This window comes from Zeus faber, assembly GCF_960531495.2.
Source record: "Zeus faber genome assembly, chromosome: 8".
Taxonomy (NCBI): domain Eukaryota; kingdom Metazoa; phylum Chordata; class Actinopteri; order Zeiformes; family Zeidae; genus Zeus; species Zeus faber.
Genome location: NC_137195.1, coordinates 27839583 through 27983761, shown reverse-complemented (window position 1 = coordinate 27983761; position 144179 = coordinate 27839583). Strand labels below are relative to the sequence as shown.

At 42.0% G+C, this 144179-nt stretch overlaps 4 protein-coding genes across 4 annotated transcripts in view; 2 read left to right on the top strand and 2 right to left on the bottom strand.

Annotated features, from left to right (window-relative positions):
- LOC307234379 (CUB and sushi domain-containing protein 3-like) overlaps positions 1-20812 on the top strand; it is a gene marked incomplete at both ends in the record, with an annotated part of 277445 nt that extends 256633 nt beyond the window's left edge. The window contains 10 exons of the mRNA XM_080006075.1: positions 1562-1735; positions 3315-3388; positions 6756-6867; positions 13063-13242; positions 14091-14156; positions 15290-15448; positions 16906-17018; positions 18729-18816; positions 20070-20211; positions 20653-20812. Coding sequence (XP_079862201.1) covers positions 1562-1735; positions 3315-3388; positions 6756-6867; positions 13063-13242; positions 14091-14156; positions 15290-15448; positions 16906-17018; positions 18729-18816; positions 20070-20211; positions 20653-20812 — 1268 coding nt within the window. The remainder of the gene's footprint in view (positions 1-1561; positions 1736-3314; positions 3389-6755; positions 6868-13062; positions 13243-14090; positions 14157-15289; positions 15449-16905; positions 17019-18728; positions 18817-20069; positions 20212-20652) is intronic.
- A 21533-nt stretch (positions 20813-42345) lies between these two features.
- LOC307233548 (protein lifeguard 1) lies at positions 42346-51858 on the top strand (the record flags this gene model as incomplete). The annotated part of the gene is made up of 10 exons (XM_080004886.1): positions 42346-42444; positions 43020-43107; positions 43646-43724; positions 45159-45212; positions 45531-45621; positions 45835-45872; positions 49516-49603; positions 50430-50519; positions 51211-51258; positions 51706-51858. The coding sequence occupies 10 exons, from the start codon at positions 42346-42348 to the stop codon at positions 51856-51858; spliced, it is 828 nt and encodes a 275-aa protein (XP_079861012.1).
- A 1666-nt stretch (positions 51859-53524) lies between these two features.
- Positions 53525-108464, bottom strand: LOC307233687 (ankyrin repeat and IBR domain-containing protein 1-like). The gene is made up of 19 exons (XM_080005069.1): positions 108242-108464; positions 102578-102878; positions 99863-100045; positions 94358-94475; positions 90001-90209; positions 81400-81488; positions 81108-81252; positions 80060-80226; positions 75519-75607; positions 73896-74026; positions 68356-68490; positions 67881-67967; positions 67068-67134; positions 64792-64937; positions 64182-64360; positions 63086-63137; positions 59051-59162; positions 57808-57848; positions 53525-57059 (listed from the first exon to the last, which is right to left on the bottom strand). Exons 1-19 carry the CDS (start codon positions 108427-108429, stop codon positions 56271-56273), a joined length of 3228 nt encoding a protein of 1075 aa, XP_079861195.1. The 5' UTR covers positions 108430-108464; the 3' UTR covers positions 53525-56270.
- Positions 108465-121001: 12537 nt separating this feature from the next.
- eomesb (eomesodermin homolog b) lies at positions 121002-130866 on the bottom strand (the record flags this gene model as incomplete). The annotated part of the gene is made up of 7 exons (XM_080004884.1): positions 121002-121725; positions 122436-122497; positions 122659-122817; positions 123320-123441; positions 123642-123796; positions 123970-124389; positions 130793-130866. The coding sequence occupies 7 exons, from the start codon at positions 130864-130866 to the stop codon at positions 121002-121004; spliced, it is 1716 nt and encodes a 571-aa protein (XP_079861010.1).
- Between the last annotated feature and the right edge of the window lie 13313 nt (positions 130867-144179).

Genomic DNA, 144179 nt, shown 5'->3' with positions numbered 1-144179 from the left:
CTTAATAATGAGGTAAAAGGATCAACGTATGGATAAAGGCAGATAGGAATGGCTCCCTTGATAAGGTGCGTATATCTAGGCCAAGGGAACCGGCTTCATCAAGCCTCATCTGCTCACGTCGAGGTCGTGAGCCATTACAGTTGGCAAAATTATACAGGGGGCCTTGGAGAGAAATTGCTACAGCAGATGGCTCTGGTTGCGTTTGCCCCATGGCCCTGTCAGGGAAATTAATATTTCACAGAGTAATTATTTTGATCTAAATTTGAGGGCCATGACCCTCCCCCCTCCCACCCGCCCACCCTACTCACCGCTGCCAAGATGACTATTCGTAGAGTCCACCTTCGCCACCAAGCACCCAGGTTAACAGTTGGAAATAAGGAATACCTTGATTGGAATGAATAATTCAAACCAAAATTAGGTCTTCAATGTATTTTATTACAGTCGGGTCCAAGGCGGGGGTGGACCCTGCATTGATCTGGTTGTGCTTCGCCTCTCTCTCCCAGTGCCAGAACCCAAACTCAGTACATACACCAAACAATTGGCCTAAGGTTCTCGGGACGGGTGGGGTGCAATCTATGTAGGTAGGGAAGTGGCAAGCAGCCGCGATCTTGACCGTCACACTTCTGCCCTGACACATATGAGCAGACTCATCACAGGCACATACACACCACCAGCACCAAAACACATCCCGAACACCCTCCTGATTACATCCCTCTCCTTTTCTCCCTCATCAAAGGAAGATGCCACCTGCCAAATTGCTGTTCCAATTTTCCTGGACTTAATTAAATCGGTTTTGTCGATACATGTTGTCGTCCGGTTTTTCTGTGTTTACATTTTTCCATGTACATGTTGTTTGGTTCTGTTTATTTGTCTCACTCATGGTGATTCCCCCCTTTTTAAGTAGTCTTGATGATTAGTTGTTTATAGACCGAAACATGGTCAGATCGTTCTCCAAAGAGGGGGATTGGTGGCGATTGAGTGGGATTCTGTGTCACAAAAATCTGTGCTCTTGTCATCCTACAGGTCCTCCAGAGTTATTGCAGCAGTTCTTGATGAGTAATGAATATTTAAAGAGTTGCATTGCAGGTTGAAAAGTTGAATTCCACTTGCAGACTTACTCTATCCTAGATGCAATGGTACACAAATACTCTGTGTTGTATGCCAAACATGCTGACAGAACAGGTAAAAAATAAAAATAACTAAATAAATATATTAATAAATAAAATAAAACTAAACTTTGAAATGGTGGTTAGCTCAGCGCAGTGTCCGCTACCCTGAAGACCCCTCCTATCGACTCTGTGTGCACATCTTTAACTACCTTCCATTATTCTTTTTATATCGTGAATGCCAAGTCAAAACACTCTCAATTTCATTTCTCAAATTTTTATTGGTTGAAAGAGAACAGAATTTGGGTTGTTTCTTAATGGGCCAGGACAATAGTGCAGTAGTATCTCAGTCAAGTCAAGTGGTATTCCATTAAGGACAGTGCTGGGCGGTGGAATGCTCATACCTTGTTCGTGGGTTGAAGTTGGCCTTTTATAAAATTTTTCTTTATTTCTAGCCAAGTTCTGCGGCGATCCAGGGACGCTGGCCAGAGGACGTAGAGAAGGGCGCAGTTTCATTTTCAAGTCGGAGGTGACATTTAGCTGCAGCCCACCGCACGTCCTGGTGGGCTCGACCACGCGCATCTGCCAAGAGGACAGCACCTGGAGCGGATCTCAGCCCCGATGCATAGGTATCCGTTCCAGCCTGTCTGGGCCCAGTGTCTTTTGAGGTCACAAGCGTTGGTTAAGCATGGATGACTGGCTCAGTTGTCCCCCAAATAATTTACGAAAGAGCAGCGTTTTGGAACAATCAATGTGGGGGCAGAAAACCTTTCATCTCTGAATAATCCAATGCAGTGATTCTCAGCATTCCCTCAATTTGATAAGCATTCGGCCATGGACCACTTTTGATAGCATTTTGTAACTGGCACCCCAAACTGAGAAGGCTTTTATTGTTAGATACGATTTTGTCCAACCTTCCATGCAGTCTATTTAACATTCTCTAATGGTACTGACATATTGTAAATGAAATTATGGGGAAGTTTAATGACTAATCATTCGAAAATCCCCCATGTTGAAAACCACTGATCAAATGTATTTCCAAGTGAAAAACTTAATTTTGTAACTTTCATCATTAATTATATGAAAATCACAATGATATAAAACATATCAAATGACTACTTTTCATGTTTCAAAAATACTTTCTTTTGGAGATTAATTTGAGAATTTGATGTGGTGTGGGGATGATGTGGTTTGAGCAGCCACACCTGACCTGGATCTAGGTAATTGGTGAATCCAGGATCAGAGTGGCTGCATCCCTGTTGCTCGTTGGTTGGTCTAATGAGCAGCAGGTAAAACCCCCATCCCCACACTCACTCAGGAGAGGAGCCCTGATCATGACACATCTAAAATAAACTGGTGTCTATAACCCTGTCTTCTGTGTCCCTGTGCCGGACTTCCCTGAACACGCCACTTGGATCACACATGGAAAGCAAAACTGCCAACCTGGCACCTGAACAGAGACTCTGCACGGGGAAGGGACATCCAGCACAGAGACGCAAAAGATGGGGTTGTAGACACCTGTTTATTGTAGAGAGAGGGCTAGTTGGAATTTGCGCAGGAGCAGATAGAGATGTGTCATGACAAGGGCTCCTTTCCTGAGAGTGTGTGGGGATAGAGGTTTTACCTGTTGCTCATTAGACCAACCAACGAGCAACAGGTATGCACCCACTATGATCCTGGATTCACCAATTACCTAGATCCAGGTCAGGTGTGGCTGCTCAAACCACATCATCCCCACACCAAAATGATCAAGGCTCAGTTGCTGAGGGGCGTTGTCATTGTAGAAGGATACAGTTAACGTTCATTTATTATGTGGTAATGCAGATTTTGACCAAAATGACTACAAATAAGTGTTTTGTCTTTTGTAAATGACACACACTGAAATGATGGCAATGAAACACACATTGTTAGACGTACGCATCATGTGGTATAATGGCATTGAGAATGTAAAAAAATGGCATTCATCAAACCTGAGCATCAAATTTGTTTCCAATATTTTTAAGCTGTTCGAGCTTTCAGTAAACTGTGTTTGTGGAGCAAAGATTGACACGCCGCGAGGTTACTTAAGTAATCATCCTCCGGCATGCGATACACGGGAGAGGTATTACTTAGTCAGTGCCAATGTTTGCCTCCTCTTGTCATACTGTCATCGTAATCTTTCTCCTGTGTCCCCTTCAACAACCTAACGGTATATGTGATATTTTCCAGAGCCCACGCAGACCACTTGTGAAAATCCAGGAAGGCCTCAGCACGGCTTCATGAATTACACCACTGGGTTTAAGGTAAAACAAAACACGTTATGCTATACTTCACTGAAATGCTGCCGAGTGGCCGTGATCAGACATCCAAAGTGGCCCCCTAAGACACACATTTCAGATTGAAGTGAATGAAATAGATTCTAACTGTAGGCAATGTATCTCCTATTGAATCCATTGTGTATATATATATATATATATATATATATATATATATATATATATATATTTTACACACCGATCAGCCACAACATTAAAATCACCTGCCTAATATTGTGTAGCTCCCCCTCATGCCACCAAAATATCTCTGACCAGTCAAGGCATGGACTCAGCAAGACCTCTGAAGATGTCTTGTGGTGTCTGGCACCAAGACAGTAGCAGCAGATCCTATAAGTTGTGAGGTCGGGTCTCCATGGATGAAGCATGTTGTTCCAGCACATACTACAAATGGTCACTTGGATTAAGATCTTGGGAATTTGGAGGCCAAGTCAACACCTTCAATTGTATGTCATGTTCCTCAAACCATTCGCCAACAATTTTTGCAGTGTGGCAGGGAGCAATATCCTACTGAAAGAGGCCACTGCCATCAGGGAATACTGTTGCCATGAAGGGGTGTACTTGGTCTGTAACAACGTTTAGTTAGGTGGTACATATCAATGTAACATCCACAAGAATGCCAGGACCCAAGGTTTCCCAGCAGATCATTGCCCAGAGAATCACACTGCCTTTGCCGGCTTGTCTTCTTCCCATAGTGCATCCTGGTGCCATCTCTTCCCAAGGTAAAACAATGCACATGCACTCGGCCATCCACATGATGTAAAAGAAAATGTTTTTCATCAGACCAGGCCACCTTCTTCCATTGCTCCTCCAGTTCTGATGCTCACATGTCCATTGTAGGCGCTTTCGGCGTTGGACAGGGGTCAGCATGGGCGCTGTGACCCCTCTGAGGCTACGCAGCCCCCTACACAGCAAGCTGCAATGCATTGTGTGTTCTGACACCTTTCTATTATAGCCAGCGTTAACTTTTTCAGCAATTTGTGCTATGCAAATTGGGCGCCCATGACCCTGTCGCCAGTTCGCCAGTTGTCCTTCCTTGGACCACCTTTGGGTACTAACCCCTGCATACCGGGTACACCCCACAAGACCTGCCGTTTGAAGATGTTCTGACCCAGTCGTCTAGCCATCACAATTTGGCCTTTTTCAAAGTCGCTCAGATCCTTACACTTGGCTATTTTTCCTGCTTCCAACACATCAACTTCAAGAACTGACTTTTTTACTTGCTGCCTAATATCCCACCCCTTGACAGGTGCCATATATATATATTGGGTTGGGGTTCTTATCTGTTTTGTCAATTCTTGTTTAGCAGCCTGATGCATGTCAACATCAGGCATGTCAATGCTTTTCATCTGAAGCATTGATTCAAAAGGGTGATGAAACTCAAATGCAACTTCTATGTCAACCTAGATACTATGATTTTATTACACGGCTGTGTGGAATGCTTGATTCTGAGTGGTCAATGGTGATCAATTATTTATGACTAATCACCTGTTAATAATGATTGTTGTCAAGGGCAACCACTTCTCGGTTCTTGCTTTTATGTGTTATGATTCATGGCACCATTTCACCATCAGTAAAAAGCTTAGTCATACTGTGTTGCGCATTTGTTTTGTAGGATGAATTCTTTGCTACATTGTTGCGGTCTTCAAATTGGCATACTTAGAAGTTGAAATAATTTCAGACAATATTCCATCTCAATGCATTCCTTTATTTATTACTGTAAGTAGCCCGGAAATAAGTGGGATAATGTGCAGTCTGCTGGTCATTATCGTAAAATAACCAACTTCAGAGTGATACTGTGTACTATTATCTCCCAAAACGCTGTTCCAAAACGCAAACTCCCAATATTCCAGATTTGGATTCAGGTTCCCAAGTCGTATCTCACAGTGTCATCATCGCAAAGAGAAGCTAAGCACCGATCGAAAGGCCAGCTGGAGTGTCTAGCCAGCCCACATAGCAGAGCATCCTAGCTCCCTGTGGAATCAATGTTCAGTCCTTTGGGATGATGAGAGGTTAGGGTGAGAGTTAAGTAACCTAACCCTAAACTGAAAGGGAATAAATAAATAAATATCGAAATAAATAAATAAAAAGATTATCACCTACGTTTCACCCCAGGGTGCGCGGAGAGAAAACGCCTGCTTCCTTTGTTCCTCCTCTACTTTCATCTCGTAAGATGTTATTTTCCTCATCCTGTGTGATCCTCATAAGTGTTACCTGTGAATTGATGCGCTCTACCATAAAACATAGAATTTGTATCTTTTTTTTTTTTTTTGAAACAAACGATTGGTGACATTTGCAGGGAGTGTGAGATGAGGATTGGTTGGATCAGACATGGGCCCCCTATCCCACTGCCTCCCCATTGCAGCCTACTTCAGCGCTGTCGAGTAGCTAGTCGATTTTATAAGTGTCACTTGCCAGAGGAGTGACAAATACATCTTAAGCTCCGGCATTGATTCCGCCATGGCAACTGACAAAAAAACAAGACTTTTGTGTACCTCGATATGGCGGTCTTTTGAGAACCACCTGAAAGCGGTGACATAAGCTGACGTTTTCGAGAAGGCACCCGATTACACGGTGCAGAGTTTGGGAGGGATAGTATTCACCTCTTCAACTCAACAAAGCTCTAGATTTTGTGGGGCTTTTTTCATGTTGAATTCCTGATCACACTCTCCAAGGTTTTTCACACATAACACTATTGCAAAGAATAATTCTATAGGTTAGTTAGATAGATAGATAGATAGATAGATAGATAGATAGATAGATAGATAGATAGATGGAAATATATAAATGATAGATAATTAGATGGATGGGTAGATAAATAGATAGTCAACAGACGGATGGATGAATAGATATGTACACAGACAATAATAGATGGATGGATGATAGTGATGATAGATTGACAGACAGACTGACAGACAGAGAGATTTCTCATTTGCCACCAGATGCCAAACAACCAGCACATCAGAACAATAAAAACAATCATCCCACACAAAAAAGAACTCCATTGGGAGGAAACGCAGCTACCCGCTTAATAACTTTGGGGAGTCCATCGTGTACAAACATAAAAAAATAAAAATGAAAATGAAACCACCTATCAATGGAAGGCTTACCACCAGATAAGCTGTTCATTAAAAATGACTCGTCGTTTGTTTCCACCCGACATCAGCAAATATTTATTGAAACTCTTCCGGACACCTTTCTTCACTGCGCTGACGCTGTGTGTGTGTGTGTGTGTGTGTGTGTGTGTGTGTGTGTGTGTGTGTGTGTGTGTGTGTGTGTGTGTGTGTGTGTGTGTGTGTGTGTGTGTGTGTGTGTGTGTGTGTGTGTGTCTGAGCAGGTGGGCAGCAGAGTGGAGTTCCAGTGCCAACAGGGCCACCTGCTACAAGGCTCCACCACCAGACTCTGTTTGCCAGAACTCACCTGGTCCGGGACCCAGCCCACCTGTGTTCGTAAGTACACCCCCCCCCCCACACACACGCACACACACACATAAAGACACGCACACACACATCCCAACTAAATGTTGAAAGTTGGAAATGTTCTTGACACTTGGCATCGCCTCCCCAAGGTTAGCGATGTGGTTGAAATTTGAATAAAAACTTGAATAAAAGTCCTGGAGAATGCTGGATTTTTCTTTTTTTTTCTTTTTTTCTTTCTTTCTAAAATGTGTTAGTGTTTGTGTTGTTAGTTTCAAAACATTTTATATGTTGTAAAGAACTGAAAATGGTCATTTGTTGAATTTGCAGCATTAGGAGGTCATATTTACTGAAATCAAAAGCTATTTCAATCAAAAACATCTTAACAGGCCAAGTTACATGTCAACATAGGACCCTCCTTTGATATCACCTTCACAATTCTTGCATCCATTGAACTTGTGAGTTTTTGGAGAGTTTCTGCTTGAATTTCTTTGCAGGATGTCAGAACAGCCTCCCAGAGCTGCTGTTTTGATGCAAACTGCCTCCCACCCTCATAGATCTTTTGCTTGAGGATGCTCCAAAGGTTCTCAATAGGATTGAGGTCAGGGGAGGATGGGGGCCACACCATGAGTTTCTCTCCTTTTATGCCCATAGCAGCCAATGACACAGAGGTATTCTTTGCAGCATGAGATGGTGCATTGTCATGCGTGGAGATGATTTTGCTACGGGAGGCACGGTTCTTCTTTTTGTACCATGGAAGAAAGTGATCAGTCAGAAACTCTATCTACTTTGCCGAGGTCATTTTCACACCTTCAGGGACCCTAAAGGGGCCTCCCAGCTCTCTCCCCATGATTCCGGCCCAAAACATGACTCTGCCACCTCCTTGCTGACGTCGCAGCCTTGTTGGGACATGGTGGCCATCCACCAACCATCCATTACTCCATCCATCTGGACCATCCAGGGTTGCACAGCACTCATCAGTAAACAAGACTGTTTGAAAATGAGTCTTTGTATGTATTTCTGGGCCCACTGCAACCGTTTCTGCTGGTGAGCATTGGTTAGGGGTGGCTGAATAGTAGGTTTATGCACAACTGCAACCTGTTTGCTGCTTTGTAATGGCATTTTAGCAGTTGCTCTCTTAATCCCATGAATTTGTCTGGCAGAAACCTTCCTCATGATGCCTTTATCTGCACGAACCCGTCTGTGCTCTGAATTAGCCACAAATGTCTTCACAGTACGATGATCACGATTAAGTTTTCATTAAATATTTAATGTTTTCATACCTTGTCTAAGCCATTGGACTATTTGACGCTTTTCGGCAGCAGAGAGATCCTTTTTCTTTCCTATACTGCTTGAAACCTGTGGCCTGCTTAATAATGTGGAACGTCCTTCTTAAGTAGTAACTGGGCTCACCTGGCAAACTAATTATCACAGGTGTCTGAGATTGATTTCAGTGAAAGAGCCCTGAGACAAAATACCATCCATGAGTTTAATTGAAAAACAAAAAATTTAATGTTTATGACACTTAAATCCAATTTGCATAATAATTTGGAACGCGGTGTAGAGTTACAGCCATTGCGAGAGAAATATCCGCTGCTCCTGTTTTATTATTTTGTCCATGAAATGCAGTCATTGCGCAGATGTTGCAAACTCTCGGGCGTTGCAGCGTTCACCGGAGGACTTCAGTTAAGGTTTCTTATTCAATAATTGTTGCCTGAGGATTGCTCTGTGTCACACACAGTTGAAAGCTAGACTTGTCTGAGTGTTTTTTTGTGACTCCCCACTTCCAGCCGCATGCGGTAATAGAATATCTCTCAGGGCAAACACAGTGAAGGGATCTTTTATGATCCGGAATTGAAAATCGCAAAAATCAACGCGATCACTGCTTAAAGCCAGCCGGAAACGGTGCTGGGCGGCAGGCCTTGTTCTGTCTTCTCGTTCTTTACCACACACTCACCATATATAAAACCAGCTGCGGTTGATGAAGGGAGCGCAAATAAAATTTCATACTCTTGATTTTATATCCCGGCACAAGGCCTAATACCCGGCGGAATATTTTGGAGAGAGGAGATTTTTGCTGAGCGAGCATGAGCGCTAATACCTAGCCTTCACACTCCACCTGATCTCTGCACCACTGCAGCATGTGTGTGTGTGTGTGTGTGTGTGTGTGTGTGTTTGTGTGTGTGTGTGTGTGTGTGTGTGTGTGTGTGTGTGTTTGTGTGTAGGGGGGGCAGATTGAGATGGGGGCATGGGTGAGTGGATTTTGGCGATATGTAGAAGCGGGGTCTTAGGAGTAGAGGGATTGCAAGATAGCGGTCTGAGTCTTTACATTCGTGTCTACCAGCCCTGGTGTATATAGTCGATGTGTGGGTGTGTGTGGGTGCGTGCACATGCGTGCAACTTGCCTGCGTGTCGTGCCCGGGTCGGAATATCGGGTCCTAAATCCTCTCTGATTCCTTTCAGAATGATTGAAAGGTATTCGATGCCTGTTAAACGGATTCACCAGTGTAAAGCCTGTTGAGCGCTAACGAATTCCACAAGAACTCAAAGGGGATTAAAGATACGATCAATTTGATAGATAAAATTGGCAAGAGATACAAAGACAGAGGTACCAGGCGCCAGAAAATAAAGCCGTTAACAATCCTATCAGCTTAACCAGCCACCTTCAAAAACTGCAAAGGTGACAAATTTATATATATATATATATATATATATATATATATATATATATATATATATATATATATATATATATTTAAAACCCAGATGTTGTCGAGCATCTTCATATCTTCAAATCTTTTTTTATAAAAATCTTTATTTTTGGTTTGTTTTTGTCAGCTTGTTTAACTCCAAAATGTCAAAATAACTGAGGTGACCCAGATTTAGCAGCCCGGTTAACATGTCAAATCGGTCTTTCATTCAAAGAAGGCATCACACTAATGGGACCCTGTGGTTTCTAATATCCCCCCCCAAAAAAGAAGCTCTTCAGCTGACCGACATCTGGGGTGGGGGTAAGGGTGAGGTTCTCTCATCTACGTATGTGTCTTTCTCCGTCTGATCTGTGTCCATTTCTGTCGCAGACGTCAGACTAAACTCAAACAAACGAGGCGCATCACCGCGTGAGGTGCGGAAGCCTCCAGGAACATCGGCGGTGAAGGCGAATAGAGTATAAATCAACTATAAATGGAGGCTCATTGTGTGGTGTTACAGTTTGCAACTACACTGGACGCACACTGGCGGTTTGTCTGTTTACTACTACTCAGACATGTAGGAGGAGTGGGTGTGTTTCCCCCTAGACATGTATACATTATCTTATTATTCATCTCCTGCGTCACGCAATGTAAACAGCAGCGAGCACAGCAGCGCATGAGCAGCGCTTCATGACTAATTCATCAGCTCGTTTCGAATAGCTGGAGGCGTGTGCACACCGTACCGTCAGCAAACACACTGGTGCATTTGTTTCTTGGACAAACCTCGGCATGCACACTGAGTCAACAAGGCATCGTCTTTCGGAGATCAGCTTTCCCATCAAAGGCGATTTAATGTAATTTCATGCTGTGCTCTGAGTTTATATGAGAGTGTTCAGGAAAGAGCAAGAAAAAAACACTTAAATTGCATGAAGGGTAGTTGTGTGAATATTACTTGGAAGATGCACGTACAAGATTAAACATATTCATGCGTACACACAAACACACATCAACACAAGGAATCTGTGCAGGGAACACCATGTAGGTGTGCAGCAGGACACAATTCAATAACCAACCTCATGGAAAATAAGTCTGATAGGTTAATGTCGCTGATCAGCTGAACAATAGGCCAGCTTGACTCCCTTGCCCTGCTTTAAGTAACATTATGTTCAGTAATCTTGTGCTTATTGTTTTCCATCAAATTCAATGGCAATTTCAAACATCTATCCATTAATTGTGAGCTTTTTGATATCTTATAAGTTTGATCCTGAACCAGTCGGGACATCTGAGTTGGTGGTTGTAGTAATGACATCCAATCGATCTAAAGATCCAATAGATAGGATCTTTCTCGTCCTTAGGGAAACCTTCACGTGGTTTTTGTAGCTCTTCTTCTGCCCTCTTGCCTTCCTAGAGTTTGTGGCATCCAGTACAAGCCAGTATAACTGGTGTTGGGCAATCATGGATTTAATGGTTGATAGTCTTTCTACAAATATTTTTTCAAGGCAGGCACCTATGTGGACTATATGGAAGCTCTCTAGGTCCTTCAGATTATGAACCACAAGAGTTAAGTCCTCTGCATACCACAACTCACAGACCTGCTTTTTAAGTGGTTTGGTGGCTGCTTGTGACCTTGTGATGTCAAAGAGGTTCCAATTGAAAGTGGCAGAGGATGGTGACAAATCTACCTAAGCAGCCAAATGTCAGAATCACATGCCACATGATCTCCCTGTTCAGAGTATCCAAGGTCTTGAAGATATCCTGAAGATATTCTCAGGTCCAAGAGGAGACCTGTACTGTACAGTGCCCAAGACAACCAGCATGTAGCTGATCACACATGCTATTACTGTGTGTGTGTGTGTGTGTGTGTGTGTGTGTGTGTGTGTGTGTGTGTGTGTGTGTGTGTGTGTGTGTGTGTGTGTGTGTGTGTGTGAGGGGGGGGGGTTATTTGGGTGGGCTTACCTAGCCTTTTGTGTTCCCAGACTCACCCTCATGGCAGCAGGGAAAGTGGCTGGCTCGAAACGGGTGTTTCCGCTCTGCAGGCCATGATCATCTTCTCGGGAACCACTGTGCCTCCAAGATCCCTTGACATGTTAGCATAGAGCCGTGAGGCATCCAGTGACTGTCCACAGCCACAGTGAGGCCTGGCAGGAGTCTGTGATGGAGAGGCTCAGTACTGGCAATGGAATGGTTTACATACAAGGATGCTCCCTAGTTCGCCACAATGGCTGGCCAGCGGCAGCAAGCTGTAAGCAGTAGGGTTGAGAGTGGGACGTAGGCAAGAACCTTCCACATTGTAATTACTGCACTCCGGCAAAAGTTGCACAGGGTCACAATAACACACACAACACCCTGCGGGCTAAGCCTGACATACACTCACACACACACACAGACACACATAAACTACAAACTCACATTGACTCATCACATACACATCATCACTTACACACTTCACACACATACATTTCTCAGTTTAACAACCCTGCCAATCTAACCTAAACCAACCTCCTACCCCCTGCCTCGCTGATGGACGCCTCCCCCCTTTTTCTGTCCCGCAGTCTCTCCCCCCTGCTTTGATGAAACCCAGAAATAAGTCTTTCATCCTGACTGTTTCCCTCCACAACCCATCACCGCTAATGTCATTAAGATGCCATGAAGGGCCAATTTAGTGCCATGACTCACTAGCAGCTGTCTCCCATTTGACAGCTCCCAACTTATCTATTCACTCACAAGCTGCATATTTATCAAGTTTATTCTCTTATTGTAGTTGATCCCTGAGAGGGCACGAATTCTGATTCTTGCCACCCCGGGGTTTGCTGCTTTTGCAAGGGTCGTAGGAGGACCTCCGAACTGACCGATTGGGCAATTTTGTTATTTTATTTATTTTTGCTTTGCTTTGCAGATTATTTGTTTGTGTTGGAGATTACATTGCGCATACTCATCTTGGTAGCATAAGAAAATGCTTAATGTTGTCAATAAGAGGCTGGTGTTTTCCGAAACATGACAGTAAAAGGCTTTTGTCTCTGAGTTCTTTTTCCACTAATGTTGATATAATCTGAAAGCTATCCAATAAAGCAAACTTAAGCCACCCATATCGGCAAGGTTAGCATATATTAGTCAGTGTGCTTCTAGAAAATGCCAATACATTAATTCAATTCAAGGTGGTTAACACTAACCTTGCTCGCTCACACACTGTCACAGTTAAGTAATTAAGAAGATAACTGCTGAAGTAACTCCTAACACTACAAACACTCCACTCTGATTATGATGCATCCAAATCGAAGCCACAAATCTGTAATATGATTTCTGGTCATCATACCATTTGCAGAGTTTTTCTGAAGAAGAGTAAGAGTCTTGTGCTTCTGGCTAGGGGCATGTACCCCCACCAGCAGGGAAGAAAGAATGTCCTGGACTGACACATTCCTTGGGGAATGGATGTGTTTTTTTGCGTGCGTGCGTGCGTGTGTGATTGTGTGGTAAACAAGTACACAAAATGATGTCTCCGGGTCTTTTACTCACTTGTCCGTCCTGTTTGTGCCCCCAGCCCACTCCTGCAAGCAGCCGCGCAGTCCGGCCAACGCCGACGTGGTGGGTCTGGACCTGCCGTCCTACGGCTACACCCTGGTGTACACCTGTCAGTCTGGGTACTTCCTGTCCGGGGGGTCTGAGCACCGCGTGTGCCGCTCTGATGGCAGTTGGACCGGCAAGGTGCCCGTCTGCAGAGGTAAGAGCTGGGCCAGAGGGGTTTATGGGGCAAAGCAGAGGATGGGGGGTGGAGGTTTAATGACTGGAACAGCCTGTGTGTGTGTGTGTGTGTGTGTGTGTGTGTGTGTGTGTGTGTGTGTGTGTGTGTGTGTGTGTGTGTGTGTGTGTGTGTGTGTGTGTGTGTGTGTGTGTGTGTGTGTGTGTGTGTGTGTGTGTGAGAATTGAAAGATGAGGAAGGGTGGTTTTAGTTGGAAGAACAGATCTTTAGCGGTAGTAAACAGGTGTGGGGGCCCTCTTAATCCTGTTTTGCTTCAATATTTGGCACGATATGTCATAGATATATATTTCCATAGATATTGCCAATTATTTTCTTATTGCCATTTTTTGGGGGGTTTATTTTATTGTTTATTGTTTATTGTTAGCTTTATTGTATATTGCCCTTATTCTATTTCTATTCTTATTACTTTATGAGCCTTGCCAAGTTTTTAATGTGAGCTGCTGTGATACCGCATTTCCCTCAGGGGATGAATAAAGTATTTATCCATCTATCAATCTAGATTGGATTCGATTAGATTCCATTTTATCGTCCGTCTGTGCAAAATTTAAACATCTGCCTTATATAGGGTGTCTATATCTAGTAAAAATCACTTTACTCTCCAGGGCTTGTGGCGTGCTTGTCAGAATGAGTTTGGTTTTTGACTCCTTGCCATTCTGAAAATGTTTTCATGGTTCGAATTCAGCCGGGCCACGTGGGTCTGTTATGTATCAAACTGAGGAGATGTGTATAAAAATGAGTATATTTTCATGACGTCCACGGGGGTGTAGGTGTTTGTTGTTGTGACGCACATACTGATATTCGCCCCGCAGTTGGCTCCAAATCGCACGAGAAAACAGTCAAGCCGATGCCAGGGACGCCGAGCCCCAAAATCAACGGTAAGCATCGGCAGTTTATACGTTGGTTACTGTGTCCTTTGCAGGTCCGCCTTCCTGTACCTCGCCTGTGAAAGCACTGATGCGTACAGGTTTTAAAAGATATTACCACTGAATTGGCACATTTTTCCTTTGCTATTTGACTAAATTTGATTGCTGTGGATTTCATGGCTCTCAGCTCAGAGGTGGAATGTGAATGTTTCAGTGATGCAAGAAGTTCAGTCTCAGGCTGCCTTCCATGGAAGTCAAAATATACTTGTAGGTATACTGTAAATGATGACAGATAGTACAACCGGCACCTCGAAATTGCCGTGAAATTCTCTCATTGGTTTGTCTGGGGTCGTTTTCTCCTCTGCCGTTAACAAAGAGAAGCTCTTTTGAAAATGGCCAAATTGAGTTTAAACGATTCCAATAATTAGCACTAATATATGCCGCTCACGTCAACGAGCGAGATGACTGCGATGCATGAAAAATCACGTCTGGAATCTGTAGCTTATAAAATTAAATAAGCGCATCATTCAATTTCTGTACAAATAACAGATCCAATCTGAGGTTCTGAGGGAAAATTGACAAAATTATCAATTATTATCAATTACGATCACATTGTCATCCTCTATAAACAACGTCATATTATGCAAAATCATTAAAAATATTTAATATTCAATATCAGCAGTCATTTAGGGGGGTGGGGGTGTGGGTGTGGTGGGGCGGGGGGGCACAGAGCTAATTACCAGATAGCTGTATGGGACCAACCATTTAACCTGTAATAAATTACAGCATGTTTAAAGTGGGAGGGGTGGGGGACATCAAGGTTATACATAGAGCTAGTTAATAGGAATGATAATTAAAAGGTATAGTTCTGATGTGTCTTGTTATGATTTATTTTTAGCGGTGCTTGTTTCAGCTCTGTTGCACAGCTAAGATTAAGCAGAAATGGCATGTTCTATCTAAGCTTACCCTATTGCAAGGTAATTAAGAAGTAATTTATATTTAGTCCTGAAACCAATTGGCTGCCATAGTTTTCCACCTTACTTTCAAACTTGTCCCTAATTAACGTGAGTCGCCACCGTCTGGCTTCTGAGACAAGATAAGATTTTTCTGAAGGTCCACCCCCCCCCCCCCCGTTCCCCACACAGTCCCCGACGACGTCTTCACCCCGAACTTCCTGTGGAAGGGCTCCTACGACTACAAGGGCCAGAAGCAGCCCCTGACTCTGACAATCACCAGCTTCAACGTCACATCGGGGAAAGTCAACGTGACTCTGACCGACAGCAACCTGGAGTTTCTCCTCTCCGGTGAGTCACCCAGAAATCCTCCTTCTTCCTCCTCCTCACTCCTCCTCAACCACACGTGTCACTTTCATTTCTTTTTTTTGCCGAGCACACCTCACGTCAATCAGTCAATCAGGCAGTTGAGCGGACTTAACCGGCCTCTCCCTCTTTTCCTTTCCTCGCCTTCCACTCTGCCTCTTTCTCGCCATCTGTTCACCATATTGCTCCCTCCCACTGTCTTTACACAGAGAGGAGGAGAGGGAGAGAGAAACAGAGAGAGAGAGAGAACCGGCACAACATGTGGTGTAGTGCAGGGTAGTGTGGTGTAGTGTATACCTACTTCTTTTTCAGTCAGCATTGCGTATACCCACTTCTAAATCCCCTCTGATGCGCATCATTCAGTAGTGTCCTGCAATAAACCAAATCATGCGAGACTGTCTGAGCACATGCTTTGTTCCCCTAAAACACCCACTAAGTAGAGTATTTTCACATAAACAGTGGCTAATTATGTAGTTGTCTTACCCTATAGTTTGTAGGCCAGTATTGAGATTGATTGCTCTTCTGTGGCTATTGGTAATTCCATAATGATCCTTACTCCCTGAAGTCAAGGAGCAGAAGTTAAATGACAGTTTTCAAATATGACTGGCCCATTTTTGGGTGAACAAACTATTCAAGAGTATTCTTACATTTCGCTGTTTATAACACGGACGTTTATCCTTTGCTGGACGGGCCTCTTCAAAAACAAAATTTGGGGCAAGAATGTAAAACATACCCACTTTTCCAGGCACCACTGCACCACTGGGCACAACACAATGGCAACGATTCTGAAAAGGTCTGTCGGCTCTCGTTAAATGAGTGAGTCAAAACAAGCCCTTCTGTTCCATTTGTTCCATTCGAGAGAGAGCGATCAGCAACTTTCCGCCTCTTCGAACTTCGAGTACAGATAGAACAGAGAACTTAGAGTAGGTATCAATATTTCATTGTAGTAGCGGGGCGCGGTTTGGTGGTCTGCTGCAGGGGCGTGGAGGGAGCAGTGGCGCCCAACGTGACAAGACTGTCTGTTGCGTGGTCCAGGTTGGATGAATGGACAAGAGGGTTCAGGTACAGTCAGGCTTTCTTGTCCTTCAAAAAAGTCTCCACAAGAAACCAACTGAAATTCACTGTCTTCAACACCTCTTTTCAGTGTGTGCTGTGGTCAGGACCCAGCCCCAGTAAAAAAGATAAGAGACAGAGATGAGACACATGGCGGTTTTTAAAGCCTCTGTCAGTAGTTTAACTACACACAGCTGAATTTGCTGCTGGTTGAGCCACTGCTCCCTCCACCACCACAGCAGACACCATACCACGATCATCTTTTGGGAAATCGATGTAAGATATATGAAAGTACAATTTCCTCGCCAGCTATTTGATCCTTCCCTTCTCCTCTGGTTAATTTTATTAAGTTCACTGTTGATTCTGCCTCTGCGCCCACCCCCACATAGGAGTGTACAAGAGCCAGGAGACTCGGCTGACGCTCCAGCTGTACCAGGTGAGAGCCAGCGCTCACAGCTCCTTCAGCAGGATCACAGAGGAGACGTGGGCAATGGATGGATTTGTGAGTACACACACACACACACACACACACACACACACACACAAACAAAGAAGACATTTTTGGGAGAATCCGGCCAAAAAAATGACCCTCATTGACTTTTGCAGATGGTTTCTCTTTTTTTTCCTCCTCCTAGTCTGACAGACAAGTAGATTATCGGGGACAAAAACAGGTTGGAGCTATTTTGTTGCCAGCAAACCGTCTCTGACAAAGCCGGGGCCATTTCCCTCCCCGGCAGTTTACTTGTCGTGTTTGGTGTGTCAAAAAGAAAATAACAGAAAAAAGCCCTGTAATTATACCCTAAGTGAGGAATGAATAGGTGGCGGTCAAGTAGATGCAGGTTTCGGGGTTTGTTTTGTCGTTGTTTCCTACCTGTTTTCTTTAGTATGCTCAGCGGTTACAGATTCACTAATTTTGCAGTTTGCGGGTTATGGGTGTACACATGTGACTTCTGAGGGATCTGTAGAACAACCATTTAATGTTTTCTTTTTCTTTTTTCCCGCAACCAATGGCCCATCAAAACAATGTTTTACTGAACAAGAGTATCACAGACAGTGGCTGTGGTAGTTCTGCCTACCACATGCCACTCAAGGGGCATTGTCAGGGCCCTGTGGCACAGAGACACAGAAGACGATGGGTTGTAGATGTCAGTTTATTGTAGAGAGGAGGCTAGGTGGAATTAGCCAGGAGCAGATAGAACATGTCATGACAGAGCTCCTATCCTGCGTGTGTGTGAGGATGGGGGTTTTAACCTGCTGCTCATTAGCCCAACCAGCGAGCAACAGATATGCAGCCACCCTGACCCAATCACCTAGATCCAGGTTAGGTGTGGCTGCTCAACCAGACCATCCCCACACCACAGTGGCGTAACATGATAGTGATTGGCCCCGGTACAAATACTGGGGCCCAGTGGCCGCTCCTAGCAGCCCCTGGGCCCTGGTGCAGCTGCACTGTTTGCACAGACCACTGTACTGTACATCACAGAGCTTATTCACGTTGATCGTAGCACAATTGTGAAAGAATTTCACTTCAACTTTTCAGCAAGGTTCAGTGTCTTCGTTTCATTGAGGATCCCTCAGATTGCAGCTTAATCGTGGCATGTATCAGATATCACGCAGAGCTACATTTAGGAATACCTGCAGCCCAATTCAACTATTACTTAACCTTTTTGCTCATACTGGAGAGAAGTGTGTTGGCCTGACTAGCCAGAACAATAGGCACATTTCTAACTTTTCTGAAAGGACATTCATCACAGACTAAGTTATTGGACAACTTATTGTTTAAAATTGAAGGTTCACGTCTCACTCCACTAATTGCGCTGCTCTGTGGGAAAATAGAATTCGCAACTCCAGTTCATGAAAATATATTTTTAATGCCGTATTGGTGGCAAAAACACACCCAAACATATCCTTTCATTGGAGTTAGAAGTGCATCCTGTATAGGAATCTCCAACTACTAACAAGGTGTGACGGGTGACTGCATTCCCAATGAGCTACTGTCAGCGTGGTGGTGGTGCTTCAAAGGGGTAAAGGTGTCATGTCTGAACCGAACTATCAAATAGTCTGTTGACTAACTCATTAATTATACAGAATGTGGTGTTTTTTGATGTGGCAAAACCAGCGAGACACTGTTTATCCACTTGGTAGAAACACAATGTTTATTTTGGTGTTCTTTTGTTTTGATCAATCTTGTTTTCTGGGGTTCTTTTGGTAGGTCTCTGCCGAGCCTGAAGGGGGCAGCTACGTTTTCCAAGGCTTTATCCGGGGCAAAGACTATGGGCAGTTTGGACTGCAGAGACTCGGTACGTGTCCTTCTTTTTCTCTCTAAACAAGGCCTCCACTTCCAATAGTATTCAGTCCTACAAAGGATTTACCAAAGAATAAGAAAACTGACTTTTAACCCTTGGAGGCTAATCCATTTCTGCTGGAAACGTCAACTTTAATCTCTGATTTTAGACAGCCCTGAAATTATGTCTGTCACTTAGAGTCAAATCAGATTCTCTTAAAAAGCCGGCCAGAGTGACACTTGAAACATGTTATCCCCCTCCATTCTTTGCTTCAAGGAACAGGCACGGTCCTCTTAAGAAGAACACAGTGGCCTCCTTCCCATGAGTCATCACTGGGCCAGGAATGGGTTTCGTTCAAGTCGCATTTTATGTAAATGTACACCAAACAGATAATAAATCAGAGAAAAGAAGCAATAAGTTTGAAGTATTTATGGAAAACAGGTGATGTGTGTATAAGTTGTTGTTTTCTTATCAATGGTGTTCAGTATCGACAGCACAGTTCAGCAGCGGCTCATTAAAACAGTCAGGAAGCGTAGAGTACACTCATTCCCTCCCACGATTCATCTTGCCGATTTTCGCCATCATCGTCATCATCCAGGTCATGGCTGCACTCATCTTCCAGCTGCTGCATCCTCCACCCGCCTCTTCATTTCCATCACCATAATTTTCATCTCCATCGTCTGCATCACTGCCAAATCACCAATGACTCCCCCGGTCCACCGCCGGACCTCTAGGTGCTGCTGCTGCCAGTCGGGAGAGAGTTTGTACTCGGGCTGTCCGTTGATTGATGGCTCCAGGGCGTCTGCGGACAGCCCTTCTGTGTCCCTTCCCCGTGCAGGAGTCCCTGTTCGGGTCCCACTGTGACAGTTTTGCCTGCCACACGCCACCCAAGTGGCATTTCAGGGCCCTCCTGCACAGAGACACAGACGGCGATAGGTTGTAGACGTCAGTTTATTGTAGAGAGGAGGCTAGGTGGAATCAGCCATGAGCAGATAGAACATGTCATGACAGAGCTCCTATCCTGCGTGTGTGTGAGGATGGGGGTTTTAACCTGCTGCTCGTTAGCCCAACCAATGAACAACAGGTATGCAGCCACACTGACCCAATCACCTAGATCCAGGTCAGGTGTGGCTGCTCAACCACACCATCCACACACCACACCACACGTGCGTCTCAGCCACTACAGCACGCTGCCTCTCCACCGCGTTTGTGCCATTTTATGTTCCTCATTGTCAATAAACCAGGCTTTCGGTTTTGGCTGTTTCCAGGTGCGAGCGTGAGAGAGAATGTGACGCTCTCTGACTCCGACACCACTGGCTCCACCAACAGCAGCTCTGTGGCCGTTGCTATCCTTGTGCCTTTCTTTGCCCTCATCTTCGCAGGCCTTGGCCTGTACCTTTACAAACAGAGGTAAGTCAGATTTATTTGCAAGCTGACCCCTCCCCATGCCCAACATTCCGTTGGAAACCGATATCACTTTACCAATCTACAGAATAAGTTTTGACAGATTTCTTTGCGCTTAATTGGCCGCGACTATAGCTTGAATTACATTAATGTAAATGTATATATTCTTCCCCTCAACCTATTTGAATGCTTTAGTGCGACCTCTTTGCATTCCAAATGCTTATTCTGCTCATTTTCTGGTGAACTTGCACAGACTCCCGATTGCCCATTTCATCAGTAGTTACATTTTAGCCTCATTTGTCCGCTTTGGCTGTATACCCCCAGATAAAGCCACAGATGTTTATTGGTTTGGAAAGAGGAGCCGGATAATTAGAATAGTGTCTTCCCACTAATTCACTACCTTAATTTATTTATTTTGTTTCCATGTTCTCCAACCCCACCCTCCAGGAAAACGGACAAAGCGCAGTACACGGGCTGCTCCGTACATGAGAATAACAACGGCCAGGCCACTTTCGAGAATCCCATGTACAACACCACCACAAAGTCTACGGAGGGGAAAGTTGTCCGCTTTGACCCCAATCTCAACACTGTCTGTACCATGGTTTGATGTCTACCAAGCAGGAGAGAGAGCCAGAGAGAGCGAGAGGGAGGGAGAAAGATAATGAGAGAGACAGAGGCAGAGATAGTGAAAACCCACATGCATTCATACATACATGCAGGATAAATATGTGTTTCTGACGGCACACACGGACACTGGTCAGAAGCTTAAAGCACACTATCTGCTTCAGCTGCGGCAGTGGAGGAGGTATAGGGGAGAAATGCGTGTTCCCCTTAGGTTTCTTTTTTAGATCTTCCCGCAGTTCAGTGAAGAGATTCGCTCCTTTCTTTACACTCTGTGAGTGTTGGCTTTATTTAAAAAAATAGGAAAATACCAAGCCTCCCGGCGTATATTATCCGCCGGATAAAGAGAGTAATTTATGCTCTAGTCGTTCCAGGCCGGTGGGACGTGTGACTTCACAATGCCAAAATAAAACATTTAAATGTTATATTTTTTTCTTTTTCTCTTTGCCACCCTGTTTGTTCTGCTTACTTTTGAAATTCTTCATTTTCCCCATTTGTAACGAATTGAGGAGGGGAGGTTGGTGTAAGCAGGTCGATGTGATGTGTGGAGTCCACACTAGGGGTGTTTGGAGGAATTCTGGGACCCGGAGAAGAGATTATGCAGGCACATTGTATGTTTAATGTTCTTTGGTCAATTATACCTCTTTATGGATATTATCTCCCACAGGCGAAACCCATAGCCGGGATTTAATTACTAAGTGCAGTATAAAGGTTATTGTGTATATATATATCTATTTTTTTTTTCCTTTTATTTATTATTATTACCGTTCTGTAATTTCCTAGGTCAGGGGTTTATCATCACAGTAGGTCAGAGGTTTATCGTCACAGTGTGCACAATGAATTTCAGTGCAAATTTGAGCTGTAACACAGTTCAACAGTCATTTTAATTTAATTTTTTTTAGCTTGAGGTGGCATCCCGTCTTCACCATAATTTATGAAATTAGAAAGATTTGGGTTTCAAGGATTTCCGCTCCATGCAGAGCTGCGGCAGAACGCCACAGCAACACAATAATATTGAAGGATTGGAGCAGGGGGCTGATCACAGCATACATTTTTAATTGGAGAATGGTTCAAATTTGGAGCAAAGGCTAATTCAGCCAGGCCACACTGAAGGACCTGGTTAAGGTTTGTACTGGGTTTTTTGTTTGAGTTTTTGTCACTAGGAATGAACATGCATTGTCTTTATGTCATAGGCACAGCGAGAGAGACCCCCCCACCCTTGGAGTGCAACAAATTTATTTTTATTTTTTGTACAAAATGTTCTTTGAAACAGCGCAGAAGCCAATGGGCGCAGTTTTCTTGCTTTTCTCGCTGCACATTTCAGCTTCTATTGGCACACATGTACAGGAGACAACACACAAGATTTGCACACTTAACGCCCGGAGCCACCGGCGGCGTCATCATCGCTGAAATGATGACGTCCCAGATTCCATTCATCGCATTTCTATTATTGCAGTGCCTTGAAAACTGTATGGGCATACCATTTTAAGGAAGACATGACATTTATTTTATTAGCAATTAATGTGCGTCAGTGTATCCACAGCGACGATGAGGACTGAACCCAGAGGATGTCCGCCCGTGCCGCTTAAGCGACGGAGGGGAAGCGCCTCGAAAAAGCAGCTCGTAATTCTGCATGTCGGCCAAAAGTGTTCCAGTATAGCAACTGCTGCTCGAGTTCCTCGCACCACTATGTTTATTCCCGTCACAGCTGTTACATTTTGTACATTTATACAGTTTTGATACCCAATGGCGTTTTCTTTTCTCTCCGATTTCTCGTGGTAATCAATATGTAATATATTTTGCAAGTTCACATTTCGTATTGAGAAGAATTAAGTCCAAGATGCTACAAAGAGGATCTTGCGCCTCGACCTGGCAAGAGATTAAAGGTACAATATGTAATTTCTGCCCGCGAGGGGTCTCTCAATCAAAACAACGACAAACGACGGAGTTTGATGAAGCCGTGAAGTAGCGTGGGATCATGAGAGTTGTTGTACACATACCCGTACATTTGTGCTTTATGGAGACAGAATGCGCAGCAAACGGCAATAAATATTTGTGCTACATTCAACAATACTTAATAGAGTTATAGTAGAGCAACACAAACAATAGTACAATACAATTGCTGGCTAACTTTAGCTCAAAGAGGCCACATTGACTGCTTCGGCCTGTTACTGCAATAAGTCAACGCTGCCATATTGGAACAGGCAAGATTGGACGGTAAACAAATACAAGTTCACGGGGGAGCTGCGGTTTTAATGGATAAAAAAAAAAGAAAAAATTATATTTCAGGTTGAGTAATGCAAACATTACAGTGATTTTTATCCTGGAAAACCGCAGCTCCCCCGTTTGCTTAACTTGCCGACGTTGACGTACGATTCAAAGGCCAATGCGCCGTAAAGGGGATATGACGCAATTGACAGGCTACCTAACAGATCGTTACCTATGTTAAAATTACAAATTTCTGTGGGTTTGACAACTATCGGAAACCTTTGGGATAATGTAAGTACATAACTCCACAAAATATACAACGTAGGTCATTTTAATGCGGAAAAGTTACATATTGTACCTTTAACCTGTACCTTCTTAAATGCACCACTCAGTGGCTATCCCGTTCAAAAATAAATTAAAACAGTATATATGTATATGTACATATGAAAACACTTTTGTAAAGAGATCTATCTATTTTTATGCAAATAAAGCATTTGTAAGTTATTGAATATGTTGTGTACATTTTCACATGTAAATGTCACGTAAGATCAAATAAAAATGTTTTGTATTTTTTCTTTATCTGAAATGTATAAATCCTTAATTTATATATAAAATATTAACTCTAGTGACCCTCCATGTTGGCCACTGTCTGTTATTGATAAAAGAACATTGATAGTGAGTGGGTGCTGTATCTGAGTACACAGTACATAGTGTTTTAAATTGAGGTTTCATAAAGCCAGCAGACTGTTCACACACTCAAGAGCTTGAAGCATTTAAAATCGAATTTATAAAGTATTGGATGACCGACACCCTGGCACTTAGCCCCTCAATATAAAACAGTGCAGTATGTGTTGATGTGTTTATGCAATATAAATAATGGGAGATTCTGTGTTGCAGTAGCAACGCATATTGTAGGACCTACTGCAGATCAGCAGCAAGTCACTGAATGATATTCTATCAGTGTTTGAGGCTCTGTGAAACTCCAACACAATTGATCCCGACAAAGATTTTAAATCAGTCAGACCAATGAGGATCCCACAGACGAACTTCAAACATCTGTGTACGACAGGGAGATGCAGTGACATGAAATATTTATGGAGCATTGGAAATGAGAGAAAGTCCTGATTCGGTGGAGGTGGGGGTGGGGGGGAGGCACCGCGAGTCTCCAACTCTCCCTGTATGATCGACTCTTTGTTGAAATGGATGGATATTTGCCATAGACTTGGCAACTTGGCATCATAAGGATGTGACAGATTGCAATCATACAACAGAATGGAAGAAACCAAATGGCAGGAATGAAAGGAGAAGAAATTATGAGCCGGCGAATGCAGGAGAAATGAGAAAATATGGTAAGGAGAAGGCATGTGCACGCACCGTGGAAATCAAATAGCAGGCAGCGAAATGACTGGAACGGGTTTGATGTACCACTCAGGTTAAGTATATACTTTAAAGCTTAAGCCAAGGATTTATTTATGGATTAAAAATATTTGCCGGGGGGATTTTCCATTGAAGTTACTCTGAAGACTTACAGAGCGTAGTTTTCCAAGACAGTGGTGATGTAGAAAGCATTTCCTCATAGGCCTAACAGAGACTTACAGCGCCTTTGCTATAGATAGATGTAACGAAACAAAAAAAGACACCAGTAGCGCCTTTCAAATGTTGTCTTGGCTCCTTCTGCGCCCAAGGACGGCATCATCACAGATGGAGCCCGTGTCTTGTTCACTCAAGGGCTTCACATAATCATGTTGAATTGGCCGTTTTGCAGTTGACCCAACAAATTGCTCATCTCCCATCATAGCAAACGGCCAATTTGGTAGCTGGGCTGGTCACTTGCTGACCACTAAGCAAAATCAATTAATTAATTAATTCATTCATTCATTCATTCATGTGTCTGCTTTTATGAGTCAGCAATGTTGTGGGATGTCATTTGACAAATGGTAGCCCCCCCGATTGCTTTGCACAATTTATCCAAAGCCACTTGAGGCCACTCCCTCACCGTTGGGATGGGTACTTCAAGTTGATGCAGCAGAACCTGAAAGTTACTTTTTAGTAGCTTTTGAAACTCCGAAACACGGATCCATTTAGTTTTCTTTCTTGCATTCATCCTTTAATTGACGAGTTATAATTGTGGTGTAAACTCGGCGATACCGCAGGGGCTGTAACCTCAGGTGACCTGGTGTTTTTTTAATGTCCATTCGCAAGTGTATGTAACTTGACTGTGTTCACGCTTTACCCATAATGAAATGCTTTTGATGGTAGCCCAGCGATTGGCGTTCAACAAGGGCCGGGCCTTGGAGAGTCATATAGTTTAATATTCTCCTTTTACTCTTTGAATATATTAATAGCATAATTTCTGCTCTGATCAAAGTAGTGAAAACGTTTTAAACAAGCAGTTAAAACACTTTGCCATCGGGAAATGAGTCTAGGAAGTCCCCGGTTAATATAATTAAATATAGAGGTAGATTAACATAAATTGACTGATATTAAATAAGGTTTATTAGGAATTATCAATAATAGCCCAGCTTTGACTGAACTTCACCATAGGTTGGAGCAGTTATTTTATTATAAACGATTACACAATTGCACATAATGTAACCTCACATTGGGGATAAAAAATTCCCTAAACCCCCTGACTCTTTCTTTTCTTCAGCTACTGCTCTCCACCAGTCAATCAAAACACAGTGAGTTAATACGTCTCGAATCTAGCTGGATTGCTTAGGAGTTCTGTGGAGTATGTCTCGACTTTCTGCGGAACAATCAGGGCTCGGAAAATTGTTTTTCCCTTCCTTGGCTTTCATCAGAAACTTCCCTCAGCCTGTTTGAACCACTTCTACCCTAGTCAAGATCCATTTCTGCCTACAGATGATTTGGAATTAATCTTTCTCTAAAACTCAAAACACATCCGTCGCCTAAAAATAGACAATGTGTCGGGTGCACATCGCACCGAGCCCACACACCACCAGGATGAATAAGGAATCTGAAACGAAATGAAACATCGCATGCGTCACACGCCGCCACTCTGCATAATCTCTCTTGGCCGTTAAACTACCAAGTGCAGTGAATCTACATTTGTAAGACATTTGTGCCACCCCCCCCTCACGCCCACCCCCTTTACAGCTGAGATGTATAGCACATGGTAACGGTTGCAGTCGATTCACAGTCGGCCACAGTAGGTGTTTTGCAATTTGACTGTCAAGACAGACTTGAGAATCCGAGGCCCGTTTGGCCGTGTCCCATTGAGATGTAATCCGTCCATACTCGATCGTTTGTTATTGATTAGCTAAACCTTGTCTTTTGCAGGGATCATTACTGGTCCCAGGCAGGTTGCTCTATAGTCCAAGCTTTATCCACGTTTTGCAGATTTCAATATTATTACAGTATTTCATGACTCTTAAGCGTACAAGAGCACCGGGAACTTAAGACAGTGTCACCGCAAACAGCCTTGATCGGTCTAAAGGAAGATTGATAAGAAAACCTTTCTAACAACACAATCCATGTTTCCTTGCTTGTATCCATAGCTTTCACCCAGGTAAGATATGAAAAGATATTGAAAACATAGAAATATAGAGACGTAGACATAACCTATATGGACTACAGTTACATGGGAGAGGGACAGTTCCATACAGTAACTATATCAATCAAAGCTCTATGATTGTAAATTGCTTTTAACATAAGGCGTTTTCGGACTGAACGGTTATGGTGACTCCCTGTGAGGAACTAGGAACTGGGGAGGTCCCCTGAGAACTAAATAACTTCAAGGGCTTTTTTTCTGGTTGCATTCGCACCGACAGTGGGAACGCTGATGTGACATCAGCCAATGGGGTTTGAGCTTTACTTCCGGGTTCAGTTGAATTAACTCCCTAAACTTTCACTGATTTCACCTTATCAGTGCAGCAAAAACCTTTATCTGAACAAATTTGAGGCGAGAAATAAACAATCCAGTTGTTGAATCTTCACTCATATTAGATCTACAAGGCCTAATTTAGAACTTTGCTCTTTCGTAAGGCACGGACTCGCAGGGGGAATTTCGATTTGATTCAGTTAACGTCATAAAATAATATAAATTAAATAAATACATCTACAACGAGAGCTGCGTGGGCCCTTGCTCTGCAGACGTCGGGGGTGCTGGCGGGATACTGGTTGACACAGCTGTGCACTTTTGTGATCCAACATTGCGCGAAGGAGCAACATGTTTTTAGGAGGAGTACTTAAAAGTATAAAACATCTAATTTTCAATTGCCAGTAGGCGGCACTAGGCTTGGGCCGATTTACGATGAAATCATCTGTTGGCGATCGACTCTGTCAATCGGTAACCGACTCCATCGATTGCAATTGACATTGATGACAGTCTTTTTTCTTTTTTTTTTATATATCTGCCAGGAAAAATCAGAGATTTGAAACGGTGTAAGTGCAGTTTACCGTGTTTTGAAACTGAAATGGAGACAGTGAGAGGGAGAGGGAGGATGAGGGAGAGAGGAGAGGGAAGGGGCGGAGGCTCATCCCAGGTGCGCCGAGGTTCGAGGTTCATGAGAAGTTTCTCATAAATATATCTTGCCCAGGCAATCCGCTATCTCGACACCCATTAATAAAAAATGAAAAAAAGCGTGCCTGATGAAAAGAGCACTGTGGGGTCCATGGGGCAGGTGCTCCACCCCCCCCCCCCCCAGCCCCCCTGCAAGTACCTGCAGCTCAATATGCAAATCTTGTGATTCTAATTTCTAATACAGGTACTCCTCACTTAACGACTGTAGAGGTGTGTTCTGGCCCTGGGCCAGGGAATAAGAGAGGGGAGGAAGGCGGAGGCAAAATTTATTAAGGAGAGTGTATTTATTAAATGTTCAAACAAAATGCGGCACGTGGGCCAAAAGTACTACTCGAAGGCTCGCAAGCAAATAATGAAAACGTTCGTCAGATCCGCTCTTAGGTGCGCTCCCCCCGCGACGTATCCAGTGCCTTGGGTTATGTGCTCGTCTCACCTGGTCTGCATCACATCCCGCAAGCAAGCTGAATTTCACTGCGGGGACAATAAACTCTATATTACTTCCTGGTTTAGGATCCGACGAATCAGCGTACTCCCTCCATTGATTTGCCGGATCCGTAGCAGCTGAGCGGCCCAGAGATGGGAGCCCGCACCGCCTGTCTGCAGCTGTCTTGTTGTTACAATAGGGGCGTTTCTACAAGAAGCGATTTCTACAGCACGAGGAAGTAAGCTCGGAGAGGGAGGTCTACAACTCCATGGTCAAAGACTCCAAGAATAACTGTGAGCACCTCAACCTCTCTTTGGGTGGTCGTGTTCAACCTGTGAGCAACCACATCAAGATGCATTACAAATTTGACTTAGCTCAACAGGTTAGTACATGGTCTAAAGAAGTGATGTAAACTTTGCCTATTCATCGTGGAGAGAGTTACATGAAAACGTTTGACAAAAGGCTATAGCAGAAATGAAATATGGGTTGGTCAACTATTAACATTCCTAGGCGATTTTGGCTATTTGGCATACGCACATTTATTTATTAAATGACACACTGAGGTTGATATACAGAGACAAATATTATTGACAGACCGCACATTTTGTTGTGTTGTCTGCACTTTTAAACTTCTAAATAATTCCACTTTTATAAAGCATGTATGCTCTTACTGTTAAATAAAAGCTTTTTTAAAAATGAAGATGTTGTTTGGCAATGAAGCTGTTCAACATTCCCTATAAACACAAGAACAATGCAGGCATTGCCCCATTCAGCTGGGTGTCAAGTGGCCATGTGGCAAGTAGGTATGTGGCTTTGTTGGTCCTCCAATCCATTTGCACTCTGGGAGCTGTCTGAATGAAGCCACATGTTGGGAAAACTTTGAGGGTGATTATCTCAGAAACATAGTTTGCTGCACCGTCATCATTAACAAGCCATAGCTTTAAAAAATGTTGCTTGATTCGCACAAGTGATACCATGTTTTGAAACTCTTCACTTTCACTTTCACTTTCACTTTCATGATGTGAAAACAAAGGTAGAAGAAGTAAAAATAAGTCAAAAGGTACTAAATGTACCTAGAATCCACGGTGGGTCACATAGAATCTCAGAGAAAGATTTCAATTTGTTTAATTTTCTTTCTCACTTGTATGGAAAATGAAAAATGTAATCCGAACTCAGAATTGGGGCAGAGTTTTTTTTGTTTCCTGTCAGTGTCAGCAGTGCATGCTGGCTCCCATCTTTTTGCTTTAGATCTTTTTATTTTTGTTTGTTTCCTAAAATCTTAAACACAACTGAGTTAAGTAACTGTCCAAGTCCTTAGACCGTACTGTTACAAAAAACCTGTGCGTCCTCACAGTCGGGATGCACGTCTCCCCGTTGCGTTCCGTTGCTATAGTACTTAATTTAGTAAAAACTGGATGTTTTTTGTGTAAATACTTTATTTGTCAATAATAAATCCTGCACCTCCTGAACGGGATTTGTCACATTTCATTACATTCTATGCCTGCGCGAACCCCACTGCACACACGTGCGTGCCCCCGATAAAATCGTCTATCACCGATCGCTGCCCCCCAGCAATCGACGATTGGAATTTTGCACGATCGCCCAAGCCGACCATAACTCAATATTGGCACCTTTTTTATTACCGCTGGATGTACGTGGGCTGATCCACACCCAGAGCGATCCTCCTCGACCGAGTGGACTGTGGGGGAAATGAGGGACCGTGGACTTACTTCTGGACCACCGTGCACTTATGTCACTTAAGGTTCCTCTTGTTCTGGTTAGTCCCTGCTCTGGAGTAGGAGCTAAAAAAGTTCCTCAAAACGGCATACACAGAACTACAATCATTCCTAGTTCCTGCAGCGCGGACACAACTAAAAGGAGTGGCTCCTCTATGAAAAAGTTCCCGCGGTGTGAAAACACCAATATAGTATAATTCCAATGTGATCTTCTTCATCTTTCTGCTGCTCCCGTTAGGGGTCGCCACAGTAAACTGCATCTCTGGTAAATTCTATGGACATAATATAACTGCATGAAGGAAGATGACAGTACTTGCACTCAATCTGTGTTAAAAGAATAGCCAACAAATTTCTCTGAGAATAGATTGGATTTGATGTGTATATAGACTACTCGCTACAGAGTAGTCTATATACACATCAAATCCATCTGTATATATATATATATATAAAAACCTCACGCATCTCTTTGCCAATACACCACGTCTTTCACTTTTGGGAATTTTCCTCTGAAGTAAATCATGATTTGGCAAGCCAGATCCATTAGACATCAAACGGACCAATTAAATGTATGCTTCTCTCGGCATAGAGAATGCCGCGATGTTAAGACAACATAATGTATTAATGTGATTTAATTTGGTCTCGCAGCCTCGTTCGCAGCAATCGCAAACTCCTGCGCTTCCCAAAATTTCCCCGCAGGAAAATTCCGGGGCGAGGAAAATCCCAGCGCCGGGCGTAGAAGCCCACTTTTGATTGCTGTAGCTTTTTGAGTGAGTAATTGGACTCTGGACTCTAATTGAAACAGCACATGTAATATTTTATTCAAGGTCCCAGAAACACTAAAGAGCATTTGTGTTCTTCCCTCACAGAATAATTCTCCTGATTTCTACATTATTTTCCCCTTTCCGGTCCTTTTTTCTTATGCTTCTATTCAACAGTCTAGCAACTCGACAGAAAACAGGTTTAATTGGCTTCACACCCAACAAACACAATGATGGTGTGGATGACGTTCAACATGATGGACCAGGAAAGTACTACTACCTGCAAGAATAGCACTTTTTAATTTTGCACAATGGTGGGAGTATTGCCGTTGCAATTTTTTGACTCAAAATAAGATGATGAATACACAAATAGAGGGAACAAAACGTGTATTAATACGTTGGGTGTTTTGAAGTGTTTTTCATCCCATTTTACAGAGAATAAATATGTAATAGCGCACAGGCATTTGCAAATGAAAAGCAGTTTAATGTATTTTCCTTCCAACACTCACTTTGAGCAATGCCAGCCTTGGTTAACCTGATATATATGGAAAACGGGTTTGTTCTCTTTAATGTTTTGTGTTGCCATCTATCTAACAAAGGACAACAAATAGCTTGCCATTTTTTAAATATATGATAATATAATGGCCATTTAGATTCCACCTGCGTAATGTACCTGGCGCAGGAGAGGACGTAAAAAAATGGCGCCTGGAAGCCCTGTGATTCGTATACTTATATTGCAACATTATGAGAGGGATGGAAAAAGGGCTCCGACTATGAGCCATGAATTCCTACCTGACATTTATTCTTGTCAGGAAAATGTTTGCAAACAATACGCAAGCCCACACTTTAGGACAATGTAATCCATCACAGGAGCCAGACATTTTTGTTGTTTTTTCTTCTTTGTCTTCTTTTTTCCATCCTGCTTCTCGGTTGTCACATACATTGAAGGACATGGCGCTGACTCCCACATAAACAAATGCAGAACAAAAAGAAGTGTCTGGCGTGATGCTATCATCTGATTGAGTACTGTTGTCCTTCGAGGAATACCAAAGTTTTTGTTTTTTTTGTTTGTTTGCCGTTTTTTTTTTTGGTTAATCGTCAGATGCATCGGGGTCCGGACCCACGGTGGTTTGTGAAATAGAAGCAGTTCGCCCCCCTGCATGATATGGATCAGTCACTGCATCCCACCGTGTCCCCTCCGCTTTTGTCCCAACGAGACCAAAAACGGCAACGATTATTTATTATCGTTTGAGTTTTGACGTCAAACAATGTCATATATATATTAAAAAAAAAAAGATAATCCCGTGGACTCTTATCAGCAGCAGTTTCTGCTGCAATCTGACCCGCTCTTGGCTGAAACTTTTGGATATGAAATAGTACTGGGACGTCGTGTCGGACAGAACTGCGCAAAATGGATCTACTGATCAGACACATGGAGGTGGGGTGGTGGTACCAGAGCACCTGCCCCCTTGCCCCATGGTGGCCTTTTTAACAGGAGCCTTTTTTTTAAGCCTGAATGGGCATCGGGGCAGGGGATTGTCTGGGCAAGAGATACATATTCAGTACTCGGCGCTCCCACGATCTGCGCGGACCACAGATCACGGACCACTGCACCATCGCGGCCACCCCTGATCTGTGTGAACGCTGTGCCGCTCCGTTTCCTTATGGAACGAAACAAAACACAGAGGGAACAGTTCCTCACTCACTCTCTTACATGCCCCCTAGAGCGGCAAAATGGCTAAAACCAGAGCTGGGGGTCCGTGTGCCTTTTCTTTTCTTTTTCTTTTTTTGAGCGCCTGCCCCTACTTAACGTCTCTGCAGGGGCCTGCTGCTGAGAGCGAAGGGGTGCCGCAATGACATTTACCTCAAATTGAAAATCAAGTCAAAAAAGGTCATAATAAACTTCACTCTTTACTCTGTAAAGTAAAGTCAGATTGTCACAATTAAATCTGTATTTAACAGGGAAATGTGTTTGTATGCAAATGATGTGTTTGAAAAGTAATTTGAAAGATAATGATATTTAATCTCCAGGAAATATTACTCAGTCTTGTTTCCATGGGATTGACATCTTTCATTTTGGTGACATCATTAACATCACACTTGGATTCCGTATTCACACTCTGCCTCGGTTGGATCTCCATTACCCATGTTAAACACATCACACCATCAGTCTCGCTTTTTTGTACTCTGCAGTGAGCTAATCATGTTAATTATTTTTGTCTGTGTGTCTCATGAATTATTATGCGTGCCCCTACTGCTTCAGCTAATTCCGAGGTAACAAGGGGAGGTAATATTTTTAAGGGCATGATTAGTAGGGTTGGATTTTTCGCAACACCAGTGGACCAAAGTGGACCAAAACGTCTTTATTACAGCATTCCCCATGACGTCAAAGGAGTGGCCTCCACCCTCTGGTGGGAGAGACATATTGGTAGTTCTGAACAGCAGCTAAAGCAACACCAGAGTGGTGTCCAAAAGAATGGCAAAATATGAATATCTAGGCGCTTATAGTATCAGTGTCAGTATTTTCATGTTAGTGCATTTTTTTTCTCTCTCTTCACATGTTATGTCTACAACTTAACAGCTAGTCAACATCAAGCACTCATGTGTCCTTAGCGTGTTGTCAACACAACAACTTAAAGCTAGTCAACAGAAACAAGAATATTAAGTCATATGGCCCAATTAGGATCAGGTATTCAGGTGTTCCTGAAAGAGCAGGGTCTTCAGGTCTTTTTTAAAGGTTGTGAGTGTCTCTGCAGAGCGTAATGAGCTGGGTAGCTTGTTCCACCATGGGGGCCAACACGCATGACAAGAGTCTGGATTGAGAACTCATTCCACGCAGTGGAGCCATCACCAGCCGCCGCTCATTTGTGGACCTCAGACGTATGGCCTGTCACGATCAGGTGACTTCCCTGTAGGTCAGCATCAATGAGTTGAACTTGATGCAGGCAGCTACAGGGAGTCAGCGGAGAGAGATGAAGAGAGGCGTGAATCATCTGCAGTGTGTGCTGGTAGAGTGGCCAGTAGAGCGTTGCAGTAGTCTAGTCGTGACATGACAAGCGCTGTGCCGAGTGCTCTGACAGATACCGTCTGATCTTACTCATGTTGTACAGAGTGAATGTGCTGGATCAGGAGACAGGAAATTTGATCAGAGGAAGTTAGCTGGTCATCAATCACTACCCCTTTCTAGCAGACTTGGATGGTATTAAGAATGATGAGCGGAGCTGAACATTTATGTGGTGTTGAGTGGTTGGACTTGCTGGGATGATGAGGAGTTCTTTCATGGAGAGATTCAGTTTATTCGTGGTACATTACATTACATTGCATTTAGCAGACGCTTTTATCCAAACAGCAACGGACGCAGCCATCAGGAGAAATTAGGGGTTAAGTGTCTTGCTCAAGGACACTACAGCATGCTAGCAGGAGGAGCCTGGGATCGAACCAGCAACCTTTAGATTACTAGACAACCAGCTCTACCTCCTGAGCTACCATCCCCGGGGTACTGTATACCCTGGAGGAAAGGGGCAGAAGAGCTGGGTGTCAGTGGTAGGAGAAACAATGCCGCTGGATGACCGATCACAGTGAGCAGGTGTACAGTGAGAAGAGAAGAGAGGCGAGGACAGACCCCTGTGGGAGTGGGAGTCAGTGGCTGCAGATAAACGATGCAAAATCAGAACAGATACATTATTGGCAGCTCTTACTGCCTGCAGAGTGTCCACAACCGTCAGCAGAGCAATGTCATTGGAGTGACTGCATTTGAAGCTAGGCTGGTTAGGATCCAACAGGTTATTCAGTGTGAGAAAAAAGATTAGTTTGTTTAAATAGGGCACATTTGAGTTTTTGGGATCGAAATGGTAGAAGTCATCAGCAGTCAGGGTAGAGGGTGGTAGAGGGTTGAGGAGAGTTTTGAAAGAAGAGAACAGTCTGTGTGAGTCAGTAGTGGGAGAAGGAGTAGGGCCACCCTACAGAAAAGATGCAATAATTCTTGGAATGCTGTCACACAAGAAAAGCCTCCAGTTGTTTGAGGGAGGTGGAAGTCTCCTTTCAGCTCTTTGCTCCAGAACTTCCCATGAAGGTTCAATGAATGTTCATACTAGGTAATTTAAGAGGCCATGGTAGGAGGTGACTCCATTCTGGTGTTCATGAAACCTCTCTGGATTTTGTTAAACTGTGTTTTTGGAGTCCTTTATCATCCTGAAATCTGGGAAAATGATAAGGGAACCGTGTTGCACCATAGGGGGCATCTGTTAAACTGGCCTTGGCCATTATATGACCATGCAGGGCAAGTACTGGACCCAATGACTTCCAGTAGAGGGCTGCCCATACCATTACTGATACACCACCATGTTCAGCAGCAGGCATCTCTTGCTTTTCGCAATTCTGTTAAGTTTCTGTCAATCACCTGTATTATGAACATCTCCTGTACTTGCGACCACTAAGGGTCTTTGCTTATGCAATTTTACTGTTCCCTTTGATGCACTCTGATAATTCTGCAGTTTTTGTTAGCGATGCATGTCATGTGAGGTTATTAATGTTGCTTTGAAAACTCTCATATCAAAGTCCTAAATCTCAGACCCCCTCCCGTAGATGTATCAAAAAAGCATGGACACTGATACATACATGGATACATACTGGGAAAACGCCTCAATTTCAAGCCTTATATATTGTATAATATTTTGATATAATTTTTTTAATAAACTGTGTATTAAATGGATTTTAGGACACCCTTTGGCCATATAATGTTTTTACTATTTTAAGTCAACATAAACAAAGTTAAAGTTGTTTTTTTTACCACTCTATGCCATGCCATGCCCTCGTCAGTCAAGGGAGAGATCTAACTCCGGCTCATCAGATTAACAGCTGAGAAAGCTGCGCCTCAAATCCAAAGCAACAACAGGCTGACTTTTGACCACCGGATGGTGACAGAAGTTGCTTTCTCTTGTCACTAGATGGGACAGGACTGAAATGCCAGTGTCAGTTATTGCACCACACTTGTCGAGGCTTATGCGATATCCATTTTCTCTGTGTGAATACTTTCTGTCGGCGGGGAGATGAGATCCACACCCGAATCGTCTCTCTCCCCGTTTGATTTTTGACAGGGAGCATCTGACAGAAAATAGTTTCTTGCTTCCCTCTCCGATGTCTCTTACACTTCAGTCAATCGGATGTTCAACCCTTCTTTCATTTACCAGCTTTAGACCCCAGGCTCGGGTAGTTCCACAATTCGTCTGCTAAATTGAAATCTCGGTCCACTTAATTCTTAATTAATTTGGTCTTGGATATATTGAGTTGCTTGATAAACTAAGTACAGAACCCTTTTATATTGTATAAGCCTTGTTTTCAAAAAAGCAAAAAAAATCATCATACTTATTACAAAGTGTGGCTTAAATCCACTCTGGATTTCAGTGTAGTCACAGTGAAATTGATTTGTCTGTTCCAACGTACATTCAATCAACATCTGTCTCTGATACAATGATACTGATCAGCGACATCACTGCACATTCCTATATTTAAATATATTATGAAAGGCTTTTGTGTTAACAGAACGCAGACAACGCAAATTTGGTGTTATCTCCATATCTTTCCATATCTATGTGACCAGGTGATACTCAAGACAAGACACAAGAGCCACAATAAACTGCAGCCAGAGAATTTGCCAAAAATAATGTATATTTTATTCACAATGCATGAAATAAATGACTTGTCTCCATTCAAATAGGTGGCAGCAGATTCAATAGGAGGCCTAAACGCAGGCCATAAAAGAGGAGGGATGGAGTAACTTATACAGTTAATTCATGAATCAAATCAACAATAAATGAACAAGCAACCAAAATAACCAATGTGGGGCTAGACTGCAATATTCAGGGAGGTAAGTGCAGAGTTATATGTAAAAAGAAGAAATTGTCACAATATTTGTAGGCAAATTATGAATGTGCCACCACCACCATGAACCAATTTGAACCAAATCAAAACTGTTCAACAACACTCAAATTTAACCTACTCACAGTTAGCCAAGGCAACTCAAACCACACAATAAAGCACACAGGCAAGAGGGCTAGTTTACCACTCAGGGCCCCTCTTGACACAGAAGAAAGCCCCACAGGAAAGATAAAACCGAAAATGGCCCATTCAATTGATTAGTTAAAGCACACTAAAATCTGAGCAGTCTGGGAAAAACAGTGGTTGGCTCCTCCAGCTGGAGCACATTCCCCTCCCCGAGTCGGAGACATGCAGGTGACTGGAATCCACTTGAACCATGTTAATATTTTATTAAAGGAACTAAAAACCTTGTTTAAAACATCTCCATTCTGCTTAAGTATACCTTGTTTCTTGACTGCTGTTCCTAAGCAATCAATCCTAAATTCTAATCTCTCACAAAACATGAAGAATCTTCCACATAACAAATTTTCGACAATTATTTACAAAAAAAATGTATATTTCATAGTTCTACAGCTCACTGCCACTGTGGGGTTTTAGTGAGAAAAAACAAGACAATAACTCCTTTCCTGACATTGTTTTTTATATTCACAGCAGGAGAATAACGGAGTAACCCCAGTGTTTTAATGAGTCACTTATTCCAGAATAAACCTTTATTTAGCCGGTAGAAAAAAGGAGAATAGTAAGTCCAGATGACTAGCAGATTTATTTTCTTGGCAAGATATGAATATTCATGATGTACGCGTTCTGAACTGGTCCTCATTGGTCCAGTCCAAACTAGTCTTTACTATTAGAATTGGTGTCAGCTGAACGGCGCTGAATGCCGTTTGTGCAGTTGGAAAAGAGCCGGGATCAGATAACAAGCTTCAAATAATCTGTTTCAATACTGTCGTCTCTGACACTTATATCTTGGCCAATATTTGTTTAGTTTTTGCTATTTTTCTATAGGGTACATTAAACTTAAACTGGGGGAGCAGCCCCCTTGTAGGGCTGGGCTCGCTCTGCCCCTTGCCTGGGTCCTAGTGCTAGACAGACTGTTACCTTTCCTTCCACATCTATACAAATGTTTTACATCTAGTAAAAAAAAAAACAATCGGTACCCCGAGTAACGCCATGCCATGGTTTTCTTGTATTCTTTTCTCTTAACTCTCAGCCCTGCTAAGGTTAGTCGCCCCCAGGACCACGAGCCCTGGCGAACAAGCTTCTGTGCTGACACTTAGCAGTGGAGCCCAGGGGACTCAATGGCTTCCCAGCCCTTTATCTGAGTTGGCAGCGTGCGGTCGGGCTGTCAGATGCTGCCGCAGCTTCAGAGGAGCATTCTCCTCTCTCCTTTTAGTGGCATTGAGGCACTCCCTTTGCTGTGAGTCAACCCCTCAGACATCCCATCCCGAGCCCAGAATCCTCATAGAGAAAAGCAGTCCAAGCGGGTTCAAATCCAGTCTGGGACGCTTCATCGGGGAGAGGGGCTGCAGTGCCATTTCACTTTTATGATGAAAGTTAACTTCTGTTTATTTATTTATAGACAGAAGCTGTCCCCATTTTCAGTCATTTCCAATCATTCCAAAGAAATAATTACTTTAGGCAATAGATGAGAGCAAGACAATCAAATGAGGTAGACTAAAAGCTTCCTCGAAATTATTTACAATTCAATTGATGTGGACTGCTTCAGATTGGGCTAATGCAAACGGTGACCTTTTAAAAGGATGAATTCTTATACAGTTTTACAATCTTGTGTCTAATATATTAAATCAACCGCAGACGTTCACTCACTATGTTACGGCCGGAGTTACTTCGCTTTCTGCATTTTTTGGTTGTATCGGCTCTTTCTAAACAAGATAAATCAAATCATTCGAAGAGACAATAGACTTCTCATTAGGCACAAAAAGTCCAGACTACAGTGAGGCACAGTGTCCGAAATATTAATAAACATTGAAGTCGAATTGAACATTCTAAAGTGAAACTTATATAAAACATACTTTTACTTTAACCCGAAGTGGAAAAAAGTAACAATTCTCCGATAGCAAAAAGCAACAAATCCACAACATTCTCTCGAGAATGTGCGTCACTGAACTTCTTCATTAGCAAACCCACAATTGGTACAGATTTAGGGAGGGAGACGGAGTCTTTCTGGCAGTAGGGCGCCGACATGGCGTGAGTCTTTTACACATACCCAAATAACAAACCCCCCCGCCCGACTTAGGCCTTGGAGCCATCCGGCCAGGGGCGGTCTTATTTATTTGGAGGCCCCAGGCAAAACATATTTGAGACCCCTTCTCCCCTCATGTAGCACAATCATGCAATGGCACAGGTTTCGTTTGAACATTGGGGGATACAGATAAAGTGGGAGTCTGAGTGTCCACCCCAAGAAAATTTGGTGCATCAAACATTTCATTTCCTGAATTCAGGTGAATTTATATGCACCAATTTGTGCCTTTTTTGCATCAACTTATGGTGAAAATGTCTTTATTTGTGTAAAGGAAAACACAAAATTCAGGCACCAGGTGACAGTTCAAAATATAATGGAATATACATGTATGTAATGCAGTAAGGCTCTCGGCATTCTTCATTGCTTTCAATTCTTTATTCTCCTGTAGATCAACTTTTCTCATTTAATATTATCTCTGCTGAGTCAACACGCATATACACTGTAGGCATAATTTACTCTTCTTTCCTCTTTTGTTTGGGGAAGTAACCTCTTTAAATGTGCATTTGGCACCTATTCCCGTCAATGATAAACTCCTGGACTTCAATATCTCACATGTGTTTCAGCAGGATTTCTGCTCATGTTCAAAACTTTCTGCACATTCAAAACATCATATCACACATATGTGTGTTTTGGAATGATTTTTCAGAATCATGTACATCTCAACTATGTTATTGAAGCTGACTGAAAACAAGAATACATGTTGGTCATAACTGATTAAAACATTGATCAAATCTATGCGAGATCTATCAATAGAAATCTATCCTCTTGAAGGCATTTTTGCGCCTATGAGTAACTTTACAATGGCCGTAAATGGCCGGTGCCATGGGGATTGGGATTGGAGAGTTGGGGAGTGATGCTGTGTGATGGCTACACGTGTCCCTCTTTGGTTACACGACAACACTCCCTCCCAGGCAAAGTGAAAACATATATCTATCTCTCCATCTGGCTGTCTATCTTTTCTCTCGCTCCCTTTCTCTATAGACACATCTGAATATCCAACACCGGTCTAATTTGGCTCGGAATCAATGCGTGTTGCTGTTTGGGCAGCGCCGGAGTGATAAGATCTGTGTTAATACAGCTTTTTGCTGCGCGCTCCAAGCCGATCGGCGCATGTCAACACCATGGGAGGGATTTAAACAGCCGGCTCAACTCTGCCACAGTGGTTTCTTTTTTTGTCACCTATTCAAAATCCGTTTCAAATCCCCTAAACAGGCAAGGAAAGGCGGTTGAAATCTGGCCCGTGTTGACCAACTATGGATCTATCTATCTATCTATCTATCTATCTATCTATCTATCTATCTATCTATCTATCTGTCTATCTATCTATCTATCTATCTATCTATCTATCTATCTATCTATCTATCTATCTATCTATCTATCTATCTATCTATCTATCTATCTATCTATCTATCTATCTATCTATCTATCTATCTATCTATCTATCTATCTATCTATCTATCTATCTATCTATCTATCTATCTATCTATCTATCTAGCTCTCTCGCTCTCGCTCGATCCATCCCCATCATGAATGGGGGAAAAAGTACACGTCGCTCAGGTGGGAACAAAAACAAGCAAAAAGGCTTGATTTAACCCAGCGGCTCAAATGAAGCTGCTCTCTGTCCAGGGTATATTCTCTAGAGGACTGTGGGAGGGAGAGGTTTGATGTGGCGTGGTGCATGTTTTCAAACTGAGTAATTAGGAGGAGTAAGGCAGGAGCCTAGTGCCCCCCAGTGTTTGCTCGCTACATGGAGCCTGACACCGATGAGGAATGACTGGGTGAGGAACCAGCGCCGGCTGTGATTGCATCATTTGCAATGAACACACACCCATGCAACGGGTTTGGCATTCATCTACCGTAACACCTCATGGTTATGTGTTAGTACAATGATTTATGAATCATTTTGACACACTCACTATTTAGGGGTCCATACCTGCGGAAAATGAGACATTAGAGCTCTCCTTTAGTCTTGATTTTCAGTTGTTAATTGTAGCGTGAGGAGAAATGTGTGCCTTTCATCGTGGGTTAATCAAAAAATCCCTCGAGACCATCTAAATACAGAATGGGTCGTTGATTATCCACTTGATGCCCAGCCACTCTCTTCACGCTAATGATAGGGAAAGACGAACAATATAATCATCAATACCTGAAAAATGATGCACTACCCCAGGGTACGTCTTCCTGTTAATGTGTGCCACTCACACATGAACTCGGATGCGTCGATCCTTTCAATGGCAGCTTCCCATTGAGATAGACAAGCGCGGCTGTATTAGAAGACATTATAGCGGCCATTTCCAGAAAGCGATGACTGTTGCACTATTGATATCGACATGCTATGAATCCTCATAGATAATCTGAGGTCTGCGGGTTGTATAGATCTGGGTATCAGTCCATCCAGCCGATCCGTGGTGATTTACGCGTGGTGGGTTTGGAGTAATGATTAACAGAGCTGATTTCAGTGGAGTCGTGTGACTTGTGGTGGGATTTAGATTTTGCTTTACCGTTTCAGCACCCAAGGTTATTACATACAAGTCAAAAACATATGGAAAGGAGCAACACAAAAAAAACAAAACCTTGAGCCTATTTAATTGTCTTGATTAACACTTTCTAAGGCTCGTGGTTCTTCATATTGAGAGATGAAAAGATTGGGGATGAGATTTGCCCCAGCGAAAATAGCACACCGGTCGATTTAGCATCACCCGAACACACCACTGGGCCTGATGAGGAGCACCATCTCTCCTGAGCTGAAGCCCTGTCTCTGTGGGAACACGCTGATAACAGGTGGACTTTGGCCCCGAAAAGGAGGAAGCGACGCCACAGGAAGAGCCGCCGGCTCAGTCGAAGCTGTTACACCGCAGGTAGGTGACACTGGATTAACGCTGTAATTAGCAGAGCATACACACAAAAACACATTCAAAGAGTTGATTAACCCTCTGAGGTCCAAGCTGAATTCAGAGAAGTGTTCTGATTTTTGTGTGGTCTGATATTTATCTAAATATAATCAACTTAACACACTCTAACTCCAAAGTGGTTGATATATATTTTTGAAGGAAAATCACAGCTACATTGATATACCATCAATGGTTTGGTCACTATCATTATGCAGCTTTTAGATAGATCTAAAACACACAAGATATTAAGAGTATGTTTTTGTATTTTTTGTTTGTACTTTTATACTCAATGCACAATGGTCTAAAGTATGCTCGGGTGTATTTCGACGAGTTCATCGGTCAATATTGATCCTTCCATTGTTGGGGTTCGAAGCTGCACCTCCTTCCATATTTGAACACTTTACAGGCCGGTGTGTGTCGGAACCTGCTTGTGTTCAGTAACAGATGATCCCTTTTGAAACGGTGATGTCATTTCTACTGTATGTGCTATGCAGCTTCAATTATTTTTCTCTGTGAAACTCTAGATACACATACAAGCAATTCTCCATCCTTTCATGACAACGAAATTTCCCCGGAGTTCAATACAATATGAACATAACCATAAAATGTTACACAGCTCTGTTGAATCGAATCTTAAGGTGGCGCTTCAGGCGTCAATCATTATAATTTCCTTTGTGATGCGTTTATTTATTGGCTATTCTCATTCTCGTTTCCACTTAAAGCGAAATGGATGGTTTTGATTGCCTCAAACGGCCTCTCACACGTGTTCTTTTCATTGTTTCCTGTATCATCGGTCATTTCAGTCAGAACTGTATTGGGATGGATCAGACAAACAACAGAAGCAATTATGGACCTCGCCCGCCGCCATATAACGGCCAGGACAACGGTCCAAGCCCGTACCCGGGAATGAGCTACGAGGTTAGTAATTCAGGCCGGAGGAAGGGGGTGGGGGCTAGTTTTTTTTCACTCCCTATGAGTAATCAAAACAAAATACTCTGCATTCAGTCCCAGTTTTCAGTGCAATGTGATATATATATATATATATATATATATATATATTTTTTTTTTTTTTTTTTTTTTTTTTTGCCATTAAAAAGACTTTTCATAGGCGGTTCATTGAGTTGAAGCAGTAGCAGGGTAAAAGCAGGAGTTATCGCCCAATTATGTGTGGGTTCTTGAATTAAAATACAGCATTAACCTTTGGCTGTACCACATCCCCACACTCATCTACCACATTAGGTATGCACTGTATGTACAAATCCTGCAAATGATATCGTGTCGACCGGATTGATTTCAATTTTCCTTTTAATCTCTCATAAAGCTATGAGAAACTCCCACAGAGTATCTACCCCCAATATATATATATATATATATATATATATATATATATATATGTGTGTGTGGTTATTTTTAACACACAGGATGGCAAGTCCAATATTTCCATGGTGTCTCCTCCTGCTGGCTATGATAAGAGGGTCCCTCTCCCAGGCCAGGCAAGCCTGCAGTTTGCCGAGGCCCCACCAGACTACAGCCAGGGCTTTCAGGATGACAACTGCTTCGCTGATGCTGCCATAAGGAGAGGTGAGGGAGCTGTGGGGACGTAGGAAAAAGAAAAAATGAAGTAAAACGGAGGGGACAAGAAGACTGCGGCTGGGCTCACGTGTGTGCACACGTGCGCCGGGGCCCCGGAATGAGCAATATTCCCCCGCTCTCATTTGCGTTGCAATGTTTTCTCGAAAATTGATTTGGAATTGAAAATGGTTTCCCCCCGCACTCCGCTGTACCCTTCCCGGCTCTTCACCTCCCACGCAGCCCCAGAACCGTTTGAAAACGAGGGCATGAAATATGGATTCAATGAATACGGAAGCATTTTTTTTTGCTGCAATGTCATGTGGTATAAACATTGCTGTCTGTTTTTCTGGCAGCCCCCAATTATGTATTTCACCACACATAGTTGTTGTGTTTCTTTTTGTCTGACTGATTAACTTTATCCACGTATCCACCTCCTCCTGTGTAAGTCTCTTTTTGTCTGCCCGCCTCTCTCATCTCCATCTCCTTCATCTCTCTGCGCTCTTTCTCCGTCCGGATTTCCTCTGTGTCTCGGGGTCCGTCCGAGCAGGTTTCATAAGGAAGGTATACCTGACCTTGATGATTCAGCTGCTGGTGACTGTCGGTATCATCTGTGCTTTCCTTTACTGGTGAGTCACCGATCAAGGAGAAATCCTTTTTTATATATACAGTACCCACAACCTCCTACGTCACCCTTAACTGGAACCAGGACCGTTGTAAGTATACTCAGTACTTCTGAATTACCAGTATCATTTGTAAAACTGGCTGCAATCTCAATAGCATTTTCTTTTGTTCCCCATCGTGACAATATAACTTCTTAGTTTTAATTTGACATTTACAGCGGCTGCCATTCCCCCAATATGGACAGCAGCTCAGGCGTATGGAGGTGGTGACGCCAGTGACCGCAATAGTTAGTCTCTCATATGTAGGCGCTCCCGGTCTGTTCAGGATTCTGGAATCACCAATTTGTGCCTTTCTGGAGGTTAACAAGGTTCTCCGGCCACAGCGGTCGGGGCTCACTCCTGGTAGTAGTACAATACCTGCTGGAAGTTTAGTTTTGGATGAGATTGTTCACAACATTGTGCTGCACTCTTTTTCTGATCTTCCTTAGGATTTTTTATTTCTGTTGTTTTCCATAGGTTTTCATGATTGTTACTCTATTAGACCTTTGACTAATGTTGCTAATGGTATCAAATCAAAGCTCACGAAAGAACAGTAAAGGTGTCCCACAAGGATCTATACTGGGTATAGATCCAGTATAGATCCTTAGTCTGGCTATACATGACTGTTCTTTATATACAGTATATGTATGGGTATTTCCCTTTTGACAAACTCAGTACTTATAATAGCTATTTCTGCATGCTGACGACACAATCTTGTACACAATTGTCTCCAGTCAGAATCTGACCTAATTTACAGTCACTAGTGCCCTTAAAACTCCCCTTATCAATCTTAAAATATTTTAATCTAAATAATAAATCATCCAGTCTCTTGATGGCCATCATATTAAAACGTTGCGCTATAGTACTATCAAGACGATATCCAGTGTGTCCATGTTGCTACTGCCAACCTGAAGCCACTAGACTTGAGTTCTATTTGATTTAATTCATCACAACAATTGTCACACTCACCCGTATTAGAATTAATCTATTATCATCTAGAGAGAAACTGCATATATACAGTAAGGTCTTGCTATTGAAATTATCTGTACATCCAACAGGTTGAATTGAGTTCAAAATGAATAAACATGATACCAAATCACAGGAATGGTTGTTTCTGGATAGTTGCTGGATAGTTGATAACTGCTGAACACCTATCATTTGTGAATTGTACTGTATGTGATTTTCTAAATGTAATCAACACAACCCAACATTTATCTCAATTCGACTTCCTGATTAAATGAGGCGTGTCTTTATTAAGTGTTCTTAGGTCTTATGTGCACATTGGAGTGTTCATTGAATTTTTAATGCAGTCACTGTAGCAGTTTCATCCAAAAAAAAAAACAAGGACAAATAGCTCCTAATAACACTCTAAATTGTTCTCTCTTTTCATTGGATTTTAAGGAATATCCTCCGGAAATGGACATTGTCGCACTATTGGTTCTCCTACAGCATGATGTAAGCACTCGGGTCAAATCCAAAACATTTTACTTCACGTTTTCTTTCTTCAAGTTACGCCGGGCTGACAACCAATCAGATCCTCCCGTTGGGAATTATCCAAATGTTTGTCTGTGTCTGTCTGCTGAGATAAATCTCAACCCTGGTCAACTTCCCGTCCACATCTCACTTCAAGCATGCATAAATAATCCCCCCGTGCAGAATTCACATTTCCAAACAGGGTGGTGCCTTTTCATGTTTTTTGTTGTTCACAGTTTACGTGTGTGTGTCTGTGTGTTTGAAAATTGTCAACGCACTCTGTATTTCCCTGTGAACTAGGGGGGTGGTGATCATGCTCATCGTGTTCTTGTCCTGCTGCGACAACCTCCGTCGCAAAGTCCCTCTCAATTTCATCGCCCTGGGCTTGTTTGTGAGTTGCACCCCGTACGCCGAACTCTGCATCAAAATAAACGCAGGGTACACCTGCTCTGTTCCACTGCGCCGAAAAAGTTAGATTTTTCTGCCTTTCTCCTCCTGAGGTGTCCTGTATCTTTGAATATTTGGTTACTGACTTTTTCCTTTTTTTTTTTTTTTTTTCCCAATTCCCCGCCCAACCCCCAACTTCTCGTTCTTGTTTCCACAGACCATTGCGGAGGGCCTGTTGCTCGGATCTGTGACGGTGTAAGTGTTATAACATGTGCACTGGGGACTGACTCATTTTACTGACTCATTGACAGAATGAGGAAACGCAAACAAAAGACAAGGTGTCATCTAATTCAATAAGTCTGAGTTGTGCTTGAGCTAAGACAACAGCTGTAAGGACCAGCAATATAGAATTATTCCTAAAATTATGCCTAGAAAAACAAATAAATCATAACTTTAACTATTTACATACTGTACAATCTTTCATCGTCACTATGGCGGTCATGGGCAAGGCAAGGCAAGTTTATTTGAATAGCACATCTCAACAACAAGGCAATTCAAAGTGCTTTACTTAAAACATAAAAAGCATTGAGACAAGTGCAAAGAAACACATCATAAAAGGACGTGGACAAAGGAATGCGTAAAGTAAAAAAATAGAACACATAGAATGCATAAGACTTAAAGTGCAGTGCACAAAATGAATCAAATAAACCTTGTTTTAGTCTTTGTTATCAATTATTTTGGCTATTCCCCAAATAGCGCCTATTCACCGAATAGCTTTTTACCTTGTCAAGGCGATATCCTTGCCCCGGGGAACCGTTCTGGAGATCTTTTCTTTGTTAACAACTATTTTGCCTATTCCCAGAAAAGCATTTGACCTTGTCAAGGCCCCTGGCCCCCTTGTCCCAGAGAGTTAAAGTGACAGTGCAGTGCACAAAATGATTATTTGGTTTAGTTAAAGGCAGCGGCAAACAGAAAAGTCTGCAGCCTTGATTTCAAAGAGGTGAGAGTTGCAGCAGACCTGAAGTTTTCTGAGAGTTTTGTTCCAGATATGTAGTGCATAAAAACTGATCACTACTTCTCCATGTTTAGTTTTGACTCTGGGGACCGAAAGCAGACGACCCAGACGACCTGAGAGCTCTGGATGGTTCATAATGTAGCAGAAGATCAGAAATGCATTTTGGCCCTAAACCATTCTGTGCTTTATAAACCAACAAGGCTGTAGTATTTTAAAATCAATTATTTGACAGACAAGAAGCCCGTGGGCCATGTATTGGCCCATAGTTCCCTGGTCATATGCTTGTGTAAATTTGTGTGTCATCTGCGTAATTTTGGCAGCAATATTTTGTTGTTTTCCTTAATCTGAGCCCATGAGAGCATGTACTGTAGATGTTAAACAGAAGAGGCCCCAGAATGGAGGCTTGGGGAACCCCACATGCCATTTTTGTCGGTCCGGATGTGTAATTACCTACAGACACAAAGTAGTCCCCGTCCTTTAAGTAGGATTTCAACCAGTTTAGTACTGTGCCAGAAAGACCAACCCAGTTTTCCAGTCCCAGATAATATGTTGTGGAAAACCGTGTCAAATGATCCAGATCCAGTTATACTAATACTGAAATTCTACCACCGTCTGTGTTTAGATGGACGTCATTGAAGACCTTAACAAGAGAAGTCTGTGGTGTGATCGAAATGCTGACTGGAAGACATTTGTGTAGTTGTGTAGTGCCAATAAATTGCTCAGCTGTTAAAAAACATATTTTTCAATGATTTTACTTCAAAACAGGAAGTTTGATTATAGGCCTGTAATTGCTCATTAGTGAGGTGTTTAGATTGTTCTTTTTAAGAGCGGCGCGTGACGGCTGTTTTCAGGGCCTGTGGGAAGAAACCTGAGAGAAGAGAAGTGTTGACAATTTGTAGAAGCCATGCAATTTGAAACACTTTTGAGAAAGCCTGTTGGCAGATTATCAAGGCAGCAGGAGGAGGATTTCAGATGTTGTATAATGTCCTCCAAGTTTTTATGGTTGATCGGATCAAAACGTGTCATGGTATTTGAATTGATTTTTAGTGGACACAGGTACAGCACATATCGCTGGACCTGATATGGCGGTACTGACTGCATGTCTAATTTTCAAAATTTTGTAGATGAAGAAAGAAATATTCATTGCAGACCATGGTGGATAGAAGTTCATAGACACTGACACAGGAGGGTTTTTGTCAGCCTGTCGACAGAAATGAACAAGGCACATGCATCATCAGTGTTTTTGGCAATGATGTCACAGAAGTAGGAGCGCCTTGCATTTTTCAATTCCAAATTATAAATGCGAAGTCTCTCTTTATAGATGTCATGATGAACGTGGAGATTTGTTTTTTCGCTGCCTGGGTTCAGCTTTTCATCGTTCTCTTTTTTTTCTGTTGTGACCAGTGTGGCCTTTCTCCATGGAGATCTTTTCTTACCAGAGACCACATTCACCTTAGTGGGTGCAATGGCATCAATAACATTTGTAATTTTAGAATTGAGTCAGTCCATAGTCATCAAGAACACAACACAGTTCTTTGGTCCCTTTGTCCTGGGGATTGTCAACATAGATGTTAAAATAACCAACAATAACTACACAATCAACGTCAAAACAGATGATGGACAGCAGTTCAGCAAGGTCATCAAAAAGGTTGCATAATATTTACGCGGCCTATAAGTATTTCGGAAAAAAGCTTGAGAGGAGGAATTCAACTGAAGAGCCACATGTTCAAAAGAAGCAAAATCTAAGATATCTGCTTTCCTTTGACGGAATCATGAAACAAAATGGCAACTCCACCTCCTTTCTTAGGCACTCAAACGCTCATAAAACTGAAGTTTATCAGGGTCGACTGGATAAGAACAGCCGCACTGATATCTTGGTCTAAGCAAGTTTCAGTTAAAAATATAAAATCAAGGTTGTGCTTGATATTAAAACCATTCATTAAAAATGTTTTTCCTGCCAAAGACCTTTCGTTTAATAAAGCTAGATTTAGTGTTATAAGAATTAACTGCCCAGTTTTTTGGGACAGGCGGTCGCTCACAAGGAATGGATGCGAATGGTTTTTAATTTGATGAATGGCTTGGGTGCTTCCTGTATCGCAGCAGATTCACCGTTCTTTTTCTATTACTCATCAAGACGGGAATAGAGGAGGCTGCCTTCACACAGGGCCCCGGCTCGTTCTGGGAAGAGTCATTAGCCTTGCAGCCTGGACACATATCGGTCGGAGCGTCCATTATTTTGCAAACAAATAACTGGACAGGCTGTGCTTTTATCGGGCTGCGGAGACAGAGGATGATTGTGATGGCGTCTTGGAGGGGGTGGGGGTGAGGGGTTGAGCATTGTAACTGTGACAGTTGAGGTGGACGCCGAGGGGGGGGCTTAGAGGGAAGGAAGTAGGAGTAGGGCGGGGGTTAGCGCCGGGGGCTTCGTTTGGTCCCGGGGACGACCTGCTCTTCCGGCTGGTCAGCGAACTCCAAGTGGCGGTGGCTCTCTTTCAAAGTTTGAGAGCCGTGTGTCCAGTGCCAACAATCTGCTGAGTCTCTCAACTCGTCTTCTGAGCAAGCCAGAGGGGCCGCTGATACCTCAACACCTCAGCATTCAAGGACCTGACTGTGTTCAACGGATCAAAAAGTCTTGTTTCAGTACTTCAGACCGTTGTGTAACACTGTGTGCACGGTAATGGTTTTCACAGTTGGATGTGCAGCCACGATGTGCCAGAGATACAGAACAGAGTGTAATTAGTACAACTAATATTATATTCTCTTAAGAAATTGATGTTTCGTTTTGAAACACTATCCTGCTGCAACCGCCCCCGCACTGCGTGTCGACTAGCCTTGGCGTTCGTTAGCATTGTTTGTTTATCTGCACGTCATCTCCGTCCACAGGCACTTTGAGGCCGAGGCGGTGCTGTGGGCCGTAGGGGCCACGGCGCTGGTGTCCTTCGCTCTGAGCCTGTTCGCCGCGCAATCAAAAGTAAGACGTACCCCTTCACAAAATCGCACAAGCCAAGAGCTGTTTTTTGCTACACATTCAATGGTGCTTTTCTTTCCTTTTTGCAACTCAAGACAAAACATTGTATCTTGTTCAGGGTCTGAATCACAATCTGAATCGTCAATTTATTCCCCCAGGTTCCTTTACGTATACAGGGAATTTGTTGCTGTGAGGATTGGTGAATCGCTTTAAAGACGTTACAGCGATTCCAAAGACATTCCAAAGACATTAAAAATAAAAATTGCCAAAAATAAAGAACACAAATAGCCAAATATATGAAATTATACCGAACAAAAAATACAAAGTGCGATTCTATGCATGGGATAAATGATGCATGGATTGCAGAGCTAGTTCTGTCAGACAACTTTCACCACAAGCTTCCACGCCCTTATAGGTCGGCCTATTTAAGCAGCTAATTCCTCTTGCCCAACTTGCTTTGCTCCTTTGCTGCGCTCCCTCCACCCCCCTGCATCCACCTGTTGGGCTCTTCTATCCAATGGGGGGATACAAGCTCATCACTTCTATATTTCTATCTTACTAAGTATGCCTACAGTATCCTTGCTGTACACCTCATCAGGAGTGATGAGCAGTAGACATGTTTACCACATAGGCATGTGTGGTATACAATACTACTCGGTATCTCAGTAATTACAACATTATTACAGTGTCCACAGTGGTTTATTTGGCTAAGACTGACAATGAAAAGTAGATTTGGGGGCCAGATAGTGCCGTTGCTGCTAAAACGTGACGTTCACATGTGACATCACATGTGTTAGTCACTCTCTCTCCGTCTCTCTCTGCACTCAAGTTTGACTTCACGGCTGCCAATGGGTGTATGTGGGCGTTCGGCTGGACCCTCATATCCTTCGCACTGCTCTGTGGAATCATGCGAACTCAGGTAAGTCCATGGAGATTTGTGGAGATCAGGAAGCCATTTTTGTTTTTTGGGGATCCATCTGACCACTAAGTCTTGCTACTCCCCAAATAAATACTTCATTGTGTGTGACTGACTATATGTTAGGTCATGTGTGATGGGATAATAACACACATAGTGCTTTTCGCGCACATATTGTTTTATGTACACTTTATTAATCCTTCTGGGGGAAATTAGGTACCCTCTGCATTTGACGCATCCTACATACCTTAGGAGCAGTGGGCAGCCGCAGTACAGCGCCCAGGGACCAACTCCAGCTCTTTTGCCAGTGCCACCGACAGGAGTATTAATCTCTAACAGACATGTATTTTAATGCGGGAGGAAACCGGAGCATCCGGCAGCAACGCACGCCAACATGGGCAGTACATGTGAACTCCACACAGATATAACCGGATTCAAATGACTGGGATTCAAACCCAAGACCTTTTTGCTGTGAGGCAACAGTGATAACCACCGTGCTGCCACATCAATGAGGACACCCCTTACGAAATAGTCATCTTGTAGATATTTTAATCTCATTTGTGGATGGGCGGACAAGCTATTACCATAAGGAACGTAAGGACGCGCTACAAGACTGAATTCTGCCATGAGACGTGAAAGGAAAGACAGGAAAGACAGGACTCAAGTGACTGTTTCGTTGTTTTTCTTCCGACAGTATCTGTACATTTTGTACGCCTGCCTGGGAACCTTGTTGTTTTCCTTCGTAAGTACACACACACACAAAATACACAGCTCGGCTTCCCACTACTGCCAGAGCGAGAGAGAGAGAAGTCGGGACGTCCCCGTGCCCTTTCATTTCAATTATGCACCCGCTTAACAGCGGCGGGCTTCATATTCGCAGCTGCCTCACGCCGTGCCTTTGGCATTAACAGCGAAATGTTGTGACCTGTCTCTTCACTTTGGTGGAACAAACTGCCAGAGCCCCCTCACAAATTGTTTGCTGCAGGCCAATTTTAATCTCGCCATTTATTTTTCTTTTTTTGAAGCATGTCTTTAAAGAGCCACAATCATAAACCGCTAGTTCTCCACAACATACCCAGATAACACAGAGTTAAACACATATTACCCCTCGAACATGATGGAGTTAGTGTTGAAATATGTCACTGTATTAAATATGAAGGAACCTCCCTCTGTCTCTCGCTCTCTTTAGTACTTGGTGATAGATACCCAGCTCATTCTGGGTGGGAAGCACAAGAAGTACACAATCTCTGCCGAGGAGTACGTGTTTGCCGCTCTCAACTTGTATCTGGACATTATCAGCCTCTTCCTGCTGCTGCTGCAGCTCATCAACATCTGCCGCTAACATCTCACTTCCCCATGGACACACACCAAAAGCGAAAATGTCACATTTCAAGAAAAGTATTTGCAGAGAAATTCCATGTATCAAAAATGGCACGTTACCCTAACCTAAGGACCCCCTTAGCTCTGGCTTTATCTGCCTATAAATTGCCGTGCTGTTTAATACTTAAATTGACAAAAATAATAAATCTCACAACAAAAAAAAAAGTTGTCTTTTTTAAACAAAATTGTATGTATAAGATTATAAATGTACTGCTGACCATCTGCAATTTCTTCGATGACACATAGGGCACATGTTACCGAACTGGGGTTTACAGCCCCCTAACACATTGGTTGTTTTTACTTATGGCGTTTGGTAAGCCTTAGTTTAATGTCACATAATTCCAAAATATCAAGTCTAATTAAATTTTCTGTGGAACTGAAATAGATCATTCATTAAATTATCAAAGTAAATAATAATTCAGACAATTTATTCAGTCGACAGATTTAGTCCTCGGCTTTTGAATGTTTAGACCATTTAATTTAAATTGATTCTGCTCCGTTGCGCTTTGGTTGTAACGTGCTGTTCTTTAAATGTGGTTCTGAAGCTTAAGTATGCATTTTTTTTAAATGGAAAGTGCACTTTCTTTCCAAATTTAGTTTATGAACGGGAAAATACATCCATCCACAACTCGATAAATTCAGGGATTTTGCAGCTTTTGAAGGAGACGTTTGGCGTTTTGGCTTAAAACCCCCCTGACATTACGTCCCTTGTTCAGTTCCTCTGCCCTCGATTTACCGCTATGGATGCAATGTTGGCAAAAAGATAAAATATATAGATGTATAAAAGGGACAGTCTCGCCTTTTTATAACGTAACATTTTCCAAGGAGACCGCCCAAGAGGATTCTGCATTGTTTACTAAACCCACAATGGTTTTTTTCCACCCATCCTTGAATGATAAGAGTTTGAAAGCGAAACCACAGCACCATAAGCACTGCTATGGTTTCAAAAATAGTTAATTTTTTAAATTAAATCAGAATGAGACAGGAACCCTCGACTGCAGACCAATCGTACCCAAAGCACCATATCTGGAATAAAATGTACTACGATTTGGTGTTGAGAGTCAAGTTTTACCAGTTACGTACTTTCATTTTATGAGGCCGTTATCAGGCTGGCATGCAGTTTTATGGGACGATAGATGGTTATAAAATTGTATGTGGACATAATTACTCAACAGGACTGTGGGGATGGCTTGGTTTGAGCCGCCACACCTGACCTGGGGATCTACTGTAGGTAATTGGGTGGCCAGGATCAGTGTGGCTGTATACCTGTTGCTCGTTGGTTGGCCTAACGAACAAACGGTAAAACCCCCATCCCCACACACACTCAGGAGAGAGGAGCCCGTCATGTGTCCATCTGCTCTGGGGCTTGTTCTATCAAGCCCCCCCTCCACAATAAACATGGGTGTTTTCTACAACAGTGTCTTGTGTGTCTCTGTGCCGGAGGTCCCTGAACACGCCACTTGGATGGCTGGTGGGAGGCAAAACTGCCACAAGGACATTTTACTTGAGTTCTAACAGTCGATGTGAAAAAGGAACGTGTATTATTTCAATTACAAAATACTACTGTTGTGTTCACTTAATCACCAAATGTCAAAATGAAACTCCACCAAAAGTGACACTCTGTTTATTGGCATCATCAAACAACCATGTTTTTTTTTCTCTTTCGTATAAAGAGGGAATGTATCAAGTATAAACTATGAAAGTGCAAAGAGCAGATCAAGGATTAGTTACTTTACAATAGAAAAATCTCAATGTGTTACAAAAAAAAGTTTGACATTTCAAAGAAAAATCACGTCGTAGCACAATGAAAGGAAAAATACAAATTGCCTACGGATTAGGACCTCCTGCACTGTTCCGAGAAAAAGGGCCAAAATATTCTATCCCCCCTTTTCTTTTTTTATGAACCCCATCGACATCACTAACCGAATGACACTGGAGTTTCACAACTTTAAAGACATTTTCAAAAGCCATCAATACATTTAGATTTTCCGTTGCTGAGCTAAATATCAGAGAAGAAGAAGAAAAAAAAAAGGATGAATTGAAACTTAGTTATCATCTACCAATTGTACTTACACTCCACGTAATTCTCTTTGTTGACGACAAATCAACACATTTACTCAAGTTATCGCGAACCTCCCCCAACACAACACACTCCATCTTTCAAAAAAAAAAAAAAAAAGCTACTTTGAATTGTTAGTTTCTTCCATAGTAGTGCCTTCATCTTGGATACGTAATAGTACTTGTACAGCAAGTCAACTTCTGTTAAAGTCACAGGTAAGTATTTACCTTCCGAAAACAAACCACAGGACAACCATTAGTGTAGTATCAGATGGGGAACAAATACAAATCCATATACTGTATCAATCAAACTTCGTTATCAATATCTGGATATGAGAGGGGATCCATCACGCCACAGATACCTGACAATACATACGCGTAAAATAACTTCATATGTCATTAACTCATTACAAAATTATTTTCATAGACAGTAAAGGGGAAGTTGAAAAATACCCTGATTATTTAAAAAAACAAAACAAAGGAAAATACCAATTTTTAAATAATTTATCATAATAATTAATAAGCTGTGACATTTGGGCACTCACATTATTAAAGTGTGTGTGTGAATAAATACTGCTCCAGAAGCACTTAATATTAAAATATTGAAATATTAAATAGTGGTGATTGATATGAAAAGGCACTGAAGGGCTTTCGTTAACGTTGTGGGTAAAGATCTGTGAATGCTTAATGGACAGATTTGACATTTTTCAACCAAGGACTTATGAATTATGGATTGATTCCAATCATTAACACCTCTTGAAAATTGACTCTTGATTTAGAAATAGTAAAGCACTGAATGCTTTATTACAACTCTGCTGCAAACTGCATTTTTTTTTATAATTTTTTCTCTTTTGCACACCGGCAAATCAGCTCTTTTGGCTACATCTGTACTAACGTAAGAGACTAGAAACAGGATGTTGCGCGCTTCCTACTCCCAAACTACTGTAGCCAATGTTACAGTGTCAATTGCAAAAAGTAGTTCTAAATAAAATGTGACATTACTATTAATTACCACATGTAAAAAAAAAATACTGAGACACGTTGGACTATAAATGCAAGTTTCCCGCTTTCAAAAATGAGTTGTTTAAATGTATTCTTTAGGCTTAAAAGATTGCCTGGTAGGTCTCTTGGCTAGTAAAGCATTCAGCGAGGTTGTTGCTATGTTTGGATGATGAAATGTTGGGAATTAACCTTTTAATAAGGCCATATTGTTAAATAGCCAACCTATCCTTTGAATTAAAATATCAAAAGGACTTGGTGACACATGAGTGACTTAGGCCTGATTCATCTCTTCGCAGAGCTCCATGTGACTGGCCTTTCTTGTTCTACAGAACAAGCGCTAACTAAATAAAATAAAAACATTAAGGCTGCATTCCTAAAACACACATACATTCATCCAACGCAGGCTACAGTGCAATTCAGTGTATGTTGTTTCAAAAAGGTATGGCTTGAATATATCTTCTCAGACCCTTGGACTTCTATCACTTCTTCCTGCAGCTCACATGTTTTTAAATGCAAGGCCAGTGCAGAATCCTAAGAACCGAGGCCTTGGGGGGAAAGAAAATAACTGCTGTGGTGGTGTTTTTTCTCCTTATGGAGAAAAAAGAGTTTAAATTGGTTTGGGGATATGTTACATGTTGCACGACCTCTCTTGTCCTGAAATATACATTAGGAAATCAGTCATTCTCTGAAATGGCATATGTCCCTTAAACTGAGACCTTCACATTATATGTTTTATTTGGGGGTGTGGGGGGGGGACTTGATTGCAATGAGGCACAATTTTCTTTTTAAGAATCCACTTGGTGATTACAAACTGTGCTTTAGCTAGTCAGTGTTTGGCACCTATACTGTAGGCAGATATGAACAGCAGTGAGGAGTATTCTACGGATACATTTTGGGATTTAAAATATCAGTGTGCTCACCACGTAGAGTTGAAAACCCTCCCCGAGTCTGATCCGAGCACGTACAGTAGACTTTTACTCCAGTGGAAAAAATATATAGATCTTCAAAATAAAACATAAAAAAGACAAACCTGCAATATGTACCAGGCTAGTTTTCATCTCCACTACTTAAAATGATTCCAGAGAAAGCAACTCGCTCATGCTAAAATCAGCACACTATCCGTTTTAAGGTAATACATCAACTGGAATTAATATTCGAGTTAGTGCTCACTTCTAGGAAGGAAAACGCATCGGTCACACAGCCTCGTCGTCCATTTGTGTGACAAGGTGTGTGCGCACACACTCCTCACATCTACTTTTGTGTATTTGGCCTTCGCATCATTTTCTTTTCCAGTCCGAAAAGCAACCGATGGGATCACACCAAGTGCACTTGATCCTCCCACTCCGAAGAGCTGGTGCTGAGCAGCTGGTCGGACTCGGAGTTGCAGCGCGGCGTGTCGACGTGGCGAGACTTGGCGCCGACCATGTGGGGTGGCGGCGCGGCATCAGAGCCTTTCAGATCCAACTGCGTAGGCCTCTCCGCCACGGGGGCCTTATCACACTCGCACGGATCCGCCTTCTTTTTCTTCTTCTTCTCCTCCTCCTCCTCCGCCTCCTCTTCTTCCTGGAGTATCCCGCTGTCGGAGAGGACGCCCCCGGCCTCAGGAAGGGCGTCCACATCGGTGTCTGAGGAAGCGGGCGGGACCAGCGTGATCCCCTGGGGGTTCATGTCGTGGAACCAGGCCATGATGTTGCCCAGCAGGTTGGCATTGGCGGCGGCGCTGCCGCTCTCGACCGAGTCCAAGGTGTCGTCAGAGAGGGAGAAGATGCCGGCGGACGGGCGCGAGATGCGTGCGGAGCCGGCATTGGGCCGGAGGTGATTGTCGGAGAGCTGCAGGGGGGCGAGGCCGATGTCACCCGGCCTCGTCAGTTTAACGCCCAGCTCCAGCAGCTCCGAGCTGCTCTGGGAGGCTCGGGGGAGAACCTCCACGCTAGAAACACTCTGCTCTAGCCTGGAGGGCAGCGAGGTGCCAATGGCGCCGAGGGACGCCTCGTTGGCAAGAAACTCCTGGTGGGTCATACAGCCCCCCATCCCAGAGTCCTGGAGGGACAGCTGGATAGCAAGGAGGATGTTGGGGTCCTCGTCATCCAAAGAGGCACGGCTCTACAACGGAAGAGCAAAAACGTTCATGGACACACACACACACACACACACACACACACACACACACACACACACACACACACACACACACACACACACACACACACACACACACACACACACACACACACACACACACACACACAGTATTTTGTATAATTTATTTTGCCAAGTTTGTAGATATGATGGTTGATAGGAAAGGTGGGAATCCTTTCAAATGTGCTTTGAAATGTTTAATTTTTTTGTTTTTATTTCCAGTGCAAAAGGCACTGATGGGAGCATTTAGCCGAGCGTTTGTCTGTTTTGTATGTAAGAGGCTGGGCGGCAATGTTCAACGTGTAATCATTTTTTAATTGTGGTTTGCAATAATTTGTTTTTGCTTTTGCATTTCAGTTACAAAGCAAAGCAGGTGAAGTAGGCACATAGCCTTGCCAAAGCACTAATTTATTACAAAAGATTATTTCTTTTCTTTTAATCTTGGTCTAAATGCGCTTTAATTTGTTTGTTAATATTATCTGTTAAATTAATAATTTGTTACATTGTTATCAAATTTGGTTACAAATGGAGTACACTCGAGCACCTTAGGCCTTTCCATTCAGGGCACAAAGGTCTGAATGGAACAGCAACAGGTCACGCTACATTTCCCCTCGTTCGGTCTGGCCTCAGCTGGAAACGGAATGGGAATTGATTCATGAGCTGCTTTTTATACTTTGCTGGAAGGGCTTGGCCAAAGGGCAGAAGCACTCACCGTCAACTCACGCCTGTGTACACCTCCAGTTTCCTGTGCGTCTGCAGGAGAGGCAAAAATAAATAAAGTTCAGAATGCATCAGCAGTGTTGGATCGGGTGATTACAGCCATCATATCGAAACAAAACTTTTCAGTTGCTCCGTTCGTCACCACAAGCAAGTGGGAGGGCCAGTCCATTAAACATTTGGGATTTCTTTTCATTCTTGATTTCTTTTGAGTGTGTCCGATTATTATTAATTATTTTTAGGGCTGTGCCCGACGCGAAAATTTTGCCGAGTCTAATCGGATTCTAATTCGGTTTCAGTCTAACCGTATTTGGCTGTTCAATGCTCACAGAGAGCGCGGTTCAATGCGCAGTGCGCACGGAAGAACGGCTCCGTGCCCTGTTCCTCCAAATAAAACAACTAAAAACACACTGGTGTTATTTGATTTATTTGAAGGAACAGGGCACGGCTCTCTATGACTGGTCCGCTCACGATTCAGACATAAAAACATATTTATGATTCCCGTTATTTATAATTTCTCATTGAAATGCTATCCCTGTGCATGTTTGTAAGCTTCTATCTTGTGTTTTATCCTGTTATTTTAATGCATAGTGACAACAACAAAGAAATCCAGTGTTTCCCAACCTTTTTTAGTTCTACGGAACACCACTATCCTGTTGACCACTAAAAACGTCAGAACTGTGCTTATTATCATGGCCTTCTATTAGTTAGATACTGTACGAGACCGTCAAAATTCTTTTGAGAATTCCATCCACAACTCAAAGTCAAACTAACTGTTCTGACTCCCATTTCATCATTCACCGGAAGTCTTCCCACGCTCAGCATGCATTAAACCAACTGAATCAAAGGAAACAAAGAGTGGGAACATAGAACAACTCTTTTTACAGAGTGACTCGTCAAGAACTGAACCTCAAAAAAGAGTAAAACCTTTCATCAATATGAATAGTCCTCACCCTCGGAGTGAAACTTGTTCTGCTGGAGCTGCTATATAGCTGGTACTGATCAATCAGAACAGCCTTGCAATTTTCATTAGAGATAGGACGATACTGGACTGATCCAATATTGGTATGGGGTGCCGATACTGACGTCATTCACTTATCGGATATAGGACTGAAGTCGCAGATCCACATGCCGATCCAATTTCCATAAGAATATATTTATGATTCCCCATATTTATAATTCCTCATTGAAATGCGTAGAAAAAAGAGCTCTGGTACAGTGTGTTGCAGCTGCAGTACCTAAAGCAATCTCGCTGGGGTCCTCGGGGTCGGGGGTGTTGCTACGGAGACTGGACATGTCTCCTCGTCTCCTCTGACGATGTCGCCGTCTGTACTGGAACTCTGCATACTCCTTTAGAGGGAGTGATCGCAAACAAGGGAACAACTTGTAAATAAATAAAGAACAGGGCTGATATTGTTTTGACGGATCATGGCATCACGCTGTCATCCGATTAAAATGCCTCCGCAAGTGAAATTATTTGCCCATGCCACGCTGACACAGTCAGGAATGAAGTCGGGTTGTCAATCGATGCCAATCCAGAACTACAGTGCGACTGTTCCTGTTTTTTTTTTTGTTTTTTTTTGTATGGTTGAGATCAGAGTTACGGCACAAATGGATGAAAAATGTGTCCTTTTGCCCGAGATGGATTCACATTAGAATGGGGTGTGAGTCATGCATTGCAGCAGAAGACCGGCACCCAGAGACAACTTTAGCTCCTTTTATCTCCTGAACCACATCCAGATCATTAGGCCCCTCGGTCAAACGAGTGCAGACATAAAACAGGAAGGGAACAGCCAACGTAACGTTCGGAGGAAACCGCCCACACCACCAAAAAGAAGGCATCCGATAAATTGATCTCAATATATAATAATTATACATCAAAGGTGAGCGTGCTGTAATTAAACAGGGACAGCAAATAACAGAAAAAAGTGGAAAACGTATTAAATATTCAGACTCGTTTAAAATGCACAATTTGCTCAGGTTGTGGGAATAACGGCTGCAAAATTATGCAAATAGAAAATTGTTGATTAGCCTAAAAGCCACCATGATTTTTTGCATAAGTAGCAAGTCAACATAGCCGCCACTTTCATTATTATGACGAACAACCGGCACTTAATTCCATTTCCTGTGCACTTTCACCCTGGGGAATTTAAATGATGTAGAATCAATTAAAACGTTTTTTTTTTCTTCATTGCATAACGGCGACACAGACTGTGTTTAAATAAGTTTAACAATAAAAAAATGTTCCTTCAAGAATGTTGATTAGGGACTCAATAAAAGAGTGTGTGTGTCGGTGTATATACACATTGGGTTGTTGTGTAGGTGTGGTTCATATTCCACATGGCATTCAAACTGGTCTACACGGAGGCGGAGGAGGAGGACGAGGAGGAGTTGAGATGCAAGCTGTCACGGCATGAGGCTTGGAATGACACGATGTAGCATGCATGTTAAACAGAGACAAAAAAAGAATCCCAAAATGTCGGATGAGGAAATACATACACAGTCAGACTGAAATCAATGCAGGTGAAAAAAAAAAAAGATTATTACTATGGCAGTCCCCAAATCGTCGACCAAAAGTTAGTCAATGAGAAGAGCCTTAGTCAATCAAGTTTTTCATTGGTCGGTTGGTCTCGGAAAACCAAACAAAACAAAAAAACCTCCATTCAAGAGCTGCACCTTGTCAAAATAAACCTTATAACCTACAGTATGTGACTGGACCTGTAAATGAAACGCTAAAGGGCTTTTCATTTGGTACAGATTTTAACAAAAGTAAATGTTCAGTCTCCTTGCTAGTTGTTCTGACACAAGAATAATAACATTTTGCTGAGATTTTTCTGGTAATTAACAGGCTTCATGTGTGCGTATCGCGCAGCGCTTGTCAATTTTATACGTATTTTAAAGGTTGGTTATAAGTTATTGTGCTGATGTTACTGATGAATTAACAGAATATTCCCCTTGTTGGTTATTCCGACACGTTCCAAATAGGGATGGTCCTAACGACCGAATTTCCCGGATGTTTAAATGGAAGTTTAAACTTAGAGTCTAAAAGTCCAAAAAATATTGTGTATATTATAAAAAATATTGCATAAAGCCATTTGAAACCGTTAATCACATTCTTCAATAAGCAAATTTTATTTTAAATGTCCCGACAGACCGGGTGGAAGCCGGCGGTGCGCCCAAGCCCCGTGGGGGAGAGGAACAGAGAAGGCGCTGCGAGTAACCGAGTCCGCGGCCCCGGGAAATGCACCCGACGAGGGGCCCTAAGGAGGGGACGTAGACACCGGGAAAACGATCTTCCGTACGCCAGATTTCAGCGCAGATTATTTCAATATGTAGTTTAAATGTGCACATTAATAAGAAAAAATAAAGGGCTTAATAAGTTTAACCAATGTAATGTTTAACCGGTGTAAACAACAGACGGTTGCTTTGCGCTTGTAAATTACATTCATATTTAAAGGCTGGTTATTAGGTTTGTATTCATCTGTGATGTAGCACAGTGTTAACAATGTTACTTATGACACTCTTTCTCAGACCTGGAACTCAAACCGTTTTCTGATGCCCCAAAAACACATATTGAAATAATTAAATTAATACCATAAACTTGCGATGATTAGTCGACTAATGGCTTGAACTGAGGACTAATAGTCGACGAGGTAAAGCTTAGTCGGGGGCAACCCTATTTATCACAAATGACATTACTTTGGATGTTCACTAAACAGTAAGGTTTGGAACCACGACTCAAAGTTCGGCATCTTTCTTGAGTACCGCATGAGTTGTTTGTGTTTGTGTGTGTGTGTGTGTGTGTGTGTGTGTGTGTCTCTCTGGCCAATTCAATAGATGATTAAACCGAATATGTATTGTTGATAGAAGCTTCTGGTTGTATCCGTTCTAGGTTGAATAATTGCTATAGTTTAACGATTAGTTGGGCAGCATTTCAGACGCTTAAAGACCACAGGCTCAAAATGAGTTAGAAAGTGTTGACTGCTGATCCAACACAGTGTTTCTCAGCCTTTTTTTCTGCCACGGCTCATGATTTTCAATTAAATAATCCCACGGCACACTGCTAACCACTTAGAACATCACAAAAGATCAAAAGCACATAGAACCATACTTATTACTATTGCCTTATTACTAAGACTCGAAAATGATTGGTGTCGAACAAATCTTTTAAATTACTCGGGAGTCACTCGGGCAAGAGTAGGCGAGTGAGTGAACGTTCGACTCACAAATTGGAAAAAAATCACTTAGGGTTATATAAAAATCCAAGGAAAAAAAAAGGTCTTGGCCCTTGGCATAACTCATATTGAATGTAACATTTAATTTGGTGGTTTGTGAAAGTTAATCGTTAACAGGAAGTCCTCCCTCGTTCACCCTGGGTTACCAACTTACCAACTGTGCGTTACGAACTAAATCAAACTTATCTTTTTACTGAGTGACTCGACAAGAACTGAACCTCAAAAATGAGACAAACCTTTCATCACTCCTTATAGTTCCCGGTTTAAGTGTGAAACTTGTGGAATTATGGCTGGAATTTATGAATAACATGAATTAGTGCAGCCTTGCAATTTTGATCTTGCAACACAGTGCAAGTGAAAATGTTCACAGCACACCAAAAAAAATGCTGATCTACCATACTGACTGACTGACGTGGGCTTCAAGATCGATAGTTTTCAGGGCAAACGGTGGACACCGTTCCTCCCTTTTAGTCCACCGTTCCTCCCTTTTAAACCACGACTTTCATGCTTTCTGAGGGCTTGGCGGTGGCCCTCTAAAAATAGGAGGCCACAGAGTGAGCTGCAGGTATTGTGGAAACCATGGAGGGAGAGCCATCTGTAGCCGCGCCTCTGAGCCAGCGTCGTCAGGGCTTTGATTACTAGTCTGCTGTTCTCATTAACTGCAGCCGTGAGAGACGCTTTATTACACGGGAAAATATAAGAAGCAACTTTCTGACGGCAACACTCGCAGCGCAGATACGAGAGATGAGCCGAGCTGTTTACAGGGAAAGAATATCGACGGGCCTGTTTGTTGTTTCCCACTGCGGGGAGGTTTGGTGAACAGGAGCCTTCCACCTGAATTTACAAGATACTTGGCTCTTTTGAAGCCGAGCCAAATCTTTGTAGTGTTTGCCTCTCTTCATTAAATCTGTCTCTCTGAAATGCAACGACATACTTCTGTTTTCTTTCTCTCTCTGCGACCTATCCAAGGAGTGTTTAATTAACCGTGACACTATAGCGCAGAACAAGTTGTTTAGATACATTTCGGCGGTTTATTACCTCAGGTGACGCAAAGCCCAAATATTCCCAGTCCCATGTTCCGCCAGCGAAACTGAAGGGAGGAGAAAGAGAGGACAGGCAGAGAGAGAGCGAGCGAGAGAGTTCCACATAAAACTAAATCCTTTATGCTTCCTTGCATTCACCCAGCAGGGGTTCCCGATTTATGTCTGAAAATTTTCGTGACCCCAGCTACTTAAAATATTGACATTTCTTTGCTATTGGAAAGTTTTCTAGTGACGGATGGGGATTTAAATTAAGAGTTACAATTTATAACAACAGAGTCAGAGTCCATTAAAGCACAATATGTTGGCACTGATGTTCATTTTAATTCACCCTGTCTAATGAGATGGTTGCTATTAATCGCATATTGGTGCGATAAATCAAATATTTTTATTTACTCAAATTTCACCCTAAAGATTAATTTAAAATCTAATTTAAAAAGCAGTGCATTGAGCTGCCATAGCCATTATATGCTTTGATTATTGAGAACAGAAATACAAAATAATTGTTATCAAAATGTATTTAATGGCATTTTCACCATACGCAAGCCGCTATCATTCTGCTTTTCCTTTGCACTAAGCCTATTGCGAAGAAAAACAAGCCAGTTTACATGAAATGCTATCTTAAAATGTAGAAACAAAATAAAACAAAATAATTTTGGTGCAGACTGCCTGATATTCCTAGGGGGCCGGATTGGGTGCCGCCCACCCCAGGTTGTGAACTCCTTGGCTATAAAACGAAGTCTGTGTAACATGAAGCCTCAGTAAATCCATAGTAAAAGGCTTGTAATTTAATTGTAGGTTAAAAAGTATTATAGCAGCAGCCGCTCTGCTAGTGAGTTATGGACGTAATGGAGAAAACGGGAGCACGACAGATGCTTTAATAAACGGGTCTCAGCAGGTTGCAACTGCTTTCGCCGTCTTTCAAACATAGAAAGTAAAAGTATATGGAAGACCTGATTTATTCAAATTTAAGACCATTTCATGAGTTAAGGCTTAGAAATTAAAATTACTTTTAATTTGTAAAATTTAATTGAAGGTCTTTTTTTAAAGGACGTGCAGACTCTCTGCTGCTTGTAAATCCATGTGTGTGTTACCTGCGCCTGGGGACATCAGGGGAGTCGTTGGGCGCCACCCCCCTGGCCACGGACGCCAGGAACTCCTGTCTCTTCTGCTGCACCAGACACGCGGCACGGATGATCTTGTGGCGCGGCGTCCGAAGGTACGGCCGGTTCACCTTCTGGGCCAGGTCCTCCGTCACCATCTCCAAGTCCGTCTCAAGGGTTAAAATGATATGAAATATGAAAAATGATTTGCTCCTGAATGCCCCAATCCATTTGGAATAAGAAGAAAAATCTACGCACAAATGTACAAGTTCCAGAGGAAATGTTCCAGTCAAATAAATTGTCAAGGACGATTGCGAAACTTCCCTTTGCAACACGACCCCATGTGCAAGATCTAAACTACGTTGAAACTAAGAAAACATTTTGAGGGAAAACCTCAAGGGTGCCGTTGTGCTTTGCATATTCAAATAATGTATATAGATATCAGGAATAATAAGAGCTTAAAAGAGTCCACATTACTGCTTCCCACAGGACAGCGGCGGTGTACATGCTGTGTCTAGATGAGCTAGATAGACAGACAGACAGACAGACAGACAGACAGACAGACAGACAGACACCATGTAAATAACTTCTTAGATGGTACCTGCATGAGCTCGTAGATCTCCTTCTTGGTGCTCTTGGGCTCCAGGAAGAAGCCGTAGGGATACGAGCACTTGAGGATGCGCCGTGTCTTCAGCAGCTCCAAGACGGCATCTTCGATGAAGGTGGTGTCGGGTGGGCCGCCTTCCCCTGTAAGGGAGTCAGGGAGGGAGGGAGAGAGGTTCAGGCTTTTGGACACATCAACCTCCCCACGATGTTATAATGGCACATTTTATAATAACTTGCCAAACTGAGATACATTTGACATTTATTATGTAACAACACCAGCATTTTGTCACAAAAACATCTTGAACGCAATACATAATAAGTGTGCTAATTATATACATAGTAATTTTTTTACCTAATGCAGAGGTTATTATGTATTGCGAGGGTTAGAACTATTTAATATATATATAATATATATAATTTTTTTTGCATTTCAAGGTGTAAATGTAGTTTTATACTGTATTGCTCTGCCTTTCATGGGTTATGCTTTATGTTGAGTATTCTAAATACAACATAACATAAATACTAATTATACAGGGTTCACTCTGGCATTATAAAATCAAATTCAAGGACTTTCAAGTACTTTTTATATTAGCGGTACTGTTTTCATTTTAAGGACTTCATGCAAAACAAATATAATCAATTATCAATGTGATCTTTATTAATTAAAATATAATAGTATTTTAATATATCTATTATATAGCCATCTGTTATTAATCTCAATGTTATCTACTATAATAGTGTCTATTTCCAACCATGCTGGATTAAATGTTAAACATGTTAAACATTTTCCTGGCATATTCTATGTTGTGCAGCAATTCTGGATTTTCTTTTGACGAGCCAAGGGGTATATCACAGCTTTTCAATGGTCGCGTTTTCTTTTGGACTTTTGATTTTAGTACTTAAACTTCTGAGGATGAGCTTCAAGCACCTCAAGGACCTGGAAAGAACCCTGATTATTACACAAGCACATATGTGCTTGTTTTGTCTGTCATCATTACAGCTTTATTTTCATATCAAAAGACATGTATGTTTTGCATGTATCCTGTGGGTGCCCCTGACCAAGGAACTGGCAAAAGAGCTGGAGTTGGTCCCCAAGCGCTGCACTGCGGCTGCCAACTGCTCCTAGGGTGTGTAGGATTGGTCAAATGCAGAGGATTCATTTCCCCCGGATAGATTTATACAGAATAATAAACCAATCAATCACTACATACATATGCTGTGTAGCCTTTACTTTAGATGACACATCTTTCTAGCTTTGTTGATATAAATTATCACCAAGTACAGTGGTAGAAGTGAAAGTTTGATGGAATATAATTTCAGTGGAAGTGGAAGTTCTGCATTCCTAATTCCACTGAAGTATCTACTGAAGTATCTAGTGCAACTGTAAGTAAACAGTATTTCCACGAGGTGTGGAAAAATATAAATGTCAGCAAGGTAGTGAAAAGCAATGATACATTTAAAGATTAAATAGTGAAGTGAACTTAGCGAACAGTGAATAGTGAACTTCCTCACAAATTCTAGCCAGGAATTTGAGCACTTTTCGGTGCTCGGCAACCTTTACCTCAAAAGAATTAATCTTTCGCTAGCCGCTTGCTACAAGTGCTGCGGCTCCGGAAAAAAAACAGGATTACCCGGGAAAGGAGGTTGAAGTCCGACCCTGCCACGATGCAACAGCATTTGGACCAATAGCGGCCGGGGGTCAGAGTGAGAAGATGACAAAAGACATAGCTTCCCTCGGGGGCTTACACAGTGTGTGTTCTTATCTTGTTCTGAAGATGTCCTTTTGGTCATGAACTACTACTTATTTTTAAGTATGCCTCTGCCTCTAGCGCTACCTTGGAGCTAGACTTTGCATTGCAACAACGATTGTACCATCATCAACCATTGGCGGAACTGGACCCACAGCCACATGGATGCGTTGAGAAGAACACCAGCTGCCAGGGTAGCATTTTAGTAAAAAATAATTACCAAGGTGTTTTAGGAGGCTTCGTATCCAACCTATCAGAGCCAGATGGATTTTCACAACAGGTCGTGTGGACAGAGTTAGAAGTCAATCTCCCGCAAAGGACGACAGCATCGACTAAGTGCGGCCTAATTGTAATTGACTGGAGAATCTTAACTTCACTTTGTGTCTGTGTGTGTGAGCAGAATGTCGTTATTGGCCGGCCCGTGCGCATCAGCACCCTCTGTCCATCTGTCTCACCCCAAGCGACTCAATATCACCAGAGCTCGCATTGAGGCCGGTGCCGACATGTAACGAGCGCCACTCACTTCCGCCCAGGGCCCGGCTGAGCTGCTCCATCTTGTCTTTGGCCGTCTTCAGCAGCCGCTGCTCCAGCTATTGTGAGGGAGACAAGACGTGGCTTTACCCTTCATTGTTAGCTAAAATAGATTTGGGGGGGGGGGGGGGGGGGGGTGACAATGAAAACGAGGAAACAGGTGTTACTCAAGTCGTATTCCCAGCCAGAACTGCCAGGTGCAGACTTTTTTTTGTTATTGTTTTGTTTCCTTTGCCTCCATCTGCTTAAATAGGTGTCGAGAAACGAGCATATAAAGTTGAGTGCAGAGGGTTGAGGTAGAGATGTAAACCTCCACTGTGCAAAATGACAAGATAAAAATTTTATTTGTACTGAAGGATATTGCTGTGCCAACAGCTGCTCAAGGAAAATAGGCCCTTGGAAAAAGGTGGGTAAAATGGAAAAAGGGGCATAAAAAAATCCACCAGAAACTGATCAATAAAATTGCTAAAATAGTCAGAAATCAGTGAGAGTGGTCTGAGAAATTATTTATGAAAGGACTGACTTGGGACATTCTAAAGGCTACGTCTACCCAAAAACAGTGAATCTTTTGAGCACTGAGAAACAAAACAAATATAGCCATATCCCTATACTGCAGTAATTTTGTTCAGACAAAGTGTACTGAGCAGTACACACAGATGCAGACTTTGCATCTATCAGTCCAATTACCGCCAATTTCCACTGGAAACGCTGGTTCCCGGCATCCACGCGTCCCACTGCTGTGCTTGAAGCCGTGCGAGGCAGCCATTTATATTTAGGCGGGGGATGTTGGGGGGGGCAAGCTCACCTGATAGCTATGCTCGTGGTTCTTGAAGCGTGTGTAGTAGTGCATAAATCGGTCCAGTTCCTGAAAGCTCTTGTGCTTTCTCCCTGCCTGCGAAAAAAAAAAAAAGAAGAAACGCAAGTCAGTCGATAAACTCCCCAGCGTGTTCCTCTCCTTCGCCAAGTGAAAAGAGAGAAGAGCGGTAGTTTTGGTGGAGAGCGGCGGTGGTGAACGAGAGAGCGCAGCTTCATTTGAAATCAACGCTGATGACTCATTGGCATTCAAGCCAGCGCCCATCGTGCCTGACTCGCACTCACCTCGGGACGCTGGTGGGTGGAAACCTAATGTGGATGACTCCGCAGAGTCTAGACGTTTGGACCCAAACTCTGCTGCTGCTGGAGCTGTGTGTGTGTGTGTGTGTGTGTGTGTGTGTGTGTGTGTGTGTGTGTGTGTGTGTGTGTGTGTGTGTGTCTGTGTGTGCGCGCACGCGCGATCCTACCTCCACGGTCATCTCCTTGGACTGCTCTTCCACCTGCTGGATGACCTCGTAGCGTGTGCAGCGATAGTAGCCTCCAGTGGACGAGCTGTGTTTCTTCCACTCCTCCAGGCAGATCCAGCAGAAGTCATATTTGCACTGTGTGGAGCAAGCTCAGTGTGATTTGTCAAGCAGTGTCTAGAAAGAGGGGGTGAAACTCAATTTGACACCAGAAGGGCTGGGTAGGATCTAATGATTTGATTTTGATACAATGGGTCACGATTCGACATTGATGAGCCGCAACAACTTCCAAACCAATCGTCGAAAATTCAAATTTTCAAGCAGATTCAGAAATGAAAATAAAATAACTTAATCAAATCAGAATATCAATATTATTTATGGTCCTTTAACAACGGTATTGGTATGTACACGGTATGCGAGATGTAAATACAAGATTAGTTTGCCCTATTATATTTTTAAACTGTTTTATGTTTTTAAAATGTAAGCAACATAATGAACTGATATTATTATTCATATGAATTTAAAGTCACTGACATAGGAAAGTAATGGATAGATATAGAATGGTGACACTGTAAATGATGGAAGAAAATTATGGGATGTTAAACGTTAAGTTAATGAACATCACTTTAATAACAATTATGACAATTATTAATAAACATGCTGCTGTCATTATTATAACATATTTCCATATGCCACTTTTTACATTTATCAAGCTCATATTTGCACACTTTTCTTTTTGCATTTCATTGAAAATAACTACAATGTACAATTCTTATTATTGAGCTGTTAATTACTTATCATATTTATGTTTTTGAGTGAATTCAGTGTATACTCAGTGTGAACTTCATGTTCCCCACTGAGCTGCTCAAATGCCTGAATATGTCCAACGGGGGATCAATAACACTGTCTTATCTTATCTTATCGAAAAGGGTGTCTTAAAAACATTTAAAAAGGGAGTTTGCGCCACCCGATCCTCTGCCACCTAGCAGTTTGTTTTGGGAGTACAACATCATGGGAGGGTTAAAAGAGGATAAAGGGTGACTGAGTCTGCTGCCACTAGAAGTCACCACGAAATCCCAGCGGGCGTTGTGGAACAAGAAAAACACTCCACGAGCACTCACATCTGCTGCCTATTCGGGCGCCAGTAATCTTTTTTTGTTTTGGGTTGTTTTTTTTAACCTTCCACGATGCCACAAATACTTGGTTTCAGGAGGTTTTCACTCACTCACTCACTCACACACAAACACACCCCTACCTAAAGGCTGAGACCCTCATCTGGCTCGGAAACTCTGTGCTTACACGATACTTGAGGGAAAAAAACCCGGCAAACCCCAAAATCAATACCCAATGAGGAAAAAAAGAATAAGTGTGAAGTCACACCAGAGGGAGGGAGGGAAATGGCAGTGCAAAGATAAAAAAAAAAAAAGAAAGAAAGAAAGAAAGAAAGAAAATAATGTTCCTTGGCAACAGCCGACTCCTGTGTTTCCAAGCAACAGGGGTAAAGCAATTTCTTACCAGGTAATAACTGGTCAGGGGAGGCTGAGCCACACACCCCTCCACCACCCCCTCTCTGGGGAAAAAAAGGCATGCAAGTCATCCACCATTCTTTACAGAGAAACAAATCTCGCTCTCGCTCTCGCTCCACGGCCTCTTTTTACCCAGGTTTTTGGATCGGGTGGGGGAGGCTGAGGCGTGGACGACTACAGTGTGTCAGTCTGGTAGTCTAGCCTGCCCTCCAGCGTCAGCCGGTGGTGAAAACAAGAACATCTCCACCCCTCTTTCTCTCTCTCCTTCTGCGTCTCTTTATCGCTACCCTGTTATTAAACCCCTTTGAACCCTTTTATTCTTCCTCCCTGTACGCTATATCCAATCTATGCATTTCTATCCCCTCTCTGTGACTCATTCAACGACTGACCGCCCTCTTGATATAGTCAGTCATTGTGTGTGTTAGGTTGTTGAAAATTGGAAAATCTTTTCTTTTGTGTCTAAAATTTGGGTAAGAGTTCAGTAACAAAGAGAGGAGTACTGTATCTCCGGAGAGACCTTGAGTGGAAACTGTAGGCCAAGATGACAACTCTCCTGAGTCACATGAACCTAATCTTTGCCATTCTAATGAGTTAAAATTTTTAATGTTTACCTCTCGGCCTCTTTTTCACTCTTTTACACGCACACCATCTCGTCTTAGTTTTGGCCTTCCACTCGGGTATGTTTGGCACACTGGCATTGCACACACACTTCAGACATCGGAAAGCAATTGATCGTGGTAAACGGAGAGCATCTCAGCCGACGCTTCCAGCTGAATCTCAGTGTGAACTCTTAGCTTCTACTCATACAGCTATCACTACCACAAATGCTACAGAAAAATGTATTGCCGATGACTTGAATCCTTTTTCAACACAGAGCAGACAGAGCTGTCTGTTGCTACAAGGACAAAAGGGGAGCGATGCAAAAGTACCTCACTGTGACAGCACATTTCATTAATGAAGGCTGGGAAATGTTTGCAGGTAATATGAGTTGAATTCAATACTTTTCAAGAACTTCATAATACAATTATGATGGTGAAATTTGAGATTTTTAAGTATTGCAGGAAAGTATAAAGGCAAGTGCCATATATTTGGTAGAGGGGTGAGGTAAGTATTATACCCACTTTCCTACTGCGCCAAAAGCCCGGTAAAATTTGCTAACATCCGGCATTTGTCATCAGTGGGAAAGGAAAAACCCCGGTTTCAGACCTGGGTCAAATGACCCTGCAGTAGACACAGGCTTTTATCGGCTCCCCCTCAGATCGACTCTGATGTAAACACGACACCCGGATCGCACCCGCTAATTTTGGCCATTTGGCCATAATTTCACTGGCATGATGCGCGTTGAAGTTCCGGATGTTGGCGTGTAAATAGACAGGAATATCTGTGTATCATTCCATCATTTCATATCCAATTTAGTATCCAAAATCAGAAGTTAATGATTTTATTTTTTCCATTGTCACTCCACCCCCCCCCCCCCAAACCATTTCATGTGGGACCATGAAATGTTTTAAGTGTGGGGATCGCTCCGTGGGGACCACAGTAGAGAATCCCCATTCTCTTGGCCAGGCTCCGAGCCACTCCAGCATCGTCCCAAGAGTCTCCGCTCCCCGTCGCTGAAGCACCGACATGCACGGATACGGAAACATGCGTGGATACTCCACGTTGCTTCTACTGTAGTGTTGTGTCGTTCACAAATTATCTGATTCTTTTATCATCTTTTATCAATTATCTGAATACTTTTTCATTTTCTCTTCCTCCTACAAACACAAATTTCACTAGAATCTCTTTCTCCACAAACCGGGGTTCTGAGCAGATTACAGCAGCTTGTAGTGTGCTCCCCATGGCTGCTGGGCACTTCTACAGTTCATATACTCTTTATCACTGTGTGGTTTTCACAGTCACATTTGCATGAAAGCCAGTGAGCTTGTGATCGGTGTCACTTCGCTGCCCATTTGATATTATGGTGGATATTCAGTAACGCTATTGGATGGTCTGTCAGTCTCAATAGGTGTCTTTAAAGCACACAGCAGATGCTGTCCATCACAATGGAGAAATGCAACACACACCTTGAGGGCAACATTTGATAGGATGGGTAGGTGTTTGAATGTGTTTTTTCTGTGTAGGTGCGGCCGTACGCACAATGTTTACTGGCGTACAACTGGAGGCACTGCATAACCACTTTGCTTGTTTTGAATTAGTATACCATTTCATCCAACTGTGATGTCAAGGAAGATGTTACTTACGTATCAAGTGGATGCCCAAAAGCAGGTACTGCACTGCTTTAAGTCCTACCATAGTAACAATATTTACAATATGAATATTTAATACCTGTATTTGACTGAATTTGTTCTGGGAAATATTTTTACAATGTATGTCAGGTGGTATACCGAGAAGTTGGTAGCACTTCTCATAATGTATAAAATGTCAATATAGAGAATCGTATTGTGATCTATCTCATCAATATCTGATAGAAACGATAATGAATCATATTGTGACCCTTTATATCTAAAGCCACGTTCACACTGCAAGCCTAAGTGCTCAATTCAGATTTATTGCTCGGATCCGATTTTTTTGTTTGGCTAATGACATTGTTATATAAATGTGGCCAATATCAGATTCCAGTGTGAATGGGTCACAGTTCTGAACTGACTCGTACGAGCAGAAGTAACAAAGACGTCACACGCTGTCATACGGAAGTAAACACGGCAGGCAAATGGGCCGGGTGGTTGTCAGGTGGCGTGGGACCGTGTACCTTGGCCCAAGCTCACGGATGAAATCTGTACATCCGGACAGGGGCACGGTCCTATTTTTGTTTCGTTCAATAAGGAAATTTTGTAAAATAAAATGTGCGCAAATTTCGCCCCGATCGCTCCCTCAGAGGACGCGCGCACACACACACACACACACACACACACACACACACACACACACACACACACACACACACACACACACACACACACACACACACACACACACACACACACACACACACACTTTTGGGTACTGTGCCATTCATAAAACGTGGCGAATGCGAGTACTTCCTTCCTGGATCTATTTATTTATGTATTATTTATTTTCCCTCCCCACGCTGTATACAATGCTTAATGGTGGCGTGGGGGCCACGGTGGGGAAGAGCGCGGTGCGGGTGCCGTGGCGTGGGTGCCACGGTGGGGACGGGTGCAGTGAGCCTCACTCTGCTCGCCGAGTTTATTCTAGAAACACAAGGGTACGTATTTTTTGCGTTCGTAAACATTTTGTGCGCTGCGGTATCTAGAGTAACGTAAAAGTCGCATGAATTCTGATTTGACTGTTCAGAATGAGGCCGCATTGCAAAAAATCTGACCTGTATACGATTTGCTTGTAATGGGCTACAGTCCTTAAAGTCAACTCGAAACAAAATATCACGTCAAAATACCTCAAAAGCTCCTGCTTGACGGTACAATTTCACTTACTGGTTGCACTAGCAACAGAAATAAGTGTTTGTGTGTTTCTATTATGATTTATTGGACTGTCAAAACGATTACAATTACATGAAAAATGGTTTGTTATCCATTTGAACAATTTATAAAATAAACTACCATTTTAAAGCTATTTTATAGCTGTTAATAGTTTCCTATATTACTAATGCAAAGGCCAATATTGTTCGCAAAGAAAAACTTCAAGGTCATAAAGCCACTGTTTTAGATTTGTTATATTGTTAATGCAGATTCTTTACTTTTTAACAAAAGGAGTGTATGCATATAATATGGGATTTTTTTTTTTTTTATGTTTTGACATTCATGGAATCCAACTTGTATTGCCCAAAGCTTGAAAAAGTGTTAAAAGCCAGATGGGCAGAAAAAGGTTAGGTTTGACCAGTGGCCCTTTTGATTCCTGAGCGGACGTGTTCCTCACAGATCTGAACCAGGTTCCCAACAGCAAAGCACCATCCCAAGTTCTCCATGTTCACCACAGCAGGTGCGTCATTATGGACAAGGAGTGTGGTGCGAGTCCTTCCGGATACGCCTGCCTTACCTTGGCACACTGCATGTGGTTACAGCCCTCGTTCTTCTGTATCGGCGACTTGCAGTTGGCGCAGGGTTTGGAGTTTGTGAGTAACCACAGGCAGTTGGCTGCGTCCTCATAGGCCTCGCTCACTCCAGCCACTGCAGAAAGGGGGGGGGGGGGCGTTGAGAAGAGAGATGGGACGAACAAAAGTATAATTATGCGGAATGAGAATGGCCTTTACTACAGTGCTGAAATAGGCCTGTCTGACCTATCCGAATTGAAACATGCTTAGTGTACAAACCGCTTAAGATGTTTGGTGGCTCTCAAAAGTACATAAAAAAAGGAATTGGCTCTTGTCAAAGCACCTGTGATGTTACGTGTTTAAAGATAAGATAAACTCAATTTCAGAAAATTGACGGGGAGGATGGTTTTAAAACAAAATGGTTGTTTTTTATCTCCTTGTGTGACCGTCACATCTGTGAAGTGGCACTCCCATCTTCAACATCAATTACGTTATCCACAGTCCAATTACAACCTATAAACATTGCGTTGTCAATATGTGAGGGACTCATTTGAATTAATCATTTATCATCACCATGGCGGATTTTAATTGGCTCAGCTCCAAACGGTTTGCAATTAATGTCTGACTGCAGCGGAATGCTGGGCAATTTAGCCTCAGATTAATCACTTGATACAAATCCTAAAAATCCTGTCAAGAGGGGATTGGCTGAATAACAAGTTGCCATCCCGTGGTGCAACAAGTTATCTCCGCTGGATTGCCCAGACCAGTGCCTGTCTATCGGAAGGATTTATGGTAGAATAAACAGGTGCCTTTTGGAACTACAATGCCCAAATCCAAGACACTATGGTAGCCTATATGTCACATTAGCAATTACACCGATCAGCCACAATCTTAAAACCCCCACTATCAACCACTAATATTGTGTAACTCTCCTTTGTGCTGGCAAAACAGCTCTGACCCATCGAGGCATGGACTCCACACGACCTCTGAAGGTGTCCTGATCAGATGAGCAGATCCTTTTAGTCCTATAAGTTGTATATATGTATGACCGTACGTATATGACAAATAATCTCTTAAACTTGAACATGAAGTTGCGAGTTGGGGCCCCCATGGATCGGGCTGGTTGTTCCAGCACGTCCCACAGATCCTCGATCAGATCTGACCCAAAGCCAAGCCATCCACATGATGTAGTAGAACATGTGATTCATCTGACCAGGCAACCTTCTTCCATTGCTCCATGGTCCAGTTCTGAGCTCACGTGCCCATTGTAGGGGCTTTCAGTGGTGGACAGGGGTCGCATTAGCACTTTAACCTGTCTGCGGCAGCCCCATAGCCAGTATTAACTTTTTTAGAAATTTGTGCTACAGTTGCCCTTCTGTGGGGTCACTTCACAAGGCAGTGGTTTTAATGTTTTGGCTAATTGGTGCACGTCACTATGGTAAGCTTTGTCCAATATGGAACACTATGTTGCTACAATATCCTCTGTCCTATATGTTCAGAAGATGGTGTACACATTTTGCATTTTTTTCATACATATTTGGTATATAGTTTGAACGAAAACAGCGATGATTACAATTTTCACTTTAATATACTTAAACTAAAGCTGAGTAAGTTGTGTCAGTACTCACATTCCTTTGGTCTCATCTCGGACACTTTCTGTAGCCACATCTTCCAGGTCTCACAGTCACAGGGCTCATGGGCTTCTCCCTGACACTCCCTCGAATAAAAACACATATAAAGAGACGGGTAAATAAAGACAGGTGAGGTATGGCCAAATTGGTGGCAGATGAATGAAAAGACTGAGGCAGATAAGACAAACAGGTAAACAAAAAAGACTGAAGTAAAACTGACAGTCAAGTCAGCGAGCCAGAGAGATGGATAGAAATCGACAGATCCCAAAAAAAAAAAAAAAAAAGAGCCGGAGAGATAAATAAAACAAACAATCTGAACGGACAGGCCTGCGTAGACATAGACAGGCAGGCAGGCATGCAACTGCGCACCTAGACAGAGAGAGAGGTCTTGAGTAAAAGACCCGTGGTCATGCTGAGTTTACCGCACATGAACCATTCCAAAGCGCTGCATTCCGTTGCTCTCAGTACAGATGCAAGAAATGGGTGCACACATAACCTCCCACAGTGCTTGGAGACACGGTCAAAGACGTCAGACAACATCATTTGATCATATCTGCCTCTGAACCAAATGCCTCCCACAATCCACCTACTGACTCCTTACTGTCAAAAGGGGTGGGGGGGGGGGGTAGGCACAAATAGAAATCCTGTGCCTCTGTAGCATCTGGCTAGGTTTTCCAGTGTCATGTCAATTCACCGCTTGAGCCAAGCTGACAAGTGAACTGAACAGCACCTTCTAGGGTGAGCGTAGTCGGCCATGGAACTGTTGGTTAGGCGTGGGACTGCTTGTTTATGTTTGTGAGAGGGGTTTGATGTTGGGGACTTGGTGGCGCATTCTGCGAGGAAGCAGAATATTTTTTATTAATAGTAACATTGTCATGATTCACAATGTTATTTTTCATTTATCTCTTCATCAATTTCAGATAATGTTAAGTGTAATACTATAATTGTTATATTCATGTCATGGGTTAGCCCGTCGCTAACCTGACATAAGTAGGCAGCATTTTTCCCCTTTGATACGGATCTCAGCGTGAATACCTCTTGCAGTCAACAACCGACGTTTCTGACCTTGCACCTCACGGGGAGCTGGAATGTCAAAGTAGGATCAAATGCCAATTTGAGGCACGGACACGCAATCACCCAGAGGCCCTCAAACTTTGTGAAAGTGCAGTGAGGGCACAGAGCGAAACTTGGCCTTATATTCATGCTTTTTAGTCCAGCGGGAACTCTTCATCTGACAGGATTATTGTTGACATGATGCCAAATTCCAAGACTCCAATATCGACATGAGGTCAGGCATTGCAGCGCTGAATGCTAAAATATACTACTCACAAAAAGTTAGGGATATTCGGCTTTTGGGTGAAATTTCAGGATGATCCTAAAATGCACTATAACCTTTACAGGTGAACTTAATTTGACCTTCTCTAAACTTTTGATGTTGGTCCAACTGTTCAATGTTTCAGTACTTTTTGCTCAACTTGCTGTTCTCTCACAAGGAGCTGAACGGTAAAATTCACAACAGGTGTTTGATCCATGAATCGACCAATACATTTCCTGGTTCAATAAGAATTGGTATTTAAACAGTTCTCTTCATCATGCTGTTCATGTTTTGACATCATGAGACCAAGACGACACCTAACAATTGATCAACAGTACATCGCCATTGCGAGGCTTCAAACAGGATGTTCTCAGAGGGAAGTGGCCACTGAGCTTAGAGTGTCACAGAGTGTCATCAGCAGCTTGCAAACAGAGATACAGAGAGACTGGAAGAGTCACAGAAAGGCATAGAGGTGGACGTCCTTTGGCCACATCCCACACTGATGACCGCTTCATTGTGAACAGTGCCCTGCGGAACCGGATGATGAATGCCACTCAACTCCAGGCACATTTAAGGGAGGTGAGAGGCACCCAAGTGTCACTTCAGACCATTCAAAACCGTTTACATCAGCGTGGTCTGCGTGCTAGACGACCTGCAAGGGTACCTGACCACCCACTAGCCACAGGCATCTTCGTCTTGCATGGGCCAGGGAGCATTTACGCTGGATGAGGGACCAGTGGCCTCAGTGCTGTTCTCTGATGAAAGTCGATTCACATTGAGCAGAAATGATGGCCAACGATGTTGGAGACGTCAAGGTGGGCGCTATGCATCCGCCACTGTTGTCACCAGACGAGTCTTTGGTGGTGGTGGTGTTACAGTGTGGGCAGGTGTGTCTAGTCAATACAGAACTGCCCTACACTTTGTGAATTGTACAGTCACAAGCCCATACTACCTGAATAACATCATTAATCCAGTCATTGTGCCCCTGCATGAACAACACAGGCCTAATTTCATCTTCATGGACGACAATGCTCCAGCTCATCGAGGTCGCATCATTAGGGAACGGCTGCTGGAGACCGGGGCACCTCAAATGGAGTGGCCTGCACTTTCTCCAGACCTGAATCCCAGAGAAAACCTATGGGATCAGCTGAGTCGCCGTGTAGAGGCTTGTAACTCTGTACCCCAGAACCTCAATGACCTGAGGGCCGCCCTTCAAGAAGAGTGGGGTGCCAGGCCTCAGCAGACAGTAAGTCGACTTGTGAACAGCATGAGACGTCGTTGTCAAGCTGTAATTGATGCTCAAGGGCACATGACAAGTTATTGAGACATTGACATTTTTTGTTGTGGTTTACCCACCACTGTTGTTGGCTTTTGTTTCAATAAATTGTTTGAGATGAGGAAATCACCATTGCATGCTTCTACTTAAATGCCCTACTTCCATGATATAATATCACTGTAGCGTGAACTTTTTACATTTTCCATAAATTTCACCCGAAAGCCAAAAATCCCCAGCTTTTTGTATATAGTGTGTGTATATACAACTTACATTGAAAAATAGATGCAATATCAGCATACAGGCACTAAATAATAATTATTAATTAATAAATAGAATCTAATGTGGTAAATTTTGTTCAAACATTTCAACATTTGAATACCGTATTTCCTCAAATAAAAGCCGGTGGCCAAATAAAAACCGGGAATCGAATAAATGCCAGGGGCTTGGGGAACAACTGATCAGAGCTGCGGCGCTGTTGCAGTCCGGAGCTCTGCTTCCAAACAAAGCAAATATGTTTTTTTATAGTAGATGTATTGAATTTACTAAATTTCCTTCTGCTTGTTGCAGATCGCTCCTTGGGACAAATGCCCTGCTCTGAGCGTTCTCACCGTCCAGCGCTCCAAGCAGGAAGTGGTGCCTTCAAGGCGAACTGGGAAAACTGTAATTCCAACATCGGCTACCACCACAAGTGCGACTTTCAAGGTAGCTAGTAGCTCTCTTTTTATCACCATACATGTGTTTGCATGGCATGGCACCCAGACTGAAGTTTGATTTAAAATTCATGCTAAAATGTGATTAAATGTACTTATCAAACAGAGGGATCCTTCCAATAAAGCCTCTTAGCACTCTTCAGCTGAGGTAAATAAAAGCCCCGGACACTATTTGAGGAAAAACGGCATTACAAATTGAGTCACCATGAAAGAGCGACCCGTTGACACAAGGGATGTTTATAATTAACTGTTTAACCATTAACCGACAAAAATAATTTTGACCAATTAAGACTATCAGATAACAGTTAAAAATAATATGTTACTTTTGTTTTTTAAGTAATAAAAAAAAAAAAAAAACGTTTGTTGCATAGTAAAAGAAAAATAGGCTATACAATCTATATCTTAAATACAACTCATGGGGGCGACACGTGCCATTTATTTCAGGCATGTAGGAAGGACAGCTTAGGCAGCCCCCAGGTGGGATCCCCAAATCCAAAGGTGACAGCAGTGGTAAGCCAAGCTTTTTACAAACGAAACAGAGTAACGGAATGAAAATTCTATATTTATAATAAACTGTTTAACGGTGCGTGATTGGATTATATATTATATATAATGTGTGCATCCTCTAGTAAAAATTTTAAAATGCAATTCATCTATACGTTGAAGGAATACTGAGGTCCAGATTGAGTACTTGAGTACTCATGCCCATCCCTTACGTCGTCAATTTGTTACATTTGTCCATTCTAAATAGTACATTTTACCATAACGTCTGATAACGGCTAATGTACCGTTATGTACCGAGGGTTGGCTATCGGTCAGAAAATAAATTCAAGTATGGGAAAGCCTCAAATTGACCTTTTAATTATAGTCATGAAACCACAGAAACATAAGCCTGGGTTTGGCAAAGAAAGATGGCCTTGCAGAGCAGCACCAAAAATATCTTATGCTCTCAGGGATGTTTCTGGTAGCTTATATCACTTTTACTTACTGCAACTATATATCAAGTCGATATCTCATTGCTAAGTCTGTGGTAATAAATGCCAAAGGTGCAAAGGCAAATTTGACAACAATCAGTACTCCGCTCCACGGCTCTCGGACTAATGAGGATTCAGAGCAAAGCCCAAAGACGAAGACTCCAGAGGAGAAGAAGATGAAGAAAAAAAAGAAATCCAAACGCTCCCTTCTACATTCTAGATAATGGCACGCAGGGGTTTACAGAGCTTGGGCGGATGCTGACCAGCAGAAGATGTGGCCCCTGCCGCAATCCACAGCAGGGGCCCTGAGCAGGGGAAAGCTGAGGGGGTCCGAGGTGGAGGTACCAGGGCCCTGGGTGTTCAGTCGCACCGCCCGCTCGCATCCTGCCCGGGGGCACCAGCGGATCGCGGGGTTGTTCTCCACAAACGCCTGTCAAAGGTAAAAAGAAAATGGTTTGAAACTGTTCCGACTGTAGAGTGATGTCATTTTTCACGGTTTGAGGACGGTTTTGTCGGTAGGCTACTTGACATTTTTATTTCTGTTTTGCACACAGAGAACGTTCTCAATTCTTTTCACATTTTAAAAAGAAAAAAAGGCCTTTCTTTATTTCATACCCAAAATCAATGTTTCCACTTCGAGTGTATTCTTTTGTTATTAAATTAAGGCAGGAAAAAAAAAGGCTTGTGAAATGTGAGACATGCGCCGAGGCCTTAGACTTTAAGTCAGTTAAACCTGATGATAAAATACTAAACAACCAGTTTAAACCGTCACCATCGCGGTGTTCTATTTTGTCAGTAATTTACCCCAAACCGAAGAACACCAGTGTCAGCCAAGGAAAGTTAATATTTCGCAACAGATGCGATGCAAACAGAGAGGTTGACAATTTGACAAAGGCCTGCATTGCCTGCAACTCTTGGTTTTAAAAAAACGCCGCTCACGCACAAGTTCTAACCGAGATAATGAGTGTCTTAGTCGAAAAGAAGATAATGCCCTATCTGTAATGAAATAGAAACCACGCAATTTGAAAGATGAAAAAAATAAAAAATTAAATTTCCTCCTACCAACTTTTCATTTTTTTCAACTTCAAATTGACTAGCTCGTCTTTTGAACTCTCTTTTCAGTTAAATCATTGAACTTGTTTTATTTCACTTCTGTTGTACTCTTACTCGACTCCTAGGCAGAATTATCAAGGCCCTTGAAGTGAAACTGCAGCCCATTTATTTATTTGAATAATGGTAATAAATATACTTTTAAAGGGTTTATCCAAAAGACCCCAAAACAAATAAACTTCCACTGTGCAGTCTCTCCACCTTGATGTCAAACTGCAGGTAGCGCTTGTCCATTTCCCTGGAGACCACGCTCTCGATGACTTCCACAGGAACCAGCTGGAAACAGTCGACGGCCGGGCAGAAGATGTTGTGGGCCTCTCCCTCCTGGATCTTTAGATTCAGGAACCTGTAGGGTGCATAACGTATTATCAGAGGTGGCACTCACAACCAACAATTATGCGTGTTAAGAATACAAGTGGGCAGAAAATTCCCATTTGATATTTGTATTTCAAATATAAATCTGAATATACAGCATATGCTTTATGTAACACACCCTTCCCAGCAGCCTCGGCAGAACTCGTGGCTGCAGGACATGTCGACAGGTTCCTCAAATACGGAGATGGAACACATGCAGATACCACACTGTCAAACACAGAGGAAATGTTATTCAGCAAAATGCGGTTTGTTTTGAAGGCCACAATCTTCTCTTAACCAAAAGTAAAACAAAAACAAGCAAGTAAGCACAGTAGAAAGAATACATTAAATGTACACAATCCATTATTTAAAGCATTATTTAAAGCTATATCAGCCAGCTCTAAAGCTGGCTGATATAGCTATTATTATAAGATATAAATTATTATTATTATTATTATTAGCTATTATTATAAGATATAAAGAAAAATGTACATTTCATACAACTTTACACACCAATATTGAATATTCAATTCTGGCTGTGCAGCTTTTGTTTTATTATAACTTGTATTTTTGGGGTAAATGCCCTTGAGGAGTTTTACTCAACCTTAAAATCGGCCCTTTTCTTTACTTCAACAGCCCAGGAAAGCCAAACTCTATTGGGCTCGAGGATATGGCCAAAAATATTATCACAATATATATTTATAAACAATAATAATAATGCTCAATTTAAACTTTTAAGATTCATGGCTTTAAGTTAAATATTGAATAAATAAAATAATATGTAAACAAAAAATAGATAAATTTAAAAAACAATAATAAATAATATATAAATATATTATATAGATTTAAATATATAATATAATCATCATTGTTGTCTGAGAAGTCCAAAAAGTTCCTAAATCTGTGCTCTGTGATTATGTGCGGGGACGTTTGGAGCGGACCAAGGGCCGCTCTCTGACCATGTGAGGTCGCGGGTTCTTCCTTAAATGGCTCTCCTTTTCCCAGTATGGGGACGCACCGGGCTCAGGTTGGGAGGAGGGCGAGTTCCAGTTCAAGTTGGTGTTTAAGGAAGACCCACTGCATCAGTTGCTGCTGCCCGGTGGGAGAGCGCCGTGGCCGTGGAGAGTGTGGAGGAAGCCCGGCGCACCTGAACCCCAACACTGATTAGAGGATCGGCTGTTCGTCTTACATGCTTGTTTCTCGGCTGTACAACTGGCTGTTTGTGTCACATGGTTGTCCCTCTGCTGTACGGTTGGCTGTTTGTGTGGTGTCTTTGTAGATAGAGGAAAAGGGACTCAAAAAACTGGACTGAAAAAAAATCTCATAAATTGATCATCGTTATCATGGAAGATTTTCTCATGAAAATCATCAAGACCGTTTTATTGCCCAGCCCTCCTCAAAGTTGAGCATATTTTTTAATTACAAACATGTAGACCACTAGGCGGCACACTGGTTTATCAAAGCATAAGCAAAACAAAGCAAGAATGCCAAGGAATCTAACTTCACTACATTAGTCACTTAAAACTGGCAATGTTGATTCTAGTTTTAGACCGTTCTTTGTGAGCGATTCTTTTAGACAAAGAACAGGCCTCCTTTGTTTCACATGATTCAGGGCTCTGCTTTCATAAACAGACCAGGTTTTGTCAACAGAGAAAAGAAACAATTACAAGAGAACAGCTCACTATATAATCTATGAAGGTAATTCTGGCCAAAATCAAGCTTGTCAATACCTTATATTTTAATGTTCAGAATTTTCTAATTTAACTACAATATTCCAAATCATTACTAAACTCCAAATGATTGTAGCTTGAATGCCAAATTTAATGTAAGTCAGTGTAAACAAGGTTTCCTTACTTTTAATAAGTTCTTATTTCATTGTGTCTTCGAAAACACCAAATAAATTCTGTTTACCACAAAAGGCATTGTGCTAGATGCTAGCTAGCCCACACCAAGAAGACAATCCCTCCCACAGCACTAGGCTAGGCTACTTATTACAGCTTTAGATTCATTTCCTCAACACCCACAGATACAAATTGATACAACAAGAAAGATGTGTAGACATATTCACTCCCTACTGGTGACGAGATACTGAGCCCTAAAAAAATACAGAACACAATGACATACAGAGTGAGCCAGTGTACTTCAACAATCCAAGTATTGATTTGTGAAAGAGTTGTTTGTTGTATAACCAACTGTAACCTATAAAACAGTGCCTTCAAGTGGAACTGGTCGATTGGCACAGTGAGCTCCAAGGCTCATCTTTTCAACCCTACAATAAAGTGGTATCGTCTGGAAAACAACCATTATCTCCTCCAGTGAAGGCGGTGATACAAAATCAAGTCTAAATGTCCATGACATCATAACTTAACTTACAAAGTAGCACAACTTGTACCGTATCAGTTTGATATTGTATACACATACATACATACATACAGAGCTTTGACTATGACTAGGGGCAGAAAGATGGAGGCAGTCGTTTCAGAAATGGAGACTACAGACAAATGGGGTGTAAGCAACTTTGCGTGGGGCATGGGGGTCCTGCCTAGTCTCTCTTTGGTTGGATGGTTCTGGTGGTATTGGTCTGCTGATTGTAGGGATTTTTGTTCCTGGAGCGGGATCAGTGTGGTGATTGTGTTTGAGATGATTTGGTCAGAGTGTAATGACACTGCAATTAGGTTTGGTGCACCACTGGTTAAAGCAGGCAGAAATTGTAACCTGATGGGAAAACTACAGTTTGCCCGGAAAGCACTTGAACACAATGACATACTAGGTCAGGTTGAGAGGCGGAGGTCGGGGTTTGGGTCAGATAATGAGTATAAAACTTGGAGCAAGGCTACATCGTCAAAAGGATAGGTAGATGGTTGTTCGTCAGATTCAACGTCAGGAGGGTTAGAGGTGCGAGGTTAGTTTCGTTGGTATAACAAGGTGAGTGGATGAATTGGGAAAGTGTCGAGAGGGGGAAGCTTTGATCACGAGATTTGTGGAGCATGACCAGTCGTATTAAATTCCTCAGTGTGTAGGTGAAGATGCAAGTTGTCCTTTGTGTAAACATAGATTTACTACACTAAACATTTTGTCAGGTTGTAGACTTAGTATAGAATAGGGTCAAGTTCATAAGCGAGTCAAGTTTTCGTGTAATCGAAACATGCAAGATTCATTTAGGTCCTGTTAGCAAAAAATATATAACAATTGACTTGGTACGGGAGGGACAGAATGTGAGTGCAGGCCCCAGGAGACCCGTAAAGAACCGGTGGCACAGAGAATGAACGGTAGCAGTTGGTTTAGTCACTGAGCAGGTCCGTACTGAGGGTGGTAATTAGTGATCAAGGGTATCGACCATGGCCATGTCTGTGCAGTGCTATAGCTGGCAGTTATGGAGTATTTGTGCATGTATACAAGGAAGTAATCATAGTGCATGTATACATGAGCTTGTCAGATGTGGGGATGGAAGAAAGTGGTTCTGGGACAACAGAACTCAAAGTTGAGCCTTCTAGAGGTATATTGGGCCTAAATTCAATAAAACATTGGTGAAAAAGGGTGCCCACTTGAAAACCTCAGCGAAATACTCACGTTGGTGTTTGGCAAAAATGGGCTTCTGTATGTAGCCCATTAAAAAGCACAAGGAATTCACAAGGGTTTTTTTCTATTTGTAACTGCTTTTCAGTGAATCTGTTTCAAATTGCACTTTAACCTTTTATTATTCTCTTTGTGTCTGCATTCAGACTTTTAATTCTAAGTCTGTAATAACAGTCAGACTGAGTTTTTCGTTGGGTTTGAGACCAAGTGGGTGTGAGTTTGTTGGAATGTTGGTATAGTCTTGTGGCGGCATTAGCTCAGGAGGTAGAGCGGGTCATCTAGTGATTGGAAGAATGCCAATTTGGCCACCAGCCCCTCCTGGTATCGTGCTGAAGTGTCCTTAAGCAAGACACTTAACCCCCAAACTGCTCTCGTTGAGCTGGTGTGCGCCTTGCACCGCCGCTCCTGCATCGATGTATGAATGTGTGTGTGTGAATAGGTGAATGTGAGGTACAGTATGCACTGTAAAACGCTTTGAGTAGCATGTCTAGAAAAGCGGCATATAGATGCACCCCATTTACCATTGAATAGAGAATAGTAGAGCCAGATGTGTTCATATAATCCCACTGATTCATAAATCGTAAGTGATCTTGTAAAGAACATGTTAAAACATGTTCAGTATTTGTGGTGTTGGGGTGGTGTGGTTTAAGCAGCCACACCTGTTTTTGGTCCCGGTAATTGGGCCCAGGAACTGGGTGGCCGTACGCCTGTTGGTCGTTTGGGCAATCAACGAGCAACAGGTAAATCCCACATCCCCACACACATGCGGGAGAGCCTCTGACATGGCGTGTCAATAAACTGGTGTGTTCACAACATCTCTGCCTGTGTCTCGGTCGGAGGGCCCTGAAAACGGCTTGTGGCAGGCGGATCTGCCACAATATTACTGATGTAGACCCTGCTGTTGTTGTTTTCTGCTGTTGTTGCTGCTGTTGTTGCTGCTGCGGTTGTAGTTGCTTTTGTTGCTGTTTTTGCTGATTTTGTTGTTGTTGCTGCTGCTGCTGCTACTTTTGTTGTTGCTGTTGTTTCAAGGTTGTTTGTTGTTTTGAAATTACCAGCTGACAACTATGTTCTTTTTTTTTTTTATTGTATTTCTTTGTAAAGCGCATTGTGTTGCCCTGGTATGAAATGCGCTTTATAAATAAAGTGTGACTTGACTTGGCTTTAAATTGCAAATATAATTTATATTATATTTATATGGTACTTGCCAATCCAAATAATAATAAATTCTAATCTTGCAAAAAAATTAAAAAAAATAATAAACGACCGACTCTTCTCACTGCCGTTCACTGGAACTCACCATGCATTAAACCAACTGAATCAAATCGAACAACTCCTTTTAGTGAGTGACTCGTCCAGAAGCGAGACTCAAAAAAGAGTCAAACTTTTCAGTGCACTAGGAACAACCAGAGCAGATTCTCCGCTGCAGTGACAGCGATAAATACTTAATCTGCACAATTTTGGAATATTGTCAGGCGATAAAATATTAATCCAATCTTTATTTTTACCTTATATTTACCAATTTACCATGAGGTACCTCCAAGCAACCGACATTTTTTCTTCTTTCGCTCTATTTTTTGAGCGTCAACTACGTAATTACGTTACATTACGTTCGTATCGGGTTTGAGTATCAGAGCATTTTTATGAGTACTTCAGTACAGTATCGGGGGTTCAAATTTGGCACAGAATCTGAAAATATATCTGATCGGCCAGTCTCCGGTCAAGGCCGATCAAGCTGAAAACTGGCTGATCGATCAGTGCGTCTCTATTACCAAGGCTTTATAAGTTAACATTTCAGTCACATTTTGTGATAATTACTCCATCACTTCCATTTTACCTCAGCAAATCAGCGTCGGTGGATAATAAAGTACGGCTGCGCTCAGTGCTCTGCATATCAGTGGATGTTGAGTGAGTGAGAGGGAGGGGAGGGTTTACAGAACCACAGGTAGGAGCATCCGGTCCAATCCGAGGGATGTACCGTAATTTCCGGACTATTAAGCGCACCTGAATATAAGCCGCACCCAATTAATATTTTAAAAATATTTATTTTGAACATAAATAAGCCGCACATGTCTATAAGCCGCAGGTGCCTACCGGTACATTGAAACAAATGAACTTTACACGGGATGTAAGAAACACGGTTTGTAACAAAAATAAAAATTTAGCGGTAAACAGTAGCCTACCAAGAAAGTCATTGGTCACTATCTTCCTCCTCCTGCGCACTGAAACCACTGAAGTCATCTCCTTTAGTGTCGGAGTCGAATAGCCTCAGAATTTCTTCATCTGACGTTGGATTGTTTTCATTGTCGCTCTCGTCACTTTCATCTGGAGGCAAATTCCCCGCTGAGCTCATGCTGCCCTCTTCAACACGCAGCAGACCAGCCTCTCGAAACCCGTTGAGGATGAGTGGATTTTTTGACAATGCCCCACACTGTCAGGACCCACTGGCAGACTTGACCATAAGTTGCTCTTCGCATGCGGCCCATTTTAGTGAAGGATTTCTCCCGACTTGTCATCCAAGCCTCCCACTGAACACGGAGCGCCACCTTAAATTCACGATTTTCAATGATGTCGAGTGGCTGCAAATACTTTATTGTGCCCCCAGGAATCACAGCTGGAATTGAGTTCGTCCTCTTGATGGCTTCTTTCTCAGAATCTGTTATGTGGGCCCTCACGCTGTCCAAAACGAGCAATGCCTTGTTCCTGTGAAAGAATCCTCCCGGTCGCTTGCCGTAACACTCCGTATGCCATTCATGCATTAGGCTTTCCATCATCTATCCTTTCTTGTGACTTTCATAACAATTTCTCTCGGGAATTTTTCTTTTGGCATCGTCGTGCGTTTAAAAATCACCATCGGTGGAAGCTTTTCTGCCGATGCCGTGCAGCTCAGAACACAGGTGAAGTGCGTTTTTTCATGCCCAGTCGTTTTCAGCGTGACATGATTCGTCTTTCCTGTTGACAGTCCGCGTGAGAGGCAGGTCAAACGTCAGAGGAACCTATCCATATTTATGATGTCGTGCGGGCCGAGGGAATGCTCCACTATCTTTGCATCAGTGAATTTTCGGAAGTTTGAAACTTTTTCCTTGTAGTCGGGAGGGAGCTGCTGACACAGACTCGTCCGTACCCTGATGGACAGGCCTTACGTCTCATTAATCTGAGACACCACGATGGTCCACCTCTAAAATCCTCAAACTTCATTGCAGTGGCGATTGTTTTGGCTTTCAGTCGGATCTGCACAGTTGAAACACCTCGGCCGTCTGCTCTCTGTGTGTTGACCCAGTCTTCAAACTCATTTTCTAGTTCGGGCCATCTGCTTTTCTTCCCTCTGAAAGCTTTTGTTGTCTTTTTGCACCGAGTCAGTTCCTCACGCTGCTGTTTCCAACGTCTTATCATCGACTCATTAAGGCCAAGCTCCCGTGCAGCAGCTCTATTTCCTTTTCCAACAGCCAGATTGATCGCCTTTAACTTGAAAGCTGCATCATATGCATTTCTTTGTGTCTTTGCCATGATGAGGGTGATGAAATTTCTACCATAAATGATGGTAAGTTTGAGCGCGCTCGATTTAATCCAAACAGTAACATTGTTTCACCTTAACCCGTTCGACAATTTCATTGGTCTAATGAAAGCTTCATGCCGCCAAAAAACTGAGCACCATCACATAATGTGTTTTTTGCTCAGTTTTTTGGCGGGATGAAGCTTATGAAAGCAGGAAAAATCCATATATTGGCAGCGTCATTGGATAAGCCGCGAGGTTCAAAGCGTGGATAAAAAGTAGCGGCTTATAGTCCAGAAATTACGGTAGATTAAATACCCAATAAATTAACGGTATTGTTTCGTGATTTATTGTTTTCTGTAATTACATTACATTACATTTAGCAGACGCTTTTATCCAAAGCCACTTACAATTGTTCAATCACCGATGGACGCAGCCATCAGGAGCAATGAGGGGTTAAGTGTCTTGCTCAAGGACACTACAGCATGCTAGCAGGAGGAGCTTGGGATCGAACCAGCAACCTTTGGATCACTAGACCACCAGCTCTACCGCCTGAGCTATATACAGTGGTACTTACGAGTTGAATTCATTCCGTGACAGAGCTCGTAATTCAATCTGCTCGTATAGCAAATCAATTTTCCCCATTGAAATTAATTGAAATGCAAATATTGTATAAAAACATAAAAAAACATAACAAAAGAGAATGTGTAGATCATTTTTGCCTTCTTGCAGATGATACCCTCCTACGAGCTGCTTCTCCATCAACCACACCAACAGCAGATTCTCCATCTTTTCATGGACAGCGGTCCGCAGCCTAGAAATTATTTTAACACCCTTGGCTGACGTAATAACCTATATCATCTCCTTCTGCTTCAATATGGTACATATCGTAGAAGTACTATGCTCGTACTGCCTCGCCAATTCCATCACACGCACACATCGCCCATGTTTTTCTATTATTTTGCGCTTTAAGTCAATGGACATCACCCGCTTCTTCTTCTCAGCACTTACTTTTTCCGGACCCATGGTTTGAAAAAAAAAAAAATTGGCAACATAACTGCACAAAAAGCACAAATCGCGAACACAAAACACAAAAGAGATGCTTCCACGCTCAGGTAACCACGTGAAGTGAAGGAGTGAGACGCGGGATGCTGGCCGCATTCGCTCGCCACGCCCACCACGCGGCGGTGCACCTGAAGCTCGCTCCTCGTAACCCAAATTTTTGCTCGCAAGTCAATACAAAAAATCAACGGAACGACGGCTCGTAACTCGGAAAACTCGTATGTTAGTCCGCTCGTTACTCAAGGTACCACTGTGTGTGTGTGTGTATGTGTACACACACACACACACACACACACACACACACACACACACACACACACACACACACACACACACACACACACACACACACACACACACACACACACACACACACACACACACACACACACACTTTTTTTTTTGCGTAGATTCAGCTGGAATTTCGTACCTGCGAATTTTGACCCAAGAATTGTGTTGTTGGTTACACAAAATGTGTGCAGGTTGGCAGGTCTGCTATAATCAGGAAATAATTAGAAAGGATCTAATAACTGCCATGATACTCAATAACTCGGTATCCAATTAAGAAAATTGGGATTTTTGGTTTGGCTTTGTTACTTGTTTTCCTCTCACCAAAGTGGCGTCAACATCAGCAGGGGTTAGGCTGATCTGATCTGGAGAAGTGATGGAGGAGTGGGCAGTGCGTGGCGTCCTGGGCGAGGGGAGGGTATCCCAGGCATTGTAGCCGCTGGGCGGAGGGTTGGGCATCAGCACGCCTGAGCGCTGGCAGCACTCCTCTGGGTTGCTCATCCAGGCCTCCAGAAGCTTCTCTCTGTCCCAGTCTAGGTCGGCGTAGAGAGGTAGAGAGAAACAAAAAGTAGAAAATTTAACATTTAATGAAAGACAAAGAGAAAAACAAACCCCCTGCAGAGAGACAAAGGGTGGTCGTTTCAGCACAAAAAACTGAAGTATATTAAAAAAGTTTGATGAAAGCCTTGAAATGGACTAAACAATAAAAAAGAAAGGGAAAGCGAGCAACCACGCATTTCTGTCTTTTAAATCAGTGGAAAACCTATGCGTTTGACCATCAAAGGAAGATGGAAAACCCAAAATCCAGCTCACTCTGAGCCCAACTAAGCCGCTCCGAAAGTCAACAACGCACTTCCATTGCAATATGCTTTTAGCTCAGGGTTTTCCTCAGCTGGTGAATAACGCATTAGGATCTTCAGACTACAGTCTGAATCACTGCATTACGCAGCCCAATGGATGCCGTGCCATAAGTGTAGGCTCCCTATTTTCTCTATTTTTGCGCGAGAGGTCTATCATATTTTTAACTGCGCGCATCTACGGGAGCCTCTTCCGTAGAAACACAAGATGAAACTACACAGAAATGTTTTTGTAAAGAGTGCAATCAATTTAAATGTGTTTTATATGAGTCTGCATTGTACCTAGACCAAGAGCTGCTGTGTCCCTTTTTATTACAAATTTCTCTTCAGACACTCTCTCTCGCTTTCAATCACACCAGGCGCTCGCCTAACTTCACTCTCTCCTCTTGTGCCACACTGGCTCTCTGCCGGGAACGCGTCCCCTGGACACTAAGGATGCAGCGGTACTCGGTATGTTATCAAACCGTTCGGTACGCCCCCTACAGTTCAATATGCACACATGAACCGTGGTATTTCAGTATCACGTTTGAAGTCCACCAGGCACGTTGACGTGGTGTGCTGTAAGTGATACTTACTATAAAATCCCCTGTTGCAGCTCCGCTGGCTACGTCAGATGGGCAGCATTTCCCTATCTTTGCAGGAGGTCTATCTTTTTTTCTAACTGCACACAACTACGCAGCCTTTACATAGAAACACAAGATAAAACTACATAAAAATGTTTTGTAAAGAGTGCAATCAATCAAGGTGTACAGTTGGAAAATAACCACTGCGATGGCCGTGTCCCTCTTTATTACGGACTTCTCGTCACCATGTCGTTCACGCACGATTTGATTCTATTGAACGGCCGTGATCAGCTGTTCGACTGTGAAGTTTTATTTCAAGAAGTTATTTTACTATTATTATTTATGTTTGAAAAATAGAGTTTATAACTGTTCTACACAACAATAATTAACAGTTGTATAGTACTATTTATTTTTTTATTGTGAAACATTTTTTAAATATCATACAAATAAATAAATAACAAAAATGTATATTTGAATTATCCACTATCCTGGACACCTCACCCAGTCAGATGAACTATTGCAAATGATACCAACAACCAATAAACTTGAATCCCCCCCACCCCCACAGTCATAGAAACCCAGCATTACACTATTAAAAGTTATTTATCACAGACGACTATAAAAACATTTTTATACTTTTTAACTGGATAACTGCAATACTTTGTTTAACTTAAAGTGTCTGCAGAGATCATAGGACATATTGTAAGTCTAAACAAGATCAACATGTAATGTAATTTAAAAAAAAGTAACAAGCAGAAACCACAAAGATTGTTTTATATTTTCACAATAGACTAATAAAAGCATTGGTGGCCAAACTGTTTGTTAAAAAAGATTCAAATCTCTGTTCCAATACTCTGTACGGCAACATCGACACATCTGAGATGATTCACAACGTAGCCGGCAGAGCCGGTGAAAAAAAAACACGCTCCGCACCCGTAAGCTGCACTAAGGGCCTGGTAGACTTCTACCATTACAGCAAAAGCCGGTTGGAAAGTAGGAGTAAAAATGTTGAAAGAGTTGAGTCCAAATTTCACCATCCCCCAATCCCTCCCCACCTCCCCCCAATAAAGGCCCTCGTGTAGAATCGGGGGAAATTACCCTTTCACCACCGCAATGAGGCCATTATCAGCCTAGAAACACATTTGCCGGCCAATCGGGCAACTTAGACTGTATATGACCTAGTTTAGATAACGAATATTGCAAAAATGTCCCGCACTGAAATGCAATTGAAGCCCATTAATGGACGCAGCCCTATCTTCCCCGCTTTTGGCAATTAAAACTCTTTGAAACAGAAAAGTTTTCACACAAAAAAAAAAATCGAAAATGAACTCAGGCGATGGAAAATAGTTCAAAGATGATGTCGGCAGAGTAGGAAGGACACAGAGACAATGCAGGAAAGCAAGACTGATATCGTTTGCACACCAAAATTAGCGGATTGAACCGGGTTTTTTTTTAACCCGAGTCAACCTGTTGAAAAATAGGCGATTAATTCTGGTGCGTCATGTTCGACGTCACAAACCCGCCAGAAAAGGGGCGTGTCATGGTTCCAGTGTGATTGGGAACAAAACAGTAGATGAGAGCAACTTGACAGCAACTTAAACAAACAACATCTGTAAAAACAATTGTAAAACTTGGGAACAAAAAGGCGAGGACTGGTGGGGAGCGTGGGGGTTCTCTGCAGTGGTCCCCACGGTGGTGTCCCCACGGTGGGATCCCCACACTCACAATATTTTACAGTCCCCCATGTGGAAAAAAAGTCAATAACTTCTGATTTTGGATTCTAAATGGGATATGAAATGATGGAATGATACATGGATATTCCTGTCTATTAATAACACACGTCGCATCGCGCAGGTAAAGGGGTCAAAATTAGCTGGTTGACCCGGGTATCCTGTTCACATCAGAGCCGATCAGAGGTGGAGCAGATAAAGACCCGGGTCTAATGCCGGGTCATCTGACCTGGGTTTTTCATTTTCCAATGGAGACAAATGCCGAATGTAAGCGGGTGTTACCAGGTTTTTGGTGCAGTGGGAAAGGGGTATAAATTATGAGTTTAATGGAATTGGTGGAAATGTAACTGGTAGAATAAGCAAAGTAATTGATGAGAAATTAGTAATTCTGCAGGGTTACATTCCTGGATAGCTTTAAGAAGAAGAAAACATGCTGGAATGCGCCCTTCCTATCAGTGAGACAAACAGACAAGCAGTCTGTTAATAGAAGTGATCAAATATAGCAGCGTTCTCCGGTCAGCCTCTCCATCTTTTGCTCCCAGAAGTCTTATGTAGCACACGGCCGGCCGGTCGCTCAGAGACTCCACTGATTGCAATTCAAATCAAAAACACTCTTTTATAAGCTTTGGACACAGATAATCTGGGTTACACCAAATATATTTAGAAGTGGATTATTTTACTTATTTTTTATATTCTACTTCTTTGAGTCCTCCGCTCATATAGGGTTAGTGTCTAGTGGTTAACCAAAGCCAGGTGGAGGAAATATATAAATAAAAATTAGTAGCCCAAGGCTGCAAATCCAATCATAACTGTGCTATGAGTTGGAGGAGCATATGTGGGGAAAATGTGAGACTAGAAAATGATGTCTGGGACTATAAGAAGCCTTCAGTGATTGTTAATGCGGACGTACATGCCCTTAAGTGTGTTAGGTGTGAAGTTATGTATTGACAGCAAATAACATGTGAACTGAATGCCTTCAGGAAAAATAACACTGTGTGTCACACATAATGCTACCAGCATAACTTATGCTTGGGGCCGACTGACCACAGGGTGGAATGAAAGAAAAAATAAACTTTATTGACAATAAACCATTGTCATTGTCCAAAAAAAGAGAAAGGGGAAAAATAAATAATGAAGCTAAATTACCAACAAAATTTCACTGAACTGTCTCTAAACCTTGCCAAACTCCAAAAATATTCTCAAAATAAGGAAAGATTATTAATAAATTATTATTATTAAATTAGATTTCTTGAGTCATCAGTCTGCTCCTTTCTTTAAAAAGCCACGTATTTCGACTTAAAACATATATATATATATATATATATATATTTTTTTTTTTTAAATGCACAGAAAACTACATTCCGCATTTCCTCTTACAATTAGTAGGAGTAAATTAGTTTTTGATACTCTTTATGAGGTATATTAAATGCTCTATACTATAAAAGCAGTTTTGTCGGTACCCTAAGAGCATACATTTTTGGTACCCGGCCCTGTTGACAGTGTGTGTGTGTGTTCATGTGTGTGACAGTACCATGAGCCCGCAACAGAGCCTCGGCGGTGAAGAGCGGGGCCTGCAGCATGTCGGCGGTCTCCACTATCAACATGTCCTTCAGCCGTCGCAGGTCCTGAGGCCTCAGGCCCTCGTACAGCTAGGAGGGAGAAAGGGGGGAGAGAGAGTTAGATCAGAGTGGGAGTCAAAAGGATGGGAGAAGTTTGAGGAAAAAAAAGGATATTAATGAAGGAGAAAATATTAAATAACTCACAGTTCCAGTATGCACGCACGCACGCACACGCACACACACACAGGTTATAGGCCAACGAAGATAGGAGTCACATGGTCCCAAAGAAAACACTGTTAATCTTTGTGTGTATGTGTGTATGTGTGTGTGTGTGTGTGTGTGTGTGTGTGTGTGTGTGTGTGTGTGTGTGTGTGTGTGTGTACTTGCGTGTGTTTTTAAACAGCACAGCTGCAGTTAGACACGGTGCGTCGCTCAGCTGATTGCCAGCAACAAGTAAAAAGTGTTGGACTAATGTCAAATAAATGTCAAAAAAGTCTCTAAAGGCCGATAAAACCCCACCCCCCAAAAAAGTCAGTTGAGCCTTTTGACGTCAATCCTTCTCAAAATGTCGCAAGAAAGGAAGGCACACAGCCAAGCACTAGCATTTAGACAGTGAGCCAAGCGAGGTGGAGTTCAGAGTCCTCTACGCTGTATGCTCTAAAAAGGTGAATTCAACAACTCAGCTTTCCACAAATTATCAAGCAAAAGGAGCCTGGCACAAAAAAATAAAGGAGAAAAATTGAATAAAATGAAAAATAATAAAAACAGCCGGGCTAAGTTTACAGCCCTTCTATCTACACCATTAATTTTAATGTTGTTTCTGGATCACATTGCAAGCAGGGCACAGCCTGTAGCTCTCTGCTTAAAAAGCCATAAGCCTCAGATACAGAGCAGGGAGGATTTGGTTGTATTTGTTTGGAGCCTGTGTCATGATAGCATCACCGTTCGTTGTGGCAATACAAAATTAAATTCAAGAACTTTCACGTACTGTTTTAAGCACTACTTTTTCCTTTTTCAAGGACTTCACACAAAACAAATGTCAATTTTCAAAGTGATCTTTGCGTAATAAAACCTAATTTTAGTCACTTTCTCATCTACTATTAAGTATATTTCCAACCATGTATGATTAAATTAAAATTTCCTTGGCATTATCTATGTCATTTCCAGAGTTCAGCCCAAGAAGAAATAGACCTACTACCAGAGAAAAAACAAGATTTTGGAAAAATATATAAAAATATGTTAAGCACTTCAGCACTATTAGCACACAGGTACTATTTTCCAAAGTATTCCAGTAGGGAAATTCAAGCACTTCAAGCATCCCAAGGACTTTGTAAGAACCTTGTAGTATGATATGAATGCTATACAAGTTTTTAGAAAGTTTGGAAAATATTATGAGTAAATATTTTTTCAACATTATTTGTTGGACATAATTGAATGATGAAAATGTCACACAATAACCATATATGCTGCTACATGATGGCGAAGACAGTGCTTTCTATGATGCTTATGTACCGCTAAACTTCTCAAATACTGGGGGAAACGAATAATGAAGTAGCCCAAGAGAAAGTGTTTTGAAATTGTATTTTTTTCAGTCAAAATGTATAAAAACTACTATTACTTGGCCAGGTATACAAGTGTAATTTTAGTAGCACAATTTATTCTATGTCTTGATACACATATATACGGAATAAGAAATCTGAGATGAAATAATCGAAACCAGGTTCATCACAATATGTTGTACATTGCAAAATGTAAAGAATTGCAATATTATCTGGAGTTGTACCGATATCAGTATCAGAAATGCCTCCGATACATCTAAAAATGCTGGATCAGGTATCGGTGAGTATGGTAAATCTATGCACCGATCCAATATCATGTAATTTATCACGTGATGATTGTTGTTTAATAATGGAGACTGCTGCCGGAACTGTAGTCGGAGCTTACACCATTTAATCAACAGTTCACAACAGAAAAGCAGTCACATAAAGCAGACAGTCACAAACATTAGCGTAAAGCAACACTGTCGCAAACATTAACGTAAAGCAACACTGTCGCAAACATTAACGTAAAGCAACACTGTCGCAAACATTAACGTAAAGCAACACTGTCGCAAACATTAATGTAAAGCAGACTGACCGTCACAAACATTAGCGTAAAGCAACACTGTCGCAAACATTAACGTAAAGCAACACTGTCGCAAACATTAACGTAAAGCAACACTGTCACAAACATTAATGTAAAGCAGACTGACCGTCACAAACATGAACGTAAAGCAGCACTATTGCACACATTAACGTAAAGCAACATTGTCACAAACATTTACGTAAAGCAACACTATCGCAAATATTAAGGTAAAGCAACACTGTCACAAACATTAACGTAAAGCAGACTGACCGTCGCAAACATTAAGGTAAAGCAACATTGTCACAAACATTTACGTAAAGCAACACTATCGCAAATATTAAGGTAAAGCAACACAGTCACAAACATTAAGGTGAAGCAGAACTGCACTGTCACAACAGTGCCAGACGTATTCCTATATTTACTTAGTTTTTAAGTTGCTGTTGCACTACTGTTTATACTTTACTGCACAATTTGAAATTTTAATCGTCTTATTTCACTAAATAGTGGCTGAACTTTAACAGTTTTTTAAACAAATGTATTCTTTGATTTATTTATTTATTTTATTTTCTAGTAATGACTGACTGTAAAACTAGATAATAAAATAAAGTTCTACAGCATGCATTCTCTGTATGTATTTCAAGATTCAAGATGTTTATTTGTCAGATACATATAAAAACTTTCATACATATATGCATTGAAATGTCTTTGCAGCACACCCAGAGATTATGCACAATAAGCACTAACTGACAAAATTGCTAACTAATTAACTGACTAACCAGACTAACTGAACTAACTGATTCCTAAAACGTAATGCAGTTAGTGAACAGAATAATATTTGTTTAACCAGAGTCAGGCCATACAACAATGATAGCAATCATATCATAGCATATCCATACAGGGTTAGTATAGAGCTGTTAAAAAATATAAATAAATTTTATATATATATATATATATATATATATATATATATATATATATATTCCTCCCCTCTCCCTAAACATTGGTATCGGATTGGTACTCTGTATCGGAATCGGTAACCGGAAGAGAAAAATGGTATCGGAACATCTCTAATATTATTGTATCAGGAGCATCATAATAACATTGTATCATGAGATTCCCGGGCAATTCTCACCCCTACATTGAAGACAGAAACTATTTGGGATCAAACTTTGGCATAGCCACCTGAAGATTGTTGAATTTAACCCTCTGAGGTCCAGGCTGAATTCAGAGAAGTGTTTTTTGATTTTTGTGTGGTCTGATATTTATCTAAATACAATCAACTTAACACACTCTAACTCCAAAGTGGTTGATATATCTTTTTGAAGGAAAATGACAGCTACATTGATATACCATCAATAGTTTGGTCACTATCATTATGCACTTTTAGATAGATCTAAAACACACAAGATATAAGGAGTATGTTTTTGTATTTTGTGTTGCAGCCAGAAATGTTGTCATAGCAAACACTGGAATACATTGACAAACTGTTTTGTCAATACAAAAGTTGTTCATCAAGGTCTTGGGTATATAATGAATTCAAAGTAGTTGATGGAATCTGATGTCTAAATAGGTAAAAACAAGGTTTTATCACAACTGTTCACAACTTTCAGTTGACCCAAGGTGTGAGAGGAGTCATTAGCTCATGACCTGAAAATTCATGACCCCTGGTGGGGGCCATGAGAGGTGTCGTTTGCAGCAAGCTGGGCCCTCTCTCTGTCAGACTCTCAGACAAAGGAATGAGGCTGTAGGCTAGTGGGAGTGGGGACAGTGAGCAATGCCAGAAATGGAAGAGATGTTTTTGGTTTTGAAAGATTTATTGAAAACATCACACAAACTATATACAAAAACTCAAATGGTTTTAGCTGATAGGTGAGAAGAGCGACTCTAGAACCAACAATCACGTTTAAGTCGATTGAAAATTTGAATTCATGAACAAAATATATTTATATATACAGTATATATTTATATATACAGTATATATATATATATATATATATATATATATATATATATATATATATATATACAGTATATATATATATATATATATATATATATACATACATACATACACATATATATAGTATATATCTATAATAGGAGTAGGAGCATGTGGTCTTGGCCTGCTTGCTGGTGTAGGTGCAAGATGATCTTCTGTGGCAGCTTGTCGAGGTGCTCTCATACTATAAAAATGAATTTAAAAAAGTGTAAGGAAATGTGATATTTACATCAGACATATCTCTACAGACTACATTTGTCACACCTGGAAGGGGAATGCCACATATAACATACAGCTCATCAGCTAATGGACCGGACGGACCGAACCGGACGGACGGACGGACAGGGCAATACACTAATGCAAATTCATTGGAAACATACCTTCGTCTAGGCAGATTGTGTGGCTGTTGTGTGGCAAATTGGAGCGGGTGTGTTTGTCAATGTAACCAGAAGTAAAACAAAAAGGTTGTAAGATACAGGCTAGGGCTAAGTGGAGAGGAGAGCAGAGCTGCATAAAGGCTGCGTGCTACTGTTTTCAGCTTTCGCCTGGATGTGCTGTACAATGCTAAGCTTGCCTAGCATTAGAAAAATATAATCTCTTTACCCTGTAGCTACCGCTAGTAATGCCGGTAACGTTAGCTAACTTGACAGTATTGCGGCAAACAGGATTCCATGAAAAGGACTCTAGCTGGCTTAGCTAGCTACTCATCCACCCAGCACTCTGGCTAACTAATGTTAGCGAAAAGGTGTACAAGACGCATAACTGATTTCAAAGTTAGCTTGTGCTCGTAAAAAAATAGCTACTTACTCATCGTCAGGTATTAGGTCCTCAGCTGGGTCAATTCTCGATTCAAAATGCTGTCTTTCTCTCTCTGAATCTTTCTCGGCCTCAGGACATGATGATTTATCGAATCCATCCACACTTCACACTGGCGCTTGGCAACGGCCGCGTCATAGCAGGGCGCACGTCATTATGCAAAGCAGCATCAGATCTGAATGGAAGGATGTAGATCCAGGAGCCGCAAATCCATGACATGATAAATAGGTGTCGGTTTGGAAAGACTGATAGAGAGAACAAATGCAAGGTCTAACTTAATGCCGAATCGAACCTAATTTTAAAACGAAAAGGAAAGTCGCGATTCAAAGGTTTCTGGCAACTTTTTCGCCGTGCGCATATGATAAAATCACGCAGCGGTAGAGAGAGATTTATAAAACAAAGTCACTTTTTTTACCTGCAATCGCGCAGGCACGATTATCGACCTGAGAGGGTTAAATAGTAGGTTAAGTTCAGTATTGCTGTGTAGTGCTTGTAACGTGTCGAAGGGTTGGGTGGAGGGGGTTATGACATTTTGTACCTCTCGCCGGTCGAGGGCGGCGTACTCCGCCTCGATGCCCTCGGCCTCGGGTGCCAGGGAGAAGACCATCTGGGACTCCAGGCTGAGGGCCAGGTCCTGGTGGTGCCGCTTCTCCGCACAGTCGCACGGGGTCTCGCGGTCCTCATTCTCAGCAAACAAGTCCGCCTCCCTCTGCATCAAGAACTGCCCGGAGCGGAAGCGGAGGGGGGAAAAAAAAGGATGGTTTCGGTTACAAAAAAAAACCCCCAAAAAAACACACAACAAAAAGGGCCTGATTGATATTAATTCCATTCTATCATTTCAATGTTCTGAATAAATTTGAAAATGTCACAAATGTATTCAAATACTTAATTTCTGTATTAGCTATGAAATATTTTTGTAATTCTCATTATTTATAAAATGTCGACATATTGATATAGAATCAACTCGTGAGACTGAGAGACACACACACACAGTATATATACACATTATATGTGTGTATATATATATACACACACACACACACAGTATATATATATATATATATATATATATATATATATATATATATATATACACACATTATATGTGTACACACACACATTGCAGTGATTAGAGGCAATCACTGCAATCAAGCAATTTTTGTAGCTCTCAATGAGACTTGTGCACCTGTCAACAGGTAGTTTGCACCACTCTTCCTGAGCAAACTGCTCCAGCTGTCTCTGTTTGGAGGCTGCCTTCTCCAGACTCCATGTTTCAGCTCTTTCCATAGTTGTTCGATAGGATTCAGATCAGGACTCATAGAAGGCCACTTCAGAATAGTCCAATGTTTTGTTTTTATCCATTCTTGGCTGCTTTTAGCTGTGTGTTTTGGGTCATTATCCTGTTGGAGGACCAATGACCTGCGACTGAGACAGAGCTTTCTGACACTGGGCAGTACGTTACGCTCCAGAATGCCTTGATAGTCCTGAGATTTCATTGTGCCCTGCACAGATTCAATGCGCCCCGTGCCAGACGCCCCGTGCAGCAAAGTCCAAGTTCAAGTTCAAGAGATTATTTGTCACAAATATGCAGCCCCAAAACATAACCGGGCCTCCTCCATGTTTCACAGTAGGTATGGTGTTCTCTTCTTTGAAAGTTTCCTTTTTTTGCCTGTGAACACAGAGCTGATGTGACTTGCCAAAAAGCTCCGGTTTTGGCTCATCTGTCCAAGGGACATTCTCCCAGAAGCATTGTGGCTTGTCAATATGCATTTTAGCAAATTCCAGTCTAGCTTTTTTATGTTTTCTCTCAAAAGTGGAGTCCTCCTGGGTCTTTTTCCATGGAGCCCACTGTCACTCAAAGAGCGACGGATGGCGCGATCAGACACTGATGTACCTTGACCTTGGAGTTCAGCTTGTACCTCTTTGGAAGTTGTCCTTAGCTCTGTTTCTACCATTCGCACTATCCTTCTCTTCAATTCTATGGTCAATGTGCAGTGTGGTGCACACGATTATAGCAAACAGCAGAATGACTACTTTTCTCCATTTAATTAGGTTGAATAACTGATTATAAGATTGAAAACATGTGTGATACCAATTAAAGAAAACAGTGAGTTAGAAATATCACTATAATCCAATTATTTATAATCTTTTCTAAGGGGTGTCAACAAATCTGTCCAGGCCATTTTAGAATATAATTGATCTCTTTAGCAATAACTTGTCTCTTTTCACAATTTCTTTGCTTAACTCTATGACATACCAAAGGCATGCAGGTATACATGATGTATACATTGCTTTTAATATCATCACTTTTCAGGAGGAATGAAGCATTGTTTCAATGAGCTGTAAGGGTACCAACAAATTTGTTCACATCTGTATACACACACACACACACACACACACACACACACACACACACACACACACACACACACACACACACACACACACACACACACACACACACACACACACACACACACACACACACACACACTCTTGCCATTTTCCGTTGACATCTCTCATCAACAAGGCGTTTTGTCCGCACACCTGTCAATGTTTTTTGTTTTTCGCACCATTCTAATTAAACTCTTGAGACTGTTGTGCGTGAAAATCACAGGATATCAGCAGTTACAGAAATACTCAAACCAGCCCATTTGGCACCAACAACCATGCCACGGTCAAAAACACAGAGATCACATCTTTTCCTCCTTTGTGATGGTTGCTGTGAACATTAACTGAAGCAGCTGACCAGTATCTGCAAGGTTTTATGCACTGCCTGCCACACGATTGGCTAATTACATAAATGCATGAATAAGTAGGTGTACAGGTGTTTGCCTAATAAAGTGCTCAGTGAGTGTATGTTGTAAAAGCAATTCAGGATTTTTCTTTATTATGTTACGATTTGAATAAGAAAACCAGGGGGAGTATCACAGGTTTTCAATTATAGCGATTTTTTAAAGTACTTCCCAAGCATTTTAGTACTAAAGGGGCTTTTTTCAAGGAATTCTAGTACTTCCAATTCCTGAGGATGAAATTGAAGCATTTCAAGTGCTTCATGGACCTGGTAAGAACCCTGAATAGAGTGTGGAGTTGCTGCGAATATTTAACAGAACCCCTCGTCGAGGGGTAGTTTTGAGCAGGCAGAGCAGATAGAAGGTTTAGACATCGTAGATGAGGTTGGAAATAAAGGCTAACAAGAGAAAAATACAGTGGCCGTTTTCCTTCCTGGCTTATTCTAGGCCCACCCACTGACCTCCACACAGGTCTTCATGCCTGAGGCGGCGGCATAGTGCAAGCAGGTGTTCTTCTTGTTATCGGTGGCATTGACGTCGGCCCACTCATACTCGCCCTGGTCTAGCTTGCCGCCGGTCCAGGCCAGGATAATCTGGAGGCAGTCAGCACGGCGGCGCTCATCCTGGTGCGGCCGCGAGATGCGTGGCTGCAGGGCCCCTTCTGCCGTCAGGATCTGGGGACCCATGCACAGGAGGTGCAGGGAGGTCTCGTTGTGCATGTTGCGCTTGTTGGGGTTCCCATCCTTGCTTAGGAGGAAATACCTGGGGGGGGTATACAGTAATTTTTCAAATGCTGTCCATCTATCCTTTCAGAGCAAGAAGTCTGGAAGGTCAGAGTTATTTCACTACTGCAGACCTGCCAACCTTGGGAAAATATTGTGAACAATAATAGTGTAATGGGAGTCTCTGTGGCGTTTCAGTTACTGCAGCTAAATGACTCCATCAGTTATTCACACCGTAGTCGTCTCGTAACAAGGCCAATCACATCGTATGCGAGCTACTACAGCTCACTATATACAGTATACAAATTCATCTCATTAGGATATACCCCTTGAATTTCATCATCTCGTAAAGTTACCGAAAATGTTTACTAACTAGAGATGCACCGATTGCAATTTTCTTGGCCGGTTCCTATTTTAGATTTTCTATTCAGTCTGACCTGCAGCCTGACAAGAATACATACATATACGGTACGTACGTATACGTACGTATCACAGGATCACTCACATGATTGGACAGCTACACATCAAGACTACTGCTGTAATTTTCAGTTATCACAATAGTGAGATTGTTGATTTTGACACTGTTTATTATTGTTCATTATTCACTATGGAATAGGCTTGGGCCGATTTACGATTAAATCGTCTATCGGCGATCGACTCCACTGATCGCGATTGACATTGATGACAGACTCTCTTTTTTTTTTTTTTATCCACCATGAAAAATCTGAGAATTGAAACGGTGTAACTAGTTCAACGTGTTCTGAAACTGGAGCAGAGAGGAAGAGGGGAAGAGGGCAGAAGAGGAAGAGATGGGAGAGAGCGAGGGGGTAGAGGCTCTCCCCCTCTTTTTTTAATTTAAAAAAATAAAATACATTTTAAAAAAGCAAGCCTGATAAGATAATAAGAAGATATAGAGCAGCACGTACCTGCCTCTCTATATACAAATGTTGCGATTCAAATATAGAAATATATAATATAATCTGATAGAGAAAGATTTTGATTTATTTTATTTCCTTAGTATCTTACTTGTATGGAAAATAAAAAACGTAAACCTAACTCAGAGAACTGGAGCGAGGTTTTTTTTGTTTCTCCTCCAGACAGCGGTTCACGCCAGCTCCCGTGACTGTCTTTTTATTTTACATCTCTTAATTTTTGTTTGTTTTCTACATGTATGAAACAAAAAAAAGAACTGAGTTATGTGACTGTCCAAATCCTTACTCCGTACTGTTCCAAAAAAACCTGTCAGTCCCAAAAGTCAGGACGCACAACGAAGACCGCATTTGCCACATTACATTACGTTATATGCACGCACCCACCCCCGATAAAATCGTATAGATTGGATTTTTGCATGATCGCCCAAGTCTACTATGGAACAATAAAAGAACATGAAACTGTCACTGAGTTCCAATAAAATTGAATATGGGCCACCAAGTTTCTGTATAATGCAACTCACTGAGTTTTAGTAGGGCACAAGATATAACTAATATGGAAACATGTAGTTCAAACTTCAAATGAAAGTCTCTTTCACTTTAAGTGCAAATATACATAGATATTATATTTATACGGTACTTGGCAAATAAATTGCAATCATTACAAAAAATAAACAAATAAAATAAATGGCCAACTCCTCTCACTTCCGTTCACTAAGTCCTCCTTCACTCAACATGCATGAAACCAACTGAATCAAATCGAATGACTGGAGTGACTCGTCAAGAACCAGTTCTCAAAAAAAGAGTCAAGCATCTTATATATAAAGTTGTTGTTTTTTTTTTTTTGCATAGTTTCAGCCACCTAGCGTGGCACCCCGGGGTGGAGAGGTACAAAAGATGCACGTGTCAGCGATGTGCACGCCAGCGACGGGGTGTCTGTGATCGGTGCACCAGGACAGTGTGTTGTGGTGTGGTGTGTAGATGGGCAGCCACACCGGACCTGGATCTAGGTGATTGGGTCAGGGTGGCTGATAGGAGCCCTGTCATGACAGGGCTCCCATCCTGAGTGTGTGTGTGGATGGGGGTTTAAACCAGCCACTCGTAAGCCCAACCAATGAGCAACTGGTATGCAGCCACTCTGACCCAATCACCTAGATCCAGGTCAGGTGTAGCTGCTCAAACCATCCCATCCACACACCACCCAACGTGTATTTTTTATTTATTTTACGTCTCCTTATGGAATGGAAGAAGTGCGTATGGAATGAAAGCGTGCGTAATGGGGACAGCATCTCCATGACTCTCTCACCCTCTCTCTCTGCGCTGCCCCCGGTGAGACACAGGGCACGGTGCGCTGTGTAGTGTGTATGCATCTGGCAGAGCCTGTGCGCACTATTTTTATAAAAAAAAGCATACATTTCTGCTGAAACAGTGCTTATTTTGTAAATGTTAATTTTTAGATTCAAACAATTACAAGGCTTGAAGTTAAATCAACCAGTGAATATTCTACTGCGATAGGTTATATCTTTATTGAACTATTGAATTGTAAAAAGAATGTTATTCATATCAATTCATCTAATTTCATGATAACACACAGGCCTGGCCTACAGGAAAGAGTGGTTTATATGTTGACTGTATCCGATACTATAGAATGATTTATGATTTATTGCTGGTCGGAAAAAAATAAAAATAAATCGCAATAAGGTTATTTTCCCAAATCGTCCAGCACTAGTTAAATGAGATGAGTGGAGGGAGGGAGCGGGGGAGGAAGGGGGCTGGAAGCTCTCAGAGAACCATCCTGTTCTGTCCCAGCATGCTACATTCCTTTGCGCTGCTAACAGATGGCTATGTGGAGAAGGGGGCAGGTGGGACAGAGAGACATCTAGAGAGACGAAGCATCAGTGACGAGGCGGCAACACAGTTTAACTGACCGAGGAGAGAAGCACTATGTTATTGTAGACGGAGCTCAAAAGGTGAGAAATGAATGGGCACCACGAAAGTAATAACCACAAAAAAAGAAAGACGACACCATAAAATAAATTAGTCAATTCCTAACTTATCAACTTCCTTATATAAATTCATGGTTGTGTGTATAATTAAGATAACCATCAATACACAATCCAGTAGAGCCAGTGGATTGGCCACTAGAAGCACATTTAGTCTGTGACGCTCAGTGACTGAAAACTCATGCCGCAATCTTAACGGCGCACAGGAACTGATGTCAAACCGCAACTGGCAATCAAGCTTCGTAAAGTTTCCACACATTGTGGCTGTTGGGATTTTGCCGTCTCGGTTAGAGTATAATGGTAGAAAAGAAAGCGCAGTACATCATTTTCAGTACATCATCTGGTGTTCATTAAATTACGTCATTTAGCAGAGGCTTTGTCCAAAGCATCACATCACAAACATTACATCAATATTTCAGGGAACAAGTCTAATAAAGATACTAAATATTAAAATTTGTTTGTGACTATGGTGGAATTTAATTGAAGAGGAAAATGGTTGCAGAACTTTGAAAACAAAGTATTGATATTACAGAACTGAAACAATAGAATTTAATTGTCTCAGAGTGTCAGTTTCTTTAACCCAGCCCTATGTCCACCACTGTTTTCACAAATACAAGTATAGCTCCACCAGCTAGTTTTGTTTACAGTCTCAACAACACAGGTGATTGGGACCTATATCAGACCTACCAACCTTAGGAAAATGTTTTGAGTACCGCAATAGTGTAACAGGGAGTATCTGTGTTTGAGATACTGCAGCAAAATGACTGCATCAGTTATTCACACTGTAGCCATCTCGTAACGAGGCTGATCACATGGTATGAGAGTTCCTACGGCTAACTATACAGTATATACAAATTTATCTCATTAGGATATATCCCTTGAAATGCATCATCTTGTAAAGTTATCGAACATGTTTACCAACTAGAGCACACTTTGCAATTTTCTTGGCCTCTTCGATTTCTGATTTTTTAAGTCTGACCTTCCGATTCTGATTTGGGGCGATTTATAATTTCATTCAATTGTATGTTCATAATAAAACATTGACTATTAAATGTCTTTTACATTGTTGGCCGATCATTTTGGCTTTATATCCGTGATAGGAGAAATCACATTTTCTCATCATTTGGTCTCATTGGGTACATCTGCTGTACGTCAATGACAAATACATCACGTGATCTGATCACGTGGACCACCGCTGCAATTTTCAGTTACAACAATAGTGAGATTGCTGATTTTGACACTGTGTTGAATATTGTTCGTAATTCACGACGGAACAATAATAGAACATAAAACTGTTCCTGAGTTCCAATAAAATAAATGCAACATGGAACAGTAACTGAGTTCCAATAAAATAGAATATGGGACTGTCACCACGTTTCAGTACAAAGCAACCTGTAACTGGACACAAGATATAACTAACACGAAAATGTCCAGGTCAAACTTCAATTGAAAGTCTTTTCTATATAAGGTTTATTTGCACTTAAAAGTGCAAGTATTCTTATATATATAAGAATATATATATATACACACACACACACACACACACACACACACACACACACACACACACACACACACACACACACACACACACACACACACACACACACACACACACACACTATGGTACTTGCCATTCCAAAATATCATTAATAATTGTAAATTGTTGTCGGGCTGTAAATTTGACCGGTACAGAATTGGTTATATCTGATATCTGACACTGATTGGCCGGTCACCGGTCATGGCTTATCAAACTAAAAAACGGCCAACTCCGGTAACCGGCCAAACAATCGGTGCTTCTCACTTTTTATATGTTAACATTACGGTAACATTTTTGTGCTTGATTATTACTCCCCCACATCTCATTTTACCTCAGCAATGCAGTGTTATCGTGGATAAAAAAGTACAGCTGCGCTGTTTATCAGTGGATGTAGTTTAAATACTTAATAAATGTACAGTATTGTTTTGTATTGATTGACTGTTTTCCGTAATTTAATTACAATAATTATAATATATATATATTTTTTTTTTGCGTAGTCTCAGCTGGCATTTCGTACCTTTGCGTATTTTGACCCAGAATTGCATGGTTGCTACACAAAATGCGCGCAGGTTGGCAGGTCTGCTATATGGTAGCCGTAACGCCAATACAGATAGGCAGGTTGAATGAGCCCCTTCAATGATATGGGTAGCCTAGCGTCCTAGCATGGGAGGTTTTGAGCGACTTTATAGGTTTTTTTTTAGGGGCTATGAAAGCAATTGAAGTCAGTGGAGAAATTTATTAGCTCTAATACAAAGCTTCTGGTAAAATTGATGTGATTGCCAGTATACAGACTCATATTGAGGTAAGAAACACATGTTGCTTAGTCAGTTTTTGTTTCATCAAAACTGAAAAACAATGAAGCCACACACTGTTAGGGATGTTATTAGCTGTGTGACAGTGTGTCTGTGTGTTTTTTTCCTGGTTTCCTGACCTGAGTAGCCGCGTCATGGCATGCCGGGCGGCGTAGTGGAGGGGCGTGTTGTGCTGGTAGGGCTCTCCGTACGTGGCATTGGGGTCCAGAGCCTCCTTGAACTGGAGGTTGCTCTCGTACAGCTGGCAGGCCAGGACCTCGTCCCCGTTGAGGAGTGCCTTGCGGAACTTGGTCGCAGTGTTCCCCATCTTCCGCCCCTGCCGCCCTGGAGGGGGGGGCGGGGGATTCGGGTTCCGGCCGCTGCAGAAGCCTCAAAAGTGCTCTTCAACCTCTCCGTGCACGAGTGGTCAACATGTCGCGTATGCTGAGGAAAAAAAGGGTTAAGAAAATCGAAAGTGAAAAATAGGATTTAGACTCGTTGTCTGAGGTCTTTTGTCTGAGGTCCCGGAGACACTTGCGGCGTTAGTTGGAAAGTTATATTTGAAAAGGCAAACTGCAGAAAAATCCTGATCTTCATGAACTCCGGTTGATAGTTCAAACAAGCGACGACTCCCTTGAGATGAAATTCTCTCTCCTCACACGTCCCCGTCAACAACTGGACAGGAAAAACAAAAGCAGACTGCATCTCCCGGGCTTGGGTTCTGCTCCTCCGCAGCACCGAGCCCCAGTGTCACCAGTTTATCGTCGGTTTTATTTTGCATGTTTGTTTGTTTGTTTTCATTCCTCCCCATCCCGCTTCGGGAGGGACCGGACACCGTGCCAACCAAAGAGCGCTCACACGGCGGGAGGAGGGAAAGACTTCCTACGCCATCACCAGGGGCTTCCGCCAAGGCCTGCCAAAAACTGGCCCATTCCATTGCAAATGGTGCTCATTGGGAGATGCAGATTTTCCCGGAGCAAGAGCTCCACGCAGAGCATCAGCACATTGCCCTCCACCAGGACCATATGGCGTGGTTGAGAGCAGAGTGGTAAACTGGATGCTGATACGCTGTTTTTTGGTTGAGCCGTGGCGCAAAACAACCCAATAGTCGGTTTAAACAACACACAATAGTGAAAATCGGATATTTGTTGATGAACTTTGAGGTGCTGTTCAGGTGAAGCGGTTCTTATTTCTCGACTAAAACAGACGTTGAATTACTCCTGTTGTAGCACTGCACCAGCTCCCTGTGTCTTTCAATTTGTTTGTATATTTGGGCTATTTGTATATGTATGTGTGTATATTTTTCCAAAATGTTAAGCCTTTTTTTATGCTAATTGTCTGTGCAGAAATGTACCAAACCTCACCAGAACTAACTCCTAGTACTGTATATGTAAACATACCTGGCGAAAAAAAAACAGATTCTGAAATTATTTTACTTGTTTATGAAGCTCTTAGGCGTTTACAACCGGTCTACATGGCAGATTCTCTGCGGTTTTATTTTTTCGCGCAAGCCCTCGGGTCCTCAGCTGGTGTGATTCTGTTTTGGTTTTTTGTAAGGGCGCTAACTCTGCAGTCTCCAGTAGCGGGTGAAATAATAAAAAGATAAATTTATCAACTTATGTAGCGGCATCCGTTTTAATATGAAGCCTTATAACTGGGGTCGGTGAGGAGGCATAATTTCAAAGCGTAATCCAGAAAAAGAAAAGAAAAACATGAATGAGGGAAAATCAGTCACAAAATCATATTGTCACGGAGCAACAGCAGCGTATTGCCATTCGATCCTAGCTTTCATTATTAGGGTACAAACCCCGAAGGGGTAGAACCTATTATTTTTCTGTCAGTGTATTAGGGTTCAACCCCCATAGTGTCTTCAGTCTGTGTTTGGGAATAGGTCTACCAAAGCAAATGTGTATCTGAAAACCCGTTGGAAAGAATTAACCAAATTTGGTGCATATGCTCGTTTTTTTAGTTGATGACGGCCATGTTTTTGATCGATCTTGCTCATTTATAATATAAATGTGTATCTCAGTTCCACAATAATGTATACAAAATTTGGTAATCAGAAAAATAGATGTCACATTACTCTTTTTCAGTTTATACAAATTGGCAAAAATAAATAAGATCATGGCGCACTTTTATGGTCCAAGAGGCGTTTTGGATTTTGACTGTATCAACAACAATTTTGATATACACCATTGCATGATTCAGATATTTTATTATAAATAAGCAAGATCGGTCAAAAAACATGGCCGCCATCAATCAAAGTTTCCGCCACATTAAAAAAAAGGTTTGCTTACTTGTGACTTTATTTCTCACAATTCTGACTTTTTTTTTTTAAGCAGGCAGTGTTACCTCTTCTGCAGTATGTTAATCATAGAGGACTTTTATGGTGGTGGTTTCACAAACCACGAGATCTTGTTGTTTCTGGAAGAATTGCATGGAATTAAACGAAGCCTCCAATCCCTGGAGAGAACTCAGTATATAATAAATAAACGCTGATTTATATGCAGTTAAATTGTACCTATGAAAGAAAGTAGATAGAAGAAAGAAGATAGTATCCCACTTTCGTTTTCGTGCTAGACAGAACAAAATTTAAACCCATGCATTTCAAATTTTAATACACCCACTTTGTTGCAATTGCTGTTTTGACATATAAATAAATAGAGAGTGCACTGTGCTTATCTTTGCCCCCTCCACCTTCTTAAGTCAAAGAACATCTCCCAATTGATTCTAGCACAAAAAAAAGTCTTGAGAAATTGTCTCAATAAAATAAATGGGTTTGATTTTTGTGAATATGAGCATGAAAAAGCATGATACCGGGTTTGAGCAGAAGTGCTCTTGGCAGTTAAATTTGCCAAGTAGTGATACATTTAAAAATGGTGTAAGAATTAGAAATCCGATCTTATAACTAGGAACTGGCATTTCATTTACTCCTCTTTCTGATGTTTGTTTCCACAGATAAAGATAGGAATTACTAATGAATGACAACACATGAATTAACTAACATTTGGTGAACAAGTGGACAGCTCATCATTTCCTTTTTTACTAATTAATTTGGCATGGTAAGTGTGGAGCCAAAATTCACACCTTTGGTAAAGGTCTGTGATTTCATATACATCATCAACATTGCAAGGTTGTGCTCTGCCATAAATTCAACAGAGATTAAAGACATCCTCATCACAAGGGTAGTCCTTTGAACAACAATCCTCACAACAGATTTCCAGTTTAATTTGGTCAGCTGTCTGCAAATAGGCTGGGGACAGCGCGCATGATTGAAGGTCGACCATTGGGAAACCGGGGATTGTGAGTTGGCCTTACTCTGTGGTTGTTCCATGCAGTCAACACTTCATCAAGCTCCTCCTACATAAAGGAAACATATACAGTGTAAAGGGGTTGTAAAAATTGTACAATTAATTTAATCCTGACAAGACTGTACAGCTCTATATCTAAACTATGGATGTGAAAAATGCTTTTCTCACCTTAACTCCAGTAATCATCTTTTTTATTTATTTATTTGTAAACCACTGGTGTAGTCAATCCCCACCATTTATTAGACTAGTGATCCTATTTTTAAAATTATCTATACTTTCAACCTTTTCCCGTTTACTTTGCTTGAGTAGAACAATTGATAAATAATGAGGACCAGTTTCATACCATTATAGTTATTTAATTAGTTTTATAGCTTTACAAAGTTGAGCAACTATTCGACAAGAATGATAACTGGGTGATATTTGAGGTTGTGAATGCGTGTGTATTACCGATTACATCCCACCACCCACCAACCCCTGCCCGGGTGAGCCCCTGCTCTTATTTTCACCCAATTCAAGCACTGGAAAAATGTGTTATGACAAATATACTTACTTGTATAGTAATTTCGAGAAAAACTGAATCAGAGATTTGTCAATGAAGGTGTCAGCAAAGTGGGCATTTTCTCTCAGCCGTTAAAAATGGTCTGAAAACTGACTCCACTGGCTTCTGAAGGTGGCCCACCAATGTTCAATTCTTTGATTTCCAGTACTTGGACCTACAGTGACACACTCATGTGCACCCTCATTCAAGGAGTTTCGCAGAAACTTTTGCATTGCTAAAATTTTTCAGTTCCATGATCAAGCCATACTCATCCGTTATTACTGGTGACAGCTGTTACAAAAATAGCCTGCCTGTATTTGTGGGTCATTGTTGGTTTTGTATGCTTCAAGTCAGATCATTTTTCTGGCAGCCACATATTCCATAGGGTTTTAGTTTGTTATACACCGTCAACATGCCACAAATCACTTTGGCCACGACTGTTGTATAGGTGCCGTCTCAGGCATCTCAGGCGTCTCAGGCTGCGCACGTAAATCCACTCCATTCACTTCCATCAGGCACATCAACTGATGAACAGTTTGTCGGTCAGTAATAATCCCAGCCATTAGGGAAGCTAATTTAGAAAAAATGTTCTGACCGATCACCGACCCTTGTTAACCGATCATTAAACATTATCCGACAATACTAAAATAATAGGGCACCATAGGACTTTATAAACTTTAATTATTAAAAAGATAAATCATAAATATATTTTTTATACACAAAGACAACTCTTTGTGCGCCCTGAATGTGGAGAAACGTGGAACCATTCCTCCAAAGAAAACAACTAAAAACTGTTTTAAGTGGTTTTATTTGGAGGGACGATGCGTCGCAGGTGGAACTCATTTTTGTTCCCAGGTGCTCTGTGCGTCATGCGCCAGTGCACTGACCCCGTCGAATATTCACATTGAACAGCCAAATCCGATTCAACTGACAAAATTTGGGTTCGAGTCCGGTACAGCCCTAGATATAATTAATAATAATTGGACACACACAAAAGAATTCGCCTATATATTTAATGGACGGTTCCTCCCTATTTTTCTTTCACATGGCAACAAACTTTTTTTCTTTTTTTAAATCTTAAATCATATTTTGTAACTGTTTAACTGATAGTAATAATGGGTCAAAATTCTTGTCGGTTAAAGGTTAAACGGTTAATTATTAACATCCCTACTGGCCATCCAATATTTCTGGTGGATAAACCGATAAGCATGTTGTTGGGCTGACGTTTGAATCTGTTGGCGTATGAACGATGCTACCGCTGCTTCATCTGTCTAGTTTCATCTCCACCACAGCTGATTGTTAGATAGAGTTCTCTCCAGGGATTGGAGGCTTAGTGTAATACTAGCGCTGAACCAATAATCACATTCAAACAGGACATCGCAAGGTTAAAGAACAAAATTTTCAAAGCACAAAGGCTGCAATTACAAAAAGAAAAAAAGTTTGATCGTTTTTTTATGTTACACAAAAAAAGCAGTGACAACCCGCGTCTAGTTGGGGCTCTTTTAAGTATTTCTCTTAAAAAAAAAAAGAAATCCCAAATAGTATTTTAAATACATTTTGTCTGAGGCATTGTCTGTTAAAAACAGAATTTCCCATTAGACACATCACCCTATGACGCTTCGAGAGAGAGCGTATCGATAGAGATCGTGTCTCCCGGTAGTAGCCAATGATCTGTTAACTGAGTGATCAATGGCTGATCATCTGGTTTCCACTGTCAATTGTATTATTAATTTTTCGTATTTAATCATATTATTACTGTAGATAAGTAATAACCTGGAGCCGCAATTTATCCCAACCGCGCCACGTAAGACCATCGTGTCCCAATTCATCGGCTTCCCACAACAGCTTTCATGCAATTAATAAATAGGAAAGAACAACTTTTATATCAATCCACGTTTTTTATTCAAACCATAATTTAAGTGCGATATTCCAGAGAACACGGCATCTACCACCGCAGGAGTCAGCTCGGCGCATACTCTACATAACTTCCGGTCTGCCATCTACCCGTATATATTTGTACAAAATTTGTGTATAATAATACATTTGTGGTTGCAATGGTAATACAAACATGGTTATAATAATATGGTAACAATAATAAATTGCAATGATTGCATACACCATGCTTTCCATTCCTTTTGCAACATATTACTAGTAAGCTTATTTTAAAATGCCTAATGGTTTGATGCAGGAAAGGGTCGTTTCAAAAATTTGGTTCTCGCAAAAATATAATTTGTCAATGTGGCTCATGAGCTGGAGAAGGTTGAGTACTACTGGTATAGAATGATTTATTGCTTGTGTTTAGTGAATAGTACAGAAGATAAGGAACTTAACAAAAATAAATCGCATACTAAATCGCAATATTGGTCTCAAGAAATCGCAATTACATTATTTTCCCAAATCGTTCAGCCCTATTTAATACCATGCAATTCTTCCAATAACATGATTTCACAGTTTGGGAAAACATGCCTTATATAGTCCTCCATAATTGCATTACATTTTAATTTTCAATGTGTAAAGCTTTGTGGCTAACATACTGCAGAGGTGATGCTGCCTGATTGGCTAAAAAGAAAAAAGTCAGAATTCCGAGAAATAGTCAGACTTGTGAGGAAAAAAAAGTCAGAATTTAGAGAAATAAAGTCCGAACTGCAAGGAAAATAAATCAGAATTCTGAGAAATAAATTCTGAATGACGAGGGAAAAATTCTGAATTTTGAGAAATAAAGTCAGAACTGTGAGAAAAAAGTCCAAATTACAAGAAAAAAAAAAAAAAGGTCTTAATTGTGAGAAATAAAGTCAAAATTGTCAGAAATAAAGTCGCAATAAATCAGACTTTGTTCTTTTCAATGTGTCTGGAACAGGTTTCTATATAATTGCATTATCTTGCCTATATTTAAGCATTTTTAAATATGCACTTTTGTCTGTTGAATTTGAAACACATCCACAATTGTTTTCATTTGCTTTCCCTTAATCCCTTTTTTATGTGAAGCACTTTGAGCTGCATTTCATGTATGAAAGGTACTATAGAAATAAAATGTATTATTTTTAATGACCTAAATGACTGAGGCGATTGAAAGTTAGAAACTGGTACCACTTCCACGTGGTTCTGTGTGGCGTGGGAAGAGTTTCATAACAAAAGAGCATAATGAAATCCATAAAAAAATAATAATAATAAAAAAACAACATTATTGTATAATCAAACAGTTCTCGGATGTGTGAAGATTTATATGTTGCGTTTGTACAGTAACACTTGTGATTTGGGGGAGATTTGACCTCACCCAAGCTCACAATTTGGGCAGTTACGATCATGAAATTTTAGTTGCCCTGTCATTATGGTACAAATAATTGCGATTAGCAAATTGCCTTTTGTTCATTTCATGCCACTACAACAATGGCATGAATTAAAACTTATTAGAAAAAAGCCATTTATTGGTATTGAACATTGGAACATAGACATTTGGGTGGACTCCTCTAATTCACATTCTATTTGTTGTGACATTTCTAACATTGGGTAAAAATTCCATTTAATTTGGATGGAAACAAGGGATTGTGGAAGGTGGTGATTCTACAAAAATATCTCGATATGCTCAAATAATAGCAATTAGGCGATTGTGTAATAATTGGGACAGCTCTTAAAGAAAGACAATCAACAGAACATGCATGTATACGATTGTTTTTATCAATACTAGAGTAGAATGCAAAAGTTCGATCACTTAAGGCGTTTCTGCATCGCAGGAACTTTTTCATAATTCTAACAACTTTTGGAGGAACCGTCCCTTTTTTTATGTCCGCACTGCAGGAAGTAGGAATGATCATAGTTCTTAAAACGCCGTTTTGAAGGATTTTGTAGCTCCTCCCCCAGGGCACGGTGTCGCATCGCTCTGAGCGGGGAGCATCCCATGTACACCCGGCGGTAATAACAACATAACCAATAAAAATAATAAAAATAAAAATAGTATTATTATTGTAGATGTATTTATTTCATTTATTTTAATTTCCGACATTCATTGAATGAAACAAAATATCCCTGTGCAGTGTCCCGATGCAAGCCCATGCCTTACCAAAGCCGGAACAAACTTTTAAATTGAATATGAGTGAAGATTCAACATCTGGATTGCTTATTTCTTGCCTCAAATTTGTTCAGAATGAGATTTTGGTGAGCTTATAAGGTGAAATAAGTGAAAATTGGGAGTTAATAGAACAGGGAACACAGAAGTCGTGCTGAAACCCCCGGTGGCCCGCCGGGCTTAAGTTGACTCCCCGCCGGGCCTAAGCATCTGCGGTATAATTTTTAAAGGTTTTTTTGTTTGCTTTTTTAATCCAAATATCAACATTGACCGCACCACATTGATTTCCTATTTTATTATTTTTTTTACTTTTCAAAATGTGTCAAATGTTATTTAATTGTAGCGCAGTGCATTGATTCTATCTGACTCACTCACTCACTCAAACAACGGACCCATCTGTGAATAGCCCCTGCTCTCCGTGCACACTCTGAATCAAAACATGATAATGCACGGGATGGTTTAAACATCCCGTCCCGTTGGGCTGGGTACAGAAAGCCTGTACCACTATGGCACAGGTTCCTATACAATCAGTATCTACAAGACTGAATGGCAACGCAGGTTTCCGTGCCTCATTTCAGTGCCTGAGCTGCCGATTGATACATCCACCCTCCGGTGCCACGTGCGCCTTCACTAAACATTATCGTTTTGAGCGCGCAATTTGAAATCCTCTGAATTCCTCTGTATGACGCACCACCGCTTTCCGCTCTCGTGCAACAGCAGCGCCGCTTGTTAATGTTACATTATGGTCGCTTAGCCTATCAGATAAAAGAAGCGGGTCGTAAACGTTTTTACCAAAGATAACTTCCGGTTCATACAAACTCAGTTATTTGTTGACATGTGAAAAGTATATGAAAAGTAATGAAGGAAAACGGGGTTTGTTTATAAGACATTTCTAAAATAGCCCCAATCTAAATTATATTTTTTTATATTGTAACAAAAATAAGTATTTTATTTTACTGAATTCCCTTATTGAACGAAATTAAAAAAGCACCGTGCGTAACGGGGACTTGCTCAGGATGCCTCTCACACAATGGGGGGGGGGGGGGGGGGGGAGACCCTGAACACCATTGGCTTACATCACTTCAGGGTTCCGACTGGTGGTGCGGATTCAACAAGAAAAATAAAAAGCCCTTGAGGTTATCTAGTTCTCGGGGGACCTTCTTAGTTCCTTGTTCCCCTCAGGGAGTCCCCAGAAACTCCAATAGATAGAGGGACACACACGATAAAGCTGTAAAACAAAAAAAAAAAAAAAAATTAATTTAAAAAAAAACAGCACATGGGGAATCTTCTGGCTGCCATGCACAATGTGGGAGCAGATAGCTGGAGATGAGTTGAACTGAAACGAATCTGTGTCAACAGCCTGAAAACTTCGTCTGGACCCCGACAACTGCTGGGCGGAAGAGACAACGTGACGCAAGGGGGGCAAGCGGAGTTCACAACGCCATCACGCTGTGATTTCTGGCTTTAAAATTGTGACCACACTGTCAACACAGCGTGCACCTAGAACCCGTGTCCAGTATAAACAAAACCAAAAACGAGTCCACCACGGCACTCCCAACTATCTGATAGAGCACAAGTAGGGCAGCGGAGGGCCGCGGCCATGCTGGTGCAGGCTGACCCACCGGCCAGTGACACCGTGAAGCTTCTGAGGAAATATAATGTTTTATCAAGGGCCCCTTTCCCCGTTGTTGTGTGAGTGGTGTCTGTCCTGCTAGCTTACCCACCGCTACTGTCCAGACGAGTCCAGCCACAACGCGCTAACGGTGCGTTAGCGACGTGGCATTGCGTGGCACATGCCTCTATATGCGTTTCCAAAATAAATACGCTAACCGCGAAAGCGACCGCTTTCCAGGACACATCCACATTTCAGAGACATTTCGAACAGAAATACACAACACGACCACACAGTGACGCCGACATCTGCGCGGAGCGTCGTGACGTCACCACCGCGAGTGGGACACGGTGAGGGGAGATTCGACTCGCTTTTGAGATTGGGTTCCTGACGAGGCACCCGAGCGTGGAGTCGCTCCGCTTTTCCCGGCCCCGCGTTCGTTTTGATTCTATCGGTTTAATCGACGGTGAGCGAGGGAGGGTTCCCGGGTCCCAGAATATACCCCAGCACGATTATCCCAACATGCATAACATGCCGCAACCAAGCAGATGCTTCTGTCCAGTGCGACGTACAATAAGTACTTTGTAACGTAGGCTTTTTTGTGCTGTGATACCATTTTGACACAGCGATGCAAAGTATACATCAGCCACATTGATGCCAAAAGCCCTGCTCTGTATGGCCTTTGAAATTGTAGAAAGTTCTTACGGACAAACCCCAGTGGGATTGCAGTCCTCGGTTTCAACTTTTACGTTTATGAGTCGAACGATCACTCGCTCGCCCACTATTTTGCTGGAGTGACTCCCTTCGCCCGATTCGTTTCAATTCGTTCGCTACGAAATAATCGTTCGCTAGTCTCGCGTCACTCGTCGGATAGCATAGCAGCAAGCTAGCGGCTTTAGCAAAGTGTGCTTACACAGTTGAACTACCGAAAAAAAACAACACCGAATTAATAGAATCGCTGGTAAAACACTTACACAGGCTGTTCATTTCCCGACAGTGCTTGTCAGTTCCCTTTCAGTGCTTTTTTTCCTTCTTAGTTTTTAATCGCTCAGCGACTCAATGCTTTCCCATGAATACTGACGTTTCCACGGCTGCTACTGGATGGGTTGCCAGGTTTCGGGAAAATCGACGTGTAACCGTTCAGAAAAATGTAATTGGTTTATTTGTTTGTCTGATTATTATTATTATTATTATTATTATTATTATTATTATTATTATTATCATTATTATTATTATTATTATTATTATTATTATCATTATTATTATTATTATTATCATCATTATTATTGAGAGAATTGCGGGTTTTTTAGTTGCGTTTAAATGAATGTTGGAAGGTCTTTAACTTGAGTAATAGTGTAATCATTGATGAGAAATCCAAAATCATAACTTTGATTGTAGAAGAATATCATGAATACTGTTTTGTTTTGTTTTAACAAAAGTAACTCAACTGTGTTATAAATGTAGTGGACCAGTGGGACTATTTAAAAACGATTCACAATCGAATGAAACAACCTCATTTGACTCCAGTTGGCTTCAGTTCATAAACCAATGGTTCTCGACCGCTGGGTCTCGATACAAAACTGGGTCGCGGATCCATTCTGAGTGGAGCGACATGCGGATACGTCCACTTTGCTCAGGCAAAGCCATTCAATAGCGCTATAATTAAGCCAAATTAGGCAGATTTCCATTGTATTGCTTCAAACAGCATTTTGGAAGCTCGGGAATTTCGCTTTTTTTTTTTAATTTCGTACTTTGGGGGTTTTAGCCCCAGCGGTTTTTCGGCATAAAAAAAAACAATTGTTGGATTACTGCAGTGTTCATTTTGTGAAATCAATTAAAATGTTTCAAATCTTAAATTGCATTGACGACCACCGCCCCAAGCAGATTGAATCAATTATTAAATGATTACGTGTAATAATGCTGATTAAAGCATTCAATAAACGCACTATACCTTTACAATAACCACGATTGGCAGTAGACCGCTGCAGTATTTTTCTGTAGCCTACTTTCAATTGTTGTGACGCACAAGGAAGGTGCCGCTATAACACGTGTACGATCCATGTTTGACCATGAGATGGCGACAAGTCCAAAAAAACAAATATTCCACTTGTTGCCTGACTGCGGATTTGTGTTGCGGGAAGGTGTTGAAATTAAAGTTGAACATTCATAACATATATCAACAAATTAAAAAAAAAAAAAAAGGCATATGTCTTAAAGCAAGAATAAACAAATAAATAAATAGATAAAGCGGGGTTTGTATTGCCACAGACGCACCTACCTCCTCATAAATAAATACATCACTGACAGACAGACAGACAGACAGACAGATAGGCATACAGACAGACAGACAGATAGGTAGATAGATAGACAGATAGATAGATAGATAGATAGACTGTTTAAAACACATAGGTCCTTTATTATCAAATCTCTGAACATTGAACTGCAGCTATATACAAACATCAAGGCATGTGCAAATTTCATACAAACAAGTTTTGAATAAATGACTTATATCTGTAAAAAAAAAAAAAAAACAACTTTCATGGCAATTGCAAATCAGTGCAAATTATGATAAAACATACAGTCGCACCAAAACAACAAACTGAGCAAGTCAAAATATTACCAAAAAAACACAGCATAATATACACACACTGCTTTTTTTGCACAAACTCAAAACAACTGCAAACAAAATCTGATTGAAGTTGTTTTTTTATTTGTTTGTTTGGTTGCAGATGGTGCTCTTCCCACTCTCTCACGTGACTTGTGACTGCTCATTTGAACTTTATTCTTTTTGGCAATATTTATTTTTCTCTCCGGTTAGGGCTAGGCGATACATATCAATACAATACCAAATCATGATATGAGACTAGATATCGTCTGGGATTTTGGTCGTCAAAATATTGTGATAGTTAAATGTCTTTAGGGCTGCATTTCAGTAATGTAATGTGATTTCTTGGACTTCATAGACTGTTCTAACTGCTCTACTCAAGGCATTGGCCTGCTTGGTCGTAACATCCATATCCCTAAGGATTGTTTGTCAAGTAAATATCTTATGAAAGCCCCATTTCTCCTTATTCACAGAGTGAACCAGGAAGTGACTGGTGAGGGGCTGCCTTGTTTTGTCTTTTCACTTCCTGTTTGACAGCTGTTAGCAGTTAGAAAAACACAGTAACAAAGATGTCCTCATGTAAAGCGTGCAGGCCTAATAAGGTGGATATTCATCACCAAAATATTGTCAAAGTATTGATATCATGGTATTTGTCCAAAAATATCGCCCAGCCCTTTTTCCTGTATAATCACTACAAAATACTGACCACAATGAAGGTAAGTGGAGTTGAGCGGGACAGATGTTTGCCAGACGTCAGGCGTTTCAAACAATTCAAGGGCTTGTGTAGAAGGAATAGTATCCCAGCGCCGCTTTAGACGAGCCATCCTCCTCGCACTTGAGCTCGGGGGCCCGTCTCTGCTTGCAGGCCGCGGAAAAAGCAATGGCCGATTCGGCCGCCTTGTCTGGGCTCAGAGCGTCCGTCCAGGCTGAGACGCTGATCTCCTGAGCCTGGGGCTTGCCCTTGTCCGAGTCCTCTGGGAATCCGCCGCCGGTGTTGGCGGCAGTGGGGCCAGTCCTGGGTGACCAGGACAGGCTCGGCGGGGCTTTCCTGTGGTAGGTCGCGCCCCGAGACCCCCAGCCCGCCGCCACGCCGGCGAAGGAGTCGGGGTAGTAGCTCAGCGCGTGGGACGTCTGCATGGACAGAGATTTGATGCCGTAGGGGAGCAGGGTGCTAGAGTAGTCCCCATCGTAAGGGGTCAGCTCCAGTTTGTTGGTGGCGATGCCCCCGCCCCCACCACTGCCCCCTCCGTGCTGCACGGAAGCGACAAACCACCTCTGCGGGGCGGCGTCCTCCGCCTGCGGGGGCGGCAGGAAGGTGGTGGTCTGCGGGACCGCCCGCTCGCTGCCGTAGAAGCGGTTCGGCGGGAGACTGTTGACGAACTGGTCCTGGAGGAGGGGCTGCATGGTGTAGCGGGCCCCGGGTACAATCTGGTGGGAGTGGGGGGAGTCCGTCGGGGACGGGGTGAGGCGGTCACTCTCCGGGGCAGTGTACATCCTGGAAATAGATGAATCAATGAAGAAATACATGAAGAATAGCCTGTACTTGAACAGGGCCACGTGTCAGTGAAACATAGGAGAAAAAATTTCATAGGGAAAACAAAATTGTTCAAAGTAGGCAAAATGACATGACCATAACATCTGAAAATATGTATTATTTATTATTTCGATTGCCTATGCTGGGTGGATTACACTTCAAGTTCCAGAATTCCATTCAAAACGAACGTTTTTTACTACCATCCAGGTCTGCCCGCTCTTTTCTCAAAGGCGGTCATTTTCTTTTCTCAAAAACATACCTTCTTTTCTCTCTTGGTCACTTGACGTTGTGGGAATTTTTTTCTTATCTGATGCTGCTGTTCATTTTTGTGAAGGGTCATCGGTATCGAATGCCTATTGACCTCAACTATCTACACGCTGCTTAAGCAAATTCAACCAGCTGCCTTTTACCTTCTTGCACGTGGCAGATCAGTGCATTTTTGCAGAGTGGACCCTGCCAAAGCAAATGGCATATAGAGGAGCAGTTGCACAATACAAATATATTGAATAAATGAGTGTTTCTTTCAAAGTGCCAGTTGAATAAAATATAAAATATGGGAAACAAAATCACTAAATAATTTTACGTATGACCACTTTAATACATCACTGGCGACCGATGCATGACAAATAGTAATGAACAAATGAACAAAAAAAATGGAACAGGGTACTCACGAGTCGTAGTTGTCTCTGAATCCTTTTGCAAAGGGGTTGTGGTCAATTTTTAATTGTGTTATCTAAAAGAAAATAAAAAAAAAATATATATTTTTTTAATAAAATTATTTTTGAAAAGCAAGTTATTCAACATTTTAAATAAAGATCGACGAAATACATTTGGTATTTTTTTATAAATACAAGAAAACGCAGATGTGTTCTTTATTTTTATTAAAATATTTACATCCGTGTTCTGGTAGGCGGTGACGGCTATAAACTGGGTTTCTGGGAAGGTGAAGGTCTGGGTCTTTGCGTTGCTGGTCAAATCCTCCACCCCGTCCTCCGTCAGCTCCACGATGTGCATCCTGGGCTGGTACTTGTGCAGAGACTGCAGGACAATCATCTAAATACCACATAAAAATATGAAATAAATTATTACTCAACGAATGAACGGTTTTTATACGTCAGTAATTAAATGTTTTTGTTTTTTAAATTATTTCACAACTTGAACAAAATGCGTCCAGTTGTTTGAAAAAATATTGTTGATGATCTAAATGTAGTTTATTTTTGATCGAAATGTGGTACAGGGAATAATTTAAGTCGTATTATTAAATACTTATAAATAATTTAATTTTCCTATTATTAAATGGTAACTTTTTTTTTTTACCGAAATCGTTTTAAAACAATTACAAAAGGTCTACAGATTGATCTGATCAAAACGAATAATCGATTAACCAAAGTACTGTATCAAATCATTTCGGCGCCTACATCATCCCTTAAATCGCGGCCCAATGCCAAGAAAAAAATATATATGATTCCATCATAGAATTTATTATTGTGTAAATTGTGCTATCGAACAGCTTTAATTTGAGATGGAAACCCCTGCTTTGTTTTGTTTATTTTACCTGTGAACTGCTGGTATTGATCCCCTTGTTGTTGGTGAGCTTCAGTTTGCCGAAGGAAATCTCCTGTCTCATCCAGTGGGCCCCTGTGTTCGGAGACTCCGGATGGATGTACACTTTGTTACCTTGGAATCACATCAATTTATATTTTATAAATATATATTTGTTTGTTCATTTCTTTATTTTTCCTAGTAAAGGTAGGGGAAAAAATAAATATAACCCGTGGGTCTCCCACGCATAAAAATGTAGACACAAATTAAATATTTAGATTGCATTATTATTATTATTATTATTATTATTATTATTATGTTTTATAACACAATACCCTGCATGTTGTTGTCCGCCTTGCCGCAGGTCACCCATTTTCCACCCTGGAACCGCCAATGGTTGGGATCTGCCAGAACTATTTCAACCAACACGTTGTAATGTGCTGTCAAGCTGAGGCCAGCCATGTTAAAACTGAGAAACGGGAACATGCGCCTGCAGAGGCAAAAAAATATCCATAAATACATACTTAAAACAACACATTCATTGTGTGTGTATGTGTATGTGTACGTGTGTGTGTGTGTGTGTGTGTGTGTGTGTGTGTGTGTGTGTGTGTGTGTGTGTGTGTGTGTGTGTGAGGAGGTCCACAGTCATCCACAGCCGCTGACCTGCCCTGCTTGGTGATGATCATCTCGGTCTGGTGCCGGTGGAACTTGAGCCACAGGGGCCGGTTGCAGAGGTAGACCTGGGCCCTGGTCCCGGGTCCCGCGGCGGGGAGCGGGGCCATGGTGATGGCGGACCCGGGGCCGGTGTAGGGAGGGTAGATACAGCTGGGGCTCTGTGAGAACTGGTAAGCCGAGCTGAACTGGCTCGCCATGGACGAGGAGGGAGAGGAGGAGAACCCGGCCGGAGGATGAGGCAGCACGGAGCCCAGGTGGAGGGACGCGGAGTACCGGGCCGCCCCGGCCTGGCCGCCGTACGGGAGGAAGGAGCACGAGTGGGCGGTCGCCTCCGGGGGGCTCTGCTTCGGAGGTAGGTGTGGGATGTAATATTTGTCCGGGCTGAGGCCGTGGTCCGTGGTGTATCGGCTGCCACCCGAGTCATCCGCCTCCACCGCGGCCGGAGATTTCCTCCTCTCCTCCACCGAGGTGCCTCCGTCTCCGTCCAGCATGGTGGTGGTGGTGGTGGTTCTCCAGATGTGCACCTTTCACTCGCAGATACCTCTTAATTCTTCTCAAAGGCTCCCACCGGACTCCTCTGCCCACATCTTAACACCTGTATTCCGGTAACGGGGACATTATAGTTAGTTCGAGTTAACACACTGATTGCTTGCACTTTAAGCATCTGAATTGCATAAATAAAAATGACTAAATAATGCAACTAATAGGCAGCCCCAAAACGATGAGGGTGCGGAGTAGTTACTGCGCCACCGTTTATAGGGTTTCTGTCATAGTTTCCCCCCCTAAATTCCACGATTCATATCTAAAAGTCCTATACCTCCTAATGCTCGATATTATTTTACGACGTTTTTTTTTTACTTTCTTCTATAAGCAGATGATATTGTAGATCAATTCAAAAGATATCAGCCTTTTTAGACTTATTTCAGAAATGCACGATAAGCCATGAAGTGGATTTAATTTAATTTGCGCAGGCCTTCCAGATGATTTTTTTGTTTACTTAAATCCATCAAATATATATTACATTTAACCATAATAATGATGACATTAATCCAATTAAATATATATACGGTATAGATTTGCTAGCGATTATTCATAATTCATGATCAGTAGTTCACTTTCCTGTAAACCACGTGAAAACTATGAAGCACAAATCAGGGTTCACACACTGTATGTGTGTGTGTATGTGTGTGTGTGAATGTGTGTGTGTATGTGTGTGTTTGTGTGTGTGTGGGGGGGGGGAGTGAAAGTTCGCCCCCATATCCCTGGATGTGTTCAATTGAATATTTTCTTTGGTTTATTAACTAACCGAAAGGAAAACGTAATTACCCAATTAGAACATAAATACAAAAAATATGTAAAATTCAAAAATGTAACAAAAAATATATGGAAAAAAATAATTCTATATTTTTTATCTTTAGTTAAAGTTGGCTTATAGGTCGCGCCTGTGTATATTAAAAAAAATACTTTAAGATATACAAACATATTGTTTCCTTGTTGTTTGCGTGGTTTTTGATATCCATGTACTATATATTGACCACACTCACTAATCCCATGTAGAAATCACGCCTAGTCAACGCATTTACATTCATTTAAATACTGATGCGCTGCTCTCTGTCTGTCCCAGGGGAGAGAAGAAAGGAAATTGGACAATTACTTTTCCGTTTGAAGGAACCTGTGATGTTCCCAAGATCAGACAGTCAGAAGTGAGAATCGACGGTAAACAAATTGAAACGCTTAAAAAAAACAACCCAACATAAATGAGCCTCACGGTAGAACACTTCCCCCGAGGTAACTTGGTCAATTCCTTCAAAGTAAGAAATAATTTAGTCAAAAAAAAAAAAACACAAAAAAATCCCCCGTCCATTGAAGGAGCGCCGTTTAAACTGAGCAGATCTGAAATAAAACGTAGATTAAAAAAAATAAAATAAAACAACAACATCAGAAATAACATGCCTAACACGATAGTAATTATACAGATAATAACAATAAATAATAATGAAAGTAACAAATAATAATAATAATAATAATAATAATAATAATAATAATAACAAGAACAAGAACAATAATAACAATACAAAAATACATGTACTCACCTATTACTGTGCTGCATTTCCCACGTATAGGACTAGAGGAAACTAATTGATTTAAGTGCGCCCAAAACCGAATAAGCTCCCAGACTGGAGTGCGTAGACGTACTGCCTCATCTTGCAGCCTGTGTGCGTGTGAAGGCAGAGGCGCAGTCAGGAGCTGTCTTGAGGACAACCGTCCTCCCTCCCAGCCAATTATCACACTCCCTCCCAGTCCACGGGGAGGAGTGGGGCAGGGGACCCCTCACGAGGCTGCATACGCACTGTAACACGGAGGTAAAGGCAGTATGGATCGAGCTGATGTGGCAGTGTGATGTAACTGGCACAACACACGTTCAGCCTTACTGGACAATAGGTTGTTATGGGTGCTGCTGCAATATGCTGTGCATAAAGAGGAGATTAGGGACAACGGATCAACTGTGGTAAATGGGTTTCATATGTAATAATCACCACCACTACAGGGAATTTACAATAGTGGCCATGCTCAGCAGGGCAAATGGCTGTAATTACAAAATGTTCACTGCAATGCATATAGATATGTACATGTAAAACAACATGGGACAATGCACAAGAAGAGCGGTCAATCCAGCAATTGGTAGATCACAAGTATTTCACATTATTATAGGTGTCTGTGAGGAAATGTACTTTTTGTCACACTTCCAAACAGATTTGATTTCTCTCTCAAATTTGGTTTGCAAAATCTTAAGTAAGACAGGGTTTTTGACCACTTACGATTACATTTGACAGTATTGAGATGCTGATAGGGTGCTGTGAAATGCTATTTGCTTGTTGTATCCTCATTCACATCAGTCAGTTTAAAGAGTATTGATGGAAGAAGGTTTTGGGCTTTCACTGGCTATGTCATTGTTTGATAGCGTTCGGCCACAGGAAATTGTCATTATTATTACTGAGTTACCTGCATCCAGTCAAAAGCAAAATGGTAATGATGTGTAACTTTGAATCTTGGGGTGAGGGGTCGCAACTCATAATTTCTCCAATACACAGTTTCATTATTCAGAAAACCATACAGGACCCCCGTCCCCCACCCCAAAAAAATAAAAATAAAATAAAAAATCCAAACTGTCCCAGTATCAGTTGCAGGTCTACAGGATACCCCTTAATACCTCCAGTTTTAGTTCAAATGCAAACACACTGACTGTTCAAACTGTCCCACGTTAGGATGCTAACGATCTTCATTGGCTTATAATGGGTGAAAAGCCACGTTCATAGTATCCGATCTCCACATCAAGGATGGTATTTAAGGCCAGACAGGGGAAAGGCAGTTGCTGCTTATTGGTGAACAGTTTACACGTCCAAGAGAAAACCGAGAGTGAGAAGATTTGTGTAGTGGGTTGACATCCTTCAAATAAGTGACCCTGAAACATTTAACATTTAAAGGGTTGCGTCGACTGAAGGCAGCACACTTCTTCTGATTAATTTGTGTATTGATTGAACGTGTACAATGGCCTGATAGATTTTTTGTTTCCACATGAGTTAGGATGGTCCTCGGTTGAAGTTCAGATTACCTTTCGAGTTCAACGGAGACAGAGATGTGGAATTATCATCTTCACTAAGACCTAGAACATCAGAAGAATATGAATATACTGTACATATAATGTAATATATAGATAGTATTTCAAATATAGTGCCTATTTTATCATCTATTTTGATGAAATGTTCCTATGTATGTATGTATGTATGTATGTATGTATGTATGTATGTATGTATGTATGTATGTATGTATGTATGTATGTATGTATGTATGTATGTATGTACGTATGTATGTATGTATGTACGTATGTATGTATGTATGTATGTACGTACGTATGTATGTACGTACGTACGTATGTATGTACGTACGTACGTACGTATGTATGTATGTATGCATGTATGTATGTATGTATGTATGTAAGTATGTATGCATGTATGTATGTATGTATGTATGTATGTATGTATGTATGTATGTATGTATGTATGTATATATGTATGTATGTATGCATGTATGTATGTATGTATGTATGTATGTATGTATGTATGTATGTATGTATGTAGAGAGTCAGACACCCCCTCTCTATAATCTGACCTCAAAACACGGATATCCACTTCTGCACTTTCTTCTTCTTGCACATTTTTAACTGTACATTTTACACTTTGTGTACACATGTGTATATAGATATTTTACATATATATTTATATATAAATATGTCTCTTAATAATTATTATATGTTGTATGTAAATATGTTGTATCTAGATTGGAGTTGTAACGAAAGTAATTTCCCCCTGGGATTATTAAAGTGTTTCTGATTCTGATTCTGATCTATCTATCTATCTATCTATCTATCTATCTATCTATCTATCTATCTATCTATCTATCTATCTATCTATCTATCTATCTATCTATCTATCTATCTATCTATCTATCTATCTATCTATCTATCAATCTATCAATCTATCTATCTATCTATCTGTCTAAAATGCTCACGACTCACGCTGTGACAGCCAGAAATGAAAATATATAACGTCTCATTTTCCCAAGGGACTGGTGGCTCTCAAAATACCATTGCCTTTTGAGCATTACCAGGGGGAACAAACATCTAAGCCTTCCATACTAGTTTGTTGAATAGAGACTATCAAGTATCTCTACCTAACATTGAATTTCAGTTATTTTCCCCTTGTCCATCAAACATGCATTTTAATTCGGGGCTCGGGCCTTCTGCTGTTTCCTTTGTTGGGAGAGCCGCCCCGTACGTTCCTGTTTCTCTTTCTGTCACGCTCAATGAGTGGTGTTCCCCTAGCTTTGGCTGCTTTTTGACACGTCTAAAGGGCTGTTTCTGACATCCTGCCATCCTGCCAGCGACTCCTCCCGCGGCGTTCGTGTCAGGCAGGAGGAAAAAAGCCGGTGACCTGGCCACGTCCATCCCGCTGAGAGCAGAAGGTCTGTTGGCCCCAGAGCCGTGCCAGGAAAGCCATAGAAGGCTGCCTACTATAAAATGTGATGTCACAATGGGCATGCTATGAACGGATCCATCTGATTGGCCAAAGAAAATTCTTCTTCCTGTCTTCCAAGGAGATGCCCTCTCGAAGATCAGATAGATGGCATAAGGCCGTCTAAGGAAATTCGGCACGTTTAAAGTCCCTGTGAGGCAAAAATAAATGGGTTCTCAAAAGACAGAAAATTGTGTTATTAACCACACAGCCAAATTTGAATGATTAAAAAAAATCGGCAAGTATGTAAAATGAGGTTTCAAAATTGTGAAAAAAAAAAAGGCAGTCCCCTCTGCTCTGAGACGCTGGGGGGCGTGTCCGCTGAAGGCGCTGAAACCTGACATTCTGAGAGGCGCTGCGGCGACAGTCTCTCCTACAGCGAGCACAAAGCGCACCCCCCACTGAGCCGGAGAGCGAGTCGCTCGCCCACGTCTCCCAGCTGGAGCTATGGCGGAGGGGGGATGGAGGTGGTTCCTCACGGTTCCTCCTCGGTTCGTTAGTGGCAGGTGAACAAATGAACCAGGTTACGTAATAAAGTTCCTGAAAAAAATAAGTCTAGTGTTTAGCCGAGCGGCCAATGCAAAGTAGGACTGCAGTGCGTCATCGACTCGTGATTTAGACCCACCCCAAAAATAAAAAAATGGTGAGAAACTGTTTAGTGGTCTAACTCTAAAACTCATCGTTCAGTCTGTTCACACGTTTCACAGCAGTGGTTTTCTGATATGTACAGTATAATGTGTTGTGAAACAAATCACTGAATTCACTTCATAGGGACTTCAAGGAAATGAAAGTCTTAACTAAATTTGTTGTTAATAATGCAATTGTAGTTATCAAACAATGCAATCTATGTCTGTGATATTGAAGGACACAGCGGGGCTCATTTCAAAGGCATTTCTGGGAAACTATTGCTGTCCAATTCGCCAAGGCAACAGGAAGACCAATGGGCTGACATGCAAAGGCCCTCTCGAGATGGTTCTGATCGCGGGACTCCAAACGCCGGAAGGGGAAGGCCTCCGCCGACCCTGTTCCTCAACAATCACCTCCAACTTGCATTTATGGTCGGGTCCTATGTCCTGTAAAGAGGAGCAGCAGGAGTGGACCATCACATTTGGTGCCCAGCGTGGGGGCGCTTGGTGAGCTGTCATGTTCCAGCTATCCCACGGAGATACACTTCTGCCTCTCCGCGAAGATTTGGCGTCTCCTTATTTGCATTTGCTAATGAGATCCTGTTTGCATGACTTTATACTCAACGACGCAATCTTTCTGGATATCTCGGCGCAAATACAGGACCGATGCTGTCTTCAACCTTTATTTATCAACTGTTAATTAACCAATGAAGTCGCACAAAGCAGTATTTAAGCAGGCATGTTTGCTGAAGGCAGGCAACTTAATTCACTTGCAAGGTATCGAAATCACATTGAATTGTTTGCCATGGTCTTTAAAATGGAGATCATGGCACGGAAGAAAGAAAGACTCTTATGTTCTGCTGAGATCCTTCAAACAATTCCTCAGAGCTTGAGATGAAGAATGATTCACTGAGTCTGCAAAAAGTATTGGAAATATGATGGCGACCTCTGTAGGATAGCTGTTTTGCCACTCTTGTTTGTGTGGTTTGAGGTGCAATCTTAACTAGGATGTATGGTCAGCCAGACCTACAACGGAGGTACTGACATAGTCTTAGAGGGTCAGACTACTCCTGTCTCAATATAGTCATGAATCCCTCCAGGGAAGTGCCTCACACTCTGACTTTTCCTCCAAACACAACTTTATGCTGGAAGTTCATCATCTGAATGGCTCTCCAGCTGAGAGCCATGACTCCCCCTAACCACATATAACAAATCACGGGGAGCTAAAGCCAAACCTAATGAGGGAACCCCCCCCCCCCCCCCACCCCCACCCCCATTAGCACCCAATCTGAACTGTTAGGATTCAGTAGGACGTATTAAAAATAAGTAAATAAATAAACTGTTAGAAGTCCCCGGTTGTCAATCTGCCGATGTCAACCATCGCAAATGTCAGAATCTGGGCTTGGGGGTGTCCTGAGGAGCCCCCCATCTCAGATCCATTGAATTCATTTAATGCATCCAACAGCCCCAGGTTAAGGACGTATATCTTCACGATGTCGCCCTGTCCGACAGATGTTAAAAATCTGCTCTTGGGGAATCGATCGAGTTCTGCCACTCGGTTATCCATCTGTTTAGTTTCCATCAATTTCTCTCCCAATCAACACATGTATTGTTTCAATACAGCGTGCTTTATGGCGAACATAAGCATAAAAACGTATTTTTGTGTGGTGAAACGTTCCTTCATCCGCTGGTGTGGAAGCAATCTTTTCCTACATGAAACCCCCCCCCCCCCCCCCCTCAACAGGCAGGCAAGAACCTCGGGCATGTTTTTTTTCTGCTGACTCTGGTATCACGTTATGATTAACAATTTAAGGACGATCTCGCCCTCCTTCCCATTGGTATTCCATGGATAGCCCTGCGAATCCGACCCAAGTATACCACCGACGGCGCGCTATAGGCTTCATTAGATTCATTGATTGATTTATTGTTTTCCATGTTTGTAATCACTTCCCCTAAGGTAATTTGTAAGCCCTTTATGGTTCAGAGGTATAAGCCAGAGAGTTAATTAATCAGCTTTGTTTAGAAGTCTGCGAGTGGAAACACGTCTGAATCTGTGATTAGATTTCACTGTCGGGAGGATGGCTTTCACTCTGAGCCCCGTGCCATAAACAATCCATTGTTTACTATGACAAAAGATCAAAACTTGATTAAAAAAAAAAGAAATAAAAATAAAATAAACATTTAAGCGTATTAGAATTTAGAGCTGATCCTTTGTATTTAACCATATTTCATATTTCACCTTTAGTCTGTTGAATTTGCACTCTGATTTAAGCGGTTTTCTCTAACCCATTGAGGGCCAGTCGTTCCAATACCAAACAGAACCAACTCATTTACAATTGTTCATTTGCATTGAAGCTTAACCTCTCCCAAAACGTAAGAGGCAATTTGAAAATTTGAACTTTGGTGCTCTACCATACTCTGGTTCGAGGATTGGCAGAACTAGTCCCCCTCTGTGTCGCTCGCCTCTGAGCCCCGCGGCGTACTCCGGCCTTTGTCGCTCTTAATTGAGGCGCCTGCTTGCTGCTAATTGGCTTTTTTTTTCAGTGGCATGTGAATAGAAACTGGTGTCTGCGGGTTAAACGCACCTTAATCAGAGCTTTAATCCGGTCATTAGCAGAGAAACCCGAGGTGTCGAGAGTGGCGAGGAGAGCTTGATAATTGAGAGGCTGCTATGTGTATGTGTGAGAGAGGGATGCTGTGTGTGTGTGTGTGTGTGTGTGTGTGTGTGTGTGTGTGTGTGTGTGTGTGTGTGTGTGTGTGTGTGTGTGTGTGTGTGTGTGTGTGTGTGTGTGTGTGTGTGTGTTGTGTGTGTGTGTGTGTCTTACCTGAGGGTACTGAAAACTATAGCAAGAGCATGGCACATGGTAAGGGAGAGAAAGAGAGTGCTTGAAATAAAATAAGAACCAAAAATGACTCATGGAGCTGTTGGAGCTAAATATATGCATATATGAATATGGCTTCATTTCCATCCTCTCATCCTGCTATGAATTAACAAAAAAAGGCAAAAAAAAAAAAAGCAATGAACAAAATAATAAAATGGCACCCCGCACAGACCCAAATCAAAATAAAATATTTGGTTTGATGCACACATATCCCAATCCTCATCTGAATATACAGTACATCTAAATGTACGCATAGCGAGTAGACAATGGAATCAGTATCATTGTCTAGATCGCCGGCGTTCGGAACCCGCCTGCTGCCTAGCCTCCCCTTTGCTGTCACATTCTCACCGAGTATTTCTCGCTGTATATTTTAGCACCTATTTCACTGCGCGAGGTTTGTGTTCTTCCGCCCCCCCACCCCCCATCCCCACACTCCCCGACACACACACACACACACACACACACACACACACACACACACATACACACTCGCACTCAAACCAAATGTGTGCGGCAAAAAACTTATGGATGCACGCAGGCGATGAACAAACGACCATATTGAATAAACATGCTGCTTTTAGATGGGATGTAGTCAAGTTAGACGCTGATTTGCATCATCTGTCTTCAGGTGTGTTTTTCACCCTTTTTTTGTATAATTTTGTTTCAGGGGCACCCACACCTCCTGATCCTATAAAAGCACTGTCAATTGGTCACAAGCCTTTGGTGCTGTTCACTGTTATTTTTCCAGCGAGAATCTTCGTCAGGTAAAGACACGGCAAGGAGCCCGTTCATATTCCGCCTGCATCATTAAAGCTGAGAAGATTGAAAAGACAGACAGAAAAGACAAAAGTAATTAATGAAAGATCGCACAGGACACGCACGTGTGTGTGTGTGTGTGTGTGTGTGTGTGTGTGTGTGTGCGTGTGTGTGCGTGTGCGTGTGTGCGTGTGCGTATGTGTGCAGGCATGCACTTATGTAACACCGTGAGGGTGAGAAGGGGGTGATGACAGGATAATAGTGTGGAGCTAAGCCTGACCTCTCCTCAGGCCTCCTCGCTAAACATCGCTAAATGCCGCCACTACCGAGGGTGTTAAAACATTTACAAGGGGCCATTTACAGCGCGAGGCAGCGTATTGGGTCACCGGGGCCAGACAAGAAAACCGGCCATCACACCACCAGCCCCGCGACGCCTCTCAGCGGCGACATCGACACATGAAGAGCCAGCTCCGCCTGCCTATCCGGAATAAGTGTGGCAGAAAGGTCAAGAACCGTCTCACCTTCTGTACACCAGCTGAATGAAACAGACGACGCGTCGGAAAGATAAACAAATCTTTTAACTGAGCTGCCCGTGAAGAGACAAATCTCCGAAAAGAGCCAACTTTTTCGTTACTTTCACCCAGAGTGAATCCTATCTGGGGATTGGAAAGACACAGGTATCTAGACATCGGTTCTCTCTGATGTCTCTGCTTTCAGGTACAACTTTGCAGAGCAGACCTACATCTGTATACTTCAAAGTCACAAATGTGAATGTGCTTCCGCATACAAAAAGCGTGCACGCGCACGCGCGCACACACACATACACACACATACAGCGTCTCAGAAAATACAGGAGCCCATCATTACTTCTTAGAAAAGGTTAGAAAAACTATTTTTTATCCATTAAGGACCGATCGATCTTGCTCTCTGCCTTGCTCTTCTTGATGGGCTTTTCCCCCCCCATCATAATGGAAAGTCTCTCTGGCCATTTCTGCAACCTATTCTTCATTTGAGGGTAATTATAGATGAAGAGGTGAAAGATGCCCCCCCCCCGCATGCATTGAGAGGTGCTCTCAACCGCTCCCACGTCTCTCCAAGCCTCCCCAGCGGCGTCCCCCTGAACATCCACTATGGCTTGCTGCTTTTGTTGGCATTGCTGTAACAAGCCGGCAGCCAAGTATAGCTTTTTCAACAGGTACAAACGTTTCTTTTTAGGTAATTACCTGCATTCAGCCGCTCGTGCACGGTGATGGAGTGGGGGGGGGGGGGGGGGGGGGATACAGACAGAGTGGCCCGAGATCAGTGCGCGGGCCTATAACCAGAGAAAAGGTGGAGAGAAAGGGAGGAGGGATGAACGGGGAAGCGGGGAAGAGAAGGGGAGGTAGAAGGGGGGCGGAATTGATCAAAAGACAAGATGTTCTTTGGTGTTGTTTAATGCTTGTAGATTCTATACCAAACTTCCATTCAAATGTCGCGCTGTTCATCTCTTTTTTGCTTTTTCCTTTCTGTTTTTTGGCCCAGCCTGTTCCATATCTGTCTCAGCTGCTTCTTTTTATCCCATTGCAGCAAATAATGAGGGAAAACTCCGATCATTGTTGCCTGGTCAGAGGTCCACCGTCTTAATGAATGGAGAGAATGGTCTTCCTCGTTCCTGTTTGCCTCGAGCAAAAGCCCCGGGATGCCTGCTGAAGAAGGCCCCATCCATTGGCTGACATCTCATCTCTTGAAAAACGGGGGGCACAAAGCGAAGGCGGAGGGGAAAAGTAATTTTCTTCTCCCGTCTACCCATTCTTTTGGTGGGTTTTTCTTACACTTTTTGCCCGTGTACCTTCATAAAGCTCATTATTATTTTCATGAGAGCCCCTCAAGTAAGAGCCATCGGGGCCTTTGTACCCCTCTCTCCTCAAATCTCTTCTTTCTCTGGCAAGAGGAGAGTCGTATTAACATCCTCCTTTGCCAAAGCAGCACGGACGCCTGACTTCTTTCCCTTAACCCCCACCCCACCCGAAAATGTAAAGTATTACCTACAGTATATTTTGATTGGAATCCGATAATGGCAGTAATCCAAAGGTTGCTGGTTTGATTTCTTATTGTGCCCTTGAGCAAGGCACTTAGATCCTGATGGCTTTGTCTATCAGTGTATGAATAATTATACATCGCTTTGGACAAAAGCTTCTGGTAAAGATCCTAAGGAATGCCAGTGATTGTCACAACAAAACTTCCCTGAATGGCAGTTGCAGGATAGCTCTTCCCACTTCTTATGTTTGATATTGACACATTTACACACAGAGCCGGAAGCTCCAGCTGTTGAATGATGGAAGTCAAGTATGGGCAAAAATGTCTCCCTGGAAACCGAATTTGAGTAATTTATATTTGAATTTGAATTGCTCAACTTCAATAATTGAATTCAAAAACTGAATTTGAATCACGTCATTTGAATTTGTTCTGTTTAACTTGAATATTTGAATGTAAAAAACTTGATCTGAATAGCATAAATTGAAATTGGATTTATTTGTTTGGAACTCAATTGCAATAAAATTGGAACTGAATATAATACATATAATACTATGAAAATGTATCAATTTTCTCTGAAACATTTTATTTGATCCTGACTGAAAATTCATTCAGTTCTCACAATTCAAATTCAGTTCTCGTAACTCAAATTCAGCTCTTGCAATAAAACTTCAATTCAGCGTGTCTCACACATCCGGGTCATTGAGGAAGAGCAATCGAGTGCAGATTCACAGAACTCCTTTTCGGCCTAAGAAACTGTCCCTGTTACGCAGTGGTTTTTTGTTTTTTTCTATAAATATATTATTATATATTTAATATAATATATATAATATTCAATAAAAATAAATATATCTACTCTGAAAACAGTTATTATTGGGTTAGTCTGGAGAAATGGGGAGAGGGGGCACACAGTGGATCGCCTTTTTATTATTTTTTATTTTTTTAAAAGGTTAAAATTACAGGACAGTAACGGGAAAAGAAAAAAAGAAACGGGAGGACTTACTGCTACTGCTGAACTTGGTGTGTGTTTAGGTTACGTTTACCACAGAGAAACCATAATGTCAACACTATTATTAATAAAATAAACACTATAATAATGACAAAGGTTAAATTCAAGAAGAAGCATGCTAAACTATCGATAGGTTGGAAGTCATTGGAATGGTATCATACACAATGGTTTATGGGATGAGTAGTTCATTCACTCTTAAAATAATTATGTACACAGTCCTGTGTGTATTGTCTTGTTCCGTTTTACCAATTTATTTTGCTCCAAATCAAAATGTTTTAGGGTCACGATTCATCAGGCCTTAAAACTCTTTGTATAAGGATTTTCTGAAACGTCAATGGCGCTTCCGGAAACGGAGCAGTTCAAAAAGTGTGTGAATCTGCACTCGATTGCGCTTCCTTAATCCGTCTCAGTAAACTGAAATGGAATTACAAGAACTAAATGAATTTTCAGTGAGGGTCAAATACAGCTTAAGAGCAAACAAATTCAATTTCATAATTTTACATCAGTTTCAACTTTATAGGAATTAATTTCCAAATGAATAACTCCAATGTATGCTATTCATATTCAGGTTTTCAATGCAATTATTCAAGTTCAACAATACAAATTCAAATGATATGATTCAAATTCAGTTTTTTAATGCAATTATTCAAGTTGAGCAATTCAAATTCAAATATCTATGACTCGAATTTAGTTTCTAGTGACACATATTTCTGCTTGAAGTCAAGTCTTGTCTTTCTCACATTATTAACACATGCAAGTGAGTAAGTAAAACAATAGTGCGTGAGCTAACCTGGTATCCCAACGCTTATCTTTATTTGGAACAGCAAACAGAAATCCCTTTTTTATAATCAAACTATCATAATCACCTCCACTCCCACCCTAACCATAACCCCCCACCCCTCCTTGATCTCTTTGACCTCCATCTCCAACTCTTCCGGCTGATTACTCGTAATGTAATTTTAATTAAAAAAGGTGGTGTCAAAGGGTTTAGCCTGCCTGAGAAGCGGGTGCAGATTGCGGCACAGTGGTAGACCTCTTCACTTGGGTGATGGGAAATGCATCCTGACATGGCTTGGGTGGCGCCCACGCGCCAGAGCCAAGACTGGGCTTCTCCGGCTCTTATCGGTCTGACCTGTGAAAGTGTACTATATTGCCAGAAGTAAAGTGATTTATTATGCTCCACTCTTCCTCTTTCGATTGTGGAATCAGTTTGAGTGCTGGCTGTTGGTGTAAAATGATGAGGATGAGAAGCGCAAGAAGAGAAAATTGAGCACAAGCTGTTCATTTTCAAAATGGCTTTGCCCCTTGATGGACAGACTACACAGTACAGTAGGTGTCAAGCAGTGATCGGATTTCTCTAGAGCAGGGTGGGTGTGTGTACTGTACATTCTCAGATCTATTTTAGTACTGAGGCAGATACTCTACCATACCATTATTGGTACATCCCTACTTGGTGTCTTGCTTCCCAGCTTTTCGATTTCCTTTTATCACGGTTTCACATCCTGCAGATACACACTGTAAATGCACCCAAGGGTAACATGGGGTTCTTTGAACCGACTGATATCCAGAACCAAGTACAGCACATTAAAGAGGCAATGGTTATTTGAATGAATCACTTGTAGTGATCAGTGCTTTCCTAAAAATCTATTTGTCACTGTCTACTGTTGTTTATGAAAATGGCTCATGGCCAAGCTATTCTCTTTAAAGCAAACCAAGAGGTGGTCTATATAAAAAATTCTAAACTCGAGGTCTTTACAATTATTTCTTCTCATGGTAATATTACAAATTGAAATTTAATTTGGTTTTAAACTTTTGGTTTTAAAACTATTTTAAACTCAGTGAATAAATTAGAGAACTAATCTGGCCACTGCACTCCTGACAACTTATTTCCTGAATCATTTTTCTGTTATTATATATTGTTATATTATTATCAGTGTTTTATATGGGGCCCTGGTACCAAGAACACATATTAGATCCAGCATTATTGGACAGTCCAATAACCGCTTGAGTACAGATTGGGCAGGCCATTACTTCCAATAACAGCCCTCCACAGTTTTTGCCATCATTGACCACATGGGCGTTGAAGTCACCCAGTAGAACTATGGAGTCACCAGGCAGAGTTGTTTATTGCACGCCACCCACTGCTTCCAAGAAGATAGTGTACTCCTCCCTGCGGCCCAAAGTCGCATTGAGGTAACCTTCTAGTTCACTGGGAAAAACTCCAACTGTGTGGCCAGAGCCAGAGCAGTTGAGTATCTCCACCCCTCCCCTTGTGCAACTCCGGAATAAGGGAGAGGTCAAGAGGGGGTTCGTTCCAGAGCTGATACTGTGCCTAGAGGTGAGCCCGACTATGTCCAGTCGGTACCTCTGAACCGTTTGCACAAGCACTGGACCCTTCCTCACCAGAGAGGTGAAGTTCCACATGCAGGACACCAGATTCCATTGCCAGGTTCCAGCACACGCGCCTACGCTCACTCTTGTCTTTGCCTGCAGCCCACCAGGCATTGCAGCAGTCCCTTATATTACGGCTTGGATGGATGGCGGGCCCACAAGGCCCCGACCGTGCATCAACCGGTCATCGATTACAGGAGGCATGTTTATAACTTGCTATGACTTTGAGGCAGGCCTTATTGCAGCAAATGGTGTTGCTGATGTATTGTCTTCCTAACTTTATGTGACACAGACCATGTTAACGTTACTTCCTCTACACACAAATGGACAAAATCTTGATGAATTATTGATGAGTTTTTTCCACCATAAAATGATGCCAAGATTTACTTGTCCAAGACATAAAACATGTCCTTCTTGTTCCTGGGCTGTCTGAAGATGGATCCTGGTAAAATGTTTTAGGATCCTGGAGCACCACTATTTTATATAAAATAATTCTGATGAGACGTGAGCATCAATGACAATGACTCCAAAATTGAATGTTTTAAAATTCTGCCAAAATGCTGTACAATTCACAATATCACAATACTAAAATAGTGATGACGCATATCCAATCAGAAGCTAGATAAAATTGTAATGTCCAACTGGAGGGCAGCTATATATTTAAGTGCAAAATGTGCCTGCTCACTGTCTCCTCTAGAGCTGAGCAAACAATAATAAATAATAAAGCTTTACTGTATAGGTCACATACTGATTGCTTTACATTTTTCATGCAGTTCTCCTTTTTTCGAGTAGTGAGTTTGAGTACAACCATTTCATGTTGCCACGAGTCTGGAGCATTGTCTGAAATAGTACATGCCCATTCAAAATCGACCCTTCGAAAAGACATTTGAAGACATGTTCATGGCACAGTTTAGGAAAATGTCAATGACTCAGCCCCGTGGTCCACAATGGAAGATGAAACTGCAGGTTGAAGTCATACACCGGGGAAAGGCACTCTTTGTGACTCAGTCACAGACCGCTGAAGCACCGCCCCCTTCTGGCCCACTGTCTGCTGTTTATAGAAGTCATTAATATTACACACCTCACGTGTCCAAATTGCACCAAATTTGACACTACACGTCCCTGGGTCCCCAGCAATACACCTACAAAGTGTGAAGTAGATCGGATAAACGGTTATCGAGATAATTGAAGGACAGACAGACAGACAGACAGACAGACAGACAGACAGTCAATCAAGTTTATTTATGTAGCCCTTAATTGTAATGCAGTCTTCAAAGGGCTTTACAAACCGACATTTCACATAGAAATCAACAGCCTCCCATAGTCTGAACCCTCATCTGGGCAAGGAAAAACTCCCAGAAAACCCTTTGGGAAAAATAGGAAGAAAACCTTAGAAGGGGCCACAGAAGGAGATGAATATCCCTTCCAGGATGACCAGGCTGCAATGGATGCCCAGTGGGCAACATTAATAAAATGACAAACCATAGGTAATTGTATCTCTATACTATGCAATGTTAAAGCTAGAGCACCGCAGGTTGACGCCTCCAGGGAAGTGGTCCTCATAAGGTCTGATCCAGGTTGGTCGTAGCAGTATCCTCTACATCTGGAAAGGGTCTGCCCTTAGCTCCGTGGCTACAGCAGCAGCCTCTTTACAGTCGCAGCAGACTGACACCCCCCTGCCCACCTCTCAGAGCAAGAGAGGGAGGGTGGGAGAGAGGTAGAACCCAGTGAGTTATTATCCAGACGTCAGATCTGTTATGCAGGACTCTATGTCATTATCCCTTAATTGCACAGGTGAGACATCAGTTTAGAAAAGGGATACTGAATTAAACTGAACTGAGGGCTGAAGGGTAAGGGTGTAGGTGGGAGGGGGTTAGACTGGGTTAATGTAGGCTGGTTTGAGGAGTTCCCTCCTTTGCTGGGCATGGTGGTTGAACCAGCGAATGATTGCCTCCAACACAACGCTCTCCTGCTTGACGTTCAGCTCGTCTTCCTCGATGACGGCGGAAAGCTGCGACTTTGTCAGCTCCAGAAACTCCTCCGAGACGCGAACCATCTCCTCAAAGTGTTGCAGCATGCAGAGGTAGGCCTTGCGTTTTAACGTGGGCCACGGGTATAAGTTGGCAAACCTCCAGATGCCAACGCAATTCCCTGGACAAAGCTGGTTGTAGAGGAAGTCACAGCATACTCGCACAAGGTCCAGCATGGAGAGGTAGTCCGCTGCCACGAGAAGCTCCTTCACGTTCTCCATCGTCACATTGATGGAACGGGTGTAGGCGTACTCCATGAGGAGATGCATTATGTCCGCAGAAACACCAGTGATGCTGTAGATTCCACTCTCTGGTGGGGCCCAGACAGTGGTGAAAAGAGTCCTGTGGGTGGAGTTTGAGCTGATCAGACTGATGCCCCAGAGGAACTTTATGGAAAAGACATAAGTCCTTCTAGAACTGTGTTTTGCAGAGACGGCACCATATGGTAGACGTCTGGGTTACCTGCATGACCTTTAATGTCTCACACAGTCCTTCACTTTAAGAAAAGTAACGACAGCAGTGTACACACACTCACTCATACACATGAAGGCACACATAAACACAAGCGCAGGTATATACTGTACATTGTGTTTGTGAGGTAATTCTGATTGATTTGTTATCCTTTTCTAAAGTTCTTTGTGTTAAACCTGTTTTGTCAATAGTTTTTCAAACATCAATGGGAGGAGCTTTAAAGAACAGTATCTAGTAAAATCACATTATACTACCGTCACAATACATTGAAAATCGCATCCATACGGAGATGTTGGCGCCAAGATGTCAAGACAACTAACATTTCAACAACAAGACCAACTTGATCTTGTGACATCCAACTAGTTGACAAGCAGTGAGTTTTGCTGAGTGTTTGGCAACCCACCTGAAGTACTCGCTGCAGGAGCTCAGCACCATCTTGTGAGCATTGAACTCCACGCCATCGGCTACGATCACCGCGTCGCACAGTTTCCAATCCAGCTCATTGAACACTGTCCAAACCGTGGCAGTCATCGTCCGTCCTGTGTGGTTTTGACTTTGAGGAAGCTCCAGGTGAAATGAAAGTTTTGAAGGTCTTAATGTTGCCGAGATGAGCTACTGTTTGCTCATTTTATGAGTTTGATCCGATTCTAGAATGGTGTGCTATGGCATCACAAAGCACACATCAAGGAGCTAAAACAAGAATGTTCTATTATTCTCTCTCTCTCTCTCTCTCTCTCTATCTCTCTCTCCCTCTGTTTATCTATCTATCTATCCATCCGCTAGTCAGGAAAAAAATAAGGAAAAACATTACATTTAGTACATTGTAAAAAAATATATTTGTACATTAACAATACAACTATTATAATCGAACTCCAATTAAATAAAAAATATTTTATTAATGTGGTCATTAGTAGAACGTATTACACGTAATACACGTATGAAATGGAACACCATATAAGGCCAATATTAAATAAATACATACATAAATAAATATGCCTATGGAATAAATCCTGAAACAAATAAATAAGGCAATAAATATACAAATATATAAATACATGTACATATAAATATATGAATTATTAAATATAGTTCAATAAATAAATATATTTTTAATTTTAATAGGACATTTTTCAAAACTATTTTAATTAATTTCAGGCAGAGAGAGGGGGCGGCACCAGAACATTTGTAGGAGTGGTTGCTTGGAACTGGTCCTCAGCTCAGATACCTCCTCGGTTGGATCTAGTCGCCAGTAGGGAGCGAGCTGGTCACTATAGAGGGTCACCACCCGGTTCCACGTTGCCAGCCCAACCACCATTCCATACAAGACGCTATAATGATGTCATTATGGATTCCGATACATTACATGGTAAAGGTGAACAAGAAGTACAAAATGAACTGGACAATCTTCAATGCTCAGAGCAGAGGTGAGGGTTCAAGAGGTAAGTGAAGTATATATAAAATAGATGATTCATTTCAACCATAGTTCTTTACATCCCAAAAAGATACCTCCTGTATCATCGTCAAAGGCTGAACCGCTGTACATGCGCAAGTCTAGCAAGGACATACTGCACTGAAAGCCACAGCATCACTGAGTGGGAAGCTCTGAATAAGGGCTGCTGTATTGGAAATCCTGTATTGGAAAATAAAATACTGCATCCCGTTTTGAATCAATAAGGGACCCGATTTGTCCCGTATTTTCGTGCATGCCCTTCTCTAATGCATACACCACGTTTTGACATGCTTGGGATCATTCATAGTTCGGAGTAGCAGAGAGGACTTTGAAATTGATGCGTAAAAAGAACAAATTGGTGCATAAAAATTCACCAGAATGCAGGAAATGATGTGTGACACTCAAAATCTCAAGGGGGAGGATCCCTAGACCCCTGCTTGGTTTGTGTCCCCCAGGCACGGGGCCGCTGGCAAGGTGTACCTAATTTTTCCGCATTGAAGGTGGCAAACGGACACTTAGTACAATGCAAGACTCCACGACACCTTTTTTTCTCTCACCCTACACCATCTACGGCGGACATTTTTCTCTTACGACACACTGTGGGTCCCACAGTGTGCCGAAGAACCAATATACAACTTTTAAAGCCATCGTGACAATGTAGACCAAACTTTGACTAACTTAAGTTAATTAAAGTCATTGAAAAGTGAGTGGATGAAGAGGAAATTATTTCTGAGAGGATCGAGAGGAAAGGCTACAGCAACTAGATTTTAGGATATATATCCATGAAGTCAACCACCAATAAGACAGAGAATAAAGCCCTGGTTATACCTAAGTGCGGGCGGGGCACATTGTCCGTTGCAGTAATCTCAGAAACCACAGGTGACAGTAGAGAGAAAGTACCATGTGATGTGCAGGAAGTAGTAAACGAAGAAGAGCGTGGATGGTAAACATGACTCCACGCACGGAAGCGCAGCTTGTGCCAAGGAGGAATAACTGTTCGTGGGGGTTGAAACAACAAAAGTACCGAAAAGTAGAAAAGGAGCTGGTCTGTCGGTCTGCTCCATGCAGAGACAGGAGAGGGGGTTCGAACCGTGTCCTGCTCAGCATTGCATTACAGAGGAACTTACTGAACTGTTAGGTTCAAGAACAGAGTCACAATGTGGAGTTATTCTCTTCTCTCGTTCCCTTTTATTTGTAAACTGAACTTTGCAACAACCCTGTTCATTTACAATAAAATCACCAAACCTGAGTGAGCTGTTTGCATATACTATTTTGTCTCTGTGTCAAAAAGCAATCGGTAGACTTTGAATTTCAGATTTGACTTGTGCTGCGGATTAATATTGTCCAACATATCAGAAGAAAAACAGCAAAAGGCTGGTCTCCCATCGCTTCCAATGCATGTCCACAGAACGGCCCTCGCGCTGCGATGTCACGCAGGTCTCCACGAGCCACGTCACCACCCCCTGGTGACGCCATTTGCGTCATGCGCTCTCGTGCT

What these genes read in the sequence shown, in the direction of transcription:
- LOC307233687 (XM_080005069.1), bottom strand. Translation starts at nt 108,429, where the DNA reads ATGGGGAACACTGCGACCAAGTTCCGCAAGGCACTCCTCAACGGGGAC. An exon ending in GGCTCTGTTGCGGGCTCATG is followed by an intron (nt 90,210 to 94,357) that starts GTACTGTCACAC and finishes ACGCCGACCTAG; the next exon opens with ACTGGGACAGAGAGAAGCTT. An exon ending in CTGATGTTGACGCCACTTTG is followed by an intron (nt 81,489 to 90,000) that starts GTGAGAGGAAAA and finishes TGTGTTTGACAG; the next exon opens with TGTGGTATCTGCATGTGTTC.